The 104,575-nt window shown below is 34.8% G+C and overlaps 1 protein-coding gene across 1 annotated transcript; it reads left to right on the forward strand.

The window, feature by feature from the left end:
• Positions 1-30,356: 30,356 nt before the first annotated feature.
• LOC128999856 (homeobox expressed in ES cells 1-like) lies at positions 30,357-100,795 on the forward strand. Its single transcript, XM_054426578.1, has 5 exons — positions 30,357-30,373; positions 31,742-31,921; positions 32,444-32,682; positions 71,635-71,804; positions 100,616-100,795. Exons 1-5 carry the CDS (start codon positions 30,357-30,359, stop codon positions 100,793-100,795), a joined length of 786 nt encoding a protein of 261 aa, XP_054282553.1.
• Positions 100,796-104,575: the final 3,780 nt, after the last annotated feature.

Here is a 104,575-nt window from a genome sequence, read left to right on the forward strand (position 1 = left end):
TCAATAAAAAGTTAAGTAGGCCTAGATAATGTTTTTATAAAGAAAGTCTGTTTTGATTTTTGAAAGACAAAGGATATCATAGTTTATTTTAATTTTTGAAAGATAAGGGTTGTCACATATGTGTTAGTTTAGTTCATGTTAGTTTTATAATCAATGATGTCTTTATACTGTGTATACTCTGTCACGAAACTTAATTATCTATACTACTGTCTGGACCATGTGACTCCCCACTATTCTCGCTCTCTGATTAAATGGCTACTTAACGAAATGGTCTTATTAATTGAGCCTTCCCATCTATCCAATGTTAATTATATAAAACATGTCAGTATCTTTAGAACATACTAGCTGAACCCGGCAGACGTTGTCTTGCCTTTGACTATTTATAATTTAAGTACCGTAACGTTTAATTGTCTTATTGTATATGCAGTCCTTATAACTAAATTAAAATACGTACGACAACTAATGAAACACATATAGTACAAAGGATAACTGATTCTTTACTAGTAGTACGCTTATTCTGCGCGTAACGGGATGAGTGAACATGAGCACAATAATGAAAGAGTCCACCCACACCTAGCCTACTTACCGGTGTCACTGGTGAACACAATAATGTTATTTGTATGGGCAAATCAACCAAATCTCAGTCAACAACAATCCTAACTTCTCGTCCATTAATTAACCAAAGTCATTGGTATTATACGTAATGGATTTCCAACAGTTATCGATATGAGGTAAATCCATCGTTCCTGTACAAAACGTCTTTTGAAAATAAAACCTATTTCCATATTTGTTATGAAGCCTATCATAAACAAAACTAAGCCAAACTGAACTAATCTAACTTAAATAAATTGCCATAGCACAGTGTAAGGAATCTCCAAAAAAATATCGTATTGCTAACAATGATGATTTATATCAACGATAGCCCTATTATATCATCTAAAAATGATTAAAAATCCAATAAATGTTCATCTAACTAATGAATCTAAATGCCATAAACGGTTCCCACATTCCGCACTGCTCGAATTTACCACTTCCATCGTCGTGGACCTGTTTCCCTCCCTTCCCCCAGCATTTTAGTATTGCATATACATTAATCTAACTACCACAAACTTTATCCACACTCAGAACTTCTCGCATTTGCCAAATCCTTCCCCACTTCCTACGACGTGGACCTGTTTTCCTCCCTTCCCATATCCTTTTGGTATTGCAGATGCATTTATCTAACTGCCACCAACGGTTCCCACACTCCGCACTGCTTGCCCTGACTACTTCCTTCACCACTTACTACGCCATTGAACTGTTTCCCACCCTTTCCATAGCATTTTAGTATTGTAACGGTTTCATTGCAGATACATAAATCTAACTGTCACCAAATGGTTCCCAAACTCCGCATTTCTCACCTTGACGCCTTGACTACTTCCTTTATCACTTCCTACGTCGTGGAGATGTTTTCCTCCCTTCCCAGAGCATTTTAGTATTGCAGGTACATTAATCTAACTGCCACAAAGGGTTTCTACACTCCGGACGGCTCGCCTTGACTACTTCCTTCACCGCTTCCTACGTCGTGGTCCTGTTTCCCTCCCTTCCTATAGTATTTTAGTATTGCAGGTACATTAATATAACTGTCACAAAGGGCTTCTACACTCCGGACTGCTCGGCTTGACTACTTCCTTCACCGCTTCCTACATCGTAGACCTGTTTGCCTCCCTTCCTATAGCATTTTAGAATTTCAAATAGATTAATTTAACTTTCACAAAGGGTTCCCACACTCCGGACTGCTCGCCTTGACTACATCCTTCACCGCTTCCTACGTCGTGGACCTGTTTCCCTCCCATCCTATAGCATTTTAGTATTGCAGGTACATTAATCTAACTGTCACAAAGGGTTTCTACACTCCGAACGGCTCGCCTTGACTACTTCCTTCACCACTTCCTACGTGTCGTGGACCTGTTTCCCTCCCTTCCCATTGCATTTTTAGAATTGCAGATACATTATTCTAATTGTCACAAAGGCTTCCCAAACTCCGGACTGCTCGCATGGACTACTTCCTTCACCACTTCCTACATCGTGGACCTGTTTCCCTCCCTTCCCATAGCATTTTTAGAATTGCAGATACATTATACTATCTGTCACAAAGGCTTCCCACACTCCGCAGCGCTCGCCTTGACTACTTCCTTCTTCCTTCACTACTTCACTACTTTCTACATCGTAGACCCATATTTCCCTATATTTCCATAGCATTTAAGTATTATGTTGTATATCTCTATGTTTCAAATGCTATGCATTTAATAATTTAATCATATGTTATTTTAAAAAAATGTAATTCAATTGATGTAAATAAACTAGTAACATAATAAGGCTCATTTTTCATCTATATATTAATTTATCTATTTATTTCAATATAAACTTACAATACACAACAGAAATGGCGACGAGGAGAGCCTAACGTGTTTTCTATTTGTTTTAAAGTTTATTTTATATATTTTTTTTCAAAATGAACCAAGAACAGTTTGAAATATTAATCAAGACCTTGTCTTCAGCTATTCAAGGTATGTCAAAGACTCAACAATCCAACATCACATTAATTTCCAATTTCGAACAATTTGACTCAAACAAAGAAACTTTTCAACTATACAAAGAAAGATTTGAAAATTACCTAAAGATAAAGAATGCTTTTGATGATAAAACTATTTGTGCCCAGCTTTTTCTCAATAGTGTAGGTTCTAAAACATATGACCTTTTATCTTCACTCTCAGCTCCAAAAAGTATTAATGAGCAAACCTATGATGAAATTACAAAATTATTAGACAATTACTTTCCAAAAACCAATGAAATTGTAGAACAGCATAAGTTTTTATCCAGAATCCAGGCACAAAATGAATCAATAACAGACTATGTAACAGCTCTTAGGAAACAAATTGCAACTTGCAAACTTACCTGTACATCATGTGAAGCATCTGTATCTGACTTATTCTTAAGATCACAGTTTATCAGAGGAATTCATGACTCTTCAATTAGAGAACAATTAATCCAGACCAAGGACTTAACATTTGACATTGCCGTAGAAAAGGCAATAGCAATTGAAGCTTCAAAAATAGACAGTGCAACTCTGAACAACTTTTCTAGCCCTCAAACATCGTCACAGGCGGAAGTCAACAAATTAGTGACAAGACCAACACACCAGAATTATACACCAAGAAGGACAGCCTACCTCAACAACAGATCTAACAACAGACTAAATCACCCTTCCACAAGACGAAATAAGGTTGATTTGGCAACACTTGGAATTGGAAACCTGTGTTTAAGATGTGGTAAAGCAAATCACACGTCCAGGGAATGTAAAACCAACATATCACGCCTTCACTGCCAAAGCTGTGACAAGGATGGACACATAGCCAAGGTCTGTATATCAACTCTACTCTCTAAGAAATCCAGGCCTACAGTTAATACAATAAGTACTACTCCAAATGATTCACAGGACTTAAACTCACTTTATGGAATAGGGCAACTTCAAATTCTCAATGTATCTGACTACAATTCATCAGACACAGAAAAATTTTTCACAACTATTCTAATCAATGGGAAACCACAAAAGTTTGAGGTGGATTCAGGCGCAGCTCATACCCTTCTACCAAAGGCTCAATTTGATAGACTTAATCTTCCTCAAAACACAATCCAGAATACAAATATAAGGTTTCGTTCTTACACAAATGAGGTTTTCCAACCCTTAGGCTTAGTTAATGTTCAGGTTGAATACAATGGACGCTCATCTACACAGCAGTTGTTTGTAGTTCCTGACATGTACAGCCCTCTACTAGGTAGGACTTGGATAAGACAACTTGGAGTCCACTTGAACGATCTTGACACCCAGAGACCAAAAGATACCGGTACTTATGTAAACTTAGTTTCCAGTGACACAGACAAACTAGTTAGTGCAGTAGAATCAAAATTTCCAGAAATATTTTCACCAGAAATAGGACATATTCCTAATGTCACCTGCTCTCTAAAGTTAAGACCTCAATCCAAACCAGTATTTTTCAAACCCAGACCTTTACCGTATGCACTCCGGGATAGAGTGGGACATGATCTTGACAAACTCGAACAAGACAAAATCATCACTAAAATCGAATCATGCGACAGGGTTCACCCTTAGTTGTAGTGCCTAAGCCTGATGGTACACTTAGGCTATGCGCAGACTATAAAGTCACAGTCAACCCTCAACTCTACGATTCACACTATCCGATTCCTAGGATCGATGAAACACTCCACAAACTGAGAAACGCCAAGTTTTTCTGTACTCTCGACCTCTTTAAAGCTTACCTACACATAGGTGTCGATGAAGAAAGTGCTTGTGTTCAAACAATATCAACCCATAAAGGTACTTACAAAGTCAACGGATTGTCTTTTGGAATCAAGACTGCACCCAGCATATTTCAAAAAGTAATGGAACAAGTTCTACAAGACCTCCCTGGTGTCAGCTCTTACTTTGACGACATAATTGTCTACGGGTCAACTTTGGATGAATGTTTCAACAACCTTGTAGCTTGTCTGGAGCGACTTCAAACCAACAATCTTCACCTCAACAGAAATAAATGCACATTCTTCCAAGAAAGCATCACATACTTAGGATATGTTATTGAAAATAACAAGATATCCAAGTCTCCAGCAAAAGTGTCAAATATCCTCAATATTCAAAGACCAAATTCAGTAGAGGAAGTGAGAAAGTTTCTAGGACTTGTAACTTATTATTCAAAATTCATTCCAGCAGCTTCTACCATAACTTACCCTCTACGCCAGTTACTCATCAAGAATAAACCATTCAACTGGACAAAAGATTGTGAGAAAGCGTTCATCAACATCAAGAAGGAAATAGCCTCAGATAGAGTGGTAGTTCCTTTTGACCCGGACCTTCCAGTATCCGTAGCCTGCGATGCAAGCCCACATGGGATCTCAGGAGTACTATCACACATTATCAATGGAGAAGAAAGGCCCATTGCATTTGTCGATCATGTGCAGCTTGCGCTTTACAGTCAAAACAGCCAACAAAAGTTTTTCACCCTTGGGAAATCCCTAAGGAAAACTTTGAAAGAGTTCACATGGACTACGCAGGACCATTTAATGGACACCATTTCCTAGTAGTGATTGATGCTAAATCTAAATGGCCTGAAGTTCGAATAACCAAAAACGCACCAACCACGGCTACGACAATAGAATTTCTAAATGACATCTTCTCTACACATGGATATCCTGCTGTACTAGTTTCTGATAATGCCACCATTTTTACTAGCCAAGAATTTACAGACTTTTGCCGACAAAGAGGCATATTTCAAAAATTTATCGCCCCAGGACACCCAGCAACCAATGGGTTAGCGGAACGCTATGTGCAAACGTTAAAGACATCGTTGAAAAATTGTGCTGAAGATCCTCGAAAGAATATTAAATCACAAATTCAAGACATACTGTTTCGCTACCGAGCTGTACCTCTACAATGTGGACAATCACCGGCTGAACTGTATTTGAATCGAAAGATCAGAACAAAACTAGATGCTCTCAAACCCTCTAAGAAAAACACATCATTACATCCAGGCTTTCAACAAGTAAGCCGCTCATTTAAAGTGGGGGAGAGAATATTAGTACGTTCCTTAGACGGCTGGAAGTTCGGAAAAGTTATTTTTCAACTTGGAGCTCTGCACTACAAAGTCAAACTGGACAACGGTTACATTGGCAAGAGACACATCGATCAGTTGAAGAGAACATCAGTGCCAGAAACAACAGCCAAAACACCCTCCAGCTCATCTCCTAAAGTAAATACCAGTTCGCAACAACAGAACGTGACATTCAAGGACAATGATCTGGAAAATATAGAAATCAGGCTTCAACGCAGAGAAGATAACAATGATCAACTTGAAAATTCAGAAATCAGGCTTCAACCCGAAAATTCAGAAATCAGGTTTCAACCCAGTGAACATAATTATCCTCAAACAGATGACAATGCTTCAACAGATGTTCCTCGCAAATCAGCCAGAACGAGAAAGCAACGGAAAAGAGTGGACTTATGAATCAAATTTAGTGGGGAAGAAACTGTTGTATATCTCTATGTTTCAAATGCTATGCATTTAATAATTTAATCATATGTTATTTTAAAAAAATGTAATTCAATTGATGTAAATAAACTAGTAACATAATAAGGCTCATTTTTCATCTATATATTAATTTATCTATTTATTTCAATATAAACTTACAATACACAACATATTACAGATACATTAATTTAACAGTCATAAAGGGTTTCCGTACTCCTTTCTTTTCACCGCTCACCTTTCCGCTACCTTTACCACCCTCTACGTCGTGGACCTGCCCCCCCCCCTCGCATAGCTTTTTAGTATAAAGATATACCAACATCTTTGAATATTTAATATTCAATGCCAACATTAAATTGAATAATGTAAAAAGCTGCTTTGTTCTAAATACATGAATATATATTTTTAATTAAAGGTGAATTTTAATACTGAACATAAACGGTATATAACTGCCGATTAATATTGTTAAGTTCAATTTATTAATCTGAAAGTTGTGAAAATTAATTAGCTTGAATAACATTATTCTGAAAGCTGTGAAATTATAATGATATATATTCATAGACGCCAAACTGTTTACTCCATGAATGAAAGAGCTTAGAGTTAAAGTCGTTCTCTCTGTCTTAAGTAGACAACAAAATTGTTGGTCGCAAAACGTAAACAAATAAAAAGAAGAAGAAGGTAGCTCCTAATGTTATTCTTATGGGACAAATTTAAAAATGTTTTTAAGAATTTTATAATTAATACTGAGCGGAATCGTCTAGAATTTTAATGGTGTCTTCCCACTGGTGTCATAATTATTTGTGCAAAATTTGAACGCTATAAGTGCGACGGTTCTTGAGTTTTTGGTGCGAACGAACACACATACACACACACACACACACAAACGGACAAGCGGACAACTTTTCTCCGACTCCGCTATACACGATACATAGATTCGTTCACTTCGTTCACTCATCTAGTATTGCTCTTATATTAATGCTAGTAGTGGGTAGACAATATTTTTGGTCTTTCTATTCGGCTCAATCACGTCCTGGTTGAAGTTCGTTCGCTACGCTCACTCACCTTTAGGTTGGAGCTCGTTCGCTGCGCTCACTTGCCTTCAGGTTAGCTCGTTCGCTACGCTCACTTGCCTTCAGGTTTGCTCGTTCACTACGCTAACTCGCCTCCAGGTTCAAGTTCATTCGCTATGCTCACTCACCTTTTGGTTGCAAATTAGCTGTTGTCATAAATGTAAAAGAAATAATAGTGCTGCACCCTGTTGGTAATCCTTGTAACTTTAATGCTATTGAACATCATAGAACAGAACCAACTTGTTTAATTGAAACAGCTGTTAAGATTCATTAATTCCATTTCTCATAAGGTTAACATGGGAAACTCCAGAGCCACTGGGGCGGAGCCGATTGGACGGATCACGAAGTTGATGGTGTATAAACCTGTTCCATGACATTCTACACGTATGTACCAAGTTTCGTGGCAATCGGTTCAGCGGTGTCTGAGTTTATCACTGCCAAACAAACAAATATACATACAAACATCCTCTTTTATACTTATAGATACAAACATCCTCTTTTATACTTATAGATTATTAATTTACAAATGAAATTGAGCATTGAAGACGACAAACAAAACAAATATCTATATTATATTGTACTATAATACGAGTAACGTTTGCACACAATGATTTCTGTTTTGAGAAAATGTGTTTTTCGTTAAAAATGTTAAATTAAATTTTATTTTTTAACATTGGTTCTAGACAATCAAGTTTAACAATTTCCCAATCCCTTAGCCACCCAACCTGTATAAACAGCCTCAGTATCAAAGGTCAACCCCAACGTTATCTCGGAAGCTAGTTCCGGGTTAGCCATTGAAAAAGACACATGGGGACCCCACTACACTACAAGTTCAGTAAGCAAATTTAATCTCGCAAAAAGGTATTTATTATCCTTTCACTTTCATTTTTTGGGCTGTTCCAATTCTATCATTATCTATCCAACAGGTTCTATGGAAAGCTAGGTAGCCAAGACAACTTTGCGAAAATGTAAATAAATGAATTGTAAAAAAATGCTTATAGGGGTCTGACTTAGGGGAGGTACGATTGAGGCATTAGTTCAAAATTCCTACATAAACAGCGCTGTAGTAGAGAGCATTTTGGCAATGAAGGCTTACTAATCGCAAAAATAGTTCTGTTCATAAAATAAAACTATAAATGCCTCAAATTCAATTTTATAATTTCTTTTTATTATAAAATTACTATCATAACCTAACCGAACTAACCAAACTTGCTGATACTGAAATAATATAAAAAAAGTTTATTAATAGAAAAAATAATTCTGTTCATTAAATAAAACTAGAAATTAATTTTATTAATAACATTTTATAATGACTTAATAATAAAATTAAACTGTCATAACCGAACCAAACCAACCAAACTTGCTGATAATGAAAATATCTTAGTCAAAAAGTTAGTGCCACCAGCGGAATTCGAACTTGGGACTCTCAGCATATCAGCCCGACACGCTAACCACTAGACCACCGAGGCCGATGGCTAAACCCCTTATTGTTACGCTAAAGGTGTTCCCTCAGCTAATAAGAAGCCCACAGCTGTCATCGTAAGCTCATCTATACCTCCCCTGAGTAAATACCTGCTTGTAGCAAGTCATCTACACATTACAGTGGCAGATTACTGAATAGGCTTACAGTACAAAAGAAAAGGATATTCCTATAAATATATTTTTATAAGCCTATCAGTACTTTATAGACTTGTCAGTACTTCCGTTGATATAAACGGTGACATTTATTATGAAAAGTTAGAGGAGTACGTTTCCCTAAAGATGGTTGAGATTGAGATGAAGAATGGCCCTGTCTATTTTCAACAGGATGGAGTGCCAACATACTACAGTTTGCGTGTGCCTAAAGCGCTAGATACTCGTTTCGACGATCGGTGTGGATTGGCAAGGAAGGGTCCATCCAATGGCCTCATAGGAATCCAGATATGACTCCTCTGAACTTTTTCCTTTGAGAGGCAGTACAGAATCGAGGCAGTTATGTCTAATCGGTGTAGATTCGGGATCTGAATCTCCTCCGACAGAGAATGTGTTGGTACAACATCCCCTGAAGTACTGACCAAAACCTGGGAAGAGGTCAAATTTCACTTAGATTTATGCCGAGCCGCTAATGGTGCTCATATCTATCGAGTTATACTAAGTTTCTAATAAAACTTGAGAATTTTAGCTTTAAAAACATATATGAAGCATTAAAAATAGTCTATTTTTTGGTATCTGCATTTGCCTTTAAAATATTTCAGTTCTTTTGCGGACACTCTGTATAATTAGATAAGTAGCACACAGCCGGAAATATATTGTCACAGTATCAATGACAAAATAATGATCAATGTCTATATTTTTATTGTTTATTTGACTGAGCATTTACAACCCTGATCCTGATCTGTCGAAAGAGACGAAAGAATTTCGTGAGTATTTTAGTAGACTTCACCCGCAAACCGGTGCGCTACTGTAGTCGCTCTTTCACAATCAACATCGTATGCATTTAAAGCTTTGTCATGACGAATGTGCAAGCCAAGAAGACATTTTGAATAGCTTTTGTTGATGTACCAGTACCACAAAACCTCTTCACCTACCTTTGTTATTGTTACTGGTTGCATTCTGCCTTGATCTGATAGGGCCCTGCGAAGGGCTCAGATTATTTAATGTTTCGGTTAGCAATTTGTAAATTAACCCAAAGTAAACCCCCTAGAGCCTATCGAATATCCCATCTAATCACAGTGACCCCCGCAGAGGGTCTTTCATAAACCTCTGCAATAATGTATTCTGCCGTAGAGAGTAGGGGACGCTCCACCAATCCAGATCTCCTAGTGGGTAAAGCTCCGCCCCTCTCTAGGCAGATGGCACTTTTATTATTTGAGAACTAAGATTGATTCACCGAAACCATTTAAGTGTATAATTAACTCTACAATGCTGAATCCGACATTCTAACGAATATTTATTAAGGACTCTCCCTGTAAGTAATACAGTAATAGGGACTCCACATCATTATTTACTACAGCCCAAGACTATTTTCATACGGTCCTTGATGTTTTGATAATCTTACTTGGTTTTTGTCGTCTTCAATGTTCAATTTCATTTGTAAATAATTAATAGAGATATTTATGGTTACCTTACAATATCCTATTTTGTCTAATAAACTACATGGTCCATGGCGACAGCCACATCCTCAGGTCCATCTTCTTCTAAGATTCGTCAAACATTTAAAATTGGGAACACAAATATAATATTGTAATATAAATGTTGTAAGGTAACCAAATATTTCTACTAAATCAATATCCAGAAGTAGGACAATGAATTCTGATCAATAATAAGGCCTAATAATACCTACTAAAGATACAAAGATCCTCCGGGGCCACACTTGTAATTTTCAACCAGCGAGACTGTTTTTTCCGTTTTCACGTGCGACGCACGTGAAACAGTTTGCCCGTGGCCACACTCGTCTTACGAGATAGGTTTTTCGGGCAAACCAGCGAGACTGATAGAGCATGCCACACTGGCAATAAAAATCGTCCGTGTCCGTGATACGCACTCCCCCCCCCTTCCACGCTCTCTGTACATGTTAAAACTAGAAACGTCCGTGGAAAAAGTTCAGCGAGATAAGAAGGTATCCATAAACAAACTAGTAGTTTACTTATTCTCCATAAGAATAACATGGGAAATTTAAATTTACAATTTATTCAATTTTCTCGGAAGCCAATTACCGTACAAAACACTTCATTGTACTAAATTATCATTTACTATCATTTACTAAATTAAACTCCCTAGTTTAAGGGGTAAAAATTGGTTTTACCCAATTTGGTCCCTTAAAACATAATATTTCTGAATTTCTCTTTAAACCATTTTAAAGAACATAAAAAACAAATAATTTAGTACAATGAAGTGTTTTGTACGGTAATTGGCTTCCAAGAAAATTGAATAAATTGTAAATTTAAATTTCCCATGTTATTCTTATGGAGAATAAGTAAACTACTAGTTTGTTTATGGATACCTTTTGATCAAACTTTAAAAATTGATTTATTTTATACTAAGCTATATTGATATTTTGTTAAAAAAACACTTTACTACCGTCCCTGTAGCAGCATACCTAGGTACTTGTTAAACCTAATTTTATTTAAATAGATTTAATTTCAAATCCAATCAGGTAAATGGAAATTTACTAAGTCTGCAGGTTTGCTGCGGCGGGGGTATTTACTGTACATATCTCTTTTTATGATATGTACCTTTTATGATACGAGGGATAAACCCTCGTTCCCAAGGTCCGATCATGCTGGTTCGCGAACTCATTCAAGTTTATTCCACCTTACACCTTCAAGCCAAATTTTATCAAAATTGGAAAAACAATTTTAAGATGTCGCGTTCGTGGACATATATATATATATATTTATATTTATATATATATATACAAATTTTTATGTTTTTAGCCTCCAGGAACATCAAAATAAAAAAGTATATCGGTCCTGGGCCCAGGTCTTACTTTGCCACCTACGGTAATAGCTACTTCCCTATAGGGAAATTCGCTAATAAGATTAAACTTAAACTCCCTATAAACCCTCGTTCCCAAGGTCCGACCATGCTGGTTCGCGAACTGATTCAAGTTTATCCCGCCTTACACCTTCAAGCCAAATTTGATCAAAATTGGAAAAACAATTTCAAGATATCGCGTTCGTGGACGTATATATATATATATATATATATATATATATATATATATATATATATATATACATACAAATTTTTATGTTTTTAGCCTCCAGAAACATCAAAATAAAAAAGTATATTGGTCCTGGGTCCAGGTCTTACTGTACCACCTACGGTAATAGCTACTTCCCTAAAAGGAAATTCGCCCTAAAAAGAAAATATGAAAATGTTATTGGCAATTTGTCTAAGATTTAAAATTAATCCAAACCAAAATGGTGGGTTTTACAACTCTCATTTAGAAGCCATAAACGTTTATCAAACGAAGTGGCTCGGTTGAATTTTGTTTTCTCAAAGCTTTTCTCATGGTGTGTAAATATTTTTTATAACGCAATAAAAAAATATATTTTTCTATTTCTCGCCTCTTCCTGTTGCAAAGCACGGGTACAACAGCTAGTGTGACACACTACCTGCCAGTAGATGCAAACGACCGTGTTACCTTCACCACCTCCTGGCAGTGGATCATCAGTGGATGCTATATATTATATTCAGGCGAGACTTAAAACAAAATTAATGTAGGTATCTGCAATAACACTATTCTGTGCTTAACTAATGAAAATACGGTCTGTTTGAGTGTGGATTCAGTTTACATTGACGATATATGTACTTACTTTCCTCATAATGAAGAGCTTAGAAACTGAGTAGATAAGTAGATTAATTTATAAAATAATAAACTGTAATTTAAGACTCGTGCGAAGTTGTACGGGTTTCTCTAGTATTTATAACTAGTGTACACGTTGCTCGAAATCGAGCAATTACAAAGAAGTAAAGTAGTTATTTAAAAACAAATAACATACATCATAATTTCCGATGAGTTTAAAAGACTCAACTCATAGATTACGTACCTAACAGTTCCATATAATCAACATTTATTGTAAATATTTTATCATTTTTCAAAAGCTGATCTGGTTTTTTAAATGTTTCCCACTAATAGCCGTATTAGGTTTTCCGCGTTGATCTTCAATGATAATGTAGTCTGCATGGTACCACCCATTGTCGCCAGTACGTTTACAAATTTCAGTCAATTTTTTATAGCGATTGACTAATAAGAACTACCTGATTTTCTACATAACCTCTCTGTCGCAATTTTATTTTCATCAATTGGCCATCATTTGGCTAGTTACTATTATATCGTAAATTATATTTACCTAAAAAAAAGCAGAATTGAAAGGCCTAATGTCGTTCAAATGGTTTTTTGTTTCCTTTGTGAATAATGCGAATCTTTTAATGAAAGTTTTATTAAGGTTTCTTGGATGTAGTCACATTCTTTTAAAATCACTTGAATCTTATGAAAACATATATTTAATGATTAATGTCCTTGCCGTACCAGTTCAGACTTTCAGAGGGGTTTCCTTTGCCAATCATCATAAAGTTAAGTCCATGTTTCCTACAAAATGGTAGCACTTCGGCTAACATCCTTGTTCATTGTTTGTGGGGATTTTCATATTGTAGCTGTAGGTGTTCTTTATTATATAGGTTGATAACGAAAGTATTTTTTGTATCTCTATTTCTTCTACTTGGTGGCGTTCTATGACTTTGCTATGTTTCCACGGTTAACAAATCGGTTCTCAAGATTTCTCAAGAAATACAGTATTATGTCAATTCATTTTTCTTATTTGGTAAAAATATATCAAATTGTCCAGGCTTTCTCGTGTTTTTACATTGTAACATGTACGAATGTAAATTAAAATCTATATAAATAAAATTAGAGTTTTGTCTGTACATTGCTCAGAATCATAAATTTGTAGGTTATTTTTACGTTTTATACATTAAAGAAGCCGAAACAAGTCTCATCTAAATTTCTGTCTGTCTGTCTGTCTTTCTGTAACACTCAAGACGGCATTTTACGCAATCTTCTGCAGGAAAACGAGAGTACCTATCACGATCCAAGTCATTTTAATGTATTCACTGGATTGGCGAGAGTGTCTTTAGCCATTAAAATATGGCCTCACTACTTTGTAAATAAAACGGACGTTCAAAAATGCAGTTTTGTGCGATTTTTGTCAAGTTTTCGTCCAATTTTTTATCACATAATTATCTATGAAATAACGAACCGCTGTTCGGATCAAGATTATTTTTTCTAGCTGTCACTGATATGTTTACAAATGTTGTTTACAAATACCACAACCATTTCCGATCACATTTTGAAGGCAAATCCTAACCAAGTGAGATTAAAAACGTTTTTCTTACATAACGGATTTAATTAATCGCAAGTGGAATAATATAGTGTAACCGTAAATGAAATTAAATAACTAGGCGTCATCCAGGTCAGGAACCAGATATTCTTTGTGTATAAAATTGTTCTTGAGGTTAGATAACCAGAAAGAAGACCTTGAATCAGTGTTGTATAGGGCTGGGAAACTTAAATTTTACTAATGATCGTCACCAATAGCTTACAAACAAGGTTTCACCCGAGTGAAGTTGGCCCCACCATAATGAGCACAAATTATAAAAACATGTCCATAATTTAGTGCTGAATTTGTGCTTCTCAAAGGTATATATAAAAAAATTTGTGCTCAACAATAACACACCAAAAAATTATAAAAACTGTTGGTGGGGCTAACTTCACGTTCAGCCCGCCACCAAAGGAATTAACAATGTATTATACATAGAAATTTAGTGCTCATTTTGTGCTACAACAATATATAAGTTTTATAATTTGTGCTCTTAAAACACCCGAGTAAATGAGGAAAAACTGTCGCCGGTGATGACGTCATCCGCCCCGCCACATTGAGCAAATCGGTTGAAAATGGTGTCATGATTTAGTGCTCATTTTGTGCCACAACAATATACAATTTGTATAATTTGTGCTCTAAAAACACCTGAGTAAATGCCGATAAACTGCCGCCGGTGATGACGTCATCACCGGCAGCAGTTTTTCCTCATTTACTCGGGTGTTTTAAGAGCACAAATTATAAAACTTAATATTGTTGTAGCACAAAATGAGCACTAAATCATGACACAACTTTCAACTGATTTGCTCAATAACCAAATCAGTTGTCAGTGTTTGTTTGGTTTTTATAATTTTTTGGTGTGTTATTGTTGAGCACAAATTTTTTTATATATACCTTTGAGAAGCACAAATTCAGCACTAAATTATGGACATGGTGGGGCCAACTTCACGCGAGTCAAGGTTTCCACTCATTGACGTCGCTTCAATGGCGGTTGTGTAAAGTGTACAGTAAACAACTGCAGTGGGTGATTAACAGAGGTTTATGGTTTACTAGCTGTACCCGCGGGCTTTGCCCCGTTTAACTTCATTCGCATGGCTCATTCACGTCCTGGTTGAAGTTCGTTCGTTATGCTCAATCACCTTTAGGTTGGAGCTCGTTCGCTGCGCTCACTTGCCTTCAGGTTAGCTCGTTCGCTACGCTAACTCGCCTCCAGGTTGAAGTTCGTTCGCTACACTCACTCACCTTTTGGTTGGAAATTAGCTGTTGTCATAAATTAAAAAACAAATAATAGTGCTGCACCCTGTTGGTAATCCTTGTAACTTTGATGCTATTGAACATCATAGAACAGAACCAACTTGTTTAATTGAAACAGCTTTTAAGATTCATTAATTCCATTTAAATATGAAAAATCATAAGGTTAACATAGGGAAATACAGAGCCACTGGGGTGGAGCCCGAAAGGATTTTTGAGATAAGAATATGCTTTAATGTTAATCGGGAATGTGAGCTATCATCATGCCAAATTTCAGCCCAATCCGTCCAGTAGTTTATGCGTGATTGAGCAACACACTCACACACAAACACACACACAAACTCACAAACTTTCAGATTTATAATATTAGCATTAAGGATTCATAGTCAATGATATTAGTAAGATGGATGATGGCTAAACTCGCTTTTCCAATGTGTCACTTTCTGTTCCTACTCACCGTGTGATGCAATCGCTGGACCATACAGCCAATAGGCCCATAGCCCATTTCTTGGGTACTTACGCCTACCCAATTATTCATAACAACCTTTTTGACGACGATCCTTGATACCGGTACTTTCCCCTAGAATACACGGCCTCCCTACTTAAGAAATAAAATTACAAACGTCCAAAAACCCAGCATTGTGTGATGTTTGTCTTCTTTCTAATGTTAATAGATATACCAATCATTGTTTAGAGAATACGTAATATCTATTAAATTACAAAAAGTAGTTTGTATAAGGTTGTTTTTTTTTTCAAACTGTTACTAATAAGTTTAGGCCTAAATTAAAAGTTGTTTACGAATAAAGCAATTAATGGGAAATGACTTTGATTGCCGATAACGTTTACGAGAAAATTCAAAACCAAGAAATCAATAACCTTGGGACTTGATTAACGCATTTAGTTGGTCGAATGCACTTTAGTTGCTAACTGTAAACGTTGGTTTTTGGTACTGGTTTTTTTCCTTAGAACCATTGGTAGCAGCAAGAATAATTTTTACGTACAAACACATCACTGTAATTTACAAATTAGTTATCGTTGGTATTGCACCTTATTTATACAGTCCTATTCAGTTTAATTGATGTCTTAACTGTATAAGTTTTGCTTTTTCTGTCTGGATTCCAAAATGTTAGTTTATGCTAAGAAAATGATAACTAATTTAAGTAAAACATTTGTTTAGCAAACCATCGTGAATGTGTGTGTTTACGATTTACGTTGTTTATGTTTTAATAGTTCGTGGCCTATTTTGGTAATTTGTGTTATAAATTACCAATCTAAATTGTCTATAGTACTTCATATCATATAGTAAGCAGTCATTTTGACAGCATTTCGCGTCATCTTCGGTCCAAGCAAATATAAATTGTTATGATAAAATTTGATGACATTGACAAAGATTTCAAATATTAATTTTATATGTACTTTGTTATGCTTAAAACGTAACAAATTCCCTAATTAAGTTCTGTATTTTTGTGTGTATGTCTGTTTGTAACGCATTAATGTCCTTATTTCTTAGTGTCACGAAAAGGACAATTTGAGCACCTTTGAAAATGAAAATGTCAACCCGAATAAAGTGTTAAATGGTGAGGTTGAGGAAGTACTTTAAATACGTTTAACCATTGTGGAAAGTAACTTCAACTATAGGCCTACCTTAGGGCTATGACTCATAGATCTATTTCCCATAGTATGCCTATAGAGCTTTTTTAGTTTAATCATTGGATTTAACATATGGACTAACATATGGGGTGACATGACATTTAATTGCGAATCGTTTGTTTTGGCTTGAAACTGTCAGATACTGTATTTGCGAAGGTGTATATATAATAGTTTTGCCAGCATATCTGAAAATATGCAAACCAACTGCTGTTCTTAATTGAGAAGGTTTCAACTAGATACTGTATTTGCGAAGGTGTATATATAATAGTTTTGCCAACATATCTAAAAATATGCAAACCAACTGCTGTTCTTAATATAAGAAGGTCTCAACTGACTACTTTAAGATCCCCGTGCGTAGAACGGGCACACAGCTAGTAGTAAATATTTCATTTCAACAAAATCAGTAAACGTACCCAATGCGTTTCGTTGAATTGAAATATAAAAAACAGCAATTAAATTATACAGCTGATCAAAATGTAAACAATTATGTTCTTCATAAGGATAAAATGGGAACTTTTAAAGCCACCGGGGCAGAGCCCAAGGGACTTTTTTCAAAAATGTAAGGTCAGTTTGCAAATCTACGCGACACGCTCTTTCCAATGAGAAGTCAATGGACAAAATAGGTCAAGAAATGGCGGAGGAGTTCAACCGACAAAGTTTCATGTAGCACATTAATTATATGGATTACATACAAGGATATGATATGTACTTGAAGTATAAAATTGTTTGTGGGATTCCGAAGAGGCGTGTTATATTTAACTAATCATTCTGTGCTCTAGCCTAGCGTGGTGGTGTAATGTTTACGTGGTCAGGTTACCGCACGGGCCACAACAAAGCCTCTGTCAGCGATCCTCCCCGGCTAAGCTGTCTGATGTTTGCCGAAACTGCAGATTATATCCTCCACAAAAACAACAAAAGGACAATGCAGGAACGGAAATGTTAACTTACTATTCAGTCAATGGTTCCGCCCTGAGCGGTCATGATACCGTTGCATGGGAAGAAGATACATTTTCACACACAATAGTAAATTAGAAACTGTGATCATAGAAGCATGTTAAGGGCATATTGATATGGGCATTGCATAAAACAAATTCAGTAAAGGAAATATCGCTTATGTATGATGAAATAATCGCTTATTCGCTTATGCTGAAATAATATAGGTATATATATTTTTTACAAATGACCATAATCCTATATAGGCAAAGAACGATAGCATATGTTTATAACCAAACCAATATGCAATCTAAATACAGCATCAGCATAAAGGAAAAACATTCGGATGGAAACCACTAATATAAAAAATTCAAAAAGTATTGCATAGAATTTGGAAAGTGTCACTGCTTAAATAGGTACAATATCTAACATAGCTTGTGATTTTCTTTATTCAATATAAATTAGAACTTATACAAGTAATATAAATCAGCTGTTTGAACTTACTTGCAAACGTCAAGTCAATGTTTATCAAAAGCTATGAAAAGGCTATTAGAAACACGACTTTTACTATTGGCTCTAAATAGTTTAGATTATTGGGATGGGGCAAGATGGGGACGCCACCTAGGTATGTATTTTAACCCAAATATGAGTGAACGATGAATATAGAATGGAGTAAGGTGATCGTTGTAGCCTTGTTACTGACTAAGATCAGTTGTTTCATTAGCCAGTACCGTTTATTTAATGCCCAATGATTAGGAACAGCTGGTCCAGTTTCAAAACATCAAAAAGCTAAATACTGGCTTTGAAATATAATTCAGGTTGTAAATGTTTGAGTGAGCTGATTGTTAGATTGATTATTATTTTTTTTACAAAACAGATAAAATTTATCTAATTAAGCTAAATGGGATGGGAATTAAAACTAACAATTTGAATTAGCTAACTTAAAATTTAATAGGAATTAAAAAACCAAAATTTGTATACAAGTACAACAATCACTACACGTGGTTTTATTATTCACCTCAAACAGTGCAAGTAGACTTCTCATTCTATTTTAAAATCTGAACCCTGTGTTGATGCGTGTTAAGTGGAAACGGATGAATGCGCCAATGTCAACTAAATAGTTTTTATTAGCAAAAAATGTATTGATCTTTTGTAAACAAGAGTTAAATACACAATTAAAATAAATAATAATACAAATAATAAATCTGTATTTCTCCACAAGTAATAATACAATAAAACAATAAAATTACAACGATCTTAGATACAAATTATTTACAGCTTACAATGTAATCAAAACTTATTGTTAATTAATTAAAGAAAAACAGTTTGCTTTAACTTGCGAAGAAATACACACACCCAAAAGAAGACTAAAACTTCTGTGTGTGGGCGGGAGTCTCATATGTTGTTAAATTGGAAGCCTGTTTGATGAGTGTATCGTTTTGGTGACATTTGTGTGGGCCGATGTATGTTTGCACACTCTTATTTTGGACCATGTATAATTTTAAGATTAGGGCATAACGTTATTAATATATTACCAGAATATATGTACTAGTTTAGCTGATCCTTAAATATTACATTCCTACATATTCTACAGTGTAAGTAAGGAGTATGTTTCAAAAATATTTTGTAAATGTCTCACGAATTTAGGCCTTACGATTTACAAATCATATAATTTAAGAAAGAAAAAATCGAAAATACTATACATAGTATTGTTACAGCCTTTGAATATTGATATAACCCTTCAGTTTCAAATAGTCAAACATTACAACCCAAAGGGCAACTTGTTATCAAGGTTCTACTAGCTGGGTGTAAATATGAGTGAAATTTTTTTTATAACAGACTGCGAATCAATAGATTACATTAGATTTGATATATTTTACCTTTCAAATACTGTAAAGCAGCGGTGATCGGATGACCCAATATAGCGGTGGCAGGTGAGTTGAGCGAAGCATGGTAGCGGGTAGCCGCCGCCAACGAGAGTTTCATGCTCGAGCGAACAGACTGTGGCTCTCGGGTTACCAAAAGGACCGCCAGATGCAAATAACAACTGGGCTGACGAAGATGTCCAACTGCTACCTCGGCCACATAGGCAAGATGTCTGGTCCACTGCAATCAACTGAAGGGCTTATATATTTGTCTACCCTTTGGCCGTGAGACGTCTAGCCAAAGTGAGTCGGTGGCTCAGTCGGTAGCGTCGCGGACTTCGGGCCCAAGGCAGTAGTGTCGTGGGTTCGGATCCTGGTCACTGCCGATAACATTTTATCAGTACAGTTCACCTTTGTACTGTACCGGCTCACTCCTTGCTTTGCTGTAAACGATCCACGCACGGGCGCTTAGTCTATGTGGACGGGCAAATGCAAGGTTAAAAGAGGCCGCCAACCTCTTTATATTAAAAAAAAAAGCCCAACTATATTTATCTGCTCATTTAACTGATAATTTCAACGTCTCGATGTCTGGCGCCGTGGTGTGACATCCTCTCTGCTACCTCGCACTATAGATCTGCAGACTATAGATCTACATAGACAATATGGTCGGCATAGTGGTTTAAACTGTAGGAATTATGAATATTTCGACCTCTCTCGTACTACGTACTAGCAATACCGTAAAATTACCTTATAACTTCTTGATCAGCATTGTACGTGTTATTAAATTTACGGAAAGTAAATAAAAGAAACGTCTTATAGTAACACTTAAAACATATATTTACGCTTATATTGTTACTCACAAGACGGTAAATATACAAAAAAGATGGTAAGTGGTTACCATCTTTTTTGTATATTTACCGTCTTGTGAGTAACAGTATAAGCGTAAATATATGTTTTAAGTGTTATAAGACGTTTCTTTTATTTACTTTCCGTAAATTATCACCATCTAAGAGGCAATAATTTAGACGGATTTCAACCCACGCGAGTGAAGAATAAGTTTCATGATGGAATGGCCTCTAGATCGTCTGAATAAACTAATATTGGTTTAAATGACCTGTTTTCTGTCAAAACGATCGACTTACCTTCTACCGGCGCCGTGTCTCGTGAATCAGCGTCTGGTCGACCAGTTTATATTAAATGTATTTTCGTGTGTGTCGTATCCGTATGTGTGTCCCGTTTATTTATTTGTTTATATTTTTGACAAACTCCACATGAGGGATTAGCAAGACATGCTCGACTTGAAGATGTGCTACTTTTAAAAAGCACGAAAAAGCTCTAGTCATCACACTACCAAGTCGATCGTTTTGATAGAAAACAGGCGATTTAAACCAATATTAGAAGATTAAGTGTACAACTGTTTAGAATTATTGAATTACTGAATTATTGTAGAACCGTAGAACATGTTGAAATTCATTCTGTAGATTTGTTGCTCACTAAAACCACTTTGTCCCTTTGGTTTGGTCTAGTTTACTTATGAAGAGAAGTTCACTTTACAAAGAATCCATTTAGGACTATTCACGCTCCTTACTGACCGTGGGCTTTGCCCCTTTATTTTTAAATTCTGAGGTGAGGATTTTAAAAGTAAATATTGATGGTCTCCATGTCTGCAATGAGAACACTCACAATGTTTACATTTTGCTATGACAATTCAATGTAAACAAGCAGAACTAACTGTCAAATGCACTTTAAATCACAATTCCGCTCAGCTGCTGTAAAATTTAGGCCCGAATAGAGAAGTAATATTCTGTAGAACTATGTTGCAGATTTATTTATTCTTATATTTTGATATTTCATTGATTATTAATTATAGCAGATGAGTAAGATATTATCACCGTTGCTGTATCCAACCCTAATTAAGTATTTAAAGTTTAGCTAATGAAAATGATTTTATTGACAGATTGTTGTGGAAAAGGTATTAAAATTATCATGTTTACATTACTTGGATTATTTTGATATATTTCTGTTTACAATTTTAATCCTATGCTCTAATATGAACTAGGTCTGTTTGTCTACCTGCCTGTTAGATTTTTACTAAAGTCTGGAATTAGGGACTTATATCCCTGATATATCCCTAATATCAATGATAAAAACGTGATTGTTGCCAGCCACTACCTCGAGAAAATTCGTATTTCGCTACACAACTCATTTAGTTGAACTAAACAAAGACTTATAACATGGGTTTATAACAAGCCATCCACAGTATACTAGCATTTTTTAAAGACATTTTAGAGATAATATCTGAAGATATCACTCAAACCAATGCATGAGACTTGGTTTGCAGTGAGACCCTTTTAAATAACACTTACTACTTTAAGTTACAAAGCCTTGAAAGCCTGCAATTTTTGTAAAAAAGGGGGTGTCGGGAGGGGGGTGGTTTACAAGTGGTCAAAATGGTTACATTGTTTCGGATAGAGTAATTATTGATAATGACATTCAAAACTTCTCAAGATAATACATAGTTAAGAATTTAGAATTTAAGAACATCTGCTTTCAAATAGGGGAGAAAAATCATATTTAAAATGTGTGTACAGCTTATATTGAGCTCATTGGGTAACTAACAATAATTAAAACAGTTGATTATTCTAGCCAACTAGATATGATGTTAATCAATGACCGCAGGCCGCAGATATTACACTTTACACATTTTAATAATAGTTATCTAACAATAATCTAATAATTATTATCTTAATGTTACACATTATCTTAATAGTTTCTGTCAAAAGTTTATGGACACGCCAAATAAACATAATTATTGTCTACTGGCCTTAATTACATTGCGTTGTATGATTCAAATAGCCTGCGTTATTAGCATTAATTTAATACCAAATTGAAAATGCTATGTAAAAAATGATCATCATTAAAAAAATTCAGTTTAAAATGTAACCAGAAAAATTCTAGATTTTTTAGAAAAAATAATATTAGCTTATTAACAAGAGGGCCTACAGTAATAAATTTTGGAATGTGTGGATATTTTTATTTGTATAAAAAAATATTAGGGGCTTGTCAACCGGCTTAAACAAACATTTAATTGAAAAAATAGCCTTTTATGTGTTTTTAACAATCAGTAAAAACAGAAATTAAAATTTAAGTAAGCCCGTAAAAAGCCTTTTATCCTAGAAATTTGATATCGTTATAATGGGAATATAATGTCGTAATCAACTCGATGCTACAATAGTTTTGAACATAAATGTAGTTTTGTGAGGTATTTAAGTTTAAAGGCTATAAATTATATAACTAAACATTATAAAAACGTAATTTTTCTTCTGAATAAGTTTTTGCAATATTAATAATCTATGTACCAAATTTAAATTCAGTACAGGCAGCCACTGTCAAATAAAAAAAAAAATTTTTTTGATAAAAATAGTTATTTGTGTAACTAGTGGTGAAAGTGGCACTTTGCTGCACGAGCCGCAGGCGAGTGCGGAATGATCTCGAGTGCAGCAAAGGCCTTTTTCACTCGTGTTACACATTATATTTTTCCTACAGTCACTATAAAGCATATAAATAATTAGTCTTTCAAACACTAAACAACACGTTTTTAGGTTCAGCTGGCAACACAAATGGTGCCCTAGAGAAAGTAGTAACCGCGGTCCGTATCATTCCGCTATTTTTCCTCGGCAAGAAATGTGCTCCGCGTTTTGAGAATATAGTTCCGTATGTTTTTGTAATTTGAAGTGGTTTCCGCGCCAAAAAAAAAATGCTTTAAAGGTATTTTTTGTTTATTAAGATCGTAGGAATGTTTAAAAAACGTTTAAAGGAAAGTTCAGAAATACCGAAACTATAAACACGAAATGACAGGTTACATCGTAGTTATAATAGTCAATCAGCTGCTCATAGTATTATTATCTCTAAGTGTTGCCAACCTATTTCCATGCGTACACGGATTACGTGCATAATAGAACCATGCTGTTTTGTGTTGTTTCGTTGGAATCCTGATGTGCGGCAAAGTATAAAACCGTAGGACAAAGTATAAACCGTACGGCAAAGTATAAATATGCAGCAATTAGCAGCTTTCTGTACTATAAACAGTACAAGGAAGCCAACTTTGTCGGGTGACTGTAGGAAAAACTTTTTGCTGTACGGGAAACTATGAGTTTTGGCAAATATCATAGTTTTCATGGTATCCGGGCAAAAGCGGACGCGGAACATTGGGGACACATCATTAAAGAGGGCAAAAGCGGACACTATGGATTACTGCCACCTGACAAAGGGTTGGCAGGACTCTGCAAACATTTCAAGGGTAGAAAATTGCGGACACATGTACTACGACGGGGAAAAGGGTGCGAAGGAAGGAGGCCATAGGTATAATCACCTTAAGAGATATTGGTTTTCTTCCTTTATTGGTCCGGCCATGCTGGTTCGTGAACTCCTTCGCAAAAACGTATAGTTTTCAATGTTTGTTCAAAATTTTTCCAAAATCGTATCATTGAACAAACGGTGTACGTGGTCTCTGGGCAAGATGCGTGGAGTAAAACTTTTACTCCACGCATCTTGGTCTCTGGGGAGCACAAGAAAAAAAAAACGGTCCCGGGTCTGGGTCTTACCATGTTATCTACGGTAATAGCACAGACAATGGAAACCTTATCGACGAGTGATCACTGAGGCGACGTTGACGTCTTCAGTTGGCTGAGCTACCAAGGCTTGGACCTGCAGCTGTCAAGAAGTATATGCTCCCAGCGAGCAGGGACTTCGAGAGAAGTGGCGCTAGTCGCCACAGTCAACAGTACCCAGTACCTGGACCTGGATATAGCCACTATATATGGCATATAAATATCACTTAAGTTTAATATATTGTTTATAAAAAGTCCCATTGATTGTATTTTAATTACTTATTGAAATCTGGAATGTATGTTTAATATCATTCTGTAGTTCTATAGGATTTTAGTTAGAACAAGTGGAGAGAGCATTGTCCATTATCATTTTGCCAATTATTCATAAAAGATTATTGTTATGAAAGACGCATCAAATAAAAACGAAAATATATTTTTTTTTAATCAGCATTTTAAATTGGCACATTAATCTTTTTGAAGCTGGGCCATTATACAAGGCTTAATAGTATAACAGTTAATCTCTCATGTCACATTTTAATTAATATGCCCATATTTGACATCGGGTTACCTTTATAAATATTCATGATAATTGACTTTGGTCGAAGGTTAGTTAATTCAATTTTGGAAATCCTTTGAGCCTTTTTAGCGAATTTCCCATTTACGGAGTAAGCTATTACCGTAGTACTCATGGTAAGACCTGGACCCGGGACCGATTTACTTTTTGGTTTTGAGGTCCATAGAGGCCAAAAACACCAGAGCTTAAAAACAAATAATTTAGTATATTGAAGCGTTACTATGCGCCTAATGGTTATGGAGAAGATTCTAAAAAATTGTAAATTAAAAAATTCCCATGTTATTCTTATGGAGAATAAGTAAACTGTTGTAGTTTGCTTGTTTTTGAACATACTTTGATAAAATTTGGAAAATGCATTTATTTCTTACTAAACGATTAACATTTTACAAAAAAAAAAAACACTTTTACCCTCCCCGTTGCAGCAAACCTTAGTACTCGTTAAAGTAATTACATTAAACGAGCTGTTGGCCCGTCCTACGTCCGGGAATCAAGTAGGTAGTTGAAATAAAAGTGATATTTTGCCTACATCAGTGCACCCAAACGTAACCACACTAGAACACATGCCAAACAATGTTTTAGATTTTACAAAAGAATGGTAAGTCTAATTGCAGTATCCTAGGTCAATAACATTGTGATAACATTGAATTTGAAACTAGATAACCCGTTGCTCTAAATAGAGCAAAACTGAAACTTGTATTGAAAGAATAAACAAAAAACATAAACAGCAAGACCTTAATCTAAAATAATTGATATGACTAATTATGGAATATATCAAATATTATGATGTAAAAAATATAAAAGTAATCTACAATATTTAAATTCACATTCACACTCATACTGCTTTGGTTATCTCTTATGTATAGTAGGGTTATAGTAGTACGTTTTCTGTGATAGTAGGCGGGTGCACTCTATCAGCACGGAGATGTCAACCACCACACACTGTAAAGTGAGCTTTTGACCTAATGTAGCTCAATTCCTCTCTTGACGCCAACCATTGCTACTCTTATTCTAGCATTGTTAAATTATTTCTACGATATGTTCTGTTTTAGGAGTGTTTAAATTAGGGGTCCCAACCAAAATCTCTGGTTGGGAACATAATAGGGTAAGCAAATGTATCTAACGACAGATCTAGAATGGATACGCGTTTAACATTATTAGTATTGGAAAAAACTATATGATTTATTTGGCCAGGTGGTGCTTTGTTTTCAGCTTTAAAAATTGCTGTGACATCTACACAGGTAGCACCATTGTAGCGAGGGAAGACACTTCTTCGGTCTCTTATTTCAATTTTTCTCCAGACCTTTTTAAAGAGCTTAAAAAAAACAAATAAGTTAGTATACCAAAGGGTTTTTGTACAATGAATGGTTACGGAGAAAATTCAAAAAATGTAAAATTCCCATGTTATTCTTATGAAGAATGTTGCAGTTGGCTTGTTTATGGATATATTTTGATCAAACTTTGAGGATTTATTTATTTCATACTAAGCTATTGATATTTTAATAAACAACACACTTTATTAGTTTCCCTGTAGCAGCTAACCTATATACTCGTTAAAGATCAATTTTAGTTTAATAGATTAATTGAAAATCAATCCAGGCAAATGGAAATTCGCTTAGTCGGTAGGTTTGCTGCAGCGGGAAGCGGGGGTATTTATCCAAATGCTGAATTGTATCAAAAACGCTGAATGTATACAGCTGTTAAGTTAAGCAAATGGTTTTTTACTAAAAGCCAATTCTAGAATGTTAGCGTCGGGTGATAGACTTTTTTAAAGTTAAAACTTAATTTCTAAAAAACTGAAACTGAAGAACTAAAATTATGGCTTCCCTAGTTCTCAAAATTATATTTCTTTTGACACAATAAATAAATAAAAATAAACAAATAAAAAACACTGTCACGTTTTAATATATATGATGATGATGATAAGGAACTGAATGTGATATTTTTAAGGAGACATTATAGTGTAAATCCATTCAGGCAAATGGAAATTCGCTTAGTCTGCAGGTTTGCTGCGGCGGAGGTATTTTAAAACTTGTACGCACAAACGTAAAGTGTATAACAGTATAGGAATGGTCTATCTATAAAAATAGAACAGAGTAAAGATTTTAAACTGCAAAATACCCATGGCCTCCCTCCCTCTCACCGTTCCCTTGTCGTAATACATGTGTCCGCAATGTTCCACCCTTGAAATATTTGCTGAGTCCTGCCAACCCCTTGTCAGGTAGCAGTTGTTGTTGTAGTGGAATTCTCTCGGTTTTTCATTCGACTGAAAAAAAAAACACTGGTTTTAAAAACAACCGATTGACAAATTGACTAGTCGATAGTTTTTCCAGTCGGTTGTCCCATCACTATACTAGTACAAGCGCTAAGCTGTCTGCTTGAGTCCAGACACCAGACATATCGCAGACGCGCCGGCACGGCAATGTCTCGTCACTACCGCGGAGCGCTGGGCAGGGCACTGAGCTGATTCGAACGAAGCGTTGCAGTGAGATCGGCGACTATCCTCTAGTACCGAGTGACTATCACTGTACTTAGGGGCTACCCCTAACTGTAATTCAATTAAATACCCCCGCCGCAGCAAACCTGCAGACTAAGCGAATTTCCATCTACACGGCTGGAATTCCACTAAATTATTCCCTTAAAATTGTCAGATTTATTTCCTATTTAAATATCATTAATACTGATGAGTACTTAGGTTATCTGCTACAGGGAAGAAAATAGGGGGTTTTTATTGAAATATTAACAGCTTATAATGAAGTAAACAAAATTTCATTAAAATATGTCCATAGACAAGCAAGCTACAACAGTGTATTTATTCTCCATAAGAATAACATGGTAATTTTAAATTTACACTATTTTGCGATTTTTTCCGTAACCGTTAGGCATGCAACAATGCTTCAGTATACTAAATTATTTGTTTTTTTGAGCTCTACAAAGTGGTTTGGAAAGAAATTGCAACATTTTTTGATTTCAGGGTGAAAAATGAGAAAAACCCATTTTTACCCCATAAAACCCCCCATTACCCCTGTTCCCATAGTCCGATCATGCTGGTTCGCGAACTCGTTCGAATAAATGTAAGTTTACACGTTTAAACCAAATTTCATCAAAATCGGGTCACTTTTGCTCGAGTTATCGCGCTAACGGACACACGCACATATATATATATACACACAATTGTTTAGATTAAGGGCTACTATTATAAATAATGGGGATAGCATATTAACTCAGTACCCTGAAAGGTTTGTGTTTGAAGTGAGGTTAAATGTTACTCTTGTAAATGGCCTAAAGGTCGAAACATGTAGAGTTTTAAAAATAAAAATAATTTCAGGGTACTGAGTTAATATGCTATCCCCATTATATATATATATATATGAATTTGAACGGATGGTGTTTTTGGCCTCTGGGGACCTCAAAACGAAAAAGTAAAACGGTCCCGGGTCCAGGTCTTACCATGAGACCTACGGTAATAGCTTATTCCCTATATGGGAAATTCGTTAAAAAAGAGTATTGTTTATTAAAATTGTTTTTGCAAGACTACGTCGCTGTGAAACAGTTAAAAAAAAATATTTTTTTATTATAACTAATTTTTTTTTATTGATTTTTTGGCTTTTGGAAGCCCCCTTGAGGCGGAGGCCCTCGGGGTTCGCCGACCAGCCGCCCTGGCCAGACCGGGCCTGAGCGGGGGTATTTATCCAAATGCTGAATTGTATCACAAACGCTGAATGTATACAGCTGTTACGTTAAGCAAATGGTTTTTTACTAAAAGCCAATTCTAGAATGTTAGCGTCGGGTGATAGACTTTTTTAAAATTAAAACTTAATTTCTAAAAAACTGAAACTGAAGAACTAAAATTATGGCTTCCCTAGTTCTCAAAATTATATTTCCTTCGACACAATAAATAAATAAAAATAAACAAATACAAAGCACTGTCACGTTTTAATATATATGATGATGATGATAAGGAACTGAATGTGATATTTTTAAGGAGACATTATAGTGTAAATCCAATCAGGCAAATGGAAATTCGCTTAGTCTGCAGGTTTGCTGCGGCGGAGGTATTTTAAAACTTGTACGCACAAACGTAACGTGTATAACAGTATAGGAATGGTCTATCTATAAAAGTAGAACAGAGTAAAGATTTTAAACTGCAAAATACCCATGGCCTCCCTCCCTCTCACCGTTCCCTTGTCGTAATACATGTGTCCGCAATGTTCCACCCTTGAAATGTTTGCTGAGTCCTGCCAACCCTTTGTCAGGTGGCAGTAATCCATAGTGTCCGTTTTGCCCTCTTTAACGATGTGTCTTAAATGTTCCGTATCCGCTTTTGCCCGGCATTCGTTTTTCTTTGGTCCAGGGATGATACTATTAAAGGTCGGTAGAGAGTTAAAGACACACTATAGCTGAATAAAATTATTATTATACAATATTTAAACTATGTCGATTGTAGATTCATACCATACAAACTGGTTTATCTAACTCACTCATGTTACAATTATCAATAAAAGTGGTCCATTTAAGATCCCTTTTCATAAAATATTTTGTCTCTTGTCTGCAACTAGTTAAAATAGGTTAAAAATTCAACTGAAGGTAAAGAAGCTGTTAAATTTAAAATAACGTCTAAAAACGTTATAAATAATGTTGGTCAGCTGCACTATGGACCGTTGAAATGGCCTTTTTAAATAGATAGATAGCGTGTAGTACCAAACACTACAAACAGACCAAAGGCAAGGGGGGGGGGAGGCGAAGTCTAAAGGAAACTACCTTTTTCAATTGCCATTCGTCTTTACGCTGAATCGTAAACTTTAAAACGACACCTAGGTAGTGTAGTTCAGTAAGAAGGGCGAAATGGATGTTACAGAGAAACCCCCTCCTGTATTAAGTATATAGATAGAGATTATATATTTCCAATATAAATAGCCCCGCCAAAGCAAACCTGCAGACTAATCGAATTTCCACTTGTCTGATTACATTTTTACTAAAATATTTCCATAAATAAGACATTTTTATTCCCAATTTAAATAACATTAGATTTAACCAGTGCTCAGGTTTGCTGTTACGGGGAAGGTAAAAAGGATTTTTTGGCCATACGTCAATAGTATAGGATGAAATAAATAAATTTGTCACATTTTAGCGAATTTCCCATATAGGGAATAAGCTTTTGCCGTAGTACTCATGGTAAGACCTGGACCCGGACCGATTTAATTTTTCGTTTTGAGGTCCCTAGAGGCCAAAAACACCATCCGCTCAAATTCATATACATATATTTATTTATTTATTAATATATATATATATATATATTAATAAGCAAAATAATAAAAACCAGAATATCCTGAAATTCATTTTTTATTTAAACTGATACGTATTTCGGCACTAAGGCCATGATCACAGTATGAAAGTATGTAAACAATTAAAAAATAGTTATTTTAATTGTTTACATACTTTCATAACACTCATACTGTGATCATGGCCTTAGTGCCGAAGTACGTATCAGTTTAAATAAAAAATGAATTTCAGGGTACTCTGGTTTTTATTTTTTATTTTTTTTTTTTGCTTATTAATTGAAAAAGTGAACAGAACTATCAAAAAATATATTTATATATATATATGTTTCCGTTAGCGCGATAACTCGAGCAAAAATAATCCGATTTTGATGAAATTTGGTACAAACGTGTAAACCTACATTTATTCGAACGAGTTCGCGAACCAGCATAATCGGACCATGGGAACGGGGGTTTAGGGGGGGTTAATGGGGGGTTTTATGGGGTAAAAATGTGTTTTCCCATTTTTGACCCTAAAAACAAAATGTTTTGAAATTTCTTTTCATACCGTTTTGTAGAGCTTAAAAAAGAAATAATTTAGCGTATTGAAGCGCTGTTGTATGCCTAACGGTCACAGAAAAAATGTAAAAATAGTGTAATTTAAAATTATCATGTTGTTATTTTTATGGAGAAAATTAAAACTGTTGTAATTACTTGTTTATGGACATATATTGATAAAATTTGGCAAATTTATTTATTTCATCCTATACTATTGACGTCAAAAAACATTTTTTACCTTCCCTGTAGCAGCAAACCTAAGCACTCGTTAAATCTAATGTTATTTAAATTGGGAATTATTATTTCTTATTTATGGAAATATGTCAGTAAAAATGTAATCAGACAAGTTGAAATTCGCTTAGTCTGCAGGTTTGCTGCGACGGGGGTATTATAAATATATATGCATAAACAAGTAAACTACAACAGTTTTAATTTTCTCCATAATAATAGCATGGGAATTTCAAATTACTTTATTTTTGAATTTTTTTTCCGTGACCGTTAGCCATACAAACAACAGCGTTTTAATATACTATTTTTTTTAAGCTCAACAAAACGGTTTAAAAATAAATTGCATTTTTTTGTTTTTAGGGTCAAAAATGGGAAAACCCCATTTTTACCCCCCTTTTTTGGTTGGGGGTAAATAGAAATGGGCCATGGCGCAAGACCTGCAATTGAGCCAAATTTCAGATCCTTAGCTAATCTAAAAGTGGGTAAAATTGATTTAGACCGATGCACCTGTAGGAATAACGTTGGGGGGATTCTAATTTTCGTGGGGGGGGGAATTATATTTGTAAATTTTCGGCGCAAGATCTACAATCATGCCAAATTTCAGATATCCAGTCAATCTAGAAATGGGTAAACGTGATTTAGAATTATGGACCTGTAAGAATAACATTGGGGTGGATTTAATTTGTTGGGGGGGTGGTTGTAAATACGATAGGGGGATAAAACCTTAAGTAAACCAGAGTAAATCTATAGCATGAACATACTAATTACTAATAGTATACTAATTAATCTCGAACACCTGCCAAGCCAGTGCACAGGCTGCATTGGCCATACACTGAGAGTTGTTGCTGTCAGTGAATCTTGGATCTCCTTGGTGAAAGGATCCGACAGCAACGCAAGCAAAGTCCATGATGAGCGAACCAACTCAAATTCACGAAGAAAGCAGAAAAATACTGATAAACTGAGACAAGCTCTAATTCCACAAGTGTAAACAAATGTAGAAAAAATCAGATATATATATAAACATATATACCATATGAACCATATCTTATATATGAATTTGAACGGATGGTGTTTTTGGCCTCTAGGGACCTCAAAACGAAAGATTAAATCGGTCCCGGGTCCAGGTCTTACCATGAGTACTACGGTAATAGCTTATTCCCTATATGGGAAATTCGCAAAAAAAAGGAGTTAATTGAAAAAAACAGTATTTGAAAAGTACAAAAGACGTCACAAACTAGTTATTTGGTACAGTCTGGATTGCTCTAATTACTATGTTTGTAAAGAGATGAGAACATCACATTCTATAAGGAGACAAGTCGCTTGTTAATTATGAGTTTGACGGGTGAAAAGAAGCGTCACGAAAGTTTGGGCAAACAAGGAACAAAGGCGGATCGGATAACATCAAGTTGTAGACGAGCATTGTAGCGTCCCTCGGGGTCAGGGGAGGGGGTGAAATCAGGTGAGGACTGAGGAGTAGCTCATGCTTAATTAAACATATACCGGTAGCCCGGGGTGCGGAGTAGATCAGGAGCGGAGCACCAGTAGCGGAGTAGCGATGGAGGCGACCGAGACGAACAAGGATCAGCAGTCACGGTGTTGTAGTACCAACTTTACCATAGAACACATCCTGCAGCACGCAGGCAGACCGCGACAAGACGCGACCACCACGGCCACGACCACGACCACTTCGCAACAACTGTACGACTGGCTAAACTGCACGCGCTACCACCCGCCCAAGCTTAATAGTGAGTCTGCTAATAATTTATTAATTTAATTTTAAATTAATATATTAAGTGTTTTGTTGCGTATTATTAATTTCCCAACGACAAATTTACCACAATAATTATGAATTATTAGTGCGCATAAAATAATTTTGTATGCGTAGACATATTGAATGATATTTTAAATAGTCGTAGTCTTAATTTTAAGTGAATTTGCCTGGGTTACAATAATTACAGATTCCTAACGAACTATGTAGCTAGAGACCCGCAAATCAGGACATACATTTTGAATCTATGTGCTGTACCTGCTGCATTATGTATGTGCCACACTGTTGTACGTACTTGGTTGTTGAAAGTAAAAATATCCCCACCGCAGCAAACCAGCAGACTTAGCGATTTTTAATTTGTTTGATTGGATTTTGACTCAATTATTTCCATAAAGAAGTTATATTTATTCCCCAATTAAATAATATTAGATTTTACGAGTACTTAGTTTTACTACTACGGAGAAAAAGGAAATTCTTTTTTTATAAAACGTTCATAGTATAGGATGAAAAAAAGAAATTTGCCAAATTCGATCAAAATACATCCATAAACAAGCAAACTACATCAGTTTCCTCTATCCTCAGAAGAATAAATTAAGAATTTTTAAATGCACAGTTTTTTTATATTTTCTCCGATAACTTAATCTTACAACAACGCATAAATTTACAAAATCGTTTGTATTTTAATCTCTACACGATGGTTTTATTAAAAGTTGTACATTCCCATTTTTATGATTAAAAATTGATTATTTTTGAAGACTTCTAAAACTCCATATCACTCCATTTCTTATGGCCCGATCTTATATAATATACTAGCAGCGAAACCCGGGGTTGTCCGGGTCAAAATACAATGCACTATAATGGCTATAAGAAACTAATTTGAAATCAACAATGAAGTGTCTGGTATCGCTCAGTTCATATTAGCTTGATTAATTTGATTCCCTTTTCATACAGCGCCTATCTGCAATTTAATCGTCCAAATGTACATGCCTTTCAAAATTTACATTCTGTATTCATTTCCCCGAAAGCAATACTTAGATGTTCGTAGTATTTTTATCTGCATAATAACGAAACGCTTGAAGCTCTAACCATTCGTTTGCAGCGTTGTTGTCCTTTTATGGCCATTCCTCGGCATATTTTTTTATAAACACCTCTTTTGCCCATTATTTTTTATATTTTTTGCTTATTGCACTCTTTTACTTGATACTCAAAAGCCGTTGTTGTGTTTCTTCAGTTTTTCTGAGCATTCATATAATATAGCGAGAACAACAATTTCCTGCGCTTAGGCTTTTTTAAACTCATACTAGTGGCTTGTAGGGACGTAAGTCCCTAAAAAGCTCAATAATGTAAAACAAATTATTCTAATATTTAAAAAAAGTTAGAATTATACTAGAACTGGCCCGTGGTCAAAAACTCGACCAAAATTATGTATTGTGCAAACTTCTCTATTTTTACACCACGCTGTAAATAAAAACATGCGATTGGAACTTCTTCAATTTGTTTTGATTTTCTGATCTTAATTTGTTTTTATTTTGTCACCAAAATGACAACCCATACTCCTACTCCTCCCATACTCCGAAGCATTTAAGTATTGCAGATACATTAACCTAATTATCACAAACGGCAACCACAATCCACACTGCTTGCCTTTACTACTTCATACGCCACTTCCTAGGTCCTGATTTAAGTATTGCAGATCCATTAATCTAACTGCCACATACGATTCACACACTCCGCACGGCTCGCCTTTACTACTTCCTTCACCACTTCCTACGTCCTGGACCTATTTCCCTCCCTTCAGATAGCATTTAAGTATTGCAGATACATTAATCTAGCTGCCACAGACGGTTCCCACACTCCTCACGGCTCACATTTACTACTTTCTTCACCACTTCCTGCAACATGGATCTTTTTCTTTCCCTCCCCATATCGTTCTTTGAATGATTCTGATTTCTCATCAAAATCATTTAGCATTGAACTTATTAAACAACACGGATACAATTTACAGACTTAAGAAGCCATCAATTCTGGACCAGCCCTTCAGATTTTTGTAAAGTAGTGTTTTATTGAAAAACTTGTTGACAGTGTTTAACAGCTATTTTTAAAGCTCAAAAGTTAATTTGTTGTATTACATGGCATTTACTTATTGTTCAACATATTATAGAATATACTGTAAAGTAAAGTAAAAAAAACACATGTTAGTTTTTTTTGAAAATTCAAACTCATTTTATTTTAGTTTATAAAGGGATTCTGCACATCCACAGGTAAATATATTTCATTTGGTACCAACCGCGTGTAATTCGGTCCAGTAGTATAGTCAGGCTAGCTGTCATAAGTTTTGCAAAAGTTGTTTAGTATATAAGATGTGCCAGAATATATATCCCTGTACACCATATCTTTTGTGTAAAAATAGCTTGTTGTTTGTTTTTGTTTGCTTTTGTTGATGTGTTTTGTGAAGTGTTCGTAATGAAATGAAGAACTTGAAAATGACAACAAAATAAATATTTAAAATATTGTAGAAAATATTGACAGTAGGTAGAAAAAAATTTTTTCATGTAAACTTCAAGATACCTAAACAAATTGTTTGGAATTTATTTCCCTACATGGGAATGTAAAAAAAATCCAATTACCATTTATACTGTACAAAGTTGTGGTCCAAAAACAACAAAATTACAAGTTTTACGATTTTGCACTACAAATTACAAACGAAAGCCAAATTATCAAGAGATAAAGTAAAAGTTAAAATCGTTAGGCAATAATATTTTAGATCAAATGAAGTAAGAGTTGTATATGTAAAATGATCATTTCAATAAATGTTTATGACTTTTAATAAATGTTTATATTTGTCTAGAAAACATTTTGTTATTCACACATGTAATTGTATATTATTTTTCCTACAGTCACCCGACCAAGTTGGCTTCCTTGTACTGTTTATAGTACAGAAAGCTGCTAATTGCTGCATATTTATACTTTGTCGTACGGTTTATACTTTGGCGCACATCAGGATTCCAACGGAACAACACAAAACAGCGTGGTTCTATTATGCACGTAATCCGTGTACGCATGGAAATAGGTTGGCAACACTTAAAGATAATAATACTATGAGCCGCTGATTGACTATTATAACTACGATTTAACCTGTCATTTCGTGTTTATAGTTTCGGTTTTTCTGAACTTTCTGGAATTTTCTTTTAAACGTTTTTAAAACATTCCTACGATCTTAATAAACAAGAAAATACCTTTAAAGCATTTTTTAGGCACGGAAACCACTTCAAATTACAAAAACATACGGAACTATATTCTCTAGTTGCGGAGCACATTTCTTGCGGAGGAAAAATAGCGGAGTGATACGGACCGGGTACTACTTTCTCTAGGGCACCTATTTGTGTTGCCAGCTGAACCTAAAAACGTGTTGTATCGTTATGAAAGGCTAATTATTTATATGCTTTATAGTTACTGTAGGAAAAATATAATGTGTAGCACGAGTGCAAAATGCCTTTGCTGCACTCGAGATCATTCCTAACAAACATAAACATTGCTCTCGTGTGCAGAAAAGTGCTACTTTGCCCACTAGTTACACAAATAACTATTTCAAACTCATAAACAACACATGCCAACTATATAATACCCCCGCCGCAGCAAACCTGCAGACTAAGCGAATTTCCATTTGACTGATTGGATTTACACTGAAATGTCTACTTATAATATAACATTTATTCCCGATTTAAATAGAATTAGTTTAACAAGTACTTAGGTTTGCTGCATCAGGGAGGGTAAAACTGTTTTTTTTTTGTAAAATGTTAATAGTTATTAAGAAATAAAAACATTTTCCAAATTTGATCAAAATATGTTCATAAACAAGCAAACTACAACAGTTTACTCATTCTCCATAAGAATAACATGGGAATTTTAAATTTACAATTTTTTGGAATTTTCTCCGTAACCATTAGGCGCATAATAACGCTTCAATATACTAAATTATTTGTTTTTTGAAGCTCTACAAAATGGTTTGGAAATAAATTGCTAAATTTTATGTTTTTTGGGTAAAAAATGGGAAAAACCTATTTTTACCCCATAAAACCCCCCGTAAACACCCGTTCCCATGGTCCGATCATGCTGGATCGCGAACTCGTTCGAATAAACGTAGGTTTACACGTTTGTACCAAATTTCATCAAAATCGGATCATTTTTGCTCGTGTTATCGTGCTGACGGACACATATATATAAATATATATATATATGAATTTGAACGGATGGTGTTTTTGGCCTCTAGGGACCTCAAAACGAAAAAAAAAAATCGGTCCTGCGTCCAGGTCTTACCATGAGTACTACGGTAATAGCTTATTCCCTATATGGGAAATTCGCTAAAAGAAAGTAATTTTAACAAATCGTTTGTTCATTTTGACGAAATGTTTCAAAAACGGGCTGAATGTAATGTCCTAGACCTCAAATTAAGTAAGTATATCCACATAAAACAGTTTACAAACTAAATATGTACAAATTTTCAACCAATAAATATGATTAAAGTGATAAAGTCATACCCGCGATATTCGTTGTTGGTAAACAGTTAATGAAGTTCACAAAACCCGGCCAAAAATAGTGTCTTAAGTTTCTAAAAGTAATGTCACATTTCAGTCGAGGCACAATAAATAATATCGAAACTAAACATTTACAACTTTACAAATTATAATCATGATGTAAACTGATAAAGTAAAATCACACCAAAACTCTACTTGTTGGTTAACAAAGATTGAGGTCAGTTAGTCAGACATCTTTATTTTAATGGATTGAAATATGTATAAATAATAAAAGGTAATTGATAATTTTAAATTATTTTCCTTCTTGTAAAAGTACAAAATACTAGTGTTTTTATACAACCTCTATGTATTTTATATAACCTCAATTAATTCTAAAAGGTATGAATAAATAATAAATAAATACAATTAAAAATCCATACATTAAGATACATTCGAGCAATACGAACACAGATATTACACAGTAACTTAATGCATTGGATCAATAACTTCAGTATTCTTAGCCATCGCTTTACAGTCCACTCCCATCCTTAAATCTCTACTAAAGTAATTTTATTTATTTATTAAAATTTGATGTTTTACGTAATCCTATTTGAAAATCAATTACTTTTATAAAATAAAATGTATATCTCTAGCCCTGCAATCATCGGCTGATTCCCGAATCTTTTGCGACTGGTTAGGGTTTCATTATCCAGTTATCGAAATCAATCACGAAATTACTTTTCATCAGCATTGACTTATATATTTTTGGTTTGTTTAAGCAACGTAAAGAAACGGAAATACCTCTAGGTTTACTGTTATATGTGGATGCTCCGTTTACTATTATATACCATACATGTAAGACTATATTAGTCTATTTTGCTTAGAGCAACAGACAGTACCTGTTTAGAATCTCCAAACAATATTGTTTTCCGCCTATTGGAACTTGTCATAGTACTTACTTAATTAACAAATATATTTCCTGTACAAACCTATTCCATCTTTTTTCCAGGGTTATTTTCTAAGAGTAGCCTTTGAGGTTATTCTACTTCATACAAATCCTAGTTAAAACACTACGATAAATATCAAATTTAAAGTTAGTAAATTTACAAAGAAAGTGTAGAATACATCTTGAACATATGTTTTGAAATAAAAAGAAAGCACAAGTTTTCCATTTAATCCTGAATCGTTAATAATTTAGTCAATGTGGTTATTTTCATGTTAAAGTTTAAAAATACACACATTCGAAGTCTCACAGTAAAATAATTTATTTCAACATTCTATAACGTAACTAAAAAGTCTTAATTACTATAGGGAACGTTAACCCTGGTTTTATATAGTACATTGTAGAGTTGACTGGCAGTTAATATTGCGTACTGGCTTATTGATAAATCACGATCAGCTGTTTTGAAGTAAACAAAAATCAGCAGTAAATGGCTTCTAATGCTATTCGTATGGAGAACATTTAACAAAATCAGAATGTTTGTGAATAAATACTGGTTTACCAAGGTAGCTTTGGTCTTGTGGTTAATGGTGATAAAAAAGACTTCCCTGATTGGAATTTCGGAAATTGTCTTCGTCAAATATGAAAAGGCAATAAAGGTGTGTTGAGGTAAGCTTAGTTCTTGGTCAAAATCGCTAAATTAACATCTCTTCCAAGTTAATATTTCTAAGTTTATACTTCTTTTGTGAAGGCTTAACAAAATTGGTTTAAAATGAAGGCTTCCTATTGACCAAAATTAAACACTACAAAAATTCTCAAATTAATTTTTGTTGTTGGTAAATTTACAACGAAAGTGTAAAATAAATATTTGAACACATGTTTTGAAAGAAAAACAAAGCAAAGACTCTCTATTTAATCTTGAATCGGTAATTAATTAGTCAATGTGGTTATTTAATGGTAACGTTAAAAATACACACATTTGAATAGTTTCACAGTAAGATCATTTATATCAACATTCTATGACGTAACTAAAGAGTTTTAAACATTATACGATTCATTTACGATTTTGCACTACAAATTACAAACGAAAGCCAAATTATCAAGAGATAAAGTAAAAGTTAAAATTGTTAGGCAATAATATTTTAGATCAAATGAAGTAAGAGTTGTATATGTAAAATGATCATTTCAATAAATGTTTATGACTTTTAATAAATGTTTATATTTGTCTAGAAAACATTTTGTTATTCACACATGTAATTGTATATTATTTTTCCTACAGTCACCCGACAAAGTTGGCTTCCTTGTACTGTTTATAGTACAGAAAGCTGCTAATTGCTGCATATTTATACTTTGTCGTACGGTTTATACTTTGGCGCACATCAGGATTCCAACGGAACAACACAAAACAGCGTGGTTCTATTATGCACGTAATCCGTGTACGCATGGAAATAGGTTGGCAACACTTAGATAATAATACTATGAGCCGCTGATTGACTATTATAACTACGATTTAACCTGTCATTTCGTGTTTATAGTTTCGGTTTTTCTGAACTTTCTGGAATTTTCTTTTAAACGTTTTTAAAACATTCCTACGATCTTAATAAACAAGAAAATACCTTTAAAGCATTTTTTAGGCACGGAAACCACTTCAAATTACAAAAACATACTGAACTATATTCTCTAGTTGCGGAGCACATTTCTTGCGGAGGAAAAATAGCGGAGTGATACGGACCGGGTACTACTTTCTCTAGGGCACCTATTTGTGTTGCCAGCTGAACCTAAAAACGTGTTGTATCGTTATGAAAGGCTAATTATTTATATGCTTTATAGTGACTGTAGGAAAAATATAATGTGTAGCACGAGTGCAAAATGCCTTTGCTGCACTCGAGATCATTCCTAACAAACATAAACATTGCTCTCGTGTGCAGAAAAGTGCTACTTTGCCCACTAGTTACACAAATAACTATTTCAAACTTATAAACAACACATGCCAACTATATAAAAGAAAGTAATTTTAACAAATCGTTTGTTCATTTTGACGAAATGTTTCAAAAACGGGCTGAATGTAATGTCCTAGACCTCAAATTAAGTAAGTATATCCACATAAAACAGTTTACAAACTAAATATGTACAAATTTTCAACCAATAAATATGATTAAAGTGATTAAGTCATACCCGCGATATTCGTTGTTGGTAAACAGTTAATGAAGTTCACAAAACCCGGCCAAAAATAGTGTCTTAAGTTTCTAAAAGTAATGTCACATTTCAGTCGAGGCACAATAAATAATATCGAAACTAAACATTTACAACTTTACAAATTATAATCATGATGTAAACTGATAAAGTAAAATCACACCAAAACTCTACTTGTTGGTTAACAGAGATTGAGGTCAGTTAGTCAGACAACTTTATTTTAATGGATTGAAATATGTATAAATAATAAAAGGTAATTGATAATTTTAAATTCTTTTCCTTCTTGTAAAAGTACAAAATACTAGTGTTTTTATACAACCTCTATGTATTTTATATAACCTCAATTAATTCTAAAAGGTATGAATAAATAATAAATAAATACAATTAAAAATCCATACATTAAGATACATTCGAGCAATACGAACACAGATATTACACAGTAACTTAATGCATTGGATCAATAACTTCAGTATTCTTAGCCATCGCTTTACAGTCCACTCCCATCCTTAAATCTCTACTAAAGTAATTTTTTTTATTTATTAAAATTTGATGTTTTACGTAATCCTATTTGAAAATCAATTACTTTTATAAAATAAAATGTATATCTCTAGCCCTGCAATCATCGGCTGATTCCCGACTCTTTTGCGACTGGTTAGGGTTTCATTATCCAGTTATTGAAATCAATCACGAAATTACTTTTCATCAGCATTGACATATATATTTTTGGTTTGTTTAAGCAACGTAAAGAAACGGAAATACCTCTAGGTTTACTGTTATATGTGGATGCTCCGTTTACTATTATATACCATACATGTAAGACTATATTAGTCTATTTTGCTTAGAGCAACAGACAGTACCTGTTTAGAATCTCCAAACAATATTGTTTTCCGCCCATTGGAACTTGTCATAGTACTTACTTAATTAACAAATATATTTCCTGTACAAACCTATTCCATCTTTTTTCCAGGTTTATTTTCTAAGAGTAGCCTTTGAGGTTATTCTACTTCATACAAATCCTAGTTAAAACACTACAATAAATATCAAATTTAAAGTTAGTAAATTTACAAAGAAAGTGTAGAATACATCTTGAACATATGTTTTGAAATAAAAAGAAAGCACAAGTTTTCCATTTAATCCTGAATCGTTAATATTTTAGTCAATGTGGTTATTTTCATGTTAAAGTTTAAAAATACACACATTCGAAGTTTCACAGTAAAATAATTTATTTCAACATTCTATAACGTAACTAAAAAGTCTTAATTACTATAGGGAACGTTAACCCTGGTTTTATATAGTACATTGTAGAGTTGACTGGCAGTTAATATTGCGTACTGGCTTATTGATAAATCACGATCAGCTGTTTTGAAGTAAACAAAAATCAGCAGTAAATGGCTTCTAATGCTATTCTTATGGAGAATATTTAACAAAATCAGAATGTTTGTGAATAAATACTGGTTTACCAAGGTAGCTTTGGTCTTGTGGTTAATGGTGATAAAAAAGACTTCCCTGATTGGAATTTCGGAAATTGTCTTCGTCAAATATGAAAAGGCAAATAAAGGTGTGTTGAGGTAAGCTTAGTTCTTGGTCAAAATCGCTAAATTAACATCTCTTCCAAGTTAATATTTCTAAGTTTATACTTCTTTTGTGAAGGCTTAACAAAATTGGTTTAAAATGAAGGCTTCCTATTGACCAAACTTAAACACTACAAAAAATCTCAAATTAATTTTTTTTGTTGGTAAATTTACAAAGAAAGTGTAAAATAAATATTTGAACACATGTTTTGAAAGAAAAACAAAGCAAAGACTCTCTATTTAATCTTGAATCGGTAATTAATTAGTCAATGTGGTTATTTAATGGTAACGTTAAAAATACACACATTTGAATAGTTTCACAGTAAGATCATTTATATCAACATTCTATGACGTAACTAAAGAGTTTTAAACATTATACGATTCATTTACGATTTTGCACTACAAATTACAAACGAAAGCCAAATTATCAAGAGATAAAGTAAAAGTTAAAATTGTTAGGCAATAATATTTTAGATCAAATGAAGTAAGAGTTGTATATGTAAAATGATCATTTCAATAAATGTTTATGACTTTTAATAAATGTTTATATTTGTCTAGAAAACATTTTGTTATTCACACATGTAATTGTATATTATTTTTCCTACAGTCACCCGACAAAGTTGGCTTCCTTGTACTGTTTATAGTACAGAAAGCTGCTAATTGCTGCATATTTATACTTTGTCGTACGGTTTATACTTTGGCGCACATCAGGATTCCAACGGAACAACACAAAACAGCGTGGTTCTATTATGCACGTAATCCGTGTACGCATGGAAATAGGTTGGCAACACTTAGATAATAATACTATGAGCCGCTGATTGACTATTATAACTACGATTTAACCTGTCATTTCGTGTTTATAGTTTCGGTTTTTCTGAACTTTCTGGAATTTTCTTTTAAACGTTTTTAAAACATTCCTACGATCTTAATAAACAAGAAAATACCTTTAAAGCATTTTTTAGGCACGGAAACCACTTCAAATTACAAAAACATACTGAACTATATTCTCTAGTTGCGGAGCACATTTCTTGCGGGTACTATTTTCTCTAGGGCACCTATTTGTGTTGGCAGCTGAACCTAAAAACGTGTTGTATCGTTATGAAAGGCTAATTATTTATATGCTTTATAGTGACTGTAGGAAAAATATAATGTGTAGCACGAGTGCAAAATGCCTTTGCTGCACTCGAGATCATTCCTAACAAACATAAACATTGCTCTCGTGTGCAGCAAAGTGCTACTTTGCCCACTAGTTACACAAATAACTATTTCAAACTTATAAACAACACATGCCAACTATATAAAAGAAAGTAATTTTAACAAATCGTTTGTTCATTTTGAAGAAATGTTTCAAAAACGGGCTGAATGTAATGTCCTAGACCTCAAGTTAAGTAAGTATATCCACATAAAACAGTTTACAAACTAAATATGTAAAAATTTTCAACCAATAAATATGATTAAAGTGATTAAGTCATACCCGCGATATTCGTTGTTGGTTTTTTTTGTTGGTAAATTTACAAAGAAAGTGTAAAATAAATATTTGAACATATGTTTTGAAACAAAAACAAAGCAAAGACTCTCTATTTAGTCTTGAATTGGTAATTAATTAGTCAATGTGGTTATTTAATGGTAACGTTAAAAATATACACATTTGAATAGTTTCACAGTAAGTCATTTATATCAACATTCTATGACGTAACTAAAGAGTTTTAAACATTATAGGTAGCGTTATACCTGGTTTTATATAGTATAATACAGAATTGGCTGGCAAACAAGTCATCCAAACGTTAATAATGCGTATCGGCTTAGTGATAAATCGCGATCAGCTGTATTGAAGTAAACAAAGATCAGCAGTAATTGGCTTCTAATGCTATTATTATGGAGGAAATGTTACGTTGTATCTAGTATTCTGTTAATATTTTGGGAATTTCACTATTTTTCCCGCCGTCACGGGATCGAGACCTTTCAATTGAGTGCCCGTAAAGATGGGGACAAGGAATCTTAGGGACACGGAAACTTGGGGACAAATAGGGTTGTGAGCCGAGGGGGAAGCAAACGGAGGCTGACTAAGTTCTGAGAACGACTCTTTAAATCGACTCGTTCTCTTATTGTAGTTGTACCTACGACTTGTTGCATTTATATCTAGTGGTATGATTAATTTCAGCATACATTTATTTAATAAAAATGCACTTGAATATTTCCAAAACAATAGCTTCAACTTCGTGTGGATGTTATAGCTTCCGATATATATTATATGACCATGAATATGGGCGAATTTCTCTCGTTTGTATTAGAATAATAACACAATATGCCTTATTATTGGTTCAGGAACAACCCGTGATTAGCTATTTACTGAGAAAGATTAAAGAAATGCCAGTTGTAAAATTTAGTCGTAGGCATCTGGTACTAAGTATTTCACCTATTGTTTTATCTAAGCAAATACATAGTCATTCAGTACTTGGAAAGAAATAGGGAATATGAGGGAATAGAATAGTGCGATGTCCCGTTAATCCCCACACATTTTTCTCCGAGTGGACTTCATTTGCAATTTCTTAGATTTTCCTTTCAAACAGGCCAGTTATTGGGGTGTCGGGTCACTCGGGTCAGTTCAGTTTTATGTAGTTGCGAGAGTGTGTTTGACCACCAATTTCCAACCTAAATATTGTTTTGGTTTTACGTGATAATCGCAAAAGAGGAACTCAGCTAACTAAGGTTCATCTGTTGATAAAACAATTTTTTTCTGCATTCTTAAAATTTGTGGTAATTTAGGCCTATTTGTTCGTCATCAGTTTATACTTATTGAAATATTTTTATACAAAATTATCCAAAACACTGTTTTGTATGATATTGGACACGTTTTCTTCAATTCTTTAGGCCTACTGCAAACGTCACACCAATAATGTTACGAGATAATATTTCGTCTGAAAACAAACGCCGATCTGTTTAGAAATGTGTTCTTCCTACAAACTTTCACTTTATCTTTAATTTATAAGTTATTTACAATAAGTGACGTGTTTTGGAATCACTTCCAGTATAATTAATTTATTGATAAATTTTACACATTCGTCATCGGTACAGGTTTTTGAACAAATGTGTTCTCGATTGAAAGTACCAGTACAATCGGTACATAACTAACCAAACACACCAAATACAAAAGTATTATTTTAAACTTGTACCGCTTAATTACGTCAGCATATCTTAACAAAGTGTCATTACGTTATATTCAGTAATATTATTGCATAGAATACTTTTATATTTTCTGTAATATATATTTAACTTATCCAAAATGCATAAAAAGAACCTAGGAAACCTAGGTGATCAGGCCTGAATCAATCAGTACTTGAATGACTTAAGCATTTTTAGGTCTACTGTTTGGAATTATTCAAATTATGATTTTGAAGTCAATCCCGGTATTCTAACTCTTTGTGAACTGAAACAGGAGAAAGATTCGTTTTAAAAGTGTCGTTTCAGAGCCTAGTTCAGCTTATCTCTCCCTTCCCCCCGGTCACACCCCTATTTGTCCCTAACTTTCCGTGTCCCAAACTTTCCTTGTCCCCATCTTTCCTAAACTCTTAAATTGAGCCCTCTCCCGTCGTTCTACTACTTCCCAGTCGCCCACAATTTTGACGCAAAGAATCGGCTTACGTAATTAATATATAGATTATTTAGTCAATGTTTCATGTTAAACATTCCTTCAACACAACAATGACCTTCAAATTAGAAGAAAAACTTTACTATTCAGCCATTCTAAGTTCAATTCCTTTGTAACACAAGATTACAAATTGCACAATAAAAGAAAAGATTTCAACATTCTAAGATGTAACTAAAAAGTCTTAATTATTATAGGTAACTTCAGTTACCTATAAAGTATCCCTGGTTTTACACAAGGTGTCTCAGACCACCCGGCCGGCTTGTATAGCTCCAATATGAAAGCAAATGGAAACGTAATTGCAACTGGAACCCCCTATCAAGGAATTCAGCTAAATTATTTTCAACCCCAAAAAGCACCCCAAAGGGCAGACTTTTGGGGGTGGGGGTGGTTTTTGGGAAATTTTCAAATGTAAAGGGGGGTCGTGTTATACCTTATTTTAAAGGTCCCTTAGTCCTGAGTATTTTAGTGGAAAAGGATTTAAATTATCTTCATCCCTATTTACAGGGTGTTCAAAAACATACAAAAAATAGACCTTTGAACTACTTTTCACTGTAAAGACGTGGAATTTCGTGGGGGGTTCAAATTTTGATAACACTTTAATTGCTAAATAAGCTTTCAAAAAACTCTGGTGTCAACACTTTTGCTATCTTTTTACTTATGTTACGCATTTTCAAACTTTTTGAAGTTTCAAAAGCTGCTATCTCAAAAATGTCAAATGGCAACATGGGTTTCATTACAAACCACATTGTAGCCCTTAAAATTAGCTACAAATTTTGTATTTAATGTTTTTTGGTATCTTCATTGGTTAAAGAGATATAGCGAAATTAGTGTATTTTAATGTTTGATTAAATGGTATTCAAAGTGTTTGCTGTTGTAAATGTACACCTTTAGGTCTCAATGAAAACTAATTTTGTCTAAAAAAAAATAAATAGTACTCAGATTGTTGATCTTGGAAGATTGATAAAGGAAAGAACACAACTGCAAATATTCTTAGTTATTTTACAATTCCATGGCTCTAATAGTGCTTTGAATGAATAATTTGTATGAATCAGCATTAATAGCCTACATATCGCTGGACTTCTACAAATGCGTAAATTGCCTTCCATTTTGTTCCATGCAAACCCCAACTCTGTTTATAGGCACGTAGTACTTCTTCTCCACTATTATGGTACTGTATTGCTATTTTACTACCGCAGGTGCATTCACCTCTCGTACAGGTCCAGTAAGTTCCTTATAATTTGTTTTATCTGATCAAACGTGACCAGTTTCACGCACACGCACATTGATTTCATGATGATTTTTTTTATTTACAAGTAGCATTTTAGACAGTATTCATTCAAAGCACTATTAGAACTTTGTAATTGTAAAATAACTAAGAATATTTGCAGTTGTGTTCTTTCCTTTATTAATCCTCCAAATTTAACAATCTGGGTAGTATTTTATTTTTTTTACATAATTAGTTTTAATTGAGACCTAGCGTGCAGATTTACAACAGCAAACACTTTGAATACCATTTAATAAAACATTAAAATACACTAATTTCGCTATATCTCTTTAACCAATGAAGATACAAAAAAGATTAAATACAAAAATTATTGAAAATTTTAAGGGCTACAATGTGGTTTGTAATGAAACCCATGTTGCCTTTTGACATTTATGAGATAACAGCTTTTGAAACTTCAAAAAGTTTGAAAATGCGTAACATAAGTAAAAAGATAGCAAAAGGGTTGAAACCAGAGTTTTTTGAAAGCTCATTTAGCAATTAAAGTGTTATCAAAATTTGGACCCCCCACGAAATTCCACCTCTTTACAGTGAAAAGTAGTTCAAAGGTCTATTTTTTGTACGTTTTTGAACACCCTGTAAATAGGGATTAAGATCATTTAAATCTTTTTCCACTAAAATACTCAGAGCCAAAGGATCTTTAAAATGAGGTATAACACGACCCCCTTTACATTTAAAAATTTCCCAAAAACCACCCCAACCCCCCAAAATCTGCCCTTTGGGGTGCTTTTTGGGGGTTGAAAATAATTTAGCTGAATTCGTTGGAGTCAAAATAGAGAGTTCCAGTTGCAATTAGGTTTCCATTTACTTTCATATTGGAGCTATACAAGCCGGCCGGGTGGTCTGAGACACCCTATAGTACAGTATACAGTACATTGCAGAATTGACTGGCAAATGAGTAAATCCAAATACAATATTGCTTACTGGCTTAGTAATAAATCACGATCAGATGTAATGAAGTAAACAAAAATCAGCAGAAAATTGTTTCTAATGCTATTCTTATGGAGAACATTTTACGTTATATCTAAATTTCGGTTAATTTTTTGGGAATTCCACTATTTTTCCCGCCGTCACGGGATCGAGACTTTTAATTTAAGCCCTTTCCCGTCGTTCCACGACATCCCAGTCGCCCCAATTTTGACGCAAAGAATCGGCTTACGTAATTAATATATAGACTAGTGGCTTGTAAAGTCCCTAAAAAGCTCAAAGTAAAACAAATTATTGTAGTATTTAGACAAACTCAGAATCAAATTATCTATGTATCAGGATAGGTGTCCCTGTAAAAGATTTCTTTTGTGTAAAAAACAGTTTGTCGTTTGTCTTTGTTTGCTTTTGTTGATGTTACCTCAATAAATAATTTGAATGCCTCGAGAAGTTTAACTCTGCTAAAGGCCAAAGGCAGCAAACATGTTTGTGAATAAATATTGGTAGCTTTGGTCTTTTGATTAATGATGGTAAAAAGGCTTCCCTGATTGAAATATTGGAAATTGCCGTCGTCAAATAATATGAAAAGCAAAAAATGTGTGTCTAGATAAGCTTAGTTCTTGGCCAAACCCACTAAAATAGCACCCCGACCTATTTATTATTAAGTTTATACTCCTTTTGTAAAGGTAAAAAAAAATATATCAGATTAGTACTTAGTCTAAACCACTAAATTAGCACCCCCGGCCCAGTTATTATTTCTAAGTTCATTCTCCTTTTGTAAAGGGTTAGCAAAATTAGTGTAAAGTAAAGGCATCCTATTGACCAAACTTAACCCTAGATTTGTTTCTGATCAACACTAAAAAAACTACAATTAGTGGGGGAGCTACGTATATCAAAACTGCAAATAGTGATAAGAAACCCCCTTTTGGTAAGAATGTAGGTTATGGTCCGACAACTAAAATAAGATGGGGAGGCATTGCCTAAAGTTGTTATAATCCAAAATGGCGGCCATTTTTCAAAATGGCTGCCCATATTTTGTGTTTACTTAGTTATTCACTAATAAAAGCTTGAAAACGGCATTAACATTATTAAATATTGGTATAATCTTAATCTGGAGATCACGGCCTTTAATTTAATACCAAGTTTGTAATACATTACAATTATATCATGTCTATAATCTAAGGCTGAAAATATACTAGTTTTCAGCCAATTCTGAAGTTCACCAAAAAGCTGTTTATTTAAGAGTTAAGTTATTCACCTACAACGTTGTATTTACAACGTGTTTTTCACCTTTGCCTGCATCCATTTTGAGACACAAGGAAAAAAAATACCCCCGCCGCAGCAAACCTGCAGACTAAGCGAATTTCCATTTGCCTGATTTGATTTTCAATTAAATCTATTTAAATAACATTAGGTTTATCGAGCACCTATGTTTGCTTTTTACAGGGTAATAAAGTGTGTTTTTTAGTAAAATATTAATAGCTTAGTATAAAATAAATAGATTGGGCAAGTTTGATCCAAATATATGCATAAACAAGCAAACTACAACGGTTTACTTATCCTCCATAAGAATAACATGGGAATTTTAATTTACAATTTTCCCCGTAACCAATAACCATACAAAAACACTTCAATATACAGAATTACTTGTTTTTTAAGCTCTTCAAAATGGTTTAGAGAAAATTTGGGAAATCTTATGTTTTGAGGTTCATAAATTAGAAAAACCAATTTTTACCCCATAAATCCTCCCATAAAACCCCGTTCCCATGGTTTGATCATCCTGGTTCGCGAACTCGTTCAAATAAACCTAGGTTTATACGTTTGTACCCAGGGCCGAACTTACCTAGGGGCGGACGGGGCGAGCGCCCGGGGCCCCCGGGCCTAGGGGGGCCCCGAAGGGGCTCCTTGCACAGTAGTTTTTATTAATATCTTCAAAAATTAATCAGACACTTACCGAATGATCTTCTTTTTTAACAGCTTTATTGTCGTTATCCTATATTTAAGGTTATTGTTAGATGAACTTTAAGGTATTACTAGGACCAAAATTCTTGACTCTAAGGGACTTTTCCTCAGGGTTGCACTGGGCCCCGCGCTTAGACCTAGTTTACACGAGCATAGCTGCTAGGCTGTGACGGACCAGTTTGAGTTTCAATGAAGCCGTTCACACAAACCTACGGCCGCGGTGATCAAGTTGGGTTGGGGCAAAAAATACAATAAATAATATGAAAACTCTTGTCCTAACGTAGAACGTAACTTGTACAATTGTGTTGGGGTTAAATGGAGATTCAATTGAGATCTAATACTTTTGAAAAATAAAAACATTGTTTGAAAAATATGTTTTATTAGATGTTATTCTTTTACCTCTAAGTATATGCCATTCACGATTTTAAGGGGCAGAAGTATTATATTACCCATTCAATTAAAAGGTTTTATAAAATAGTAATTAAGTTATACGTCGAAATTCGGATCTTCAATTTAGTCGATAGAGTCAAAATCATACAGCGCCAGTAGGATAAAAAATCTATATAGACATTTTATGACAACTAGGGTCGTCTGATGTTAACAAAAATTACATTATTTGGGAGCGGGCGAGCGTTGTCGACTGAAATCGTAAAAAAGCGCTCAACAAGCAGCTGCAACAATAAATGATAATGAGCTGATAAGGGATCCTGTCTAGTCTTGTCTGTCTCACACACGCGCATACACATACATACAATGCCTTATCGCCAATCCAAAACAATTTAAATCACTTTACTCCCAGTGTGTTTTTGGTTGACATTATCGTACTTTTGTGTTGTATTTTATTATTAATTCTGCAAACACTACAAAGAACAAATTAATGTTGTATTGAATGTTATGTTTGTGTTGTATTAATTTATATTGAATACATTTAAACATTTCAGTTTACTCATATAAATGGTTAGCTTGTGATTGGTTTATTAGACTTGTATTGTAACATTTTACTCGTCAAGAAAAAACTCAAACTCGTTAAAGTTCTTAATGGTACTTTTCATGCTAGGACTTTTAACATATTATACAAACGAGAATTCCATGCTAAAACTACTATGATAATAAACATAAGTCATAGATTATGATTTTATAGTTTTAGTGCAGCCAAGAAATGTAGGAAAAGCAGGAGGTTTTAATTGCCATGCCAACGTGACCAACGTATCATAGTAGGAAGTGACATTTATTTATAGGGAAAATAACTATGTTCTAAACTTTATAATGATTAATCTATAAAAAGTAAACTTTAAAATTGTTTTGACTTGTATCTTATAAACTTAGTACAGTAAAAGGTTTGTTAGTAAAATTATAGTAAGTTATAAAATATATTAAAGCTTTAAAAGTTTATGCATTATCTCTGACTTGTTATTTTTCATTTGAGTTTTCATTCAAGCACCAAATAGAATGTGTATTACAGTAAAAAAATTAAATTAAACCTTTTACAAGTACGTGTTATTTTATTTTTATTTTATCTATAGTTTTCATTATTTGTTGCAAAAGATATTACACTTTAATGTATTGCAAAAAATGTGTAAGGTACCTGCTAGGTATATTAAAATTTTATAAATACAATTACAACAAGAACAAATCATTAAATAACACCGTACATTGTAGCTATTTTCAGACTTAAAATATTACATACAATTAGTTTATGCAAAATACAGCATTCTAACAGGTTTACATATTAATTCACCTTGAAATTAGGTATTTAAAATTAGTGTGCATTTAAATGCGTTACATTGTGTACCGTAGGCCTATATGTTCTCGTATAATCAATAATCATACTGGGGGCCCCATCGGCAAATTCGCCCGGGGCCTCTGAAGTCCTAAGTCCGGCCCTGTTTGTACCAAATTTCATCGAAATCGGATCATTTTTGCTCGAGTTATCGTGCTAACGGATACACACGCACACACATATGTATACTGTATATGAATTTGAACGGATGGTGTTTTTGGCTTCTAGGGACATCAAAATGAAAAAGTAAATCGGTCCCGGGACTAAGTCTTACCCTGAGACCTACGGTAATAGCTTATTCCCTATAGGGAAATTCGCTAATAATGTGAAATCACTGTAAAGAGAGTTTCTTCTTCTTCATTGAGATATTTTTTCCCATTAAAATATAAGAGGGTAAAAATGTCAACAAAATTATGACACTTTCAATTATTTTTCTCAAACAGGTTGGCAATGCTAAATAGACAAATATTGCCAAACAGCTGATTCTACAGGTCATTGTTGTGTTTATTATTATGTGTCGCTCACGTTCTGAGTGTAGTTTTATTAGGAAAACCTGTACAAATTTGGCCGTTACACCGGGCCTAACACGGTGCCAGTTCTGGAGTTTTTATTTTTTTCTGATTCGAGTGAATGAAGATTGGACTCTAAAAATGGCGAAGCCGTTACACTTAGTTCCTCAGAGAGACTTGGGTAGATATTAACCAAAAGCTGTTGATTGGAACATTTTTTTACTGTGCCAAAACAAAAGACAGATAATGATAGTTTGCTTTGTTCTGCAAATAATAAAAATGTAAATGCTTGCAGCACCGGATATGTAACGCTTGTCAAAAACTTCAGAACTTTGATGATATAAATGGTTTACCCGCCTAAATTGATATAGATATAAATGTTTTCAATAAAAATCTGTGTGGAATGAAATGAATCAGAAATACCCCCACCACAGCAAACCTGCAGACTAAGCGAATTTCCATTTGCCTGAGTTGATTTTTAATTAAACGTATTTAATTAGCATTAGGTTTTATGAGTACCTAGGCTTGCTGCTACAGGGAGGGTAAAAAAGTGTGTTTTTTATTAAAATATTAATTACTTAGTATAAAATAAATAAATTTACCAAGTTCGATCAAAATGTATACATAAACAAGCAAACTACATCATTTTGCAACATTCTCCATAAGAATAACATGGGAATTTAAAAATAACAATTTTTGGAATTTTATCCGTAACCAATAATTGTACAAAAACACTTTTACATACTAAATTATTTGTTTTTTTAAGCTCTTTGAAAAGGTCTGGAGAGAAATTGGGACATGTTGTGTTTAGAGGGTCAAAAATTGAAGAAAGCAATTTTCACCCCATAAAACCCCCCGTAAAACCTCGTTCCCATGGTCCGATCTTGCTGGTTCGCGAAATCATTCAAGTTCATCCCACCTTACACCTTAAACCCAAATTTCATCAAAATCGGACAAAAAATACTCAATTTATTGCGTTCACACACACAACACACACACACATAACACACACACACAAAATATATACATATATACAAATTTGAACGAATGGTGTTTTTGGCCTCTGGGGACATTAAAATGAAAAAGTGAATCGATCTCGGGCCTAGGTCTTACCATGCCACCTACGGTAATAGCTACTTCCCCATAGGCAAAATAGCTAAAAATGGTGTTGGTAGAAATATTCTGCAACTTATAAAATATAGCGTGTTTTTTTATTTGGTGATATACATTTTCTGTAAATAAATTTACGTTTATTACCTTATTACTGAACTTATTTACTTAGCTTATACCTAAAAACCTAAAGATTGATCAGAAACACCATTTTGCATGATGTATATCAAAAGAAAATATATTAAACCCAAAATACGGGCATCCATTTTGAAAAATCGCCACCATTTTTATTACAGCAACTTTTGTTGGTGCCTCCCTATCTCATTTTCATTGCCTAACCTTACACTACATTCCCACCAAAGGGCATACTCTTATCACAATTTGCAGTTTTCTTATGGTTTTTTTTTACTTTAGCTCCCCCACTAAATTAGCCTATTGCAGGTTTATGTGGTGGTATTCCTCCTAAAGGTGCGGTTGACTTAAAATATTCTATCAAAAAAGAGCCTAATCAACGCCTGATTACTAACTATTTTGCAATGGTTAGGGTTCCATTACCCAGTTATCGAAACCTTTCACGAAATTACTTTTCATCAGCTTCTTCGACTTGCATATTTTTGGTTAGTTTTAAGAAACGGCAACTACCTCTAGGTGTTACTGTTATTTACGGATGCTTCCTTTAATATTGTGCATGCTAGGCTATATTATTTAAACCCAGGTTGTTTTCTAAGAATATCCGTTGAGGTTATTCCACTTCATACAAAATATTGACTAAACACAACAATAAATCTCAAAACAAAGCAGAAGTTTTCCATTTATTCTTGAATAGTTTATTATTTAGCCAATGTGGTTATTTCATTTCATGTTAAACATTCCTTCAACACAAGAATAACCTTCAAATTAGAAGAAAAACTTCATTATTTTTTCAGCAATCCTAAGTTCAATTTCTTTGATTTGAGCCATCTCCTAGGATCATACGGTTAACTATTTTATTTAAAATACACAAGTTTTCAAATTTCATAGTAAAACGATTGTTTTAAACTTTCTAAGATATAACTAAAAAGTCTTAATTATTATAGCTAACGACATTCCTGGTTTATATAGTACTAGGTGGCGTTCGCAGAGGCATCCACAAAATTGAGCGGAGCCATCAAGGGTTTATATTATATTGTTTTGGTCATACTGTAGTAATACCAGTCGTTTTTAATGCATGCGTTGCGGGTCTAAAGTAACATTTTTACTCTTTAGGAAGTAAAAATAGTTTTTATCCTCTATGGAGTAAAAATCAGCTGTTGTCAACTCAGTTGTAAATTACTATTGTAAACGACAGCATGTATCGAAATATGTATCGATTCGTGCTTCGTAATCATTTTAACCTACAGTCTACAGTGTCTTCCCATAGCGTTTTAGCATTGCAGATACATCAATCCATTCTCACACTCAACACGCTCACCTTTACTGCTTCCTTCACCACCCCACCTAACCAATAATAAAATCATCGGACGTCGTGGACCTATTTCCCTCTCTTCCCATAGAATTTTAGGATTGCAGATACATTAATGTAATTGCCAAAGACAGTTCCAAAACTCTACACTGCTAGCCTTTACTACTTCTTTCACCATTTTATATGTCGGGGGGATGCTTCCATCCTCTTCTCATAGCATTTCAGCATTGCAGATACATTAATCTAACTGCTACAAACGGTTTCCAGTTCCCACACTCCACACTGCTCACCTTACTACTTCCTTCACCTCTTCTTACGTCGTGGACCTTTTTCCCTCCCTTCCCATAGCATCATAGGATTGCAAATACCTTAATCTAATCGTCATAAACAGTTCCCACACTCCGGACAGCTCACCTTGACTACTGCCTTCACCGCTTCATACGTCTCGGGCCTTTTCTCTCCCTTCCCATAGCATTTTATGATTGCAGATACCTTAATTTAATCGTCATAAACAGTTCCCACACTCCGTACTGCTCGCCTTTACTACTTCCTTCACCACTTCCTACGTCACGGACCTATTTCCCTCCCTTCCCATAGCATCATAGGATTGCAAATACCTTAATCTAATCGTCATAAACAGTTCCCACACTCCAGACTGCTCGCCTTTACTACTTCCTTTGCCACTTCCTACGCCACGGACCTGTTTCCCTCCCTTTCCATAGCATTTTTTGATTGCAGATACCTTAATCTAATCGTCATAAACAGTTCCCACACTCCGGACAGCTCGCCTTGACTACTTCCTTCATCACTTCCTACGTCACGGACCCGTTTTCCTCCCTTCCCATAGCATTTTTGGATTGCAGATACATTAATGTAATTGACAAAGCCAGTTCCCACACTCCACATTGCTAGCCTTTACTACTTCTTCCACCATTTTATATGTCGGGGGGATGCTTCCATCCTCTTATCATAGCATTTTAGCATTGCAGATACATTAATCTAACTGCTACAAACGGTTTCAAGTTCCCACACTCCACACTGCTCACCTTACTACTTCCTTCACCTCTTCTTACGTCGCGGACCTTTTTCCCTCTCTTTCCATAGAATTTTAATATTGTAGATACCTTAATCTAATCGTCATAAACAGATCCCACACTCCGGACATAATCGTCATAAACAGTTCCCACACTCCGTACTGCTCGCCTTTACTACTTCCTTCACCACTTCCTACGTCACGGACCTATTTCCCTCCCTTCCCATAGCATCATAGGATTGCAAATACTGTACCTTAATCTAATCGTCATAAACAGTTCCCACACTCCGGACTGCTCGCCTTTACTACTTCCTTCGCCACTTCCTACGCCTAGGACCTGTTTCCCTCCCTTTCCATAGCATTTTATAATTGCAGATACCTTAATCTAATCGTCATAAACCGTTCCCACACTCCGGACTGCTCGCCTTTACTACTTCCTTCGCCACTTCCTACAGCACGGACCTGTTTCCCTCCCTTTCCATAGCATTTTTTGATTGCAGATACCTTAATCTAATCGTCATAAACAGTTCCTACACTCCGGGCAGCTCGCCTTGACTACTTCCTTCATCACTCCCTACGTCGCGGACCCGTTTTCCTCCCTTCCCATAGCATTTTATGATTGCAGATACCTTAATCTAATCCTCATAAACAGTTCCCACACTCCGGACCGCTCACCTTTACTACTTCATTCACCACTTCCTACGTCACGGACCTGTTTCCCTCCCTTCCCATAGCATCATAGGATTGGAAATACCTTAATATAATGGTCATAAGCAGTTCCTACACTCCGAACTGCTCGCATTTACTAATTCCTTCACCACTTCCTACGTCGCGGACCCGTTTACCTCCCTTCCCTTATAATTTTTGGAATGCAGATACCTATATCTAATCGTCATAAACAGTTTCCACACTCCAGACTGCTCACCTTTAGCACTTCCTTCACCACTGCCTACGTCGCGGACCCGTTTTCCTCCCTTCCCATAGAATTTTAGGAATGCAGATACCTTAATCTAATCGTCATAAACAGTTCCCACACTCCGGACCGCTCGCCTTTACTACTTCCTTCACCACTTCCTACGTCACGGACCTGTTTCCCTCCCTTCCCATAGCATCATAGGATTGGAAATACCTTAATATAATGGTCATAAGCAGTTCCTACACTCCGGACAGCTCGCTTTGACTACTACCTTCATCACTTCCTACGTCGCGGACCCGTTTACCTCCCTTCCCTTATAATTTTTGGAATGCAGATACGTATATCTAATCGTCATAAACAGTTTCCACACTCCAGACTGCTCACCTTTAGTACTTCCTTCACCACTACCTACGTCGCGAACCCGTTTTCCTCCCTTCCCATAGAATTTTAGGAATGCAGATACCTAAATCTAATCGTCATAAACAGTTTCCACACTCCAGACTGCTCACCCTTACTTCCTTGCTTCCCGTACTTCCTTTAGCATTTCCTACGTCACGGACCTCAAGCTAGTGTCGTCATTTGATTATATTTATGATTCATACCGTTTTTGTTCTTATATCTGTGGAATAATGCTATCAGCTATTTCTTTATCTACTGTATTCAAAAGTCAACAGCTGATCATATGTTTTTGTTTATGTGTCAAATACTGCTTCCATAAGGATTACATTGAAACTTTGAGACCCAGTGGGGCGGATTCCTGAGAGTTATTTTTAACGCCATATAGATGTTGGCACTCACCGATATGGTCTTTATCACCATCCAAAATTTGAAAACGATCGATTCAGCCGTCTAGGAGGAGTTTGCGTATTACGAAATGCATAAAAGTCGACGTATAAGAGCTTCGCTCGCTTCGCTCGCTCCGCTCAATAAAGTACATTGCAGAATTACTGGCAAATGAGTTATCCAAATGTAATATTTCCTTGCTTAGTGATAAATCACGATCAGCTGTATTGAAGTAAACAAAAATCAGCAGTAAAATCTTCTAATGATATTCTTATGGAGAACATTTTACGTTTATCTAATTTTGGGACGTTTATCATTTTGGGAATTTCACAATTTTTCCCGCCGTCACGGGATCAAGACCTTTAATTTAAGCCCTCTCCCGTCATTCTACGACTTCCCAGTCGCCCACAATTTCGACGCAAAGAATCGGCTTACGTACCGGTAATTAATATATAGATAGACTAGTGGCTTGTAGGGACATTAGTCCCTAAAGCTTAATAATATAAAACACATTATTCTAATACTAGTGTACATGTTGCTCGAATTCGAGCAATTGCAAAGTGTTACAGCATTTATTTTAAAACGAATAACAGGCATATTTACAATTAATTTAAAAGAGTCAACTCAAGATTACCGGTGTGTAACTCAGACCATGTTTATCTTCGTTATCGATAAGCCTAAATCATTCCGGCCGGTTTTCTCCTTCTCAAAATGCCTCAATGCTATATATATTTGACGAAGACAATTTCCAATATTTCAATCTGGGAAGCCTTTTTATCACTAACCAAAAGACCAAAGCTACCTTAGTAAACCAATATTAATTCACAAACATGTTTGCTGCCTTTAGCATAGTTAAACCGTTAAACCTATGGCGTGAATCAAATTATTTATTGAAAATAACATCAACAAAAGCAAACAAAGACAAATAACAAACGGGTTTTAACACTAAAGATATGGTGTACAGAGATATCTGTTCTGACAAATAGATAGTATATTTTCGAGTTTGTTTGAATCTATATAATTAATACGCTACATGAAACTTTGTCGGTTGAACTCCTCCGCCATTTCTTAACCGATTTTATTCATTGACGTCTCATTGGAAAGAGCGTGTCGCGTAGATTTGCAAACTGGCCTTACATTTTTGAATAAGTCCCTTGGGCTCTGCCCCAGTGGCTTTGAAAGTTCCCATGTTATCCTTATGAAGAACATAATTGTTTACATTTTGATCAGCTGTATAATTTAACTGCTGTTATTTATTTTTCAATTCAATGTAACTAACACATTGAGTACGTTTATTTACTACTAGCAGAGTACCCGTCCTTCGTACGGGGTTGGAATATAAGTATAAAATGCTTATTACAGTTATACTCAAGCTTTGCGTTTGCAATAAGGGAGGACACAGTTTGATAAAATTTGCTTTTTTAAATTTACAGTATTCTATAGTATTACACATCTACCATAGCCATAATGTTCTACCACTTCACGTAAACAATAGAGAAAAATAAACTATTAACAATTTGCAAAATATCACAAATTATTCATGAAATGAAAAACATAAACATAACTGTAAACAATCCTACTTTGACAGTTCTCATTGCGAATCACAGTTTTTTGTTGCTGCTTAGTTAAAAAATATAGTGCTGCACCCTGTTGGTAAATCTTATAACTTTTTAATGCTTTTCCATATCATAGAACCAACTTTTTTTAGTTGAAACAGCTGACTAAATTCTTTAATTCCCTTTAAATATAAATACTCATAAGGTTAACATGGGGAATTACAGAGCCACTGGGGCGGAGCCCGAAAGGATTTTTGATATAAGAATATGCCTATATGTTAATCGGGAATGTAAGCTATCATCATGCCAAATTTCAGCCCAATCCGTCCAGTGTTTTATGCGTGATTGAACTTCAAACAAACAAACAAACAAACAAACAAACACACAAACTTTCACATTTATAATATTAGTAAGATAAGATTTGAGTTTGTTTAAACATAACCCCCAAGACGGATCGTGTTAGTATGGTTGTATCTTAAATTTGTGTATTTATCGTTGTTTTGTGTCGCTATGACGGATCGTGTTAGCATGATTGTAACTTAAATTTGTGCATTTATCGTTGTTTTGTGTAGCTATAATTTGTTTATTTTTTTTCTTCTTTTAAATGCCTCCGACGCGACGACAACGAAACATAGACAGGAGGCGTAATCGTGATAACGACCGCAGCTACAGAACAGTGGCGCGTGATAGGTTTAACTCATCACAGTCAGTACCTGACCCTGGACAATCTCAACTATTGGCTACAAATGCACCCTAACACTACCCCAAAACGACTTTTCGTTCTCAATTGGCCCTCTATCAATGACCTGTGTTGCCTGTACAGCGAGGCATTTTGAGAAGGAGAAAACCGGCCGGAATGATTTAGGCTTATCGATAACGAAGATAAACATGGTCTGAGTTACACACCGGTAATCTTGAGTTGACTCTTTTAAATTAATTGTAAATATGCCTGTTATTCGTTTTAAAATAAATCCTGTAACACTTTGCAATTGCTCGAATTCGAGCAACATGTACACTAGTTGTAGAATAAATCTTTAACATAATATGGTTTGAAATCAAAACCAAGCAGAAGTTTTTCGTCTAATCTTGAATCGTTTTTATTATTTAGTTAATGTGGTTATTTCCTGTTAAACATTCCTTCAACACAACACTAAGGTCAAATTACCTAAAAATTAGAAGAAACAACTTCATTATTTTTTCAGCTATTCTGAGTTTCATTCCTTTGATTTGAGCCATATCTTATGAATCTACTACTTATCATAACTGCCTTTCAAGGAAGTTTTCGCATCATGCATAGCAATTACTTAGATTGTTCGACTCTATTTTTCGACAATATGGTAAGCCAGACATGTTTATTACATACATGTTACCCCAATTGGGTTGAAATAAAAGAAAACTAGGTGAAACCCGTCGAAATCGACGGTTACTTTCAAGGCTTACGTTAATTCATCTAACTGCGATAAATTGGGTGAAATATGCATATTTTGAGCGAGTATTTAATGGGAAACTTAAAGAACTATTAAACGATTTACTAATCAATGAAGTTTTTGGAAAGGTCTCCTCACTAATCTACACAATTAAATTCCAGAAAAGAGGATAGCCCCACTGTCACATATTGCTTACGCTTGAAGCTGATTTTAAATTCAGGGAAATTGACCAGATTGGTGCAACTGTTTGGGCAGAAATGCCAGATTCATTAATTTATACTGAACTTCACATTATAGTAATTCACCAAATGATTCATGAACCATGTGTACTTTTAAATCTAATTTCCCCATGTATGCAAAAAGGCAACTGCAGTAAGGGCTATCTGAAGCCTTTTTACGAAGAAACACGGGAAAATTTTAATGGCTATCCTGTATATAGACGTCGTGATAAAAGAGTAACTGCCACTAGGTGTTCAACAGTTGACAACTCCAGTGTAGTGCCAAGTACCATACAATCCTAACCTTACTAAAAAACATAATGCTCACATAAATGTAGAAATATGCAGTAGGTTACTGTTAAGTCTGTCAAGTACATATACAGTACATCTAAAATATATCTTAAATAAATGTGTGTTGAGAAGGTATGTTCTTACTTCAAAGGGAGGCCCATCCAAAAGCTGTGTAAGTTTTCTTTTTCCTTCGTCACGTTGGTCATCATACCGTTCTGTGCCAATGAATAACCCTTTAAATTTAGCAATAATATATTTTTTAGCATAACTTTGATTCCATGACATGCGGTTGTCAGTTGTCCCCTCATATATCTTCGGATTGTTAGGTGTAGTGGGATATACTTGTAGTGAAGCTGGCTTTTATCCTTGAAATGAGGTACTTCGTTCATATGATCATGCGGCTTCATTGGCAACAAATAATGCAAATGACAAAGCAATGCTGCATTTCCAAAAAGCGAATTTTGTAAATTGTTATCTAAATAGTGACGTTTACATGCATTGTAGTTAATCAACGTATCTTAGAAAGGATGAAGATATCTAGTTTTAAAAGGAACACGACTTTTCTGTCATGACAGCAACTGCTTAAATGGTAATTTTAATCTTTGCGAAATTTGTTTTACAGTCATTACAGTTTTTAAGTGTATTGTGTTATTTTCTCAAATCTCACATAAGGTCAACCAAGTGGGCCACGGTCCGTAATAGGCCAATGCAAAACATCTGTCAAGATATAGGAACTATTTTAGGCAAGGTTTCTGTGTTTGGATGTTATTAGACACAATAAGAGCACAATGAACTTCTTCTGCAGATGAATAATCCGTTCGTTAAGAGAAATAAAAGCCGAATTAATAAATTCATTCCGGTATGTTTTTTTCTTGATGGTATTATTTATGTTAATCTTGATTTGTTGGCTACTCATCATAGAAATAAATTTATACACAATTTACAAAAAAATGTGTAGGTATATTTCGAGTTTACTTCTAAACCCATCGTCAGCCTCTGTTAACAACATAAGTGTTAATAATCTTATGTTGTTAACAGAGGCTGACGTTGGGTTTAGAAGTAAACTCGAAATATACCTACACATTTTTTTGTAAATTGTGTATACATTTATTTATATGATGAGTAGCCAACAAATCCAGATTAACATGAATTAATAAATGTCACAATCCAAGTGCATTAAAATGGCTCTGACCTGAACTTTTTTGTAGTATCGAGTTTAATCATTTTGTTTATGTTACTATCTGGGTAAGATACTGGTGCACTTTGAGAAATCTATTTTAGAGATAATGGTTTTTGTTGCTGATTAGCACTAGTAAACATGTACAGCCATTTTCGTTAGTTTAATAACATTCAAAGGCTCTATTGGTTTTCACTAAACTGAATGAACACATCGAAGTAACATCTCTAATAAGTCTGCAATAAATGGCAATTTTACAGATTAATGACTTTCTAAGTCATGCACATATTTCTTCATGAAAAATATTAATGAGTTAATCCAGTTGTTGTAAACCACTATTAAAAATTAATCCAGTTGTTGTAAAACCACTATTAATTTAACAAAATATGGACACAGCTCATATGGGCAAAGTGCCCTTCTGCACTTGTATTATTTTGTACTTGGTGAAACCCGTCGGAATCGATGGTTACTTTCAAGGATTACTCTAATTCATCTAACTGCGATAAATTGAGTGAAATTATACATATTTTGAGCATTTAGCATTGTTTAAAGATTAATACGTGTAAAAACAATGATGATATTAATTGCGTTAGTTACCAAATACGGATGATCATTCAATGAATAAAATATTTCCCATACTGTACGTCATCGGAGTTGTTAGTATGCTATCTGGTATCTATTCCTTTGGAAGAACCTATAAATAGCATTTAGATCGTATTGGTGGATCTTTTGTAGTTAAACACTTCCGTGATTTCATCAGTGTAATGCAGATTAATCTATGATTTTATTTGAAAAAAATCTGTTTGTTGGGAAGACACGTTCTAACTTCAAAGGGAGGTATATCCGTTACAGTGTAAGTTTGATTTTTCCTTCGTCACGTCGCATCAGTTCAAATCGTATTTCTGTACCAATGAATAAACCCTCTATTGGTTGTGGGGTTACTGTTAAAGCTGGAATTCCTTGACATGGGGATGTCAGTTAGTTGTCTCAGCCTAATCAGTTACATAAAGTTGTCGATATAATCTCTCTACGGAATGTTAGGTGTAGTGGAATATACTTGAAGTTAAGTTGGTTTTTATTCTTGAACTGTTGGGAGGTCCGTGAAGTAGGCGTATCCATTTTAGCGTATCCACCTTTGTTCATACCAATCGTTAGTTCCTCGTTAGTCCTAGACAGTTCTCCAATATTTACGTTAGTTCTCAAAAAATAAAAAAAAAGTTACGAGGCATACAAAGTGGGTACGCTAACTTCACAATTATAGAATTTCCAGCGGGCACCGTTTTCTGACTATAAATGCTTATATTTATATACCAATCGTTAGTTCTAGGTGGTTCTCCAATATTTACGTTAGTTCTCGAAAAATCAAAAGTTACGTGACATACAAAGTGGTTACGCTAACTTCACAATTATAGAATTTCCATTGGGCACAGTTTTCTGAATAAAAATGCTAATATCTATATACCAATCGTTAGTTCTTCGTTAGTTCTCGATAGTTCTCAAATACGTAAGCTCAAACATTCTTTCAAACATTCACAGCATGGTTCTTAAACAGTTTAGAAATACGTTCAAAATTAAATGTGTTAGATTGTTAAATTATACCGAGAATCTATATATATAATACGTGAAGCCGTTTTTTGTTAACGCAACTCCTTCAGTGTTTTGTGTTCTCAACTCCCTCCAGAGATCTGCAGCAACCTATTCACTTTCCTTGCAATCAAAGGTTGCATTACCGTCTCTGCATTTCATGGAATAGGCAAAATACCCCCGCCACAGCCAACCTGCAGATTACGTGAGTTTCCATTTCCCTGATTTGATTTTCAATTCAATCAATTTCAATAACATTAGGTTTCATGAGTACCTAGGTTTGCTGCTACAAGGAGATTAATAAAGTGAGTTTTTTATTAATATATTAATAGCTTAGTTTAAAATAAATAAATTTGCCAAGTTTCATTAAAATATAATCATAAACAAGCAAACTACAACAGTTTATGTACTCTCCGTAATAATAACCTGGGAATTTTAAATTTACAATGTTTTAAATTTTCTCCGTAACCAATTACCTTATTATTATATTTGTTATATTATATACCCCGCCGCAGCAAACCTGCAGACTTAGCGAATTTCCATTTGCCTGATTGGATTCACTCTAAAATATCTCCTTAAAATATCACATTTATTCCCCATTTAAATAGCATTTGTTTAACGAGTTCTTAGGTTTGCTGCAACAGGGAAGGTAAAAACGTATTTTTTTATGAAATGTAATAGTTTAGTATGAAATGAAAAAATTTTACAAATTTGATCAAAATATGTTCATAAACAAGCAAAATACAACAGTTTACTTATTCTCCATAAGAATAACATGGGAATTTTAAATTTAAATTTTTTTTATATTTTCTCGGTTACCGTTAGGCACATAATGACACTTCAATAACTAAATGATTTGTTTTTTTTTTATCTCCACAATATGGTTTGGAAAGAAATTGCTAAATCTTATGTTTTTTGGGTCCAAAATGGGAAAACCCAAATTTCACCTCATAAAACCCCCCATAAACCGTTCCCATAGTCCGATCATGCTGGTTCGAATAAAAAAAATAATTGGTATCTTCTACCTTTACATACATACCAACTTTCATAAAAGTTCAGTCAAAATTATCAAAGGATAAAATAATGAAATGTATAATTAAATTTACAAGTTCAACAAGGCCAATATATAATAAATTTATTTTATTTTATCTTTATTGGCCTTGTTGAATTTTTAAATTTAATTATACATTTAATTATTAATTGCCAATATCTCCAATATAAGTTATAAAGGATCAAATGTTAATGAAAAACATATAAAATGATGGATATCTATTAACGAAGCGATTTTGTAAAAACATGTTATTCCTTATGTTCTTCTTATTTTGATCCAATGAATCAATTCGTAAACTTTGTCCCTACCTTTTTTGAACACACTGTATATGTGTGTGTCCGTTAGCAAAAATTATCCGATCTTAATGAAATTTTGCAAAAACGTGAAAACCAACGTTTCTTCGAACAAGTTCGCGAACCAATGTGGTCGGACGATGGCAACGGGGTTTTTGGGGTGATTTAAGGGGTAAAAATTGGGTTTGCTTATGTTCGAACCTCATGTTTGGCCCTCAAAACATGAAATTCCCTAATTTTTCTCTAAACAATTTTGAGGATCTTAATCAAAAAATTAATTTAGTGAATTGGAGTGTTTTATGAGGTTATTGGTTACGGAGAAAATTCAAAATATTGTAAATTTAAAACTCCTATGTTATTATTACGGAGAGTACATAAACTGTTGTAGTTTGCTTGTTTATGATTACGAGAGCACGCCCCGTGGTCGAAAAATCGACCAAAAGTATGTTTTGTGAAAACTTCTCTATTTTCACCCCACACTGTAAATAAAACATGTGATTGGAATGTCTTCCATTTGTTTTCATTTTCTGTTTATATTTTGTTGTTATTTCGTAATCACCATAGCAACCCATAAGACCCATGTTAATTTTTTTAAATTTCAAATTCATTTTTTGTGTTTATTTTTGAGCCTATTTTAATTTATAAAGGGATTCTGCACACCTACAGGAAAATAGCTTTCTAACGGTATGCGTAGATTTTCCCTACGATACACACGAGCTGAGAAAAAAGGTTTTAAATAAACATGCTTGCCTATTAATATATAGATAGATCTATATATATAAAATCCAATGTATGTTTGTTTGTATGTTTGTCCTTTATGGACTCCGAAACCGCTCGACAGATTGTAATGAAACTTTCAGGCATTATTTAAGCATTATTCAAGGATGGTTTGTGTGAAGTTTGGTGCAGATCCGTCATAAGGGCTCCGCCCCAGTGGCTCTAGAGTTTCCCATGTTAACCTTATGAGTACTCATATTTAAATGGAATTAAAGAATCTTAACAGCTGGTTCAACTAAACTATCTGATTCTGTGATGTTCAATAGCATTAAAAAGTTAATAGGTTTACCAACAGGGTGCAGCACTATATTTTTTTTAATTTATGAGAACAGCTAACTTGCAACCAAAAGGTGAGTGAGCGTAGCGAACAAACTTCAACCTGGAGGCGAGTTAGCGTAGCGAACGAGCTAACCTGAAGGAAAGTGAGCGCAGCGAACGAGCTCCAACCTAAAGGTGAGTGAGCGTAGCGAACGAACTTCAACAGCTAATTAGCAACCAAAAGGTGAGTGAGCGTAGCGAACGAACTTTAACCAGGACATGATTGAGCCATGCGAACGAACTCATCTTGAAAATGAACGAGCATTTGACATAAATCCACACTAGGACAGGACGACGTCTGTCGGGCCAGCTAGTCTATATCTATAAAATCCAATGTATGTTTGTTTGTATGTTTGTCCTTTATGGACTCCAAAACCGCTCGACAGATTGTAATGAAGATTTCAGGCATTATTAAGCATTATTCAAGGATGGTTTGTGTGAAGTTTGGTGCAGATCCGTCAAAAGGGCTCCGCCCCAGTGGCTCTGAAGTTTCCCATGTTAACCTTATGAGTACTCATATTTAAATGGAATTAAAGAATCTTAACAGCTGGTTCAACTAAACTATCTGATTCTGTGATGTTCAATAACATTAAAAAGTTAATAGGTTTACCAACAGGGTGCAGCACTATATTGTTTTAAGTTATGAGAATAGCTAATTTGCAACCAAAATGTGAGTGAGCGTAGCGAACGAACTTCAACCAGGACGTGATTGAGCCATGCGAACGAGCTCATCTTGAAAATGAACGAGCATGTGACATAAAACCACAATAGGACAGGACGACGTCTGTCGGGCCAGCTAGTATTTTAATGAAACTTGCAAATTTATCCTATCCTATACTCTAATACGAGCAATGTTTGCTTGTATGTATGTATGTATGTATGTATGTATGCTTGCTTGCTTGCTTGCAGAAAGATCTCGAAAACGGCTCCGACGATTTTCTTCAAATATTGTAAATAGTTTATTTTTGGCATAAAAACGAGATAACTGCAGTTAGAACTGCCAACAAAAATCTAATTACGTAGAAAAATAAAACTGAAAGTCACATATTTTTAACATTAGTCTTATGGGTTGCTAAGTAACCATGTTGGTTGAATTAAATAACAAGGAAAAAGTAAACGAAAGACTTGTAAGATCTCAATGCTTGTAAGTTGTAACACATGTGTTCATAAAGGCAACTACCCACAGTATACTAGTAATTACAAAATACAGTACAAAAGCAAAAAAACATCACTTGTTACTATTGAGCAATGATTATACTGAAGCTTACTCGATACATTGTAGTAAAGGCTAACTTAGCAGTGCGGAGTGTGGGATCTGTTATGACGATTAGATTAAGGTAGATTTCCCATCCTTATGGAACAGCTGAAGCCAATTTTATTGTTAGTTCTGTCCGGTTTCCTGAAGATGTCGTGCTTTGTTTACAATTTGTTTCTTGCTATTTCAGTAATTTAAAACCTCGTTTAACCAAATAGTACTATTCAATCATAAACGATAACTCGTTCACTATATTACCGTACTTTATAATACTATCGTTGGCTATATTTAACCAAACAGTGAGACACAAATAATGAGAAACTAACCCTAAAATAATAGAAACAAATTGTAAACAAAACACGACATCTACAGAAAACCAGACAGAACTAACAATAAAAGTGGCTTCAGCTGTTCCATAAGGATGGTAAGGTGTCTGCAATCCTAAAATGCTATGGGAAGGTAAGGAAACAGGTCCGCGACGTAGAAAGTGGTGAAGGAAGTAGTAAAGGTGAGCGGTCCGGAGTGTGGGAACTGTTTGTGACGATTAGATTAAGGTATATACAATCCTAAAATGCTGTGGGAAGGGAGGAAAACAGGTCATAGACGTAGGAAGTGGTGAAAGAAGTAGTCAAGGCGAGCAATCCGGAGTGTGGGAACTGTTTATGAGGATTAGATTAAGGTATCTGCAATCTTAAAATGCAATGGGAAGGGAGGGAAACAGGTCCGTGACGTAGGGAAGAAGTGAAGGAAGTAGCAAAGGCGAGCAGTGTGGAGTCTGGGAACTGGAAACCAATTGTAACAGTTAGGTTTATGTGTCTGAAATTGAAATACTGAAATGCTATGAGAAGGGATGGAAACATGTCCAAGACATAGGAAATGGTGAAAAAAGTAGTAAATGCTGGCAGTGCGGAGTTTGGGAAATGTCTGTGGAAATTATATTAATGTATTTAAAATACTAAAATGCTAAGGAAAAAGATGAAAAAAGGTCCACGACGTAGGAAGTAGTAAAGTTTAGCATCGCAGAGTGTGGGAACCGTTTGTGGCGGTTAGATTAATGTATCTGTAATACTTAAATGCTATGAGAAGGGAAAGAAACAGGTCCGTGACGTAGGAAATGGTGAAGGAAGTAGTAAAGGCTGGCATCGCAGAGTGGGGGAATGATTTTCCCCGAGCAAAGCTCGGTCCCCAGGTACTTTATTTTAAACCAAGTTATTAATATATTAATAAAAACTCACTTTATTAATCTCCTTGTAGCAGCAAACCTAGTTACTCGTGAAACCTAATGTTATTGAAATTGATTTATTTGAAAATCAAATCAGGGAAATGGAAACTCATTTAATCTGCAGGTTGGCTGTGGTGGGGGTATTTTGCCTATTCCATGAAATGCAGAGACGGTAATGCAACCTTTGATTGCAAGGAAAGTGAATAGGTTGCTGCAGATCTCTGGAGGGAGTTGAGAACACAAAACACTGAAAGATTATTTTTTATTTTAGCTTTTAACGGCCCCCATTTTGAAACGACTTAATCAAACTCGACCATTGACAACCTGGGCCGAGATAATGTATTAAAGTACTTGTGTGCCAAATTTCATAAAAATCGGCTCAGGCATTCGGTCGTTATAGCCAATTCATGGGGACCCAGCATCCTCTTACGGTCGCCATTTTGATGACGTCATTACAGACGACCGAGGTCCTTAAAAATTGGGGTCTGGGCGGTTTTATGTTCAGAAACTTGTATACCGTACTATAACCACCTAAAATTGCAGCCTCTCCACCAGAACTGAAATATTCTGCCACTATATGCAGCTATATGACCCCACTATAAGAAATACATAGAACAATTTTAAAAACAAAAAAACAGCTGTTTATAAAAAGAAACTCCTTAGCTTTTTGGGAGTAAATATTAATGTTTGTAATATTTGAGTTGGTTAAGACCAAGTTAAACCGGTAATCAGTTTTGTAGGAAGAACAGAAAATGCCTCAAGTTCAAAGAAGAAATATTGAAAACGTGAGTAGGAGACAATTATTAATAATATATCTTATGCGTATGAGGAGAGTAGAAAAGAGAGGCCTGGTCTAAAGAAACGCATCCAGATACACATTCACTTGGTGATATGAATAATATTTGCCAGTTCTGCTTTACATCGATGGTTCTGCTATGCAACTCACTTTGGAAGTGAAAAAATATAGGAAGCACATAGTGTTGTCACGGTGGTAAAGTAAACTTGCCTAATGTCAGATCAAATGAATGCATGCAAGAAATGTTTACTTCTGACAAAGATAAAACAAGATATTTCAAAACATTTAGTATAAACTATATTAATGCCTTGACTATGATGAGTTCAAGTAGTAAGATTATGCCAAATCTTGGCGGACCTTATGTTTTTAATGTAAACTTTTGTATTTTATTGCTCTACTTCAATTGAGAAAAAAACGCAAATGGATTGTTTACTTCTAGGTTATGTTGCCAGTTCCTCGGAAAAACTTGTACAAGGTTTATTGACTGAATTTACCAACACAATCCAGACATTTCAAGTCAAAAATAAGAAGTTTCAACAACTCATTTGCTATTGAAAGTTTTAGTAGCAATACATATTATACCAAACATAAGTGAAGGAATCAGTGTTTATGTATTCAACGATCGAGTTGTTACGGTCAAGTTTATTTTTATGATTTAGGAAAGGCATATAATGTACGCTGTTCAAAAAGAGAATACGAAAATTGCTATCCAAATCGTATAGCTACAAGAGTTATCCAACCTATTTCGACAAATGAATCCATACTTTCAAAACGTTGGGACAGGTATTTAGAGAAACTCCACTGAAAAACGTGAGACTGACAGACAACACGTTAAAATACGTTAACCAACTTTCAGTGGTTCGATTTAATAATTAACTAGCAGAGTACCCGTCCTTCGTACAGGGTTGGCATGTAAGTATTAATGCTTATTACAGTTATGGGAGAGGACACGGTTTAAGAAAATTTTGTCTTTTAATTTATAAGGTGTCCTATAGTGTAGCACACATCTACCATAGCCCTAATGATCTACAACTGCACCTAAACTATAGAAAAAAGTAAAAGTTCTCATTGTGTAACACAACTTTTTTGCACGACAAACATCGTCCTGTCCTAATGTGGTTTTATGTCAAATGCTCGTTCATTTTCAAGATGAGCTCGTTCGCATCGCTCAATCACGTCCTTCGTTTACTACACTTACTCACCTTTAGGTTGGAGCTCGTTCGCTGCGCTCACTTGCCTTCAGGTTTAGCTCGTTCCCTACGCTAACTCGCCTCCAGGTTGAAGTTCGTTCGCTACGCTCACTCACCTTTTGGTTGCAAATTAGCTGTTGTCATAAATTTAAAAAAATAATAGTGCTGCACCCTGTTGGTAATCCTTGTAACTTTAATGCTATTGAACATCATAGAACAGAACCAACTTGTTTAATTGAAACAGAAGATTTATTAATTCCTTTTAAGTATGAAAAAATCATAAGGCTAACAGGGGAAACTCCAGAGCCATTGGGGCGGAGCCCGAAAGCCCGATCAGAATAAAAACTACTTAGTTTTCCTATTTAATGCCCAAAGAATCGGTGTACCGAATTTCAGCCTCCTAGGTAAATGGGAAGTGGGAGAATTAGTGATGAGTGAGTGAATGAGTGAGTGGGTGAGTGAGGGCTTTGCCTTTTATGTATTTAGATAACTGCTATTTTTGTAAAAAGATAAAGTTATGGTACATTAATGACAGCTGTGCACTTTCAAACTAGATATACGATGACGACGGGTCGGCGAGCGCGTTGCGTACAGGCAAGTTAATCCTGAGCACGCGAACATTACCGAACTCACCCGAACTTGAATGGTAATGCAGATCGAGACTTGACACAGCGCCTCTGTTAGTCTGTTGAGGGACCACCCAACTACTAGAGGGTGGCCCTATCCAAAAACGACTTGGCACAAAATTGCCATAAGGTGCAATATCTATTTTGCGTAGCATACGTAATCTTTGTTAATATTAATATGAAAGTGTGTGTGTTTGTTTGTTTGAAGTTAAATCACGCATTAACTAGGAAGGACGTGTGTAGCGTAAGCTGGACCGCAACCTCGTAGTAGCAAATACTTATTACAGCTGTGTGCATTGTGCAGGGTCAAAGAAGAAGGAAGGAGTACAAAATACTAACTAAAGCTGTGTGCATTGGGCAGGGTCGAAGAAGAAGGAAGGTTGTATACGGCGTAAGCTGGACCGCAACCTCGTAGTACCAAATACTTATTACAGCTGTGTGCATTGTGCAGGGTCGAAGAAGAAGGAAGGTTGTGTGTGGCGTAAGCTGGACCGCAACCTCGTAGTACCAAATACTTATTACAGCTGTGTGCATTGTGCAGGGTCGAAGAAGAAGGAAGGTTGTGTACGGCGTAAGCTGGGCCGCAACCCTCGCATCCCTTTCTCTGCAGCTCAGGTTGCAGTGTTGGAGGACAAGTTCCGCGTCAGTCCATACCTATCCACCTCCGACGTAGGTCACTTGTCTACTCTGCTGCGACTCTCAGACACAAGGGTAATTAACTCCACAAAACCCAAATCGGTATAATTATTGACATGGCTTATAGTATTTGCAATAACAATTGCAGTTTCCAGACAGCTTTTTAATTTATTTGGTCCAACCCAAGTGAATCATTTGGCCCTCTTTTTGTATTTACTATCACTTGGTTTGCCACTAGGGGTTTATTTTGGCTATACTGCAAAAGTGATAGAAATAATTATTAACAATACTAAATTTTATCAGCCACTGCAAGTTAATCTTATCAAACATGCTTGTCTCTTTAATTTGTAGGATTACGAGATTTTGTTAATTTAAGGTGCTAATATTGGATCTACTAAATTGTGATGGTATTTACTTACCTCATCATCGTAATCATTTAAAAAATATCCACTCACTTATCATGCCAACATTCTAAAGCTATGGTTCCACAGAATGCGGAACTTCCGCTGCGTGGTGCGTAATTTTCCGCAGCCTAAATCTGGAGGGGTGGTTCCACTGACTGCGGAAATAACGTTGCGAAAATTCAGTTCTGTCCAAACTAGCGACGAGTATGGAACACAAGTATAATACCATAAGTACCATAAAATAATATGAGTAGCCTAATATTCAGACTTAATTATTTGTAATTTTGGTTGCTTTTATTGTAAACTGACGCTAGACATAGTTCTTAAAAATCACCTTTTTAATTTTTTATGAGGATGGTTATAGTGAACATTATTAAAATGACAATTTGAGCTTAAATTGTAGTTTTATTGATACATTAATAAAAATACTAGCCCCAAAAAGAATAACGTTATTGAAATAATGTAAGAAAACTATTGATCGGTCACAATAATTAATTTATGGCTCTTCTCCGCTAGCGGAATCCGCACTGCCACTGCTCTCAGACCAGTATGATTTGTCCGCCATGCGGAACCGAAAATTCGGGATGCGGAAACGCACGTCAGTGAAACCGCACACATGAGAACTCCATAAACCAGTGTCGTTGTAATTCCGTAGCGGAAGAAATCGCACCGCACGGCGGAGATTCCGCATCCTGTGGAACCATAGCTTTAAGATTTAAGACCTACATGTGATGTAATTGCCACTCTAAACATCCCTTGTTTGACCTCTAAAGACCCGTTTCCATACAAATCCTATAACATGGGACTAGGTTAAGCCCCACATGTTCTAAAACCGTTTCCATTTAAAGAACTCATTCAGAGCATTTCACAAATCGACTAATCGAGGTATTAATTCATAATGTAATCAGGGCTAGTACCTATCCATTGGAAAGTACAACTTATATATCAACATATCAATCATATTTGGTCAAATTGGATGATTTTTGAAAATAAATAAGTAAACTTAAGTGTACAAAAAACAAGTTTTTAGGCGTACCTACCACCACGTGAGCACGCATCATACAGCTGTCCGTGTGAAAATCATAGGTATATTTTCTAAATTTAAACCGGCGCGGCGATAGTCTGCAAACATGCCCTATGCCCTTGTGCCCTATGTCATTAAATTAATTATTAAATAATTATACTGAGATCATGAAAGGTTGTGTATTTCTATTTTTAACAAAAACTCAATCAAAATATCAAACAATAACACAAAACATATGTTGAACAATTACCATATGTTATTAACATATTAACTACTACTGTCATCCCTCCTTCACAAGTCAAAATGATTTGGTTTTCTTCTAATCCTTTCCCCTCGTCTTACAACAGGAGCTGAGTCATTGTTTTGTAATTCTGACCTGGACGATTGACCTTTATTAACATCATGGGAGATTCTGAATGACTTGTCTCTTCTTAGGAACCATGAGTTTCTTCGGTATTCTCGTCCATCACCAGTCTGGATTTTGTACGATCGAGGTTCAGGACCAACTTGAACAATCTTTGCTCTCAGCCAACACTTTGGTTTGAATCTGAAAAGCACTGGTTCATCGAGTTGAAACTGATCAGGCTCTGTCTTCCTCATATCACCGTACAGCTTCTCTCGTCTTTTAATTTTTTCTAGCTGTTTTGAAACATTTTTTATGACCATCGGAATAAGGTGGTTGGTTGTAGATGGAAGTAGAGTCTTTGTCCTCCTACTCATCAGCCGCTGAACTGGGGAACCTAGGTTACCTCTTGGTGTGTTACGGTGATGAAGAAGTGCAAGATAAATATCGGACTGTTCTTCTTGACACTTGACAATTAAGTTTTTTCCTTCTTGAACATACCTCTCCGCTAGCCCGTTGGATCTTGGAAAATGAGGAGATGAAATTCTATGATTAAATTTCCATTCGGATACGAATTTAGTAAATTCCATAGAAGCAAAACATGGTCCTCCATCAGTTCTTAGTTCATCTGGAATACCGTGAGTTGCAAAGTACTTTTTTAGGTGTGTAATAACAGTGATGCTACTTTTGTTCCTAAGATTTTCACACTCAAAATATCCTGAGTAACTATCAGCAACTACTAAGAAGTCTTTACCTCCACATTCAAAAACATCAGCTCCGATGAACTGCCATGGCCTCACTGGTACTGTTTCTTGAAGGATCACATCTTGAGGTTTATCTCGTGGATATTTGCTGCATACATTGCACCTTGCTACATATTGTTCAATATCTTTTTCCATATTAATCCAATATACATAGTCACGTGCTGTATTAATTGAACTTTGAACACATTTGTGAGGACGGTGAATATTCTGTAACACTTCAAGTTTCATTTCATCAGGTATAATCAAACGGCTTCCTTTAAACAAAAGACCATCATAGCAACTTAGTTCTTCTCGGAAAGTGAAATATTTTACTAATTCCTTGTCAACAGTGCTTCTTTCTTCGGGCCATCCATTCAAGATCATTTCCTTCAATTTAGAAAGCTCTGTGCATTTTCCAACACTAGTTCTGATTCGAGAAACTGTATCAGAAGACATAGGAATTATCAACTGAATATCAAAGCTGTGAGGTTCATCATCTTGGTTGTCATTGTAGCAATCTCTACTCAAGGTGTCAGCCAGATGAAGCTCACAACCCCTCTTGTAGACAACTCTTGGTCGATACGGTAATATTTCCAAACACATTCTTTGGATTCTGGGAGGAGCGTCAGACAACGGTTTCTTAAAGATAGCCTCTAAAGGCTTATGATCTGATTCAATAATCAACTCCTTGCATCCCCATACATACTCATGAAACCTTTTGCAAGCAGTCAGTATTGCGAATGTCTCTTTTTCAAGTTGACTGTAGTTCTGTTGCGATTGAGTCAACGCTTTGGAATTATAAGCTAAGGGCTGCCCAGATTGTAACATAACAGCACCTACTGCATAACTGCTTGAATCCACAGATAGAGTCACAGGAGAGTTAGGGTCATAGTAACGAAGCACGGGAGTTCTTTGCAGTTTTTGCTTTAACTTGTTGAATGCTTCTCGTTGTGGTGTATCCCAGAACCAGGCCACATTTTTCTCAGTGAGAACTCTTAGAGGTTGAGTATCAACCGAAACATCTGGTATAAACTTTGACAAGTATGTTATACAACCCAAAAATCTCTGAAGCTCAGACAAACATGTGGGTTCCTTCATTCTTGAAATGGCTGCTACTTTGTCAGGATCAGCTTGTAACCCTTGGTCTGAAACTATGTGACCAAGAAATTTCACCAACGGTTTGGCAAATATACACTTTTCTTTGTTAAAGCCCCCTGCAGACGGGGACAGTAGTGGCGTCCAGTACTGGCGTCCACAAGTGGCGGCCACTGTACTGTCAAGACAGTAGCCCTACACACGGGGACAGTACTGGCTGCCACAGAAACTGTTTTAGTGGCGGCCAGTGTGACACCACAGTATCAAAATGGATGAATTTGACTTGGAATACGAAAATGCAGTAGATGAAGTTGTTGAAGAAGTTGTCGATGAAGTAATTAATGTTTTGAGTGAAGAATTGGAAGATATAGTAAATACCCCCGCCACTGCAAAACTGCAGACTAAGCAAATTTTCTATTATCCTGATTTGATTTACACTAAAATGCCTCCTTAAAAATATCACATTTATTCCCTATTTAAATAGAATTAGTTTAACGAGTACTTAGGTTTGCTGCAACAGGGAGGGTAAAAAAGTGTTTTTGTTGTAAAATGTTAATAGTTTAGTAAGAAATGAATGTATTTTCCAAATTCAATCAAAATATGTTCATAAACAAGCAAACTACAACAGTTGAATTATTCTCCATAAAAATAACATGGGAAATTTAAATTTACATTTTTTTTTGAATTTTCTCCGTAACCATTAGGCACACAATAACGCTTCAATATGCTTAATTATTTGTTTTTTAAGCTATACAAAATGGTGTGAAAAGAAATTGTGAAATTTTTGTTTTTAGGGTCAAAAATGGGAAACCCCTATTTTTACCCCATAAAACACCCCCCATAAACCCCCGTTCCCATAGTCCGATTTTTAGCCAATGGCGATTCCTATCAATCACTCGCAATATTTTTTCGAGTACCAGCAAACACAATAATTTCAAGTTTCATGTCTGATAGTAAGTTAAATGAATGTGTCCAGCGTCTATAAGTTATAGGTTAAAACTTAATAATAGGCCTAGATTGTACATTTCGTTACGGAAATCACGGACCGACAACAGTTTCCTCGGTGCTCTAATTGCGACTAGAACATTTAAGGTTAGGAAAAATGGCTGTCAGTAGGTCACGTGACCACACTACTGTCCTCTGAGCGGCCAGTAAACTCAAACTATTTTGTCTTTACTGGCGGCCAGTAGCTACTGGCCGTTGAAGCGTCCAGTACCTCATCACACGTAGACAGTAGGCGGACAATTACTGGCAGCCATTAATGGCTAGGTCTACTGGACGCCACTACTGTCCCCGTCTGCAGGGGGCTTAAGTGTAAGTCCTGATTCACTCAGCTTTGTCATTACTTCATTCGTAATCTTTTGCAAGTCTCTTTCATTGTTAGGTACTGTGAATGAGTATATCATCCATTGAACATTCTACATTCTTAATTCCTTTGAGCAAGTCTGACATAATATACTGGAACACTTCAGGGGCCGATACCAAACCAAAGGGCATGCGTAAACAAGAGTAGCGCCCCCAAGGTGTTGAAAAGGTTAGTAGTTTGGATGTTCTCTTCGTAACTTTTATCTGCCAGAACCCTTTTTTACAGTCTAGGATGGTGAATAAAGTAGAACCATTCAATCTAGCTGCGATGTCCTCTAATGTAGCCAATGGGTAATGTCTACGCTTTACATTTTTGTTTAGATCAGTTGGGTCAATGCAAAGACGTATTTTGTCTCTTTGTTGCACTATGACCATAGGAGACACACAAGGAGTAGCTCACTTACTGGAATAATAATCTTGTCTTTTACCATTTGGTCAAGTTCTGCTTTCACTGCGTCACGTATTGGATGAGGTATTCGCCTGGGTGGGTGTATTTTGAAACTAGGATTTTCCACAAGATCAATGTCATACTCAAATGACTTTAAACATCCTATTCCATCATATAAGCCACTTATAGACTGATCAACTATACCAGCAATCCGTTTGACGAACCCTAGTGTTTCACATGATACTCTTCCTAATATTGATTGATGCCCATTTGGAACTATTACAAACAAGACAGTGTCTTTATGAGACTTTTTGGTTACAACTGGACAAATGGCTTCACCCAAAACTGGCGTTTTTTGGTTGTTAAAAGAAACAAGGCATTTAGTAGCAGAAGGTACAATGTTAAGATTACAAGCTAGAGCCAAATCTTGGGAAATAACATTGCACTGAGCCCCAGTATCTAATTTGAACTGCACAGTTTTGTTATTTGGTAATTTTAAGGGTTCTGTCCAATCTTGATTCTTGACTGGGTTAGAGATGCAATCAACATGCAACGGATAATCAGAATCTTCATTTTCTACAACCTCTAAAACATCAGTATTTTTACTCTTACTAGGGAGATTCTTTCGAGTTTTACACATCTTAGCAAAATGACCTTTAGTCAAGCATTGATTGCAAGTTCGATTAAAAGCTGGACATTGGCCTCTAGAGTGTTGTAAACCACAACGTTTACAGTCAAAGACTGAATTTTGTAACGTAGGCCTAGAAAAAGAATTATCCCTCTTTACGACATTAACATTTTTAGGGCTGTCAGAGGATATTTCTGCTAGTTGTTTCTTAGCTTGTTCATGTGCCCTACACTTACTAATCGCATCATCTAGGGTAAGGTTATCAGTAGAAAGTAACTTTTCCCTTAAGCTAGAATCTGATATGCCTATTACTATTCTATCTCTTATCAAACTGTTTTTTAGCTGCTCAAAATTACAAGAATTAGCTTGGTTAACCAATTTTGTAAAAAAATCTTCAAAACTTTGATGGGTTTCTTGGGTGATTTTGTTGAACAAAAATCGCTCAAATATTTCATTAGATTTACCAACAAAAAACTTATCAAATCGTTGAACAACTTCATCCAACTCAATATCTTCATCATCAATGAAACCAAAACTGTTATATATATCTATAACATCTGGGCCTAAACTAGACATAAATGATGCTACCTGTACTGCATTTGATCTCCTATCAAGGCCAGAAGCTGTGTACCAGTTCCACTGTTGCTTCCATTTCTTCCAAGAAGAAGCCATCTGAGTACTTGAAACCACAAGACATTTTGGTGGTTTTACATTATTATCCTTGTCTTCTGTATGGTTTGAATGGATATCATCATCTTCCTTAAAGGCATACTTTTTATTTCTATTCCGTGTGGGTTTCGGCACCATGTCATTAAATTAATTATTAAATAATTATACTGAGATCATGAAAGGTTGTGTATTTCTATTTTTAACAAAAACTCAATCAAAATATCAAACAATAACACAAAACATATGTTGAACAATTACCATATGTTATTAACATATTAACTACTACTGTCACCCTATAGTGGTGATTGCGAGAGCAACACGCAAAAGAAATTATCTGTATTCTTGGGGTTAAGAGTATTTCTCCTTTAAACTTACCACTGATGATTGTTGCTTCGATCAAGTTTGGTGTCATTTTTTTAATCGCAGTCTGGTTCCGCTGCACAGCTTGGGTGGATTTAAGTTTCGCATTATTATTACAGTATTGGAATTCATTCTTTTAATGACAGTAATGTGGTGGGTTGGTGACGAATTGGGAAGCATTTGAATACCTGAGATAGCACGCACCATTATTATTAACTTACAGTAATAATTTATGGTAGATTTTGTGGGTATAGAACAATACCCCCGCCGCAGCAAACCTGCAGACTTAGCAAATTTCCATTTGCCTGATTGGATTTACTAAAATGACTCCTTAAATAAAAATCACTTTTATTCCCTACTAGCTGTAACCCGCGGGCTTTGTCCCATTTAACTTCTTAATTTTCAAGATTATCTCGTTTGCATGGCTCAATCACGTCCTGGTTGAAGTTTGTTCGCTACCTCACTCACCTTTAGGTTGGAGCTCGTTCGCTACGCTCACTCACCTTTAAGTTGGAGCTCGTTCGCTGCGCTCACTTGCCTTCAGGTTAGCTCGTTCGCTACGCTAACTCGCCTCCAGGTTGAAGTTTGTTCGCTGCGCTCACTCACCTTTTGGTTGCAAATTAGCTGTTGTCATAAATGTAAAAGAAATAATAGTGCTGCATCCTGTTGGTAATCCTTGTAACTTTAATGCTATTGAACATCATAGAACAGAACCAACTTGTTTAATTGAAACATCTGTTAAGATTCAATAATTCCATTTCTCATAAGGTGAACATGGGAAACTCCAGAGCCACTTGGGCGGAGCCCGAAAGGATTTTTGAAATAAGAATATGCCTATATGTTAATCGGGAATGTGAGCTATCATCATGCCAAATTTCAGCCCAATCCGACCAGTATTTTTCGCGTTCACTTGTCACAAACATACATCCATACATACATCCATACATCCAAACTTTCTCATTTATAATATTAGTAGGATTTAAATTGAATTAGTTAAACAAGTATTTAGGTTTGCTGCAACAGGGAGGGTAAAAAAGGGTTTTTTGTTGTATTGTAAAATGTCAATACTGTAGTTTAGTAAAAAATGAATGTATTTCCAAAATTTGATCAAAATATGTTTATAAACAAGCAAACTGCAACAGTTGATTTATTCTCCATAAGAATAACATGGAAATTTTTAATTTACAAGTTTTTGGAATTTTCTCCGTAACCATTAGGCGCACAATAACGCTTCAATATACTAAATTATTTTGTTTTTTAAGCTCTACTAAATGGTCTAGAAATAAATTGTGAAATTTGGTGTATTTATGGAAAAAATGGGAAACCCCTATTTTTACCCCATACAACCCCCCATTAACCCCCGTTCCCATAGTCCGATCATGCTGGTTCGCGAACTCGTTCGAATAAATGTAGGTTTACACGTTTGTACCAAATTTCATCAAAATCGGATCATTTTTACTTGAGTTATCACGCTAACGGACACTCATATATATATGAAAATATATATATATATATATATATATATACATAAATAAATAAATATATACATACTAGCTGTAACCGTTAAGATAGGTTTATAAGATAGTGACATGAGCTTCTCAAGCCACATCGACATAATCTGTAGTAAGGCCAGTAAAATGATCGGCTTCATCTCACGCTTCTCAAGAGGAATCAACAGCCCAATTGCTCTTCGATCACTCTATTGTGCACTCGTCCGTCAACTTCTTGAATACGCCAGCCCTGTATGGTCCCCTTACACAGCCCTGGCCAAAACCAGACTGGAGTCTCTGCAGCGGCGCTTCATTCGTCTGGTCGGAGTTCGACTTGGCTGTGTGTACTTGGATGTGCATGTTGATGAACTGTCTGAAACATTGAAACTCCATCCCCTTGCTCTGAGACGTGACGTGGCAGATGTGGTATATCTCCTGAAACTCCTGAACGGTGATGTACGGTGTGCAGACCTCTTGTCTGAAATGTTCTTCAAAGTACCATCAAGTACCAGGTCCCATGGACTTCTGAGTCGCCGCCACCACTCTACCAACTACGACTACTACAGTCCTCTGGCTCGCTTTGTAAGACTGGGAAACCAAGTGGCGTCGGAGTGTGACCTAATCTTTGACAGTCTTCAACGGGTCCGTAAGTGTGCTCTCGAGCTCCTGACTGGTTGAATCCTACCGAAGTTACAGAATATGAGTCATGTAAAATTTGATTAATTTGCCTTGTTCCTGTCTTATATTTTATTTTTCTTGTTGTGGTATTTATTCTGTTATATAACTAGTGATATGAATATCTCTTGTAATGTCAGTCTTAAACTATATTTTGCTTCTTCATGTATATAATATTTTGTATTGAGTATTTATTCTGTCGTTACAATTAGTATAATATGATGTCTCTTGTAATGTTAGTCTGCAACTATTTATTCTACTTGTTCATGCATGTTTTATTTTGTAATGAGTCGGATCATTCTATACAATCTGTCTAGTCTCTTGAATGTATTGTTCCATGTATATTTGCTATTCTTGTATTTATTTTTGCAGACCATCTTGTTTTGATATGTATTGTTTAATGGCATTTGCCGTAGAAATGAATAAATGAAAAACCCGCGGGCTTTGCCCCGTTTAACTTCTTAATTTTCAAGATTATCTCGTTCGCATGGCTCAATCACTTCCTGGTCGAAGTTTGTTCGCTACGCTCACTCACCTTTAGGTTGGAGCTCGTTCGCTACGCTCACTCACCTTAGGTTGGAGCTCGTTCGCTGCGCTCACTTGCCTTCAGGTTAGCTCGTTCGCTACGCTAACTCGCCTCCAGGTTGAAGTTCGTTCGCTACGCTCACTCACCTTTTGGTTGCAAATTAGCTGTTGTCATACATGTCAAAGAAATAATAGTGCTGCACCCTGTTGGTAATCCTTGTAACTTTAATGCTATTGAACATCATAGAACAGAACCAACTTGTTTAATTGAAACAGCTGTTAAGATTCAATAATTCCATTTCTCATAAGGTTAACATGGGAAACTCCAGAGCCACTGGGGCGGAGCCCGAAAGGATTTTTTAAATAAGAATATGCCTATATGTTAATCGGGAATGTGAGCTATCATCATGCCAAATTTCAGCCCAATCCGACCAGTATTTTTCGCGTTCACTTGTCACAAACATACATCCATACATACATCCAAACTTTCTCATTTATAATATTAGTAGGATATATATATATATATATATATATATATATATATATATATATATACTTTTGTGCCCACCCGGTTTGGCAGTCAGTGCGCTGGTAATTTACACGGTGTGGCAGTCACCCGCCCGAAAGCCAGTCAGCTCTCCCATAAGCCAGTCAGGTATGGCTTCCCGTGCACTTTATACGTATGAAAACAGCAAACCGGTGCTGCTGCCTGTGTCGATAAGCGTAACTGCAATACCAATGCGGAGACTGTCTCATCGTGTGTTCTATCGTTGAGTAGTGTAGCCAGTACGGCACCCTACCCTACTTTGTAGCGGTAAAACCCAGTGGTCTGTAACCTTCGTTTACTCCTTGTTACTATTTGTGTTGGGATCGTGATTAACTACGTGTTAATGTTTAAACATGTTCATACTCCAAATAAATATGATGCACCTCTAATAAGGATCGTCGAATATTAATTAATTATAATTGGTTGAATCTTGATCCTACCCGTTCATCATCTCATATTTTAAGTTATTTTGATTTTTTTTACCTTCAGTTGAAATTTTAGTCAACTTCTCCTTTATACAATATTTTTTATCCTAGTATTTACAGTGTTTCCACGGACCGGGAACTATACGGATTTTCTTTATCTCGAGAAATATACGTGAATCTTGTCCGAGATACTGGAACTGTTTTTTACGCAATTGCGTAACACGAAGGAGTAACTATTACATATGACAACGATATTATTCTATCTGATAAGAATAACTATGAAACTACACTCGAAAGATAAAATATTTTTATAATAATTTCAATTTTACAAACAAACTATTACAGGAATTATATTTTGGGACGGATGAATGATAAGGAAGCAACAAAAAGTGGTCACGAGTGCAAATACGGGGGGGGGGAGGGGGGGTACAATATAACGAACGCCAGAAACGATTATTTGTTTACTTTTCAGATTCCTTATCAAATCTCTCTCTCTCTCTCGCTCTCTAACAATGTACAGATTGTGGACTTTACGATTTAAGTTATCCTGCAATTATTTCAGTTCAATCCCATACCTATCCTTATGGTTTCCTATCTATTATTTTTCAAAATAAATAGTAAAGCAGGTTAAACTATTTTTTATTTTATTTTCTTGAAACCAAACACTCTTTACCATCCGGTATTCTGCAGAGTCAAATGTTTAACACTGTGTTTATAAAAATTGAATGGCCACACAATTTTTATGTTTTATTTTTTTTTTACTAATAGTAACTGGGATATTTATATATACCAATAAGTGCTGCAAGCTGTAATAAATGCTGCTGATTAATATCAGAATAAGTTATAATTTATTTTGTATAATACATCGGTCATTGAATACAAACCATAATGGGTTTTCTATTTGTAACTTTAACTTGCAAATACAGTAGAACCTCGCTTAACTGGAGTCGCATCATCATGATGCCTATATATTATATAACCTCACAAATCCCAAGAAAATGTTTTATTAACTGTGTTTTTCAGTCTAATATTTCTATATGAACGGTATATTTAACTATTTACGGTAATTTTTATGTGCAGTAGGTTCCCAATTATTGAAATATTACAGTTCATTTAACAAAAATAAGATGGAAGCAAAACGGAGAAATATCGATCAGTATCGTCAAGGTCAACCTATACGCTCGCACCTACAGACTGACAATCTTGCACTGACACTGACATACTGACAATCGTCTGCTTCTGTCTGCTGTCACAACACTACAATATTTTGTGGTTGGGTCGTTGGGTGATTAGTAACCATGACAACTTGTGGATGTAGAGAAACCAAAGAAAGAATAGAACAAAGAGAAATAATAAGAGGTGTTTTACATCATTTTTATCTTTATCTTATTTTTATCATTGTTATTATTACCAGAAAGACTTAAGTACAGTACTATGATTTTATGGTGTTTTATGAGTTATTTAATATTTTTATCCCCATACTTCTGTTCTGAAACATCATGTAGTAGTAGCCTAGGATGACTACGGTATCAGTAGTCTTCTAGTCTACATTTTCATTTTGTTTTGTTCTTTACGTGATTTATTGCTGTACAGTAAGCAAGTTTTGTTTTGTTTGAGTAAGCATACGGTGTAGTTTTTATTAGTAAACCAAGGTTAATGACTTAACATATCACGGTTGCGCAATACCTATTGTATTTTGACTATGTAAAATGCAAATTTATAATCACGTTAACGTCCATTTATATAGTGTCCCGGAACGGCATTGTTCCTGAGTAAGAAACATATAAATATCATATTTAAATTATCCAGAAGTCCTTAGTTACTCACACGGGGAAAAAAGTTTTAGGCCTAAATCATTTGAAACCTGTACATTACATATTTTTGGTCGAGTTTTCGACCACTAGTTAAAGTTAATTGTATTACAACAATCTTTATAGTAAGCAATATAAGCTTGAATCGGACTTATCTGCCTTCAGCTAATCCATCATATGATAGTACGTTAGAGAGTATGCCCATGCTGAAGTTTTACTTATACTTGAAGAATGACTTAATTTAGTACCAAGAAATAAATCACACCCCTTACATACACTGTGCTGTTTTAATGCTGTGTAGTTGATTGCTACTGTATTAACCTGTGATCGCATATTAATTCATTCATTAGGAACGTATTTAAAAAAATACTACTTTTATTTTTTTTTTAGATTTCTATGATTTATTTACAATAACAGAAATGTGTAAGATTAAAATAAATTAATGTGTTGCATTGTCCATTTAAAGTTACATCATAGTAAATTAAAATTCCACTGAAACTTAAACAATAAAAGCCGAAATTAGTTATAAAGAAAACACGAGTTTCCTTTATATTGCTTTTACAATCGAAATATACATACTGAGCCACGGCTCGGTCCCCCGGTACTTTTCATTTTAAATATTCAAATAAAGTCGATTATTTTTAATGTTTTATGAAACGTGACATAGCAAATTTCCACGGAACTTTTTTTGTCGGCTACTACTTTATTTTATTTTTTGGTCAGGTTAGTTTAAAAACAGTGGATTCTGTATACAAAAAGTGAAATGTTCTAAATCATATTTTTTTTTTTTTTTTTTGGCTTATGTACGTAATTTAAATTGTACGAGAGGGGCTTCCCACCGTGCCGGATTGCGCTGTGCGGGCATATTTTGATCCAGTGGCGGGTGTTTGGTGTTTTGAATAAGAATACTGAATTGCTCGTTTTAAGATCGTATCATTACAAATCCTATCATTTTAAGATTTGCTTACACTTACGAGAAATGCATTTTCCATTTGTACATTTCTCAGGTACAAATTTTATGAAATAACGTACATTATTGCGTTGTTTGACAAGTAGCTGGGGACCGAGCTTTGTTCGGGAAACTTTACACTTTGAGAGTATTCCTTGGTCAATGTAATGCTATCCCAAAAATAATAATTTGCGGTATTTTTTTTCTTGACATTTAACTTCTATTCAAATAATAATATCATAGTTTACTGAAATGATGAGATAGAAGAGTTTTTAAAAATTTGTTTGGTTCCCCTAAATGGCCGAAACTATAGAAATTACCCAGTATTTTTCACGCTGAATTCAAAGAAGGCTATTAGTAGTATGAAAATCTTCCCACCTTCCTTCCTTTGAAGTATTAGTCACTGCAAGAACTTGGACTCGCTCCAAAACCAGAACCGAAACGTTTAATTTACCCTCAATTTTTAAAATGTAATAAGTTACAATTTTCTGGAAACTCAGGACACTTTCTGACTGAAAATAATTACGGTTGATCCTTGTTGGTGAGTACCAAAAAGGAACCTTAGGTATAAACATGGTTGTATATCCAAGTTTGGTTGTCCTTGATATTGCACTATTTCATTGACACTGACAAATTAGGGCTAGGCTGCACTATAAGTTAATTGGGAGTTTATTTGATATCTAGTCCTAAGCTTATAGCCATCTTAAGGCAAACATAACCAAAACCTAACCACAGACATATAAATATAAGTGATATAAATATAAACACTCATCCTCTGTAGGCCTAAAGCTACCTATCTATATTTTTTTTGGTTAGGATTAGTACTTTTTTGAGAGAGTGTCATTATGTACTGAGCACACTTAGATGATATAGGGTATCAGTGATTTATGAAATTATTTATTGATAAAAAGCAACCTAACGGAGTTACCTTAATGATGCACCCAGTATTTAATACAAAAATTAAAGCTTATGCCTATGTATATTAGTTTTAAAACAGAGTAGAATAAGGCACCTATAATCTAGATTAGGCATTGATTAGTGTTTATAAACTAAACATGGATGAACCACTAAGTCAAGCTATTAATCCAGTTGTTCAGGATAGGCTACACTGAACTCTGAAAGCATCCATCTCAAAACGGCCACAACTTAAGAACAGATCCTAGAATTTGATTTTATTAAACTTTATTTTTCTGAAATAGATAGCTAAACTGTCCAGTGCAATCATCCCACACTGCAAATAGCAACACTCAAACTTAGTTAGGTAAGCTAGTGGTAGGTTACAACTAATTATTATCCCTGTGACCGATTCAGTGTAACATCTGACATCAGTCAGAATCAGACGACATTATTGACAACGACACTCGTCGTGTCGTTTCTTTAATTTACGGTATAATATAGTATAAAACATCTACCATATCCATAATAATGTTCTACCACTGCACCTAAACAGCAGAAAAAAGCAAATCACCAAATTCAAATCACCAAGATTCGCACAATATGACAAATTATTTATAAATTAAAAACAGTATATCTTCTGTGTCAGTAGTTAATGCGTGATTGAACTTCAAACAAACAAACAAACACACAAACTTTCACATTTATAATATTAGTAAGATAAGATGTATTAATTAAATATTAATTACTAGCTGTGTGCCCGTTCTACGCACGGGGATCCTCTAGTGGTCAGTTGAAACCTTCCTAAATAAAGAAAAACTATTGGTTTGCATATTTTCAGATATGCTAGCCAAACTATTATATACAAACAAATACAGTATCTGACAGTTTCAAGTAAAAAAAAATGCGTAATAGATCTATGAGGGGTACACTTCCATATCTGTTGGCACAAACAACTAAATTAGTAATATTGATTATTCGATTGTTTAATTCCATATATCGTTTGGTTAGTTAGGTTAGGTTAACCTTACCTAACTAACCAAACGATATATAGTTAAAATACTATACCTCAACCTCGCCATTAAACATTCGGGTTGGAAATTTCACTATCAAAGGTGCTCTTGGCCTGTCCGTACGGAACACTGAGTTATATGCGCTACCAACTTATGAATAATTGTTTAAGCCTACGAACCCAAGAGATGGGTAATTGGTCTGTTGGACGTATGGTCCAGCGAGCAGCACATAGCGTTGAGAAGACACATTAGAAATACGATTTGAGCATAATCCGTAAACCTCTGTTACAATCACCCACTGCAGTTGTCTCTAAACACTTTACACAACCACCATTGAAGTGCCGTCAACGAGTTGAAACCTTATATGTAAGCTATTGGTAACGCTTATGTAAAAAATGTAAGTTTCCCAGGCATATAGAACACTGAGTCAAAGTCTTTTCCCCGGTTATAAACCCAAAACTCGATAGAAATTCTATACTCAAAGAAGCTCTATTTTCATTTACGGTTACCCTACACATTATTGCACTTGCGATTAATTAAATCCGTTATGTAAGGAAAAACGGTTTTAATCCAACTTGGTTTGGATTTGCTTTTGAAACTTGATCTGAAATGATTGCGGTATTTGTAAACAATATTCAATGTAAACATATCAGTGACAGCTAGAGAAAAATAATCTTGATCCGAACAGCTGTTCGCTATTTCATATGATGATTATGTGATAAACATTGTGAGAAAACTTGACAAAAATCGCACAAAATTGGGTTTTAAACGTCCGTAAGTTTTTTTTACAAAGTAGCGAGGCCATATTTTAATAGCTAAAGACACTTTCGCCAATCCAGTGAATACATTAAAATGATTCGAGGATCTTGATAGGTACTCTCGTTTTCAGGAGAAGGCCGCGTAAAATGGCCTTTGGACCGTGACAGACGGAAGATAGACAACAACGGAATTGAGATAATAATTGATGATTGAGATAATAACGGAATTGAGATGAAACTTTTTTCGGATTCTTGAATGTTTAAAACGTAAAAATAATCTAAAAGTTGATGATTCTGAGCAATGTACAGACAAAACTCTAATTTTATTTATATAGATTAGTACCTGTGGTGATTTTCATTAGAAATTTATTGAAGTAAATAAACAGCAAAGTTAAAAACCATATGACCAGTGTTTTTATTTAAAAAGTACGTAGGCCTATTTGATTGGCTTTGTTTTCTGAACTAAAATATCTATTTCCTGATCTATTTTTAGTTCCTGTTTTCGAAACATAATTTGGCAAAACAATTATTTATTCATTAAACAACTTGATCGAAAAATAATTTCTAAACATTGGAGGACAATTAAAAAACTTTTGAATTCTAATAAACCTAGCTGCCGTACCTGTGTTTTACATCGGAGAGGATTTTGAAGAGAAAAAGTTTGATACACGTCACATATTTCAAATCCCACTCCAAACACGTCATTTTAATACGTTTACTTACTTAAATTAAGAATGTCAGAATCTCCAATTAACAGACCCGTAGCAAAAGTTAAAAGTTTCACAAATCGAATCGTTTCTACCTTTTGGGCCGCAAAATCAAAGAACTTTATTGACAGCATTTAAAGCTGACTTCGTTAAACATTCTGTTATCTACATTCTTCAAAAATGTAAACATTGTGAAACTTTGGAATCCCATGGGGCGTAACTCAAAGAAAACACGTTAAATGTAATCGGTATATTTGTTAACCAGGTACAGGGCTACCTCTTGAATTGATATAGATAATAAATCGAAAAATAAAGAAATATAAGTTGATTGATTATTGGCTCTTACAAAAGGGTAAACAATCAAGGAACATGATTTAATTAAATAACCACACATCACTGAGTCTATATCTTCATTCTTTCTTGTAAAAATCGCTTTGATTTTGGCTATATAAAATAGGGAAGTAATATTTCACTGTACAATCAAAAAGCTCGAGAACCAGCAATAAGATGGAAATAACCGGCAGAACCTTTAACCATCCACTGGCTCGCTAGTCGCTACCCCAGGTCGGTCGGTAGCCGGGTAGCCCATCAATGGAACCCGTTAGGCTCGCCCCTACCTCTCGCCACAAAAGAGACAAGAATTTTGCCTTGTTCCACACGCCTTTGATTGTTTGAGGCGGGAAAACTATTTGTGTGCTACGGCCCGCGCAACACAGGATATTGTTTTCGTATTAGTTGGCCTTTTTCCAAGATGACCGTGACCGTTAACTTATTTTATGGACTCCCTTGGAGAATAATTCAAAACTACAAAGAACATTTCTAATCCCACAGTATACTAGCTATTTAAATTATAAACACTTTGGTGTTTGAAAAATATTTTTGGACGATAAATTTTGCAGCTTTTTGAAATCATCCAAGATGGCCGCTTGCCTCCAAGGACTCAACAATAGGCCTAATTGTGCGACTATAAAGCAATAACTTCCCACCTTACGCTTGCGAATTAGTACGGTACATATTTGTATCCACAGTTGCCAGGACGACTATTAAGACGACCAAAGATTACATTGACATTTAGGTATTTAATCTGTAGAATAGTAATTGTTAAGTAATCTGGAAGACAACTAATTAAAATTAAGTGCGAAAGATGGGTTATGAGAGTGCTCAATGCCTGAAGCATAATCCATTTGTTTGAGGTGCGGATTTTCAAGCTTGTAGAACAAATAAATATCACAAAGTAGAAGGGCAGGGGTGAAAGTGACTGAAGTGACGGGATACCCGGGTGGATTTTCAGTGACTGGATTCCAGTGGTATGCGGTAAAATATATAGTGACTGGCTTAGCAGCACAAATTTTACGTGACTGGCTTTCCCATGCAAATGCGGTGGTGACTGCATTAGCATAGCATTTTTTACGTAATTATATTTTAGTATTTTTAAGAAAAAAAGATATATATACGTTCAGATATGTCTAGGCTTAAGATATTTACCAACATATATTATATATATATCATAGTCTTGAAATATATTGGGGGGTGCAACTGACTGACTTCCAGTGTATATTTTATGTGACTGGCTTCCCGGGCGCGGCCGTGTATATATATATATATATTTGAACAGATGGTGTTTTTGGCCTCTAGGGACCTCAAAACGAAAAAGTGAATCGGTCCCGGGTCCAGGTCTTACCATAAGTACTAAAACATAAAAAATATTAAGGCATTGCCATCCCATTTATTTTTTTAAATACTTTGATAATGGTTTTTACCGAATTTCAGCCTCCTGGGTAAATAGGAAGTGGGAGAATTAGTGATGAGTGAGTGAGTGAGTGTGTCAGTGAGTCACTGAGGGTTTTGCCTTTTATAAGTATAGATATTTATTATCGGAGAATTTAAACGTTATGAGTTGCACAGATGTGCTGCGATTGATATATTTGGACTTATCCAAAAGTAAAATAGTTTTCTGTGCTGCATTCTGTGGAAACAGTGTGGCACTACTTCAAATCATGACTAATACAGACTATTGTGATTATTCAAACCTACAAAACATTTGGTGAAAGTAAACATCTGCTTTTAAATTATATTTACTAGTGGTCGTCCAGTGGTCGAAAACTCGACCAAAACTATATAATGTACACGCATTGACTATGGGATACTAAAGCAGGCATCCCATCTATATGGTCCAGCTGTCACCATTTTTTAATTATATTAAAAACATGTATTTATGTGAGCCAGTCACAGAATGTGTGTCTAAATACCTATTTTCTACCCTATTTTTTGTTGCTGACAAAATAGATGGGTCATATAACAGTTGCTATAGCTCATAATAAGTAATTCCAAATGATTGACTTGGTAAAAAGCATCGTGTATCCGACAGAGACTAGGTGAATCCCGTCGAAATCGACGGTTACTTTCAATGCTTACGTTAATTCATCTAACTGCGATAAATTGGGTGAAATATACATATTTTGAGCATTTATCATTGTTTAAAGAGTAATAAGTGTAAAACAATAATGATATTAATTAATTGTGTTAGTTGCCAAATTTGGTTGATCATTCAATGAAAATATTCCCCATACAGTACGTCATCGGAGTTATTATTAGTATTTTATATGGCATCTCTTCCTATGGAAGAACCTTTATATAGTATTAAAATCGTATTGGTGGATCTTTTGTAGTTAAATACTTTCGTGATTTCATCAGTGTAATATGATTTTATTTGAAAAGAAAATATTTTTTCGGAAGACATATTCTAATTTCAAAGGGAGGTATATCCGTAAGTTTGATTTTTCCTTCGTCACGTCGCGTCAGTTCATATCGTACTGCTGTGCCAATAATAACCCTCGAGCACAGTTTTGAGAAACTGATTGTAGGGTTACTGTTAAAGCTGGAATTCCTTGACATGGGGGTGTCAGCTAGTTGTGTCAGCCTTATCAATAACATAAAGTTGTCAATATAATCTCTCTACGGAATTTTAGGTGTAGTGAATACTTGAAGTGAAGTTGGCATTTATTCTTGAACTGTTAGGGTTCTTCCTTTTTGTTCATATTGTCTTGCGGCTTCATTGGCAACAAATAATGCAAATGACATAGCAATGGGACATTTCCAAAAAGCAAAAATACTGTAAATTGGCTGTTACGCATATATTGACGTTTACATATTGTTAATCAACGTATCTTATAAAGGATTACGTGATCTAGTTTAAAAGGAATATGATCTTTCTGTCATGACAGTAGCTGCTTAAATAGTATTTTCTTTTTGTACCATATTTTACAGCCAAAATGTTATTTTAAATAATTTTACCAACCCAGTGCGCCAAAGCCCGTAATATAGGAAGGTGCAAATAGTTTGTCAAGATGGGAACCATTTAAGGCAAGGTTTCTATGTTTGGATTTTATTTGACACGATAAGAGCAGATATATCTACATAAATATTTGATATGTGTAGAATAATATGATAAAATGTAGGCAAAAGTGGTGAAAAGGGCAGACACCAACCTGTACAATAGGTATAAGAATAATTTAATAATTTAAGAATTGCTGTTATAAAAGGATTTTCCACTTATTTCGTAATGGAACGTAATATTGCAAATTATAACATGATAAAGAAGAAAATCAATTTTAAAATCAGAAAATAACGTTGCAAATACATATTTGGTAGAATCATAGACGAATTCAGTAACTCCCAATAAATGTGTGTTGTTTGAAATACAATTTAAAAATGAACAGCTGTAAATAAACAACTCTGTGGAGGGATCTTTAAAGCCTTCTGGGGCAGAGTCCTAAGGGATTTTGCTTAGTTTTTCTTTTGGAAACTCATCTACAGACCAAGACCTTTCTTTGGACACCTCTACCAAGTTTCTACGCCTAGCCGTTCTCTCAAATTAGTGGGGATAAAGTTTCCAATTAAATATTTAAATTCCCCCATGTTATCTTATGGGAGAAACTCTTACTTTGATGGCCTGTGGGGCAAAGCCCGAGGAATTTTATTACAGGAATTAGTGAAAGGGGGCGTCTACACTAAAAATACTTTATTTTGACACGTCGTTTGTAAAAATCCGTCCATTATTAACGGAGGAGTAGTGTTTCGTAGAAATCGCCTTCACGTATTATATATAAGGATTATTCATTTAGATAAGAGCAATCTGTTGGTGGCTCACATACACATAATTTAATTTAAAAGCTGGCGACAACTTTAACATGGATGGTATGTCTAGTTGTAAGTCAAAGGTACAGGTTTCTCTATTTTCACCCCACGCTGTAAATATAACATGTGATTGTTATTTCTCACATTTGTTTTGATTTTCTGTTTATATTTCGTCACCAGCATGGCAACCCATAAAACCCATGTTAATTTATTTTTATTTTTAATTAATATTTTGTGCTTATATTTGAACCTATTTTAATTTTTAAAGGAATTCTGCACATATACAGGAAAATATCTTTCTAACAGTATGCGTAGATTTCCCTTGCGATGCACACGAGCTGAGAAAAAATGTTTTAAAGAAACATGCTTGTCTTTTAATTGAATGAACGAAGTGAATTCTCATACTGGTGTAAAATGCATCTCATCAATCTCCAATAACTCGATTATAACTTCGTATATCAAGTTGATGTTTTGCACAAAGGTTCTTTATCATATTATCTCGGTTAAGTTCGTTATTGGAGATTATTTGTTCAGTAATAATTATAAAATCCTAAAAAAACCATTTTAATTTCCCCCCATAAGAATAACATTATGAGCTACCTTCTTCTTCTTTTTTTTGTTTACATTTTACGATCAACAATTTTGTTGTGAATTCTAGAGACCGAAGTGAGTTATATTATTTATTTATTTCATCCATGGAGTAAACTAAATTTTTTTTGAATAATTATAATTTAAAGATTTACTGTGCATAAAACCATTGACTAATATAATATACCTACAGATGTTAAAACTGTTTACTGTAAACAGTTTTAACATCTGTAGGTATATTATATTAGTCAATGGTTTTATGCACAGTAAATCTTTAAATTATAATTATTCAAAAAAAATTTATATCGGAGGAAATAAATATGGGATATAAAAATATCCACCGAAATGTATTACAATCGATAAAAATGTTAGAACTTGTTTTTATGGTTGTTAGTTTAGTAGGCCTAGGTTTGAATTAAGTAAGACCTCAGTCCTTGGAATGGAATGGAATGCTTGTTAATTAAAATAATGTGTGCACTTTATCACTTGGGTGGCATGATGGGTTTCTAAAAATAAGTGGGTTTAACATTGTCTTGAGCTTTTTATATTAATTAATTTCAATATTATTGTTATAGGGCCAATCAGATTTTTGTAAGATTTTTTTTTTTCAAACATATAGGTTAAGTTAAAGTTACATAGTTTCCCTTTTTCTTATCGTCGCTTTCTGTCGGGTGTATTTGTTGTTAATGTTGGCTGTAAAATAAAATAGTTAACATTTTGATACAATCATTTTAATGAATAAACCACAAATATTACTCTTTGTAGTTAGGGTGTAAGAGTTAATTCACTTTATACCTATCTTTGTGACTGTTGTCAATGGCAAACACTAGATCTAGGTTAGGAACTGAGGCAGCCATGGCCATTGGTTAGAGACCATTAAGCCGCGTTTACACCAAAGTTGACAACCAGGTTTTCGACTAGTTTCGGAAACTTGTTGCTTTTTCTACAAAATTCAGCAACTTTTTCTGTCGTCAACTAGTGGAGCAACAAGTTTTCCACTAAATTTTGGTTTCCCGCTGAGAGTCGGTAAGATCAAAGAAAGTTGACAACAAAAAGTTGAAGACTAGTTGCTACGCGCTTTGCGCAAGCAACTTGTTGAACACTAGTGGAGAACTATTCCCCCTCCCATATTGTACACATATTGTAAATGTGTAATATTGAATTATTTTAATTATTATAATAGGGTAGATGTTAGCTATCTTTCTATTTAAATATCTTAATTATGCCTAATAACTCTGGATGTGTACAGAGCTACACACCACGCCCGTGGTCTGATTTTGATTAAAATTTGTATGTAGGTACTAATCCATAATATCTCCAGGTATTTTTGAATTTTTAGAAATTTTTATTTTTAATGGTGATTTTTCCAAAATACGGAAAATTTGATCTTGAAATGGCCGACGACATCCTTGACACACTGTACTTATTATTACGCGCCTATTCTTTGGCAACAAGTTTTCTACTAGTTGCTCTAAATTAGTGAGGAGCAACATTTAGTTGTAAACTTTAAGTTGTCAACTATTGGTTGTAAACTTTTGGTTGACAACTTTTGATTGTCAACTTTGGTGTAAACGCGGCTTAAGATAGGCCTACTAAGCAAGGAAGGAACTTAAATAACTGTGTCTGGTTAAGTGTTTCAAAAGTTAATCGTCATTATTCAGATATGATCTTTCAAGTGTTATTTTGAATTTCATATTAGGCCTATAACTTAACGTTATCCGGTAAGTTATAAGCTAGGCCTATTTAACTTAACCTGGTTACACTGTCAAGTGTATCTGACAGAGTGTTCCCTATGAAGTAGGGTAGCCTGCAATCAAAGGTAATAGGCCTAACCTACCTTGGCCTTTTCTACAGTCTAATTAATTTAAGTTAAAGGACCTAGGGTAGGCCTAAGTTAATAGATCAATTTATTCTAACCTTTAACTTGTATAAGTTAGCCTATCTGTGTCCTTAAGCCGGGTTTTCCTAGGCGCGGAGTGCGGAAAGGCGATTTAACAACGTCTTCCGACGTGCTTCTAGGAAAACAGTTAACTTGACATTAACTTAAATGACTGTAAGATGCCTAGGCCTACCTAAGACATGAGGAGGGCTGCACTTTCGTTTACGTCCTACACTCATTCGAATGAAAATATCGATCGATATAAGTTATCGATTATTCCATTCGATATATCAAGTTTGGTAAGTTAACTACGTTAGGCTAACCGAATGAAATACAGTAATCGATATAATCGAATAATTTATATCTTAGGCCTATCAATATGTTTCATTCGAATTAGTGTAGGATGTTTACTATAAAGTGGATACTATAAAGTAGGATCTCTATAAAGTGCAGCCAAGAGGAGTCTGTGTTTTGCAATCCGTTTCTGTGCCTAACTTAGGAAACTCCAGGTTAAGTAGGCCTAGGGTGAATTAAGTTAGGTAGACCTAACTTATCTGTCTGCAGTCAAGTTTCTATAAAAAGCCTACTACATGCAGGCCTTAGTTAGGTTTAAAGCATTCGTAGCTCATCTGAATCTATAAATAGTTTAAACTTATGTAACGAGTGTTCTAAAAGTCAGTTAACCTAAGAATTTCTCATTTAAGTTAGTAGTCCCTAGGCATGGGTGGAGTTCCGCTAAAACCTGCGATATTTTAACAAATTAATAATAGGCTATATCAATTATGATTCGGTTCGATGAATTTTAATAACTTAGGTCTAACCTATAGGCCCTACCGGTAAGCAATAACAAGCAAAATACCCCCGCCGCAGCAAACCTGCAGACTAAGCGAATTTCCATTTGACTGATTGGATTTACACTGAAATGTCTACTTAAAAATATAACATTTATTCCCGATTTAAATAGAATTAGTTTAACAAGTACTTAGGTTTGCTGCATCAGGGAGGGTAAAACTGTTTTTTTTTTGTAAAATGTTAATAGTTAGTAAGAAATAAAAACATTTTCCAAATTTGATCAAAATATGTTCATAAACAAGCAAACTACAACAGTTTACTCATTCTCCATAAGAATAACATGGGAATTTTAAATTTACAATTTTTTGGAATTTTCTCCGTAACCATTAGGCGCATAATAACGCTTCAATATACTAAATTATTTGTTTTTTGAAGCTCTACAAAATGGTTTGGAAATTAATTGCTAAATTTTATGTTTTTTGGGTCAAAATTGGGAAAAACCTATTTTTACCCCATAAAACCCCCCGTAAACACCCGTTCCCATGGTCCGATCATGCTGGATCGCGAACTCGTTCGAATAGACGTAGGTTTACACGTTTGTACTAAATTTCATCAAAATCGGATCATTTTTGCTCGAGTTATCGTGCTGACGGACACATATATATATATAAATATATAAATATATATGTATATATATATATGAATTTGAACGGATGGTGTTTTTGGCCTCTAGGGACCTCAAAACGAAAAAAAAATCGGTCCCGCGTCCAGGTCTTACCATGAGTACTACGGTAATAGCTTATTCCCTATATGGGAAATTCGCTAAAAGATCCAATTTTGATGATATTTGGTATAAACGTGTAAACCTAGGCTAGGCCTACATTTATTTTCACAAACCAGCATCATCTAACTTTAGGAACGGGGGTTTATGGGGGTTTTATGAGGTAAAAATAGGGTTTTCTCATTTTTGACCAAACCCAAAATTTTACAATTTCTTTCCAAACCATTTTGTAGAGATTAAAAAACAAATAATAATTTAGTATAATGAAGCGTTATTATGTATCTAATAGTTACTGTATGGAGGAAATTCCAAAAATTTTAAATTTTAAATAGCTATAAGTATTATTCTTATGGAGAATAATTCAACTGTTGTACCGGTAGTTTGCTTGTTTTTGAGCATATTTTGATCAAAGTGCTTTGTATATGGTTGAATATCTGAAAATACATTTATTTCTTACTAAACTACTAACATTTTACAACAAAAAACACTTTTTTACTCTCCTTGTTGCAGCAAACCTAAGTTCTCGTTTAACTAATTGAATTTAAATAGGTATTAGCCTAAATTTGATATTTTTAAGGAGACATTTTAGTATAAATCCAATCAAGCAAATATGCCTTAATAATCCTACCTAGACCTAAAAAGGCAATGTATAACTTTCTTCTAGCTACTAGACCTGTGTCCTTAGTAGGCCTACTTAGGTTAAGTTGCCCATTTTCAGGGGGACAGTTTCGCAGGGAACCTAGCCTACGATACAAGATTTAGTGCGTACCTTTATTGCTGTTCCCTTCACTCACGTATCATAACTCAATAAATTAACAAATAACAATAATTACAATGGTATTGTTTGAAAGTACCGAGCAGCCAGTATAACCTCACTCTCAGGCCAGCAGAAGCTGCAGTTACTGTCGCGTCTAAATAGACCTTCAAATTTTCTCTCCGCTCACGTTCTCTCCACTCACGTGATCGGAGAGAAAAACGTGAGCGAAGAGAATGTTTCGTGACCAAATAACTTATTTAGAGAGATTAATTTGTTGTCATGATTACTTTCCAAAATCAAAAGATAATTTATTTTTGTTTTGTAAAATTTACTATCCTATGTAACAATTTAACCTCTGGGTTAAAGTCACTTTGTAGTTCCCCTTTCTCACTCTGTAGTTCCCCTCGCTCACACTAATTCTCCTCGCTCACACCCAGTAAAAGCTCTGTTTATCAAAAAATATTTCTTTTTAAAACCTGTTTTCAATTTCAACGCAAGAACCAATGATCATTACACAGGTTTATTAGTTTTTTTTTATGAATTAAATAAAAAAGTAGCTTTTATTCTAAATTTTAACTTCTGTTTTGGTGTATTTGGTAAAAAATGGAGGTTTTTTTTGGATCAGCAACTATTACTTTTAATTAAACAACGTTTTTAAAATTTTTAATTGTTAGCTACAGTTATAAACTTTTACTTAAAACTATAAATTTTACTTTTTTTCTTTTTTTCTTTTTTTTAAGGGGGGGAAAAACGTGAGCGGGGGGAAAAAATGTATGACATCCTGAAAGAAAATTGTATAATTTTAACAAAAAATGTTAGAATTAAGCTCAGCCATCTTTGTTTTCTTATTAAGGGATATATTTCTTTTGATTTAATAAATCAATGATTGTAAAAAAAAGATAATTTTTTGTTTTTTTTCCGATCCCCAAAGTTACCTTGAATTTGAGAATGACCCATATGTTATAAGATGAAATATTCGTTTGATATAGCCTATAAGTTTAGGCTATAAAATATCGTAATCAGTTAATTTCTAGGTGATACAACTTACCTTAATCCATTTATCATGTAGGCCTAGGTCTCTTTCAATATTGAACAATTTATGCCTAACATATTTTTTAAGTATACTCTTTACACTGTGTAGCTTACTTTTTAGTTTATAATAGGCCTAATAACAAAGGTAGCATTTCTAAAAAACAACATCAATCTTTTGTGTATGATTTGTTTAAGAGATAAATTTGGCTACGGTAAGTTAACTTTGATCTTTTTCATGAGTTTATAAAAAGGTGCCTAACATAACTATAAATTGGTTCAATAATAACTTAACTATCGTATCAAATTTGAGTTAATCTTAACCTTAAGATACCATATGATATAAATAAAAAAATAACAAAAAACATTAAAGAAGCATTTTATTTTTTATCCTTAGTTGTATTGTTATTAGGTGGCCTAGGCCTATTTGTTTTGTTTCCTTTGGTAAATTATAGTCCTAGACAGTAGTTTAATTTATGAAATATAAACAAAAACCGAACAAGCCATTAATCAATTTTATGTTTAGGCTACATCGGGGAAAAATAAAGAATATTTCTTAATACCTACAAAAATTAAATCGGATAAATACCAATATGTAACAAGTATTTTAATGTAAAGTATTTTTTCGAAAAAAATACTTCACTGCAATTATTTAGTATGTCATCATTGGGATATGATGTACTTTTTAGATGTTTAATTACAGTTTCTTTCACACTGAATCCAAAAATGCAATTGGTTTTTGTCGGTGAGATTCCTAAGTGGCTGTAAAAAGAAGGTTAAAATTACGAATCTGAGGTTCATTTAGCGGTTCGGATGATAATATAAAATCAGAAATATTTATTTGTCATTGGACATTACAAAAATGCATTGACAATTGACATGGTGTATATAGCATGGCTACAGTCAGGCTAAACATTAAAACTAACATGTCCAATATGTTAATTTTTTTGGTGTCAGCTCTGTGGATTACCAACAGTATGGAATGTGATTTAACAATCAATACATTTTGTAAATAATATGAAAATTTAACAAAGAATAAATTATATGAACCAACAACAAAATACAGATGGCGTGGGCTGGACGGATCCGTATGTGTTATTGTCTGAAAGTTTTGTTGTAATTTGTAATACAAAACCTGAAGAACCCTTCATAGTTCGCTTGCTACAGTAAGTAGTTGTAGCTTAGTAACAACTCCGTTACTAAGCAGAATAGAGCAATTATTAATGTTTTTGGTACTGTACAGTAATACATTGAAATACATTCAACTTATTTGGCCATGCATCACACACAATTTATTTGTGCATCATAGAATACGTTAGGTTAAAAAAAATATGTTCATAATTTATTATTAATTTAAAGAAGTGATACTCAGCCCATGATTTTTAATCACTCTTTCACATGATTACAGAACCATCGTGAGGGGGGCTAATTAAGGGGGCAAATGCCCAGGGGCACGGGCCCTAGGATGGACAATTCTTAGTGTCAAACTGACCCCAGTTACTTTTTGCTTCGGGGCTATAACAATTATTACCTTGTGAATTAACAGGTCTAAGGTTTAGATTAACATCCCCAGTCAGAAACATAACAAACACCACTGACGTTATAATTTATGATAGAGAAAAGTAGAGCTCATGCTATTTATATTTGATTTTTGGATAGATATATGCGGCATTAGAATTATTTATAAAAAAGAGCATTACGCCCGTAGTAAAAAAAAAAATCGCAGTTAGTCTGGCCACTGCCACCGCACAAACTTGCGGCGCGCCGCGCCGCAGGGGCAGCGTGAGCGGTGAGGGGCCAAAGACAGATTATTATGTACATGGAATTGTCTTCGTTCATTCTCATACGCGACTTCGGAGCGTACTCCTAGTATATAGATTTGTTAACATTGTAGTTCCAAAATTCTGACATTGGATCTCTTGAAACTCTCTGGGGCGGAGCCCTTTTGACAAATCTGCACCAAACGTCACACCAACTATCCTTGAATAATGCTAAATAATGCCTGAAAGTGTCATTACAATCTGTCGAGCGGTTTCAGAGTTCATAGGGTATATACATACATACTTCCTCTTTTATAGATATAGATTTGTTCATGAATGTTTGTTTTTAGATAAAAATTTGGTTCCAAAACCGGAGAGCAAGAGAGCGGCGGGACCATGGCAAGGTGGAGATGGTTAGCCAGACGCCCCCGATGCGCCACTCTGTTTCTGAGGGCCCAGTCAAGTCAGCGTTTGCACCCCCAGTGCCCACCCCCACCACCCCTACAGTCCACTTCTGGGCAAAAGCATAGCCTCAGAGTCATGTCTGGTGCAGCCTCAGTATTACAACTTGCTAGTCTTTTGTTTTAAGAATTGTATATACATCAACTACTCATTGACTTCTGGATACCAAAGTAGACATCTCTTCTGTATGGACCATCAGTAACCAAGTAGAACATAGTTGACTAAATGTGCTACAGTGTTTGCCAAGTTACATTTTCTCCTTCAGTTTTGTATAATGTGATAGTTCATGTGACTTAACATACGCCATAGTTTACAAAAGGTTGTCATTTCAGTTGGGCTTGGTTAAACCATAGACAAAAATAATTAAATATAGACCGTCAGCCGTGCTGCGGGTACCACAGGTTCTGACGCACACCACTGGGATGCCATGTAGTTACGGCGTACGCGCTACGTAACTACACGGTTCCCCCAGCGGTGTTTGCCAGAACCTATGGTAACCATGGTAACCAAAGCACGGATGGCAGTCTATATTTAATTATTTTTGTCTATGGTTAAACTGACAGTGTATTCAACAAATCGGTAATTGACATCAGGACACTATGTCATAGCTCAATTCAACTACGTTCATTTTATTTTTAAAACTGACTACAAATGATTTCAGGGTTAAGCAAAAGATAAGTAAAAGTGACAAGTACATTCTCACTTGTTAACCTTTTGATTTAAATTCTTAGTAAATGCGTTCCTCTATCCAAGAAAATATTACCCAAACCCTTATTATCCTTAGTGGTATTTCATAAAGTAAAGTCAAGTACTTATATTACGCATTATTTATTTTTAATACAATATTTGTTAGATTTGAAAAGCTGTATCTAGTATATATTATTAAGATATTTGTTGATAAGTGATAATATTTGATAATTTCATATGTTTGTAAATAAGTAGCATATTATGTATTATCATTGACTATATAATCACCAGTTTATTGTATATGTTTATATAGTGTATATTATATTGACAATATAGTGTATTAACCACGGCCACCTTAACTACAGGCCGCGGCCATCGAGATGGCAATGTAGCAAGTAGTGTTGTTACAGCTGTTTTGTTTAGAGGCACAAATGGTAGCAAATTTGTGTATTTTTTTAGAATGCAAAAGCTTGGTTACTGGGATATGAAAATATTAACTCAATTTTTTAAAATTTATATTGTTTTGGTTGTCAATTCTATATGTTTTATTTTCAATCTTTTATTAAATTAATATTCATAAGTTTAAATTTAAATAAATAATACTGGAATTAATCAGCTGGTGTCACCTGTCTGCCATGCTATCTTATGGGACATCTGACACTAAACAACCCTACTTGCGACGTTGCCTATTCTACCAGGCCGCGGCCTAGATTTAAAGGTGGCCGTGGGTATAAACACTATATTATTTTATATATAGTTTTTATATAGTCACTGGTATTATTACCCACCAATAAATTATTTTGCTAAACAGAACAATAATTTTCTAAAAGATCCTTATATTATTAATTTCATTTTTGATTTTTTACTTTCTCCCCCTATGAGTGACAGCTCGCCTTGACTAATCTAAATGAGTGTAATTATAAGTATATATTAGTATATACATATATATTATAAGTATATCAAATTATCCAGGCTCTCTCGCTTTTACTTTCTCCATATACTATGTGTATATGGAGAAAGTATTGTTTTCGTCAAAATTTTCGAATTTTCGAGTGGATATATCCGTTTTGGGTGTGTGTGTGTGTGTGTGCGTGTCTGTGTCTGTGTTTGTGTTTGTGTGTCTGGATGTGTACAGAGCTACAGACCATAACTGTAGTCCGATTTTGGTAACATTTTGTATGTAGGTACTAATCCATGGTATCTCCAGGCGTTTTTTTCACTTTTTTTAAATTTCGATTTTTAATGGGGATTTTCACATAAAACCCCATAAAATAACGGAAAAATCGAATTTTCTCAAAAATGGCCCGAACGATTTTGATAAAAATTTAGTAATTTGTAGCCCTTTAAATCCCGAACATAATGGTACAACTCCCATTTCTGTAAAAATGGAGTTTAAAAGTTATTGTAAATTATGTTATTTTCCCATTAAAAATCCCCATAAAATAAGCGAAAATCGTATTTAAAAAAAAAAACCCGGTTTAGATTGAAATTAGTATGTGATAATCCTTATAATTCCAAACAACATAGTGCACCCCCCTATTGCTGTAAAAATTATGGTTAAAGTTATTGTAACTTATGTTATTTTCCCATAAAACACCAATTTAAAAAACGGAACAACGAATTTTTTGAAAAAACTCGATTTTGATTGAAACTCTTCTGTTATAGTCCTTATAAATCTAAAAAAATAGTGCATCCCTTCATTCCTGTTAAAATTACTGTTCAAAAGTTAATGAAACTTTTGTGACTTTACCTATTAAATATACTATAGTTACTATACATAGTAACTACTATACGTAGTATATTTACATACTATACTATGTAAATATACATAGTTACTCTCATCGCTTACCCATGATAAGGGTTGTTGACAGACAAGCTAATGGGAGAAATTATGTGTCAGATTGCTGATACCGTTTATTTAATTTTATAACCCTTGAGAGCTTTCGTAATAACCTTATTATTAGGATTTTTGGCTTTTGCTGATATAATATTAATACATTGCCAAAAACGGCTCTCATGCTGTTCAAAACTAAAGTAACTAAACGGGACATGATTGGTAAATTATTTTACGACAGACTACACTATTTTGACGAACTTCCCACTCAAGTATTTAGTCCAGAAAACAGCTGTTTGCCGCCAGCTTAATTTAATGAGGTTTCATTGCGGACACCAATCAGCTGATTTTACTGTATTTGGGTGAAAATGAGTGGTTATAAACAAAAACATAACCTCTCTCAAAGGTTATGACTGGTGATTTTTAGTCCTTTAGTTGGTGGTTATATGTAAGGATTTGTACAGATTTAGTAGTATGGCTTAGACTATCGTGACGTAACTCGTCCAAAATGTGTTAACCAGACTCGTATGGTATTCCCGTACTCGACTTCGTCTCGCACGGGAACGACCACACTTGTCCGGTAAACACTTAATTTCAGGACTAGTGACGTAATATACTACCTATTGTTCTCTAAACAACTATAAACTATAACTCTTCGCTCGGGTAATCTTGAGAATTTTAAGCTCTACAAAATGGTTTAGATACAATTGTAAAATTGTATGTTTTGAGGGTTAAAAATGAAAAAAAAAACTATTCCTACCGGCAAAATACCTATAAAGCAACCGATCCCATGGCCTTATCATGTCAATTATGCTTCGCGAACTCCGTTTTGTTAAAAAAAATGTACGTTTACATGTTTATACCAAATTCCACTAAATCGGATGGTTTTTGCTCGAGTTATTATCGTGCTAACGGACATAAATACATGGTCTCGAAAAAAACTCACCTAGTTTGAAAATTAATTTATTTATTGTATTAGTAGTGGAGAACTACCGGTTTAACAGCACTTGGGGCGTTTTTTCCCATAAGAATAACATGGGGATCATTTTTTGGCCACCAAAACCAAAAATCCTGATCTTTGCCTAAATATCCCTAAATAATTGTTTAACCTTATTTCTTAATTATTCCCAATAAATATATTCGATATTAAGGTAAAAAAGCTATTTCTTACATTTATTGACCCTTACAAGTGTAAATGTAGAGTAGTGGCGAACCCACAATATGACGTCACTTGGGGCGTTTTTCCCCATAAGAATAACATGGTGGGCATTTTTTGGCCACCAATCGTAAAACTCCTGCCCACGGCCTATTATACTCCTATATTAAT

This window comes from Macrosteles quadrilineatus, unplaced genomic scaffold (assembly GCF_028750875.1).
Source record: "Macrosteles quadrilineatus isolate MER2022 unplaced genomic scaffold, UCM_ALF_1.0 Scaffold_1__1_contigs__length_201487025, whole genome shotgun sequence".
Taxonomy (NCBI): domain Eukaryota; kingdom Metazoa; phylum Arthropoda; class Insecta; order Hemiptera; family Cicadellidae; genus Macrosteles; species Macrosteles quadrilineatus.

Coding starts and splice junctions, on each gene's coding strand:
- LOC128999856 (XM_054426578.1), top strand. Junction 31,922..32,443: donor CAAGCTCTAATTCCACAAGT/GTAAACAAATGT, acceptor ATATACCGGTAG/CCCGGGGTGCGGAGTAGATC. Junction 71,805..100,615: donor TGCGACTCTCAGACACAAGG/GTAATTAACTCC, acceptor GTTTGTTTTTAG/ATAAAAATTTGGTTCCAAAA.